The sequence below is a fragment of the Meriones unguiculatus genome (assembly GCF_030254825.1).
Source record: "Meriones unguiculatus strain TT.TT164.6M chromosome Y unlocalized genomic scaffold, Bangor_MerUng_6.1 ChrY_unordered_Scaffold_25, whole genome shotgun sequence".
Lineage (NCBI taxonomy): Eukaryota > Metazoa > Chordata > Mammalia > Rodentia > Muridae > Meriones > Meriones unguiculatus.
This window is the reverse complement of record NW_026843710.1, coordinates 13,135,782-13,279,960: the sequence shown is the minus strand read 5'-3', so window position 1 is coordinate 13,279,960 and position 144,179 is coordinate 13,135,782.

Below are 144,179 nucleotides of genomic sequence, written 5' to 3'. Positions count from 1 at the left end.
CAGCCACCCAGACACGCTAGTGTGGGCTTTGCAACAGGCTAATTCAGCTAAGCCCAGAAAAGAACAACATGTGGTGCGGGAGACCAAACGCCAATCCTTAGCAAAAGCGGATCTCATTTTCAACCACCCAACCGTCTTCCCAAACTGGTCTTATTATTCTGGAAGTCATCTGTACAAAGTCCCAATTTATTTCTAATATCAGAGATCAGACCTCTACTCTTGCCTGATGCATCTAAAACAAAAAGGGGGAACTGTAGAGAGCTGCGGAATGCTATGCCTCAAAGATGGAGCTTGTTTCCACCTTCAACCTTCCCGATGATGAATGCTCTCTGTCACGAACAACTCCACATTTGGCTAAGGCCGAGGATCTGGCTTGCTTCCATGTAGGTGGACCTATCTGCATTGCCCCCGTGGCACGCTTGGGTTGGCTACCCAGAGGCTATTTAAGCTGTGGGCTGGCTTTCCCAGGGGTCCGAGGATTGTTCAATGTTCCTGAATAAACTGCATTGAAAAAAAAAAAAATCAAATTACTGTAAATATTTGTTGGCCGTTGTACAACTCTAAAAAATGTTCATTAAAATGGGATTCAGAGTTTGCTTGATCTCTGACTTGGGGAGAGAGAGGTCATTTATAGAAGCATGTAGAACGTTAAAAAAATAGCCTTGAACAAATGTTTAGAATTTGTTTCAATAAACTTATATGCCTGTACACTCTAAAAAACAAAATGTGCTTTATGATTTCACTCCTAAAGAGGATGCTTTGTTTTAATATTATGAAAACAGGTTTAAAAAAATATTTAAATGTGTAAATAAGCAGGTAATGCAGTTGTTTCTTGTCTTTGTATTTGTTGTTTGTTTGTTTGTTTGTTTGTTTTTGTCTGCTGGCTTCTGTTTTGGTTTCTGGTTTTGGTTTGCTTTCGAGGTCTGGGAAAGTTGGAGAGTTTCCAATCTGGTCGAGGGAATGTGGAGGATGCTCCAATTCCTGGAGAGAGGCACCTAATCTTCTACTCCTTTGGGGAACAGAGGGGCACTGGGACTGTGTGATAAGAGGGCTGCTGGAGACCACTCCATCTGGAAGCTGTGGAAAGGGACATGGGAGCTCTGCTCATTCTGAATCTATGTGTGTAGAGCAGACCCACGAGGGATCCACTCCTTCTCAAAACTGTGGAACTTGTGTCTTATAGGAGCTGGCCAAGTCCAGGCATTTGTGTATTCTGCTTACTCCAAGGTGACAATGTCAGATTTCTATGTTCCTTATGTATCTCTCTGTTTGTGTATGTTTTTCTCTAGATTTGAGTATTTTTAGACTTGAGACAATTTGAATCAATACCTCTGAGTTTGGTCCTGGAACATCACAGATAAATACTATAAAATATTTTAAAAGTAATCAGGTATTTTAAAACACTCTAACAAAGAACTTAAAATTTTCTCAACTCTTTCAGAAAAAAAAAATCCTTGGTAATTGTTTTATTATGTTTACAAAGCAAAAGCAAGCCATGCTGTTTAAACCAATTAAACAAAAACTGCAGTTATAGCAATATATTCACATGAAAATACTATAAAATATGTTGTTCTTTTTTTTTAAAAAAAAAGATTCTTCAATGCAAAATGTTTGCTTATGCTCTTGTACAGAAAAAAAAAAGACTACAGTTCCATGTTAGTCCAGGGTTATGCAGGTTTAGATTCAGATCATTCTTAACCATTATATAAAGTATATGCCTGGCTGCCAGTACCTAAATGATTTAATGCTGTTTCTTTCTGACCTATACATTTGGTATGTCCAGAATATTCCATTTTTGCTGAGGGCTACAGGCTAAGTGTACTTTTCTGTTTAATGTTAAATAAAACTTTGATCCTTTAATTTTTTGCTGTTAAGTTTTTTTTTTTTCCAGTGGACACATAATGTTAAATTTATTTTTCTTTCAGAATTATGGGAACATTCTTAAAAAACAAATTATTTACTCGTATATTAAATCTCACATGCAGTCATTCCTCCCTTCCTCAGGACCTCACCTCTTCCCTCTCCCATCCACCTTCTCCCTCCCCATCCACTCCTCCTCCACTTCTCTTTAGAAAATGGTAAAGATATCAACCAAACAATTGATATAAGATTAGGTGCCTTCCCTCATATTGTGGCTGGACTAAAGGAGGGGGCTGATTCTGGCACATTTGCTGTTAAGTTTTAATACAATATGATAAGATTAATAAGCTTTGCTAGCCCCTTTATAAGTTAGGACTAAGTGAAATTTTTATTTGAATTTATTTAAAAAAAGCAGACTTAAAGTTATGCTAAAGATTATGGATGAGTACAAGATTGAGTTTTACCTAGTCTCTTAGCTTAGTTTTTTTTTTTTTTAAGGTTAAATATAAAATTGGTAATCATAAAGTTTGCCTATGTAGATCTACCTAAAATTTGTTTCTAAAACATGTATTTAAAAAATATTCAAAATTGAGACTATCACATCCTGCTTTATACAATGAAGTTTTGAGCAGATAATGAAGGCAAACAAAGAGTACCTCAAATATGCTGGCCCTCAGACTTGTCAGAGATCTGATAAATATGGGCATTTTAATATATGTAAGCTTATTATGACATACTCTAAACTGTTGAGGCACAAAAAAATTAATTCAGTTTTTATAGGTGCAACCTATAGTTTTTCCATTTAAAACAAAATTGGCTTAATTATTGATACTTTAACTTCATTTACTGATGCTTTAGTATCTGATGTTGCTGCCTATGCTTATTAAAGAAAAACAATACCTTTTCAATTGTCTAACACATCTGCACAAAGAGCAGAGTTACCTGCAGTAATAAGCAGTCTTTGACATTTTTACAGATAGTGTATATGTAGCTTAGTCTTTGCCTGGGTTAGAAACTACAGGTCAATTTCAGACATCTCCTGCTGGAATTTTATTTTTACAAATTCAAACTTTGATACCAAAAAAAAAAAAAAAAACTTCCCCTTTGTTATAGGATATTTGAGGGCTCATTCTAATTTGCCAGGACCCTGTCTAAAGGAAATGCATTGGCAGATAAAGTCACGAAAGTTTATTGTTCAGATTTAAAAAAAGCTCAGGATGCCCATAATATGCATCATCTTAATAGTCAAACCTTGAGACTTAAATATGGATTGACTAAAGAACAGGCCGGTAGTATAGAGCTTGCAGTACTTGTCCTCAATTTCAATCTGTTCCTCATTTGGGTGTCAATCCTAAAGGATTGGTTCCAATGCAGATTTGGCAGATGTATATTACTCAGATTGCTGAATTTAAACAATTAAAATATGTAGAAGTCTGACTAGATACCTATTCTGGTTGTATTTTTGCCACTCTTCAACCAGCAAAAGCTGAAAAAAAAAAAAAAACACGTTATTGCTCAATGTCTAAAGGCTTTTAATGTTCTATGAGTTCCTAAAGCAATTTAAAACCGACAATGGAACAGTATATACTAGCAAATCTTTTAAAAGATTTTGTCAACAGTTTCAAGCTTCTCGTATAACTAAAATACCTTAAAATCCTCAAGGAAAAGGCATGATAGAGCATGCCCACTAAACAATTAAGATTTATTTACAAAAAAATCAAAGAAAGGGGAGCTGCTCCCCTAGACTCCTAAGAATCATCTTAATCTTGTTGTTTTTATTCTGAATTTTTAAAATTCAGAACGAAATACCAGGATAAACGTGGTAAATTTGCATCAGATAGATTTTTGCATACAGAAACCAGGAAAACTTTTGCTAAAGTAAAATAGAAGGGTATTTTAATAAATTATTTATGGTTATAACCTAGAACCTTTGCTCAGACAAAGCTTGTGGTAGCTCAATAACCAATTGGTTTCTCATGGTAATGGGAACAGGGACTATCTCTGACAGGAACTCAATGGCAGGCTCTTTGACCTCCCCACCCCCCAAGGGAGGAGCAGCCCTGCTAGGCTACAGAGGAGGACTTTGCAGCCAGCCCTGAAGATACTTGACAAAACAGGGCCAGAGGAAAGGGGAGAAGGTCCTCCCCAATCTGTGGACTTGGAATGGGGCAGGGAGAAGCTGAGGGTGGGATGATGGATTGGGAGGGAATAAGGAAGGGGGATACAGCTGGGATACAGAGTTAATAAAATGTAACTAGTAATAATAAACAATAAAAAAATAAATGGCATGGAACCGACCCTGTACTCATATGGGGATGAGGATCTGTCTGTGTTTTTGCACAGGAAAATGATAAAGCTCGATAGATACTGGAACTTCTGGTGCGAGAAATGGATGAGAAGTTTTCTCCTGACAATGATAATAATGTTAATGAAAACCCCTCCAGTAAAGATGACTGTTTATTGGGTGTATATTCCTAATCCACCTGTACTACATAGAGGTTTCTGGGATGATCAAGAAGTCCTTGTTTATGTCAACAAGAGTGGTTGCTGGGTTTTCCTGCTTTTAAAGGAACAGAAGTAAAACAGAATCTTAACTTAGCTTACCATTCTCAACTCTCCAGGTCAAAGGTCAGAATGCCTACTACTCTAAAGTTGGAGTGGCAGCTCAAGTCTCCCTTTGCAACCAGGCAAAGCAGAACATTGGTGGGATATTATTGTCCCTTCCTACCAGAGTTAAGAATGGCAGTCTTACATCTTCAGTTAGTTACCCAACTTTTGGGAAAGAGGTTCAATGCACTTGTCCTCAAATGATGGTTCCATGGACAATATGTATGGGAGAAAAGCCCACCATCTACTCCTGGGCAATGTGACCCTTCATTTACAGTTAGGGACTGGACTGGTCTATTGTTGAGGGTATTAAGAATTTGGCTTCTGGTAAAGGCATTTAAAATTCCTTTCTTTTAGAAAACAGCTGGACTTTTGAGGACTTCAAAAAAAATTGGCAAACCTATGTATGGAAATTGGGGGCTGCATTGTGAAATATAGGGAATGCAAGTAGCTTTACTAAATAAATTAAGTATACTTCTGTTTTGGCATGTGTTAATCCTTTTTATTTACTGCTAATTGGAAACATTGTAGTAAGACATTTTAAGAACAATGATATCTATTCAATTGAATATATATATTACAATCTTACTAATTGAGTTAGTGCTGAAAATAAGGCTCTTTCAGTATTAGTTGTTCAGCAATCTGCTTTTGTTATGATTCCTGTTAGGGTTTCTTATTCTTGGTATGATGAGTCAGTATTTAATTGGACTCAGGTTCAGAGTTACCTTGCTGGTATTTGGTCTATCAAAACTTCTCATTGCACATGTTAATGATGAGAAAATAAGATCCATGACATAGAATCTCTAAGAAACCTAGGTTAGAATTGACCAATACAACCTGGGATATATTTACTAGACTGAGGAGAAGCATTTGATTCTTTGACTCTGTGCTTAATTGGGGACTGACACTTGCAGGCATGAAGAGGGATTGGTTTGTTGGCATATGCCTGCCTTCCTTGTGTGGTACAGTTCCTTCTTCAAGAACTTTAATGCATGCAAGTACAGTTGCATGAACTTAACTCAAATATCTCTAACAATCTCATTTGATATGGAAGTAAGTGAATGACATGTAAGAGTAAAATTGTGGTTTTTCCAACCTAAGAAGGAGGCTCACAAAAATTGCATCTGAGACCTTGATGATGAAGGAGGAAAAATGCACATTTTGCCAACCTAAGTGAGGCTCTTCATAAAACAAAGAAGGGAAAACTGAAGGAAACTTGTAATGGGAATTCTGCCTCCTGGCCATGGCTGATGCAGGTCTTACCTAAGTTCCATATCACAGAGACTGTCCTTGGTGGTCTCTGCAAGCGGGTGTTCTAGGCCTGAGAAGTAGATAGAAAACTCCCTGCAACCTTGGTAACCAAAGAGTGAACTTGGTGTAACCTTGTGTTAATTGCTGGGTTGAGTGAATTGCCTTGCGAGGTGGCACAGATATGTTGCTAATATGAAAAAGAAATTTGCTTGTAACCTTTGCTTTATAAACTTTGATTGCATGTTCAGTGAATTGAGACTTGGAAAGGTAGCTGTTTTTTCTCTATTCTTTGCAACTCTGTTCCCCCTATTTACACTCCCTCTTTCAGGTGGACCCTGTTAGACAAGCCCACAGGACTCTCAGGATACCTTTTCTTTTCCCTGCTCTTGAAGAACTAATACTCCAGGGAACCCTAGACCCTGCCAACCTTTTGTATCATTAAGAATGTGAATGTCCATTTAGTCAATACAACAATAACTGCTCAGTTCAAAGTCAAACCTAGTAAATTTCAGATCCAAGACCACAGAAGGAGACCCCTTGTCATTCAGTACACTGCCTTTAATCTCATATTTCCAGACATTTCCTCACTGGGGAGAAAGAACTAGAGAGACAGATTCAGAAATAGATAGACCTAGACCAACAGAAAAAAAAAGATATAATGTAACAGAGACCGAGAGATAGAGGCTCCATTCTGTTTGGTCACTTTCTTTGGCATATCACTCTCATAGCACAACCTTCTATAATATAACTCCAATAAGAATTATATTTTTGGTGAAAAGATAGCGGTGTCAGGAGGACACTGTTTCTTAGGAGTAGGACAGCAGTGTTGGCACTGCGACCAGGAGACTGAACTCTGTGACCTAAAACACCAGTGTTTGTGATTGCCAGGTGAGAGGAAAGCCAACAGTGTGGAAATCAACTGGGGCCCGACCTCAGGTTACCCAATCAATACCTGGAAAAGGTTCTGGGGACCAGCAGGCGCACCTGCTGCCCAGATTGGAGGACACAGCCTTCTGCAGCACCGCCCAGCTGCCATCCAGGACTGGGACACACAGCCTCTGGCCAAAAATCAGGCACTCATCCTCCAGACCAGAGCAGAGACCTCAATTGCGGGCCCAGAGCGGAGTGCACAGCCTCTGACCCAAAGCTGGCCCAGATTGGTGACACCAACCACCATCTCCGACTGGGGGCACAGCCTCTAGTCCAGAGTGAGTCACCAACCCTCCATGCCAGAGCAGAGCTCTTAGTTGCCAGCTCAGAGAGACGTGCACAGCCTCTAGCCCAGAAGGGGACACACACTGCCAGCCCAGATCTGAGCACAGAGCCTCTGGACTAGAGCGGAGCCCCCAGCCACCTTCCCAGACAAACACAGCTTCCAGCCAAGACTGAGACGACCAGCCAACAGATCAGAGTACATCCCTCAGATGCCAGCATAGAGAGGAGTGCACAGCCTTGAACCAGAGGGGCACCCCCAGGCACCACACACAAGTTTGTGTGTACACAAACTTGGGCACACATTCTCCCATCCTAGAGCATAACTCTCAGCCTCTGTCCCAGAGACTTTCTGGGGGGTATCTCTCAACTTCCCAGACAGAACTGTGTGCCCCAGGGTACCAGACTGAGGTTCCCTCTTGGGAGAAAATCCGACAGCCAGGGAATCAGCAGGTTCTTCAAGAGGGCTATAACTGGAAAAGAGTGCAGCAGCTCACTAAATTCAGAATGAGAAACCAGCAGTGGGGCAGCTGTCTTGAGGACTTCTACGGGTGAGAGGAGAGACCCCCCGACTAAAACCACAACTATTCCTTAGGTCTAAATGCCTGAGGTGAACAGTGGCAATTCCTGGGAAACACTGGCCATACAGTGACCATGCCCAAAAAGCAGAGGAGGCATCTGTCAGTAAAAATCATCTTCCTGCCAAGGGGATTCTCCCTACCCCAGTATTCCAGGAAGTAGCAGAATCTAACAGCCAACACCTAAAACGGCCCAACTAGTAGAGGTCATCATAAAAGCTTAGCCAACAAAAGACAGAGCAATATGGCATCTCCAGAACCCAGTTATCCAGGGGCAAAGAGTCCTGGACACCCCAGCATAATTGAAATTCAAGAAGATGCCCTTATATCTATGCTGATGAAGAGGATAATAGAGGAAACAAATAAAGTAAGTAAAAAATTAGAGGAAGACAAAATCAAACAGATTATGGCCATCCGTGAAGAATATTGGAAGATACAGCCAAACAGTTTGTAGCCATCAGAGGAGAAATAATTAAATCACTGAAAGAAATAAAAGTAACAGAGGAATGTTCAAACACTTGAAGGAACTAAAAGTAAAACAGGAAAATACAATCAGATAGGTGAAGGAAATAAACAAAACTACTCAAGATCTGAAGATAGAATTGGAGAACTTAAAAGAAACACAAATGGACGAAGTCATGGAGAGGAAGAATTTAGGAAAGAAAACAGAAACTATAGAGGTAAGCATAATCAACAGACTACAAGAGATGGAAGAAAGAATCTCAGGTATAGAGACATACAATGGAAGAAATCGATGTATCCATCAAAGAAAATGTTAAATTCAAAAAAATCTTGACACAGACCATCCAAGAATTCAAAGACAATATGAAAGGACAAAACCTAACTATAATAGGAATTGAGGAAAAAGAAGATTCCCTGCTCCAAGGCCCAGAAAAATATCTTCAACAAAATCATAGAAGAAAATTTCCCTAACTTAAAGGACAGGCCTAAAAGATTACAAGAGGACTACAGAACACAAATAAATTAGAGCAAAAAAAGAAAATCCTCCCACCACATACTAATCAAAACAGTAAATACACAGAACAAAGAAAAAATCCTGAAAGCTGCAAGGGAAAAAGGCTAAGTAACATATAATGGCAAGCCCATCAGAATCACACCTGACTTCAAAACAGAGAAAATGAAAGCATGAAGGGCCTGGATTGACATAATGCAGGTCCTAAGAGAACACAGATATCAGCTCAGGCTAATATATCCAGCAAAAATCTCAGTCATTATAGATGGAGAAAACAAGATATCCAATGACAAAAAATTTCAATCAATACCTAGTCTTCAGCATTACAGAAGATACTAGAAGGAAAAATAGAACCCAGGAAAACTAATTACATTCAGAAAAACACAGGAAACAAATTACCTCACTACAGCAAAAAAAAGAAAGTAGCCAAGCACACAAATAAACTACCATAGACAGCAGCAAAATCAAAGAATTTAAAGGCCACTGGTCATTATTTTCCCTTAACATCAATGGACTCAACTCTACAATAAAAAGACACATAGTAACAGAATGGATGCATAAACAAGACCCAACAATCTATTACATACAAGAAACACACCTAAATCACAAAGATAAACAATACCTGAGAGTAAAGGGATGGAAGGTGGTTTTCCAAGAAAATGGAACCAAGAAGCAAGCAGGAATAGCCATTCTAATATCTGATAAAATAGACTTACAACCAAAATTAATAAAAAGATATGGGGAAGGACACTTCATATTCATCAAGGGAAAAATCTATGAAGAAGACATCACAATCCTGAATATCTATGCCCAAAATACAAGGGCACCCACATTTGTAAAAGAAACATTGATAAAATTTAAAACACACATAGAGCCCCACACATTAATAGTGAGAGACTTCAACACCCCACTATCAAGAAAGGACAGGTCAACAAACCAGAAATTACGCAAAGAAACAATGACAGTAAGAGAGGTCAAAAATCAAATGGACCTAACAAATATCTACAGAACCTTTCAGCCAAACACAAAAGAATTTATCTTTTTCTCAACACCTCATGGAACTTTCTCCAAAATAGACCTCATAGTGGGTCACAAAACAAGTCTTAACACATACAAGTAGATTGAAATAATTCCATGTGTCCTATCTGACCAACATGGACTAAGGCTCGATCTCTACTACTAATAACAAAAAGCTTACACATGCATGGGAAATGAACAAGTTTCTACTCTATGACAGTTGGATCAGGGAAGAAATAAAGAAATCAAAGTTTTCCTAGAATTCAATGAAAATGAAGGCACAACATACCCAGATTTATGGGGAAAAAATGGAAGCAGTGTCAAGAGGAATATTCATAGCACTAAGTGCCTATAAGAAGAAATTAGAAATATCTCATGCCAGTACCCTGATGGCTCACTTAAAAGCTCTGGGAAAAAAAAAAAAAGAAGCAGACATAAAAGAGGAGTAAACGGCTGGAAATAATCAAACTCAGGGCTGAAATCAATCAATTAGAAACAAATAAAACTATTGAACGAATCAATGAAACCAAGAGCTGGTTCTTTGAGAAAATCAACAAGATAGACAAACCGTTAACTAAACTAACTAAATGGCAAAGAGACACTATCCAAATCAAAAAAATCAGAAATCAAAAGGGGGATATAACAACAGACACTGAGGAAATCTAAATAATCATTAGGACTTACTTCAAAAGTCTGTATGCCACAAAATTTAAAACTATAAATGAAATGTACAATTTTCTGGATCAATTCCACTTACCAAAGTTCAATCAAGACCAGGTAAATCAACTAAACAGTCCTATATTCCCCAAGAAAATAAAAGAGGTCATAGAAAGTCTCCCATCCAAAAAGGCCCAGGAATAAATTGTTTCAGCACAGAATGCTACCAGACCTTCAAAGAAGAGCTAACACCAATTCTCTTCAAACTATTCCACAAAATAGAAACAGAAGGAATACTACAAAACTCATTCTAAGAAGCCACAGTCACCTTGGTACTTAAACCTCACAAATACCCAACAAAGAAAGAGAAGTTCAGGCCAATCTCCCTTATGAACATTGATGAAAAAATACTGAGCAAAGTAGTTGTAAACCAAATACAAGAACATATCAAAGATAGCATCAATTATGACCAAGTAGGCTTCATCCCAGGAAGGCAAGGATTGTTCAATATATGGAAATCTATCAGTGAAAGCCCTGCGTCTGCTTTCGTTGATATCAAAGCAGGTGTTGAGACTTACAGCCAAACTTTGGACAGAATGCAGGGAATCTTATGAAAGGAGTGGGAAGTAGTAAGATCTGGAGGACAGGTGGTCCAAAAGGAGAACAATAGAACCAAAAAAAAAAAAAATGAGCACAGGGTTCTTTCCTGAGACTCATACTCCAACCAAAGACCATTCATGGAGATAACCTAGAACCCTTGAACAGATGTAGCCCATGGCAGTTCAGTGTCCAAGTGGGTTCCATACTAATGGGAACAGGGACATCTTCTGACATGAAATGATTGGCCTGCTCTTTGATCACCTCCCCTTGAGTGGGGAGCAGCCTTACCAGACCACAGAGGAAGACAATGTATCCACTCCTGATGAGACCTAACAGACTAGGGTCAGAAGAAAGAAGAAGAAACCCCTACTGGTGGACTTGGGGTGGGGCATGTTTGGAGAAGTGGGAGAAAGGGAGGAATTGGGAGGGAAGGTAGGGAAATTGATCGAGGGATACCAAGTAAATAAAGTGTAATTAAAAATAAAATTTAATTAAAATTAAAAAAGAATTAAATTTTCTAACAAGATCATACCTCCATCCCAGATATTTCCTCTCTGGGGACTCCACATGAAAATAAATGAGCTCCAAGAAGACATTGCAGTCCAAATCACCAGGATGTGGAAGGAGGTGAAGGAAATTCTAGGCTAAGGACATAGTTATCCTGATAGTTTGTCTTTCAATACAAAGCTTAAAGTCTCAGCAACTTCAACTTCCGAGGACAAAAAACAGGACTGACAAACTTCTTTGGGTTAAATGTGGAATAATTCCATAATGGAGTATTATTCATCTAAGAAAATGACATCATGATATTTTCAGGCAAAAGGACAGAACCAGAGAAAATAATCCTGGGTGAAGTTACTAAAATGAAGAAAGACAAATATAGTATGTAGTCACTTATTAGGAGGTCTACTATTAGTGAAGGATAAAGTTCCAATAGGCCATCTATTGTTACTAATCCAGTGTTCCACTAGGGAGATGGGGGGGTCAATTAATTGAGTTGTGCCAGTGGATCCTACAGAAATTTTCAAGTAATCCTGGCTATTGTTATTGAAATATGTTGCTCTCTGCCCTCTAATAATAGATCAGTGCAATGTTCTTCAATCCACAGTGATGCTTCCTCTGCATCAAATGGAATCACATACAGAGACACACAGTCCAATATTAAGCAAAGAGATACCTTAAAACACGCACCTCTAAGTGGGATTTCCCTATGAAATTCTTCCTCAGCTCAGAACTCTGGGAAGCCTGCAGGAGAGTATGCAGGAAGAGTGTCATAAGTAGAGGAAATTGAAGTCACAAGAAGAAAAATCTCCTGAGATACAGGCCTCAGAGTAAAATGATGCAGCCAGTCTGGTTGACACCTGAAAAGCTAGGGTCAGATAGAAGGGAGAGGATGATCTCCCTTATCAGGGAACTAAGGACAGGGCATAGGGTTAGAAGAAGTGTGGGTGGTACTTGGAGGAGAAAAAGGGAGGGGACAACAGAGGGGAAACAAAGTGAACAAATTGTAGTAAAGAAATACATAAGAAAAAGTATGATCAAGGTGATGAAGTACAGAGCTCTTCTGGTCTGATGGCTTGTTCTTGGGGTTGGTGCCAGTGTGTGGCAAGGATGAACTCAGTTTTCCTTAAGAGACTTAGTACTGAGATTCTGATCATGTTCCAATGTGTAGATCGATAACACGTACTAGAATTGATGTATTTTAAAGATAAAAAATTAGTATGACACATGGGTACGAATTTGAAACTGTGACAATGGTGAAGGAGTGTAATGTATGTTATATCAAATTCCCACATAAGCAATAAAAAAAAAAAAATGTGTGGACAACTTTTGCAATGACTTTCAACATGGAAAAAGATTACGCTAAAGAAGGGCAGAGTTTGACTTTGTAAGGCATGCTTTCCGGGAACTCATTAGGTAGCAGACAATCCTAGCCATGAATTAGGGGTTACCCAGCTACCTCTGACCCCAAGAACTCATGTAGCACCTCCGAAGAAGCTGTCCTGGAACAAATACTACATTTAGAAGTATTTGTCTGGAGGATCACAGCAGGGAACACAGCTGCTCTTGTGTCCAAGGAATATAACAGAGATGTATTTCTCTGTCCTGAAGGCCCAGGTAAACATAAACACCTGGATCAAGACAATTTCTCACTGACTACTGAGAATGACAGAGCAGGTCAGTCAAAGTAACAGTGCTCATAGAGGGTTGGCAACAATAGTGTGGAACATCACCAGCTATCAAGAAGTTTATTACGCCTTAGTTTTCTTTTTATATACACCTACCTTTCTCTTTTAGCAAACAAGTCCCAGGAATTTTCTGGTTTCCTTCTCTTTTCCCTGCTCTTTAAAAACCTCAAAACCCCAGGAAACGCTAGACCATGCCAGCCTATTTATATCTATAAGAAAGTGAAGGTCCATTTAGTAAGTATGTGAGTTACTGCCCAGTTCAAAGTCACAACCAAGGATATTTCAGATCTAAGAGCACAGTAATAACTACCTTGTCATTCAGTACATTCCCTTTAATCCCTCATCACTTTGAAGCTTTCCTACTTAGGAAGCTGTCCAATTAAAAACATTGCAGTTTTATTTCCAACCTGATTTTGTCACAGAGGTAAACAGGAATAAAGGAGTGTGATCTGGATAAAGGGATGAGATAAAGGCTTGTTGGGTTTCACAAGAAAAAGTCACATGTGCACAGGATCAGAGGTACTGGACACTGAGGAATGTTTGTTTACTCATCTCCAAGGAAACCTCAAGAATCTCTCAAGTGCTGATTGACTGAGAGGGAGAATGATATCAAGAAACAAGTGAAAGCAAGTAAGAATTTCAGGAGCCAGTTATTTACAGGGCCAAGTGGACAGCCTGCTTGACAGAAAGGGTGGTTAGCCCTAAATGCCTCAATCTGGGTAGCTGAAAGCAAATAACCCAGAGATGACAGTTCCTGTGTACAAGACTCTTAGTTCAGGAAAAGTGTCACATATTTCTTTCAAGTGGTCATTAATAAACTTACTTGTATTTGACATGTGAGTTTCACATTATCACAGAGTCCATTATTATTTGTTAAATACAGATATGTCCTCAGTCAGTGAATTATTTACTGAGAAAACACTCCCAGAATAAGGCAACTCTTTGAACACAAAGCATTTAGTTGGGACCTTGTTTATATTTTTACAGAGACCATTCATGATATCAAAGTCAGCAAGCACTCATCTTGTTGCAGTATTTCAGCAGAACTGAGAGCTTTTCACACTGAACCACAAGTGGCAGGTAGAGAGAGGGAGACAGATAAAGAGCTAGAGAGAGCAATTCAGAAATAGGAAGATCTGGACAGGACAGGAACTCCACAAGGAGAGCAAGAAAACTAGAAGATTTGAACACAGGGGTCTTCTCAGGGACGCATACTCCAACCAAGTACCATGCATGGAGATAACCTCGAACCTCTGCAAAGATTTAACCCATGGAAGTTTAACATCGAAGTAGGTTACAGAGTAATGGGAAGAGGGACTGCTTCTGACATAATCTGATTGGACTACTGTTTGATCACTTCCCCCTGAGGAGGGAGCATCCTTACTAGGCCACAGAAGATGACAATGCAGCCACTCCTGATGAGATCTGATAGACTAAGAACAGAAGGAAGGAGAGGAAGACCTCCCCTATCAGTGGACTTGGGGAGGGGCATAGGTGAAGAAGGGGGAGGGAGGATGGGATCAAGAGAGGAGGAGGGAGGGACTTATGGGGGATACAAAGTGAATAAAGTATAATTAAAAAAATAGTTTCAAAAGCAAAATAAATAGAGTGAGATCAAAAGAAACAAATATATAAAGTGACAGACTGAGAGACAAAGACTCCATTATCTGTGGTCACTTTCATTGACATATCTACCTCACAGCAAACCCTTCTATAATATAACTACAATAGGAATTATATTATCTAACGATGCCATAACTCCTAATCCCTCCCAGATAGTTCTTTACTGGGGACTCCCCATGTAAATAAGGAGCTTCAAGAGGACATTGCAATTAAAATCACCAAGAAGTGGAATAATATGGAAGGACTTGTAGGATAAAAGAATATAGTAATATTATTTGATAGTTGCTTATACAATATAATGAGTAAAGTTCCAGCAACTTCCAAGGACAAAAATACAGGACTGAAATTTTTCTATGTTGAAAATGTGGAGTATCAACATAATGGAGTATTATTCTGCTAAGAAAATAACAGCATGATATATTCAGCTAAATGGACAGAACCAGGAAAATTCATCCAGGGTAAAGTAACTAAAATGCAGAAAGACAAACATGGTATGTATTCACTTATTAGGAGGTCTCCTAATAGTTGCGGATAATGATCCAATAGGCCATCTATTGTAACCAAACCAGTCTTGAAATAGGGAAATTGGGTGTCAGTGAATTGAGTTGTTGGGCTAGGTCATCCTACAAAAATTTTATAGCAGGGAACCAACGACCATGAGAACCTATTATATCTGTAAAAATGTAAAGTTATATTAATGAGTTCACAAGTAACTGTACAGTTTAAAGTCACAAACTAGGAAATTTCATATCCAAGACTGCAGTAGGAGACTAACTTTTCATTGGGTACATTCGCCTTAATTCCACATCATTTTGAAGCTTACCTACTTAGGAAGCAGTCCAATTAAATAAACATTAAAGTTACATTTCCTACCTCATATTGTCACAGAGATAAACAGGAGTAAAAGTGTGGGATCTGGATAAAGGGACCTGATAAATATTGTTGTGTTTCACAAGAAAACGTCACATGTGTACTGGATCAGAGATACTGTAAAATGAGGAGTTTGTTTATTCATCTCCATGGAAATATCAAGATTCTCTCAGATGCTGATTGGCTGAGAGGGAAAATGATGTCCTGCAATAGGGGAAATCCAGTAAGTGTTTCAGAAGGCAGTTATTAGAAGGGCCAAGTTGACAGCATGCATGGGGGAAAGGGTGGTCAGCCTTACATGCCTCAATCTGGGCAGCTGAAAGCATACAACAAAGATATCAGGTCCTGTGTCTAAGACTCTTAGTTCAAGAATAGTGACACATATTTCTTTCAAGTGGTCATTAATAAAGTCACGGGTCCTTGATGTGTGACTTTCACATTATCACAGATGCCGTTATTATTTGTTAAATGCACAGATATGTCTTCAATAAGTGAATTACTTAGTGTAAAAATGCTCCCTTACCAAGACAATTCTTTCAACAAAAAGTGTTTAATTGGGACCTTGCTTATATTTTTAAGGAGACCATCCATGATATCACATCATCAAGCAAGTTATCTTGTTATACTCCTTCAGCAGAACTGAGAAGTTTTCATACTGAACCACAAGTGGCAGGCAGACAGCAAGTGTCAGAGACAGAGAAGAAAGAAGTAGAAAGACACATTCAGAAATAGAGAGACTGAGAAGAAAAGAAACAATGATAGTAACTCACAGAGACCAAGAGAAAAAGACTCCATTATGTCTGGTCCCTTCCATTGGTATATCAACCTCACAGCACACTCTCCTGTAATATAATTCCTATTAACAAGACCATATCTTCTAGGACTTACCAGATAATTCCTCGATGGGGACTAAAAATGTAAATAGATGAGTATCAATGGGACATTGCTATTCAAATCACCTGGAAGTGGAAGAAGATGGAGGAACTTCTAGGCTAAAACAATATAGTTATCCTGATACTTTGTCATTCAATACAATGATTAAAGTCCCAGTAACTACTAAGGTCTACAGAAGAGGATTGACAATTTCTTTGGGGAAAAATTTGGATTAATCCATGATGAAGTATTATTCTGCTTAAAAAATGACATTTTATTTTCAGCCAAAAGGATAGAAGCAAAAAAAAAAATGATAAGGTGTGAGGTAATTAAAATGTATAAAGACAAATATGGTATGTATTCATTATTATTAGGAGGTCTCCTAATACTGGGGGATAAAATTAGAATAAACCTTCTCCTGTGAGTGAACCAGTCTACCACGAGGGAATGGGTGGCCTTTAATTGAGTTGTTGGGCTAAGGCATCCTATGGAAATTTTCAAGTAACCCAGGCCAACGTTATTTGAATATATTTCTTGCTGCCCTAAACTGATAGATGAGTACCATGTTCTTTGATCCACAAAGATGCTTCCTTCTGCATCAAAGGGGGTTGTTACAGAGAAACACAGTCCGATATTATGCAGAGAGATACCTTAAAACACCCAGCTATAAATGGGCATTCCCTATGAAATTCTCCCTCCCCTCAGAGCTCTGGAAAGCTACAGTAGAGAAGACTGGTAGATTGACATAAGTACAGGCAATTGAGGACACAAAGAGTACAATGCCCAGAGAATAAGACAACAAAGGAAGATGGTATAGCCAGCCTTGATGAATACTGGTAAGCTAGGGTCAGTTAGAAGGGGGAGGAGGACCTCACCTTCAGGAAATAGAGAAAGGTCATAGGGTTTGAAAAAAGAGGTTAAGTTGGACTGGATGGAGAAGACGGAGGGGGTAGAAGAGGGTATCAAATGTAAACAAATCATAATAAATAAATACATAAGAAAGTCTTGGATCAAGGTGATGAAGTACAGAGCTCTTCAGGGCTGATGGCTTCTTCTCAGGGTTGGTGCCTAGGTATGGCAAGGATGAACTCACTTTTCTTTAAGGCACTTGGCACTGAGATTCTGATCATGTTCCAATGAGAAGATGAACAACACATACTTCAATTGATGTAATTTAAAGAAAAAGAATTTGACTCATGGGTAGGAATTTGAACCTAGGAACAATGGAAAAGGAGTGTAATGTATAATATATGAAATTCCACATAAGCAATAAAAATAATATATTGACAAAATTTAAAATGACTTTTTACATGGAGAAAAAATTCCAATAGAGGAGGGCAGTGTTTGACTTTGTAAGGCAAGCTTTACAAGAACTCATTATATAATAGAGAATACTAGCCATGAAATAGGGACTATCCAGCTACCTCAGACCCATGAGCTCAGATAGCACCTCTGAACAAACAGAGGTGCACCAACACTACCTTCATAGGATTTGGTCAGAAGGACCACAGCTGGAAACACAGCTGCTCTTGTGTCTAGGCATATATCACAGACCCATATCTCCATCCTGTAAACCCATTTTTAACTGTAAACCCCAGGACCAGGAGAGTTCCTCACTGACCACTGAGTAGGACACAGCTCCCAATACAGCCATGTCTCTCAAGGCACACTGTTCATAGAGAGTTGCCAAGACTAGTGAGGAACAATACCTGTCAAATAGTTTATTGCCCTTCAGTTTTCCTTTCACATACAGCAACCTTTCTCTGTTTCAGCCAAACGAGTCCTAGTAATTATCTATTTTCCTTCTCTTTTCCCTGTTCTGAAAGACACAGTAATGGAGGAAACCCTAGAAATTGCCAGCCTATTATATTGATAATAATGTCAATGTATGCTTCGTGAGTATGTAAGTTCTCAATTCAAAGACAGAACCCAGGAAAATTCAGATGCAAGTCCATAGTGGGAAAACACCTTGTTATTTGTTAGTTTCCCTTTACTCACACATCACTTTGAAGCTTCCCTACTTAGAAAGCTGTCTAATTAAATAAACATTAAAATTTAATTTCCTACCTGGTATTGTCACAGAGGTAAACAGGAGTAAAGGTGTGGGATCTGGATGAAGGGATGAGATAAAGTCTTGTTGAGTTTCACAAGAAAATGTCACTTGTGTGCAGGATCAGAGATACTGGACACTGAGACAGTTCGTTCACTCATCTTCATGGAAACCTTAAGATTCTCTCAGGTGCTGATTGGCTGAGAGGGAGACTAATGTCATGAAACTGGTGAAAGTCAGTGAGAGTTTCAGGAGCCAGTTATTAAAACGGCAAATTGGACAGAATGTTTGAGAAAAAGGCTGAGTAGCCCTACATGCTTCAATCTGGGAAGCTGAAAGCACACAACCCAGAGAAGACAGTTCCTGTGTCCAAGACTCTTAGTTCAGGAATAGTTTCCCATAATTCTTTAAAGTGGTCATTAATAAAGGCAGGAGTCCTTGACATGTGATTTTCACATCATCACAGATTCCATTATTATTTGTTAAATGCACATGTGTCCTCAGTCAGTGAATTACTTCCTGAGAAAATGCTCCCTTACCAAGACAATTCTTTGAACAAAAACATTTAATTGGGACCTTGCTTATATTTTTACAGAAACCATCCATGATGTCATTTCAGCAAGCTCCAATCTTGTTATAGTCCTTTAGCAGATGTGAGACGTTTTCATATTGATCCACAAGTGGCAGGCAGAGAGAGGGACACAGAGATAGAGAGAGAGAGAGAGCTAGAGAGATCAGGAATTTCTCTCTGAATTGACACCAAGACCAACACAAACAAAGATAGAAAGTGACAGAGACTAGTGACAGACATTCCTTTCTCACTAGTCACTTTCATTGGCATATCAACCTCAAAAAATACCCTCCTATAAAATAACTCCAACAGGAATTGTATTATCTAACAATTGTATTATCTAACAATTGTATTATCTAATACCTCCTAACACTTCCCAGACACTTCCTTACTGGGATTCTACTGGTAAATACAGGAGTTTCAAGGATACATTGCAATTCAAATCACCAGGAAGTGGAAGAAGATGGAGGAACTTCTAGGCTAAAAGAGCATAGTTATCCTGATATTTTGTCATTCAACAAAATGAATAAATTCCCAGTAACTTCCAAGGCTAAAGAACAAGACTGACAATCTACTTTGAGGAAAACATGGAATATTTCCATAACAGATTATTTTTCAGCTCAGAAAATGACATCATAATATTTTCAGGCAAATGGAAGGAACCAGGAAAAATCATCCTGGGTGAAGTAACTATAATAAATAAGACACATATGGTATCTATTCACTTATTCGAATGTCTGCTAATAGTGGGTGATAAAGTTCCAATAGACCCAGTTTTAACTTTAAACGCCAGGACCAGGAGGCTTGCTCACTCACCACTGAGTAAGACATAGCTACCAATCCAGCCAGGTCATCCAAGGCAAACCATCTCATAGACAATTGGCAACACTAGTGTAGAACAGCACCAGATGTCAGAAAGTTTGCTACCTCTCAGTTCCCCATTCAAATTCACTGATCATTTTCTCTTTCAGCCAATCCAATCCCAAGCATTATCTTGTTTTCTTCTGTTTTTTTTTTTTTTTTTTTTTTTGTTTGTTTTTTGTTTTTTTCCTGCTCTTAAAGACTCAGTACTCCAAGGAACCATTGACCCTGCCAGGGTATTATATCAAAAAGAATGTGAAAGTTTAATTTAATGAGTACCTGAGTAACTGCTCATTTCACAGTCACAACCTAGGGATTTTAAATCCAAGACCACAGTAGGAGATCACTTTGACATTCCTTACATTTTCCTTAATCCCACATCACCTTGAAACAATCCTACTTAAGAAGCTGTCCAATTAAGTAAACATTACAATTTCATTTCCTACCTGACATTGTCACAGAGGTAAAAAGGAGTAAAAGTGTGGGATCTGGTTAAAGGGATGTGATAAAGGCTTGTTGGGTTTCACAAGAAGATTCACATGTGCACAGGATCAGAGCACTGGATTCTGAGGACAGTTTGTTCAGTCATCTCCATGGAAACCTCAAGATTCTGTCAGGTGCTCATTGGCTGAGAGGGAGAATGATGTCATGAAACAGGTGAAAGCCAGTAGGAGTTTCAGAAGCCAGTTATTAAAAGGGCTAAATGGAGAGCCTGCTTAAGAGAAAGGCTGAGCAACCATGCATGCTTCAATCTGGGCAGCTGAAAGCACAAAACCCAGAGAAGACAATTCCTGTGTCCAAGACTCTTAATTCAGCAAAAGAGTTACATATTTCTTTCATTTCTTTCAAAAGTGGTCATTAATAAATTCACATGACTTTCTCATTATCACAGATTCCATTATTATTTGTTAAATGCCCAGATAAGTCTTCAGTCAGTGAAATACTTACTGTGAAAATGCTCCCTGACCAAGGGACTCTTTGGACTAAAAGCTGAGTAATTTTGTAGATGGACTACGATTTCTGTATCGTTTTATAATTGGTGTGGGGGAGGCATCTGGGTGGTTTCCTATTCCTGGATTTTACAAATTAAATTGCTACAAACATGGTTGTGGAAATGTCCTTATTGTGTACTTGATCCTCTTTGGATATATACCTAGAGTTGGATACTGTATCTTGAGGAATCACTGGTCCTAGGTATCTGAGAAAGCACCAGAATTGAATTTCTATATGTAGACATCCAGTAGACCACCATCATTTGTTGAAGATGCTATCTTGTTTCCATTGAATGGCTTTTTCATCTTTACCAAAATCCAGGTCATCATAAGTATGTGGGATTATTCCTGGATCTTCTATTGAGTTCCATTGATCCACAATTCTGTTTCTATGCCAGTACTATGCACTTTTTATTACTGTTGTTCTTTAATACAGCTTGAGATCAGGGATGGAGATACCTCCAGAAGATCTTTTATTGTAGAGGATTGTTTTAACAATTCTTGGATTCTTGTTTTTCCATATGAAGTTGAAAATTTTTCTTTCAAACTCTGTAAAGAATTGTGTTGGTAATTTGATAAGAATTGCATTGAATTGCTTTTGGTACAATGGCCATTTTTACCATGTTAATCATCCCAAGGCATGAGCATGGGAGATCTCTCCATCTTCTAATATTTTCTTTTAATTCTTTGTGCAGACTCTTGAAATTGTTTTCAAACAAGTATTTCACTTCCTTGGTTAGGGTAACACCTAGGTTTTTGATGGAATACAAGAACAAATCAAAGATATCATTCACTATGACCAAGTTGGCTTCATCTCAGCTATGCAGGGTGGTTAAATATATGCACACCCTACAACGTTATCCACCATATTAAAGAAACAAACAAACAAACAAAAAAAAAAACACATGAAAATCTCCTTAGATACTGAAAAAGCATTTGACAAAATCCAACATCAATTCATCTTTAAAGTAGTGGAGAGATCAGGAATACAAGGCACATATATAAATATAGAAAAGGCAATATTCAGCAAGCCTATATCCAACATCAAACTAAACTGAGAGACATTTAAAGCAACTGCACTGAAATCAGGGACAAGTCAAGACTGCACAATCTATCCATATCTCTTCAAAATAATTCTGGAAGTACTTAATAGAGCAATAAGACAATTGAAGAAGATCAAAGGGATAAAAATATGAAAGGAAGAATTCAAAGATTCAGTATTTGCAGATGATATGAAAGTATACCTGAGTGACTCCAAAAATTTTACCAGGGAATTCCTTCAGCTGATAAACACCTTCCGCAAAGTGGCTGGATACAAAATTAAGTTAAAAAAATATATTAATAGCCCTCCTGTATACAAAAGATCAAAGGGCTGAGAAAAAAATTATGTTAACAAAGGAATTATATCATGTAACGAGGCCATACCTCCATCCCTAACCATACATTTCCTCAATGGGGACTCCACATGTAAATAGTTAGACTTAGAGGGGACATTGCAATTCAAATTACTAGGAAGTAGAAGAAGGTGGAGAAAATTCTGGGCTCAAGGAACATTGTTATCCTGAAAGTTTGTCATTCAACACAATGATTGAATTCCCAGCAGCTTCCAATGACTATAGAAAAGGACTGACAATCTCCTTCAGGGAAAATATAGAATATTTCCATTACAGAGTATTATTCAGCTAAGAAAATGACAACAAGGTATTTTCAGTCTCCTGGATGCAACCAGGAAAAATCATCCTGCGTAAAGAAATTAGATTGCAAAGAGACAAATATTCTATGTATTCACTTATTAGGAGGTCTCCTAATAGTGGGGGATTAAGTTCCAATTGGCCATCTACTGGGACCAAACCAGTCTTCCACTAAGGGGACAGGATGGCAGTTAATTCAGTTGTTGATCCAGGGTATCCTATGGAAATTGAAAAGGAACCCAGGCTGTTGTTATTAAAATATGTTGCTCTTAGCCCTCACTGATAGATCATTCCCATGTTCTTAGATCCAAAGATACTTCTTTCAGCATCAAATGGGATTGCATACAGAGACCCACATTCTGATATTATGCAGAAAGAGACCTTAAAACACCCAGCTATAAATGGGATTTCCGTATGAAATTCTACCTTCCCTCAGTTCTCTGCTAAGCATGCAGGAGAGTAGGCAGGAAGAGTGTCATAAATAGTGGTCATTGATGGCATAAGGAAAACAATGCCCTGACAATCAGGCTGCAAAGGAACATGTTGCAGCCAGCCTTGATGTGATCTGATAAGCTAGGGTAAGATAGAAGTGTGAGGAGTACCTCCTATATTTGGGAAGTAGAAAAAGCACATAGGGATAGAAGAATTAGGGTGGGTGGGACTGGAAGTAGAAGAGGGAAGGGGCAGCAGAGGGGATGCAAAGTGATCAACTCACAATAAAACATGAAAGTCTTTGAAGAAGGTGTTGAAGTATAGAGCTCTTCAGGACTGATGGCTTCTTTTCGATGTTGGTGGCAGTGTGTGGCCAGGATGAACTCAGTGTTCTTTAAGGAATTGGCACTGAGACTCTGATCATGTTCCAATGAGTATATGAACAACACTTATTAAATTGATGTATTTTAATGAAAAAAAATTAGTGTGACACATAGGAATTTAAACCTGGTGGCATGAGAAAAGGAGTATAATATGTGTAATACGAAATTCTCACATAATCAATGAAAATAATATGTTGACAACTTTTACAATGAATTTTAACATGGAGAAATGATTCCACTAATGGAGGGCAGATTTTGACTTTATAAGGCATGCTTTCCAGGAACTCATTGTGTAGCAGAGATTCAATGCCATGAACTAGTGGTTACCAGCTATGTCAAACCCCATGAGCTCAGGTGGTACCTCAGAACAAGCAGTCCTGGCACTAACACTAGGTTTAGAGGGTTTGTCTGGAGGACCACCACAGATAAAACAGCTACTCTGGCATGCTAGGCACATAACTCCATCCATTTCTCTGTCCTGACGGCCCAGGTTTTTTGTTTGTTTCTTTGTTTTTAATATTAGTTACATTTTATTAACTCTGTAGTTCAGCTGTATCCTGCTCTCTCATTCCCTCCCAATCCCACCCTCCCTCCCTCATCTCCTCCCTGCCCCTTTCAAAGTACACTGATTAGGGAGAACTTCCTTCCCTTTCATCTAATCCTATTTTATCAGGTATCTCAGGACTGGCTGCAAAGTCCTCCTCTGTGGCCTAGCAGGACTGCTCCTCCCTTGGAAGGTGGGGAGGTCAAAGAGCCTGCCATTGAGTTCCTGTCAGAAATAGTCCCTGTTCTCCTTACTATGGAAAACCAATTGGTTACTGAGCTAACACTGGCTTTATCCAAGCAGAGGTTCTAGGTTATATCCATACATGGTCCCTGGTGGAGTGTCAGTCTCAGAAAAGACCCCTGTGCTGATGATGCAGTTTTAAGTGTAAATCCAGGATCAGGAAACTTGCTGACTGATCACTGAATAGGATACAGCTGCCCATTCAGCCATGTCAGCCAAGGCAACCCGGCTCATAGTGGGTTGCCAACACTAGGAGTAGCACCAACTGTCACATAATATCTTGTCCTTCAGTTTTCCTTTTACAAATACTGTTTCAGCCAAACCATTCCCAGAAATTATCTGGTTTCCATTTCTTTTCCCTGCTCTTAAAGAATCAATACCACAGGGAACCCTAGTCCCTGACAGCCTATTATATCAATAACAATGTGAAGGTCCATTTAGTCAGTACTTCAGTAACTGCTCAGTTCAAAGTCACTAGCTAAGAAATTTCAGATCCAAGACCACAATTGGAGACTACCTTGTCAATAGGTACATTCCCCTTAATTCCACATCACTTTGAAGCTTCCCTACTTAGGAAGCTGTCCAATTAAATGAAGTAAGATTAAAGTTTCATTTCCTACCTAAAATTATCACAAAGGTAAACAAAAGTAAAGTTGTAGAGTCAGGATAAAGGGATGAGATAAAGGCTTGTTGGGTTTCACAATAAAAAGTCACATGTACACAGGATCAGAGATACTGAACACTGAGGAAAGTTTGTTTATTCATCTCCATAGAAACCTCAAGATTCTCTCAGGTGCTGAATGGTTGAGAGGGAAATTGATGTCATGCAACAGGTGAAAGCCATTAAGAGATTCAGGAGCCAGTTATTAAAAGAGCCAAGTGGACAGTCTACTTGAAAGAAAGGCTTAGGAGCTCTACATTCCTCAATCTGCGCAGCTGAAAGTACACAAAGCAGAGATGACAGTTTGTGTGTCCATGATGCTTATTTTGGGAAAAGTGACAGGTATTTCTTTCAAGCAATCTTCCATAACGTCAAGTGACTTTCACATTATAACAGATTCTATTATTATTTTTTTAAATACACAGTTATGTCCTCAGTCAGTGAATTACTTTCTATGAAAACTCTCCTTGACCAAGGCAAATATTTGAACTAAAAACGTCTTTTTTAGGACCTTGCTTATATTTTTACAGAGAGCATACAGGATGCCATGTCAGCAAGCAGTCATCTTGCTGTAGTTCTTCAGCAGAATTGAGAGCTTTCCATACTGAATCACAAGCTATAGGCAGAGAGAGGGAGACAAAGAGAGATAGAGCTAGAAAGAGCTAGAGAAAAAGATTCAGAAACAGACCAAGACCAATAAAAAAAAGATTCAAAATGACAGAGACCTAGAGAGAGAGTCCCCTTTCTGTCTGGTCACTTTAATTGGCTTATCAACCTCAAAGCACACCTCCTATAGTAACTCCAAAAGAAATTTTTTTTAATTTTTTAAAATTTTTATATGTATTACTCTTTATTCACTTTGTATACCCCCATAAAATCTCCCCCCTCCCTCCCAATCCCACCTTCTCCATGCATGCCCTTCCCGAAGTCCACTGAAAGAGGAGTTCTTCTCTTTCCTTCTCTTACTAGCCTATCATATCTCATCAGAAGTGCCTGTATTGTATTCCTCTCTGGTCTGGTAAGGCTGCTTCCCAATCAGGGTGAGATGAACAAAGAGCAGGGAAATCAGTTAATGTCAGAGGCAGTCCCTGTTCCCACTACTATGAACCCCCTTTGACACTGAATTTCCGTGGTCTATATTTGTGCAGGGGTTCTAAGTTATCTCCATGCATGATACTCAGTTGGAGTATGCGTCTCCAGAAGACCCTGTGCTCAGATATTTTTGTTCAGTTGCTCTCCTTGTGGATTTCCTGTTCTTCCTAGATCTTACTATTTTCCACTTCTTTCATTAGATTCCATTCATTTTGCCCAACAGTTGTCCATAAGTCTCAGCATCTGCTTTGATAGTGGGAAGGGCAGAGCCTTTCAGAGGTCCTCTGAGATAGGCTTCTAACTTGTTCCCTGTTCTCTCCTCCTTTTTATGTCCATCCTCTTTGTCTTTTGGCATTGGAATTTAGTATTTTACCAGTATCCTCCCTCTTGTTTAGTTTCCTTAGGTGCAAAGATTTTAGTATGTTTTTTCTTATATTATATGTCTACAAAAGAGTATATACCATGTGTGTCTTTCTGCTTCTGGAATAGCTCACTCAGAATGATCTTTTCCTGTTCCCACTATTTACCTACATATTTCACGATTTCCTTGTTTTTTTTTTTTTTTGTTTTGTTTTGTTTTGTTTTTTAATGCTGAGTAATATTCCATTTTTGTAGATGTACCACAAAATCTCTATTCATTTTTTCATTTGGGGGTTTCCAGGTTCTGGCTGTTACAAATAAAGCTGCTGCAAACATGGTTGAGCAAATGTCCTTGTTGTATACTTGGGCTCTTTTGGATATATGCCTAGAGGTGCATAGCTTAATCTTAAGGACAGGCTATTCCTAGTTGTCTGAGAAAGCACCAGATTGATTTCCAGAGTCACTTAACAAGTTTACATTTCCACCAACAGTGGAGGAGAGTTCCCCTTTCTGCACAACCTTTCCAGCATGTGTTGTTAATTGAGTTTTTGATCTTGGGCATTCTGAGGGGTGTAAGGTGAAATCACAGGGTCATTTTGATTAGCATTTCCCTGATGGCTAATGACGTTGAGCATTTCTTTAAGTGTTTCTCTGCCATTCTATATTACTCTATCAATAATTCTCTATTTGGCTCTGTTCCCCATTTTTTGATGGGATTACTTGTTAGTTGCTTTTCTACTTCTTTAGTTCTTTGCAAAAACAGATGGGTATCTGTTACATAGAGGTAAGGTGAAGATTCTTTCCCAATCTGTAGGCACTCATTTAATTTTGATGACAGTTTTTTTTTGTTTTTTTTTTTTTTTTTTTTTTTTTTTTTTTTTTTTTTTTTTTGCTTTACAGCAGTTCAGTTTCTTGAAGTCCCATTTACTGATTGTTACTCTTAGAGCCTGTGCTGTTGGTGTTCTGTTCAGGAAGTTGTCTCCTATGTCAATGAGTTCAAGACTCTTCCCCACTTTTTCTTCTAAACAATTTACTGAGTGTGGTTTTATGTTAGGTTTTCAAATAACCAGGACTTTAGTTTTGTGAAGGGTGATGCGTATGGATCTATTTGCATTTTGCTACATATAGATCTCCAGTTAGACCAGCACCATTTGTTGAAGATGCTATCTTTTCTCCATTTCTTGGTTTTGGCATCTTTGTCAAAACTCAGGTATCCATAAGTGTGTAGGTTTATATCTGGGTCTTCTCTATGGTTCTTTTGATCCACCATTCTATTTCTATGCCAGTACCAGGCAGTTTTTATTACTGTTGCTCTATGCTACAGCTTGAGATCAGGGACAATGATACCTCCAGAAGATCATTTATTGTGGAGGATTACTTTAGCAATTCTGGGATTCTTGTTTTTCTATATGAAGGTGAGACTTTTTCTTTCAATATCTGTAAAGAATTGTGTTGGTAATTTGATGGGAATTGAATTGAATCTGTAGTTTACTTTGGTAAGATGGACATTATTACAGTGTTAGTCATGCCAAAACTTGAGCATGGGAAATATTTCCATTCACTGATATCTTCTTTTCATTCTTTTCTTCAGAGACGTGAAATCTTTTTCATACAATCTTAGAATTTCTTTCATAGGATCATCTCAAGGTGCTTTGTCTTTGACCAAATACAAAAAAAAAAAAAAAAAACATCAAAAGTATCATGCACTATGACCAAGTAGTCTTCATCGCAGGTACACAAGGGTGGTTCAATATACAGAAATCCATCAATGTGATCCACCACTTAAAAAAAATGAAAGAAAAAAAACACATGATAATCTCCTTAGATGCTGAAAAAGCATTTGACAAAAGTCAGCACCTCTGATTTTGGTCCTGGACCATCGAGTTAAATTCTGTAAAACATTTTAAAATTTATCAGGTATTTTAAAAGTGTAACCCTTGGGCAGTCTAACAAAGAACTTAAAACAGTTTCTCAACTCTTTGGGGGAAATAAAAAACCTTTTGTATTTATTTTATTATGTTAACAAAGTAAAATCAAGCATGTTGTTTAAGCCAATTAAACAGAAGCTGCAGTTAGTACAATATATTCAGGTTAAAAAAAAAACGAACAAATTATAAAATATATTGTTCTTCATTTAAAAAGACTGGAGATCTTCAATGGAAAATGTTTGCTTATGCTCTTTACAGGATAAAAAGGACTAGAGTTCTATGTTAGCCCAGGATTATGCAGAGCTATATTCAGATCATTGTTAACCATTATATAAATTATATGCCTGGCTGAAGTACCTAATTAAATGATTTAATGCTGTTTCTTTCTGGCCTATAATTTGGTACTGCCACAGTAGTCAATTTTTGCTGAGGGCTACAGGATAAGTTTAGTTCTCTGTTTAATGTTAAATGAAACTTTTGTCCTTTAATTTTTTGCTGTTAAGTTTTGTTTTAATACAGTACGATAGGATTAGTAAGATTTGCTAGCCACATTATAAATTGTTTAATTAAAAGTTTTGCATTGATTTTAGTTTAAAAAGAAGAGATTTAAAGTTATGCTAATAATTATAGTTGAGTATAAGATTGAGTTTTACCTAGTCTCTTTGTTTAGTAATTTTGTTGTTGTTTTTTGTTTGTTTGTTTGTTTGTTTGTTTGTTTTTTTGAGGTTAAGTCTAAAATTTGTCACTATAAAGTTTCCCTATATAGATTGAACTAAAATTTGGTTCTAAAACATACAATTGAAAAATATGCCAAAATTGAGATTACAACATCCTGTTTTATAGGATGAAGTTTAGAGTAGATGATAAATGTAGACAAAGAGTAACTCAAATATGCTGGCCCTCAGGCTTGTCAGAGATCTGAAGAATATGGCCATTTTAACATAGTAAGCTTACTATGACAGAGTCCAAACTGTTTAAGAAAAAAAAAACACTTACAAATTAATTTTTATAGGTGCATCCTATAGTTTTTTTGATTAAAACAAAAGTTATTCCACTTGTTGATACTTTAATGGTATTTACTGATGCTTCAGTATTTAGTGTTACTGCCTATGCTTATGAAAGAAAAACAATATCATTTCAAGTGTCTAACACATCTACACAAATAGCAGTTACCTGAAGTATTGGCTGTGTTTCAAAGTTTTAATGAGCAGTCTTTTAACATTTTTTACAGATAGTGTATATGTAGCTCAGTCTTTGCCTAGGTTAGAGACTGCAGGTCAAATTAAGAAACCTTCTCCTGCTGGAATTTAATTTTTACAAATTCAAACTTTGATACAAAAAAACTTTCCCTTTTTTATAGGACATTTCAGGGCTCATTCAAAGTTCCTAAGACCCCTATCTAAAGGAAATGCATTGGCAAAGAAAGTCACCAAAGTTTATGGTTTAGAGTTAAAAAAAAACAACCCAGGATGCCCATAATATGAATCATCTTAATAGTTAAAGACTGAGACTTAAATAGGTATTAACTAAGGAACAGGGTGGTACTATAGGGCTTGCAGTACTTGTCCTCATTTTCAGCCTATTCCTTATTTGGGATTTAATCCTAATGGATTGACTCCAAATTAGATTTGACAAAGAGATATTATTCGTATTCCTAAATTTAAACAATTAAAATATGTACATGTTTGACTAGATACTTATTCTGGATTTATTTTTGCCACTCCTCAACCTGCAAAAGCTGCAAATGATGTTATTGCTCAATTTCTACAGGCTTTTAATGTTGTAGGAAATTTTAAGCAATTTAAAATGGACAATTGAACAGGATATACTAGCAAATCTTTTAAAAAGTTTTTGTCAACAGAACAAGGCATGGTAGAGCATGCCCACTAAATAATTAAGATATATTTGCAAAAAAAAAAAAAAAAAAAAAAAACAAAGAAAGGGGAGCTACTGCCCCAAAGAATCATCTTAATCATGTTGTTTTCATTCTGAATATTTTTAAATTGGATAAGCATGGTAAATGTTCAGCACATAGATTTTGACCTACAGACACAAGAAAACTTTTGCTGCAGTAAAATGGAGAGATCCTTTAACAAATAAATGGCATTAATCCAAGGCTGAACTCATATGGGAAAGAGGATCACTTTGTGTTTTTTCACAGGAAAAGATGCAGGTCCATGTCTACCAGAATGTCTTGTGCTAGAAGTAAGGAGTTTTCTCCTGACAATGATGATGTCAATTGTTGTGCCCAAATCTCAATACCCCAAAAGATCACCACCAGGAGCTGAGTCCATTGCAAACCACATGAGAATCTTTTTATTATAAATTACAAGCTGCAGCTTGGGTTTACACCCCCCACCATGGAAGCAGGGAGAGCTGAGAGTCCTGTGCTCAGATTAGCTGGGGGATTTAAAGATTCTGGCCCCAGCTATCATGCCAAAGGCACGGGTGATTCCTGCCTGTAAAGCATCTATTGGTCAAAATGCTACATTTTGAAATGATTTGATATAGGAAGGTCCCCAAACTATTAATGATCTGGTATCTCTCCTTAGGGGGATGGGCCAGTTTAAATGCTACATTTTGAAATGATTGGTTATAGGAAGATCCCCAAAGCATTAATGATCTACTATCCCTCCTTAGGGGGATGGGCCAGTTTCCTAGCAATTGTATCTCTAGTGGGTGAGGAAAGAACGCAGTATGGCAAGCTCTTCCCCTCAGGTCATTATTGGACTTCACCCAGCTAGTTCAGGCCTTAAACTTTAATAAAGGCTGATTTTCAATATTTTGGTCTCTTATTTCCCCCTTCCCATGAACATTTGAAGACCCAATCGTGAGTCTTCCTGGTATGACCCCTTGTTTACCATTTTACAATGGGATCTGAGTACCATTAGTGTTTTGCTCCCATTTTTTTTCATGAGAGCCACAAGCAATTTAAAATACAAGGCTCAAAGACAAAAATCAAAATGAGTAGGGGTCCCTTCAGGGTGGATATAAGGGTAGTAAGCTAAAGAGAACTATTATGCTTTGTCTCTAGTGTCTCTCTAGGCTTTTAGTCCAGTTGCTGCAATAGTAGTTTCCATTTGAGCTAAGCAGATGCCCAAGATAATAGCTAATGCCAGGGAGCCCCATTTGACTTAGCATTTCAACCTGCTAGGTGGGATTTGGGGCTGAAGATCCATCTTCTGGAGCTTCTTCAGGGTTCACAATGGACCATTGACATTTAGGGCAAGGGAGGCTGAAATGCCAGTCAAAGGGTTGGCAGTGGGGCAGTCACAGGCATCTGGTTAGTTGATCCACCTGAAGAGGAAGGAAGCAATCATGTCAGTTTCCAGGAAGTCCAGATTTCAACTTGCAGTCCATAGCTGGTCCTATAACAGAGTCAAACAGGTGAAAATCTGTTGAGACAAATTCAGACTAGAGACAGAAGTTAACATTTGTCTACTAATTGGGAGAAGTGAGGAATCCCAAGACCAGGGAAAAACTCATCTGGGATCCGTTTAAGCTATGCCAGATCCAGGTCTCATGACCTTTTGATTTCCTGAAACTCATGAATTTTTTGGTACACAAAAGGAAATATATATTTAAAAAAAACTCAAAAGAGTAACAACATTAAATCTCATATAAAACATTCTGATAGTAAAAGGTAAAACTACATCCAATGAAATGAGCATAAGTTAGCTGTTTGTTTTGTAACCTTTTATAAGCAACTTAAGTGAATCCACAGTCTGGAACTCTTAACACTTTTTCTGTGGACACAGCTGTTAGTAGCAGCCATCAATGGACCCTGGCCATTTTTCATACACTCAGCATCTACTTTTAGCTCCCACTTCCATGTCACATTGGAAAGTTAGGCAGAAATACATAAATGGCTTTAGTGCTAAACCTGGATGCTTGGACTTTCCTTAACAATGCAACTAAAAGGAATATGTTTAAGATATTCCCGTGTCAAAGTCTACCCCCAAAATGGCAGATACTAAGATTACCATAGTGAAAGCTATGAATTTTGGGTCAGATATACACATTAAACAAATGTTTTCAACATGACGAGAAGCACCTTTAAGTCTATCTCCAGAAGACTACCAAAGGAAAATAAAATCTCAAGTTGGTGACTTAATAATGAACAGTCAGTGCTCCATCAACTTATCAGAACTCTATTGATCAATGCCAAAACTCTGAATTTCTGAAATCTCATAACATAAGCACAACAGCAGCAAAGAGGAGGAGAAATCTAATGTATCTCCCATTTTTAATATGCTTTAAAATATTTTTATCTCTTTATACTCATAATTATATAACTTAAAACACCTATTTAGACTTTCCAATCTTTCTTGCAATAATCAACCCTGAAACATTTTCCAAATCAAACAACACTCTCTAGATTTTTACTATCTAAACTTCTATATCCTCAGACACTATATAAGCTCCATATTTTTATCCAGCTATATATCTTAAGACACAGGCAACTGATATGAATCCTGTGAGCAAGGCAAACTTGTTTTCCTTTCTAAATAAGAGATCTATTACCTAGTAGTTCTACCTAATGAACTGACCAATGAGCTAACAGTGGATCTAATTGTCTTTTCTCTAGCTGCAAAGCTACCATTAGCTTAGCATAGCCATCAAAGTAATCAGAGACTTGAGAGTGATAAATTATAAGCTAAATAAATATACCAATCCATGTGCCAATCAAAATAACAGAGATGACTAGTTAGTCCATCACCTAGGCAGTGTTCCTGGCTTCTGTGGTCTTACTGCATCCTGAACCAAGGCAGTCCAGTCAGGTACAGAAGGTGAGAGACTGCTTCTGTGAAAAAAGGAACATGAGCAATTGACCTTACCTTGCCACCTCACAATGTGAGACAATAGCTCTCCAAGTGTCCATGGCTTTGTCCACAGTTTAGGCTGGGCTCTAGCAGTGGGCCAGTTGAGGCAGTATTGCCCAGTGTTTAGCATACCACATTCCAGAGTTGCAGTCATCTGTTATTGTGCCCAAATCTTCTTCAAGACCTTGGGGAGCTACTGTCAGGGTTTTGGGACTTTCTGTCACATTAAGCTTACACATGTTAAAATGCCATATTCATCAGATCTCTGACAAGCTTGAGGGCCAGCATATCTAAGTTATTCTTTGTCTTTATCATCTGCTCTAAACTGTGTCCTATAAAACAGAATGCTATACTCTCTAGTTATAGCATATTTCTGAGATGCATGTTCTAGAACTATTCTAGGCTTAACAAATAAAAAACCTAAACAAAGAGACCAGGGCTCAACTATAGTATTTAGCATGACTTTAAATCTGCTCTTTCTGAACTAAAATCAAAGCAAACCTTTTAATCTGATACAGTTTATAAAGAGGTTAGCAAATCTTGTTGATCCTACTACTTTGCATTAAAATTCAACAGTAAAATGCTTTGCACGTAGCACTAATCAGAGGACTGAACATAACTCAGAGACCTAAACAAAGATGATCACAAATTCATGGCACCATCCTCTTTATTTCTGGACCATCAAGGCAGCTCCCCACCTGTAACTGAACTCAGCTGAAAGCCCTAAACAAACATGGCAGCAAAACTACAGCTTCACGTGCTCTCTATCCCTGAATCATCATGGTGGCTAGCCATGTGTTAGCACAGGCTGTGACTGACAATACCAAACATAGCCATTAGGCTTTGTTAGCTCCTATAACCAAAATTTCTAACATCATAATCAAATAAGTTTTAGAACCAACTGCATAACAGAACAGTACAGAACAATTTTAAACTGTATGAACTATTGTAGCCATAACAAACCTCTCAGCCAGAATATTTTCCCCTTAAAAGAGCATAAAAACATTTTGCAATGAAGAATCACCAGCCTTTTAAATGAATTATACCATATTTAAATACAGTTCTTTCTCAAATCATATTAACTCTCTGGATTTTTATAATACATCCACTAACTGTCTGCAACATTCTATATAGCTTCAGGTTCCTAGCATTGTTCTTCTGGCTTAACCAGACATTCTTACTTTAGACAAGCTGTTTATAAAATATCTCTTTGCTCTCTATCTTACTTTTCAGACAACATAAAAACTCTCATCAAAATATTTTCCATAATGACATTATCCAGCTCGAGCATTTCGTCCTCAATTTGTTGTTTATAGGCAAAACAAAAAGAAGTTACCTTAATACAAAAAAAGAAGTTCTGAAACTGCTAAACTCTTTTTCTAAAAATTACTTCCCTGTAGAAGATATGATCCAAGGTCACCTAAACAAACTCTAAGGAACTTAGAACAAGTTTTGAGGAACTTCATGTAACTTCCTCTTTTCTCTGTGCAAGATGAAGACCAGGGTGGTAACATGTTTTCCATAAACAAAGCACTTAAAAAGCAAACAGATCTCCACAGGATACATTGTAAAAACTGCATTTTTTTAAATTTTATATATATATATATATATATATATATATATATATAATAAAATATATAGCTTGGTTTCATTTAGTCAAATTAATAAAATAAATACCAACGTTTTTTTTTGTTCTCCCCAAAAGGACCAAGAAACTTTTAAATTTTCTGTTGGACTACCCAAGATCATAGTCTAAAATGCCTGATAAACTAAACATTTTCTAAAACCTGTTTTTGCAATATCAAAATAAAGTACCCCTTTTGTAAGAGAGAAGTCAGAAAGTATAACCATAATTTTAAAAGTCAAAACCATATTTTAAAACCAGAATTTACCAGTGAAAACAATCCAATCTATAAAGCCAATAACAATTTAAAATAACCCATCCTTTTAATCCAGAAGAAAATATGTCGCTACCAAGATGGCAGTCACAGGTCACATTGTGTTTCATGAGACTTATTTCAAGATGGCAGAGTCACACTATATGGCAACCTATCTTGTTGCCTTCAAACATATGCATTTATAAACCTTATAAACACATAGGCACACATACACATACACAAGTTTCATGAGGCCTTTCAGAACAAAAAACAGAAGGTAGACACAAACAAATACTGTACAGAGACACTGAGGCAAAAAAAAAAAAAAAGTCACCAGCTAGCCAAATTTCCTGTGACCAAAACTGATTTCTGAGGCAGGCCAAACATACTGATTCCTCCTCTGCTACACCCCAGTGGTGCAGGAGGCATGGGCCCTGATGCTTCAGGAGACACAAAGTGTGGGCTGTTGCCCCAGGACACACCACGTGGTGCTCACTGGGACCGGGCAGTATGGACCTTTGAGAGCAGGCATTCCGGAGCTTACAGTGTGGAGGGGTGACTATGCCCTGCCCCAGAGCTGGGAGTAGAAGGAAACCATACTCTGCCATGTTGGACAAGGCCACCGTGCTCTGCCATGTTGGAAGTGTGTCTGGCAAAGGTCTAACAATTTTACTCCCCACAGACACACAAAAAAACAAAACAGACTAGACATATTACCCACCAAAATACTGATGCAGCTAGGGATGTCCCCATGAACTTTGGCATTTGAGACTACCAGTGCATCTACCTTGATCATATCTTGCTACCCAGATACTGACACCATGATCTCTGAGGAATTTTCAGATAGAGAACAGAAAGTACTGCACATACAAACATTGCAAAGAAACATTCAGACACCCTCTTCATAAAAAACAAAAAAAAACAAAAAAAAAAAAACAAAAACATAAACAAAAAAACAAAAAAACCTCTGGGTCAGGTTCCTGGAGTCTTGGGGTCCCAGAATGAGCCCCCAAAACAATGAAGACCCATCTGGTTAACATGACTGTTTATTGGATGTATGTTCCTAATCAATCTCTACTACATCTAGTTTCCTGGAATAGTCCAGAAGCCCTTGTTTTTGTCAACAACACATGTTTGTTGGGTTTTCCTGCTTTGAAGGTACACAAGTGAAACAGACTTTTAACTTTCAGGAATAGGAAGAGTTCATCATCTTTGCTTTACAAGAGAGAATATTCATCAGGACTACTTACTAGTCTCCCCTGTCCGTGTCATAGTTCGGAATGCTTACTACTCTAAAGTTGGGGTGGCACCTCAAGTCTCCCTTTGCAAACAGACAAAGTTGAATATTGGAGGGATATTATTTTCCCTTTCCTACGGCAGTTAAGAATGAGAGTATTACATCTCCAGTGAGTTACATACCATTGGGAAAGGGGATCATAGCACTTGTCCTCAACTGATGGTTCCTTAGACAAGATGCATCAGAGAAACACCCACCATCTACTCCTGGGACAATGAGCCTGTGTTTGCAGTTATAGACTGGACTGGTCTATTGTTAATGGTATTAAGAACTTGGCTTGTGGTAAAGGCAGTCAAAATTCCTTTGCTTTAGAAAAAGCTTTTAGTACTGGACTTTGGAGGACTTCAAATAATAATTGGCAAACCTATGTATGGAAATTGAGGGGTGCCTTGCAATATATAGGCATTCTCTCTGGGAATGCAAGTAGATTTGCTAAATTAATCAAGTATACTTCTGTTTTGGCCTATGTAAATCCTCCTTATTGACTGCTAATTGGAAACATTGTAGTAAGACATTTTAAGAACAATTATACCTATTCAAATGAATGTGTATATAACAATCTTACTAATTGTGTTAGTGCTGAAAATAATGCTATTTCAGTATCAGTTGATAAGCAACATGCTTTTGTTATGATTCCTGTTCAGGTTTCTTGTTCTTGATATGATGAAATAAATTTAATTGGACTCAGAATCAGAATCACCTTGCTGGTATTTGGTCTAGCAAATACTTCTCATTGGACATGATAACAATGACAAATAAATCCATGACATAGATTCTGCCAAGAAACCTAGGTGAGAATTAGAATTAGAATTACTACCTGAGATATATTTCCTAGCCTCAGGAGGCATTTTTGATCCTTTGACTGTGCTAAATTGGGGACTGAAACTTGAAGGCCTGGTTGTTATGGGTTTGTTGGTGTGTGCCTGCCTTCCTTTTATGTTCACTTGCATGCATTAAAGTTCGTTCTTCAAGAACTTTAATGCATGCAAGTACAGTGGCATGAATTTAAATTAAAGATCTCTAACAACCCCATTTTATATGGAGGTAAGTCAATGATGTGTAAGATTAAAATTGTTGTTTTTCCAACATATGACAGAGGCTTATAAAATTGTAACTGAGACCTGGATGATAAGTAAGGAAAAATACACATTATGCCAACCTAAAACAGGATCTCCATAAAACAATGAAGGAGGAACTTAAGTATTCTGGTAATTAGAATTCTGCCTCCTTGCCATGGCAGATGTGGGTCAATTCTAGGTCCCATGTCTCAGAGACTGTCCTTTGTGGTCTCTGCAAGACAGGTATTTTGAGCCTGAGAAGTATATAGCAACCACCCTGGAACCATGGGAACTGGAGGGCAAACTTGGTGTAACCTTGAACAAATTCCTGGGTGCCTTGCCATGTGACACGGATGTGTTGTTAATGTGAAAAAAAAAAAAATGCTTGCACCATTTCTTTTATAAGAGTTGTTTTCTCATTCAGTAAACTGAGGCTTGATCAGCAATCTGTCTTGTCTCCATTCTTCAAGTCTCTGTCCCTCCTTCCTCTTTTACACTTCCTCTTTCAGGTGGATCCAGTTAGACTAGCCCACAGGACTGTCAGGTTACCTTCTCTTTTCCATGCTCTTGAAGACTCAATACCCCAGGGAACCCTAGACCATGCCTGCCTATTATATCAATAAGAATGTGAATGTACATTTAGTCAGTACACCAGTAACTGCTCAGTCCAAAGTCACAACTTAGGAAATTTCAGATCCAAGACTACCTTAGGAGACCACTTTTTCATTCAGTATGTTATCCTTAATCCAAAATCACTTTGAAGCTTCCCTATTTAGGAAGAACAATAATTAAATAAACATTAAAGTTTGATTTCCTATATTAAACAGGTAAACAGGAGTAAAGGTGTGGGAGCTGGATGAAGGGATGAGATAAAAGCTTGTAGAGTTTCACAAGAAAGAATCAAGTATGCATAGGAGAAGAGATATTTGGACACTGAGGAAAGTTGTTTACTCATCTCCATGGATTCCTCAAGATTCTCTCAGGTGCTGATTGGCCAAAAAGAGGAATGATAGCATGCAAAAGGTGAAAGCCAGTAAGAGTTTCAGGAGACAGTTATTAAAAGTCTCAAGAGGATAGCTTGCTTGAGAGAAAGGCTGAGCAGTCCTACATGCCTCAGTCTGGGCATCTGAAAGCACACAACACAGAGATGACACTATCTTTGTCCAAGACTCTTAGTTCAGGAAAAGTGTCACATATTTCTTTCAAATGGTCATTAAAAATTCATGTGTCCTTGATACATGAGTTTCACATTATCACAGATTCCATTATTAGTTATTAAATTCACAAATCTATCTCAGTCACTGAATTACTTACTGTGAAAATGCTCACTTGACAAAGGCAACTCTTTGAATAAAAAGCATTTACTTTACACCTTGCTTATGTTTTTACACAGAGCATCCATGATGTCATGTCAGCAAGCAGTCACCTTGCTGTAGTCTTCCAGCAGAACTGAGATGTTTTCATACTAAACCAGAATCAGCATCCAGAAAGAGGGATACTGAGAGTGACAGAGAGAGACAAGAGCTAGAGTGACAGACTCAGAAATAGAGAGACAGAGACCAATAGAAACAAATATATAAAGTGACAAAGACCAACAAACATCGACTCAATTGTAATGGTTATTTTCATTGGTATATCAACCTCAAAGCTCACCCTCCTATACTATAACTCCACTAGGAAATATATTATCTACCAAAGCCATACCTCCTAACTAGGATCAAACATTTCCTCACTGTGGACTCTACATGTAAATAGATTGGCTTCAAGGGGACATTGAAATTCAAATCACCAGAAAGTAGAAGATGAAGGGACTTCTAGGCTAAAAGAATATAGTTATCTTGAAAGTTTCTCATTCAATACAGTAAACAAATTCCCAGCAACTTCCAACTTCTAAAGAACAGGACTGGCAATATCCTCTGGAGAAAATGTGGAATATATCCATAATAGAGTATCTATCAGCTAAGAAAATGACAGTATGATATTTTCAGGCAAATGGATGGAGCCAGGAAAAATAATCCAGGGTGGAGCAACTAAATTGCAGAAAGAAAATATGGCATGTATTCACTTACTAATAGGTCTCCTTATAGTGAGGGATAAAATTCCAATAGACCATCTACTGTGACCAAACCAATCTTCTAAACAGGCAATTGGGTGGCAGTTAATTGATTTGTTGTGCCAGGGCATCCTATGGAAATTTTCAAGCAACCCAGGACCTGGTTATTAAAATATGCTGTTCTCTGCCCTCAAATGATAAATCACTGCCATGTTCTTGAATCCAAAGAGAATCTTCATTTTTCATCAAATGGGATTGCATACAGAGACCCACATTCCAATATTATGCAGAAAGAGACCTTAAAACACCCAGGTCTAAATGGGATTTCCCTATGAAATTCTCCTTCTCCTAAGAGCTCTGGGAAGCCTGCAGGAGAGAAGCAGGAAGAGTGTCATTAGTAGAGGCAATTAAGAACACAATAAGACTGATGCCCTGAGAATCAGGCTTCAGAAGAAGATGATGCAACCAGCCTTCATGTGACCTGATAAGCTAGGGTCAGAATGAAAGGGAAGGAGGACCACACCTATAAGGGAAGCAGAAGAAGGGCATAGGTTTTGAAGAAGGAGGGTAGGTGGTCCTAGGAGGAAAAGAAGGAAAGGTAGGAGAGGGGATAAAAAGTGAACAAATAGTGAAAACTTAATATATAAGAAAAACTGTGATCAAGGGGATGAAGTATAGAGTTCTTCTGGACTAATGGCTTCTTCTTGGGGGTTGTGCCAGGGTCCGACAGGGATGAACTCAGTTTTATCTAAGGGACTTGGCATTGAGACCCTTATCATGTTCCAATGTGTATACAAACAACACATACTTCAATCAATGTATTTTATAGAAAAAAAAAAATAGTGTGACAAATGGGTAAGAATTTGAACCTGGGAGCAATGGAAAAGGAGTGTAATGTATAGTGTATGAAATTCCCACACATATTCAATGAAACTAATATGTTGACAACTGTTACAATGTCATTTAAAATGAAGGAAATATTCCACTAAAGGAGGGAAGAGTTTGACCTTGTAAGGCATGATTTTGAGGAACTTATTATGTAACAGAGAATCCTAGCCATGAAGTCGTTCTTACCCAGCTACCTAAGACCACATGAGCTCAGGTGGCACCTGTGAACAAGCAGTCCTGGCACTAACACTTATTTTAGACAGTTTTTCTTGAGGACAAATGAAGGAAACACAGCTACGACTGTGTCCTAGGCATATAACACAGACACATTTCTCTGTCCCAAAGGCTCTGTTTTAAATGTAAACCCCAGTACCAAGAGGGTTTTCAATGATCAATGAGTAGTACACAGTTGCCCATCCAGCCATGTCAGCCAAGGTAACTGTGTTCATAGAGGGTTGGCAACCTAAGTGTTGAACAGGACCAATTTTTAAATGCTTTTTTGCCATTCACTTCTCCTTTTACACTCACAGATCTTTCTCTGTTTCAGGCAACCAGTCCCAGGAATTGTCAAGATTCCTTCTTTTTCACTGCTTTTAAAGACTCAGTGCCTCAGGGAACCCTATACCCTGCCAGCCTACTAAATCAATAAAAATGTGAAAGTACAATTAGTAAGTGAACACTCCTCTGTTCAAGGTCACAATCAAGGATATTTTAGATCCAAGACCCCAGTAGGTAACCACATTGTCATTCAATACGGTACATTCCCCTTAATGACACATCACTTTAAAGCTTCCCTAACTAGCAAGATTTCTGATTAAATAAACATTAAGGTTTCATTTCCTACATGACATTGTCACAGAGGTAAACAGCAGTAAAGGGGCAGGAATAGGTGAGGTAAAGTTTTGTTGGGTTTCATAAGTAAAAGTCATGTGTGCACAGGATCAGAGATCCTGGACAATGAGGAAAGTTTGTTTACTCATCTCCATGGAATCCTCAAGATTTTCTCAGGTGCTGATTGGCTGTGAGGGAGAATGATGTCATGAAGCAGGTGAAAGCCAGTAATAGTTTCAGGAAACAGTCATTAAAAAGGCCAAGTGGATAGCCTGCTTAAGAGCAAAGCTGAGCATACCTACATGACGAAATCTTGGCAAGTGGAAGCACACAACCCCGACATGTCAGTTCCTGAGTCCAAGACTATTAATTTAGTAAAAGGGTCCTATACTTCTATCAAGTAATCATTAAAAAATTCATGTGTCCCTGACATTGACTTTCACATTATCACAGATTCCATTTTTAGTTGCTAAATGCACACATATATCCTCAGTCAGTGAATTACTTTCTGTGAATATGCTCCTTGATCAAAATAAATCTTTGAACAAAAAGTGATTAATTGGAACCTTGCTTATATTTTTACAGATACCTTCCATGATGTCATGTCAGCAAGCAGTCATCTTGTAGATTTTCAGCAGATCTGAGAGCTTTTCATAATGAAACACAAGCTGCAAGCAGAGAGGGAGAGTCAGAGAGTGACAGAGAGAGAAAGAGTGAGAGAGATGATTCAGAAATAAAGATATTGATAACAACAGAAACAAATATATAAGGTGACAGAGACCAAGAGACAGAGACTCCATTTTTTCTGGTCACTTTCATTGACATATCACCCTGAAAGCACACCCTCCCATAATATAACTCCAAAATGAATAATTTTATCTAACAAGGCCATACCTCCTAACGTTTCCAAGACTGTTCCTCACTGGGGACTCCATGTAAATAGATGAGCTTCAAGGGGATATTGCAATTCAAATCACCAGGAAGAAGAAGAAGATAGAGGGACTTCTAGACCAAAAGAACAAAATTATCCTGATAGTTTGTCATTCAATACAGTGATTAAAGTCCCAACAACTTCCAACTTCTAAAAAAACAGGACTTAAAATATCCTTTGGGGAAAATATAGTATATTCCCATAAATGAGTATTATTCAACTAAGAAATTACATTGATATGAAGGAATATTTAAGGAACTAGGAAAAATCAGCCTGGGTGAAGTTCCTAAAATGCAGAAAGAGAAATATGGTATGTATTTCTCCTAATTGTAGGGGATAAAATTCCAATAGGGCATCCATTGTGACCAAACCAGTGTTCCAATAGGGCGACTGAGTGTCAGTTAATTGAGTTGTTAGGGCAGGGCACCTATGGAAATATTTTAAGCAAACCAGGCTGTTGTTAGTAAATATATTGCACTCTTCCCTTAACTGATATATCAGCCATGTTCTTGTACAGACAGAGATGCTTCCTTTTACATTATTGGGAATGCATAGATACCCACAGTCTGATATTATGCAGAGAGAAACCTGGAAACACCCAGCTCTAAATGGGATTTCATTATGAAATTCTCCCTTCCCGCAGAACTCTTGGAAGCCTGCAGGAGAGGAGGCAGGAAGAGTGATAAGCAGAGTACAGAAGAACAATGCCCTGAGACTCAGACTGCTGAGGAAGAGGATGCAGCCAGCCTTGATGAGACCTGATAAGCTAGGGCCAGATTGAAGGGGGAGGAGGTCGTTCCAAATCAGGGATCTAGACAAAGGAGCTTAAAAGGGGGTGGGGGAGACTTGAAGGAGAAGAGGGAGGGGGCAGCATAGGGAATACAAAGTGAACACATGGTGATATTTAAATATATAAGAAAAACAGTGATCAAGGTGATGAAGTATAGAGCTATTCAGGACTGATGGCTTCTTCTTGGGGGTGGATCCAGGGTTCAGCATTGATGAACTCAGTTTTCTTTAAGGGATTGGCACTGAGACTCTGATCATGTTCCTAAGAGTAGATGAACAATACATACTTCAATTGTATTTTAAAGAAAAACAAATTCTTTTTGTGTGACACAGAGGTAGGAATTTGATCCTGAGAGCAATGGAAAATGAGTTTAATATATATTATATGAAATTCAAACAATCAATAATAATTTGTTGATAACGTTTATAATGACTTTTAACATGGAGAAAAGATTCTGCTTAAGGAGGGCAGAGTTTGACTTTGTAAGGCATAATTTCCAGGAAGTCATTAGGTAGTAAAGAATCATAGCCATGAAATAGTGGTTACCCAGTTACTTCAGACCTCATGAACTCTGGTGGCAACACTGAATAAGAAGTGGTGGCATTCACACTACATTTAGAGTTTTTGCTGTAGGACACAACTGCTCTTGTTTCCTAGGCATATAACACAGACCCATTTTTCTGTCCTAAAGGCCCACTTTTAACTGTAAACCCCAGGACCAATGGGGTTCCTCACTGACCACTGAGGAGGGCACAGCTGCAGATCCAGCCAGGTCAGCCAAGGCAACCTCATAGAGGGTTGGCAACACTAGTGTGAAACAGGACAAGCTGTCAAATAGTATATTGCCCCTCAATTCTCCTTTTACACTCACCATTCTTTTTCTGTTTCACCTGAACCATTCCCAGGAATTACCAGGTGTTCTTCTCTTTTCCCTGCTCTTAAAGACTCAATACCACAGGGAACCCTAGACTCTGTCAGCCTATATCAATAAGAATGTGAAGGTACACTTAGTGAGGACTAGAGTAACTGCTCAGTTAAAAGTCACTACCTAGGAAATTTCAGATCTAAGACCACAGTCATTCAGTACTTTCCCCTTACTCCCATACCATTTTAAAGCTTCCCTAGAGCTGGTGATAATCCACACTAGTTTTGGCAACATTCTATGAGCAGGGTTTCCTTGGCTGTCTCAATGTGCAGCTGTATACTAATCAGTGATCAGTGAGCAAGTTTCCTGGTCTAGGGTTTACAGTTAAAAATGGGCCTTCAGGAAAGAGAGATGGGTAGGTGTTATATGCCTAGGAAACAAGAGCAGCTGTGTTACCTGCTGTGGTCCTCAAGACAAACCCTCTAAATGTAGTGCTTTATCCAGGACTGCTTGTTCAGGGATGCCTCCTGAGCTCTTTGGGTCTGAAATAGCTGGGGAACCACTAGTTCATGACTAGGATGCTTACATAAGGATTTTCTGGAAAGAATCCCTTACAATGTCAAACTTTGCCCTCCTTTAGTGGAATTATTTCTCCATGTTAAAAGTCATTGTAAAAGTTATCAACAAATTATTTTTATTGATTATGATGTGGTAATTTCATTATATATATATATAAATGTGACACATAGATATGAATTTGAACCTGGGAACAATGGGAAAGGATATGTATATATATATATATATATTTATTATATATTATATTATATATTATATATTAAATATATTCAAAATCATACCTATGTGTCACATTAATTTTTTTCTTTAAAATATATGTATTCAAGTAATTGTTGTTCATATACTCATTGGAACATGATCAGAGTCTGAGTACCAAGTCCCTTAAATAATACTGAGTTCATCATTCCCACACACTGGCCCACCCCCAAGAAGAAGGCATCAGTCCTGAAGAGCTCTATAATCCATTACATTGTTCACATTATTTCTTATATATTTATTTATTATGAATTGTTCCCTTTGTAACTCCACTGCAGCCCCTTCCTCCTTTTGGTTACATTCCCACCAACACACCTTCTTCCATCCCTATATCCTTTTTCTAGTTCCCTGATAGAGGGGGTACTCCTCACCATAGCTAATCATGTCTCATGATGGCTGGCTGCATCATCTTCCTCTGAGTCCTGGTTCTCAGGGCATTGTTCTTCTTCTGTCCTCAATTGCCTCTACTTATGACACTCTTCCTACCTATTCTCCTGCAGGCTTAGCAGAGAACTGAGGATAGGTAACATTTCATAGGGAAATCCCATTTAGAGGTGGGTGTTTTAAGGCCTCTCTTGTCACATTATCAGACTGTGGGTTTCTGTGTGCAATCCCATTTGATGCAAAAGGAAGCATCTTTGTGGATCCACGAACATGGCACTGACCAATCATTTGAGGGCAGAGAGCAACTTATTCTAATGAAAACAACATGGTTTGCCTTCAAATTGCCATAGGTTTTCCTTGCCCCACAAGTCAATTAACCCTCCTGGAAGACTGGTTTGGTCACAATAGATGGCTTATTGGAACTTAATCTCCCAATATAAGGAGATCTCCTAATAAGTGAATACATACCATATTTGTCTTTCTGTATTTTAGTTACTTCCTCCAGGATGATTTTTCCTGGTTCCATCCATTTGCCTGAAAATATCATGTTGTGGTTTTGTTAACTGAATAATATTCTTGTTATGGAACTATTCCATGTTTTCCCAAATGGAGATTGTCAGTCCTATTCTTTAGTCTTTCCAAGATGCTGGGACTTTGTTCATTGTATTGAATGACAAACTTTCAGGATAACAATGTTCTTTTAGCCTAGAATTCCTTCTTCCATCTTCTTCTACTTTCTGATGAATTGAAGTGCAATGCACCCTCAAAGCCCAATTATTTACATTTGGAGTCTTCAGTGAGGAAATGTCTGTTTAAGGATAGGAAGTATGTCCTTGTCAGTTAATACAATTCCTTTTGCATCACTAATTTCTTTTTCAGCCCTTTTATCTTTTGTATACAGGAGGGCTATTGATTTTTTTTTCTTTTTAGTTAATATTTTATCCAGCCACTTTGCTAAAGATGATTATCAGCTGAAGGAATTCCCTAGTAGAATTTTGGGGTCAATTAGGTATCATATCGTCTGCTGAGTGATACTTTGACTTTTTCCTTTCTGATTTGTATCTTCTTGATCTACTTCAATTGTCTTATTCTCTATTAAGGATTTCCAGAGCTATGTGGAAGAGATATGAAGAGAGTGGGCAGCCTTGCCTTGTTCCTGATTTCAGTGTGATTGCTTTACGTTTCTCTTATTTTAGTTTAATGTTGGATATAAGGCATTATATGGCCTTTACTATATTGTATCCCTGATCTCTCCAATACTTTAAACATGAAGAGATGTTGGATTTGGTCAAATGATTTTTCAGCATCTAATGAGATTATCATTTGTTTTTTTCTTTCATTTTTTTATTGTGGTGGATCACTTTGATGGATTTCTGTATATTGAACCACCCTTGCATACCTGGGATGAAGCCAACTTGGGCACAGTGGCTGATATCTTTGATGCGTTCTTGTATTCGTTCAAAGATATAAAGTACCTTGGTATGACCCTAACCAAACAAGTCAAAGATTATATGAAAAAAAAAAAAAAAGTCCAGTCTCTGAAGAAAGAATTAGAAGACGATATCAGAAGATAGAAAGATCTCCCATGCTTATGGCTTGGCAGGCTTGACATAGTAAATATGGTGACCTTACCAAAAGCAATCTACATATTCAATGCAATTCCCTTCAAATTAGCAACACAATTCTTTACAGAATTTGAAAGAAAAATTCTCAACTTCATATGGAAAAACAAGAAAACCAGAATTGCTAAAAAAAAAAAAATCTCTACAATAAAAGATCTTCTGGAGGTATCTATATCCCTGATCTCAAGCTGTATTATAGAGCACTAGTAATAACAACTGGTACTGGCATAGAAAACAAATGGTAGATAGCTGGAAACAAAGAGAAGACCCAGAAATAAAACTACACACTTATGGTCATATGATTTTTGACAAAGATGCCAAAACTACACAATGGAAAAAAGATAGCATCTTCAACAAATGGTGCTGATCTACTGGATGTCTACATGTAGAAAAATGCATTTAGATCCATAATTGTTACCCTGCACAAAACTAAAGTCCAAATGGATCAAATATCTCAACAAAAAAGCTGACACATTAAATCGGTTAGAAGAAAAAGTGGGGAAGAGCCTTGATCTTATCAGCACAGGAGATAACTTCCTGAACAGATCACCAATAGCACAAGCTCTAAAAGCAACAATCAGTAAGAAATGAAAAGCTTCTGTAAAGTAAAGTATACTTTCATCAAAACAAGGAATGCCTACAGATTGGGAAAGAATCTTCACCAAGCCTCTATGTGACAAAGGGCTAATATCCAGTATCTGTAAAAAACTAAAGAATTTGAAAAGCAACAAATCAAGTAATCCCATTAAAAAATGGATAACAGAGCTAAACAGAGAATTATGGATAGAGGAATACTGAAGGGAAGACAAACACTTAAATACGCAATGTCCTTAGCCATCAGGGAAATGCAAATTTACCTTATACCCATCAGAATGGCCAAGATCAAAAACTCAAATGACAACACATGCTGACGAGATTGTGGACAAAGGAGAACCCTCCTCCACTGTTGTTGTGAATGTAAACTTGTACAACCACTCTGGAAATTAATCTGGTGCTTTTTCAGACAACTAGGAATTGTGCTTTCTCAAGATTAAGCTTTCCACCTCTAGGCATATATCCAAAAAAGGCTCACGTTCACAATAAGGGCATTTGCTCAATCATGTTTGCAGCAGCTTTATGTGTAATAGCTAGAACTTGGAAACAACCAAGACATAGCCTCTCCAACTGAAAAGTGGATACAGAAATTTTGGTACATGTACACAATGGAATATTACTCAGCCATAAAAAACAAGGAAATCATGAAATTTGCAGATAAATGGTGGGAACTGAAAAGATCATGCTAAGTGAGCTATTCTAGAAGCAGAAAGACCCACATTGTAAATACTCACTAAGATACATATAATATAGGATAAACCTACTAAAAACTGTACACCTAAAGAAACTAATCAAGGGGGAAGACTCTGGCTAAAATGCTCGATCCCCATCACAAAAGACAAAGAAGATGGACATCAGAAAGAGAAAAGAGGGAATAATTTAGGAGCCTGCAAGTGAGAGCCTCTGAAAGGCTCTGCCTGTAGACTATCAAAGCAGATGCTGAGACTTAGGACCAACTCTTGTGAAAAGTACATGGAATCTAAAAAAAGAAGTGGGAAATAACAAGATCTGGAGAGGACAGGAGCTCCACAAGGTGAGCAACTGAAACAAAAAAAAAATTGAATACAGGGCCCTTTCCTGAGAGTATTACTAAGATCCCCTGCTCAGAGGTAGCCCATGGCAGTTTAGTATCCATATTTTTTGTTGTTTTATTGATACTTATTATTATTATTATTAATTATACTTTATTCATTTTGTATCCCCCATAAGCCTCTCCCTCCTCCCCTCCCAATCCGATCCTACCCTACCTCCCCTTTCTGCCTGCATGCTCCTCCCCATGTCCACTGATAGGGGAGGTCCTCCTCTCCTTCCTTCTGATCTTAGTCTATCAGATCACATCAGGAATGGCTGCATTGTCTTCTTCTGTGGCCTGGTAAGGCTGCTCCCCCCTCAGGGGAAGGTGAACAAAGAGCAGGACAATCAGTTTATGTCAGAGGCAGTCCCTCTTCCCATCACTATGTAAGCCACTTGGACACTAAACTGCCATAGGCTACATCTGTGCAGGGGTTCTAGGTTATCTCCATGAATAGTCCTTGGTTGGAGTATGAGTCTTTGAGAATTTCCCTGTGTTCAAATTTTCTTGTTCTGTTGCTCTCCTTGTGGAGTTCCTGTCCTCTCCAAAAATGGGGAACAGAGCTAAACAGAGAACTCTCTGTAGAGGAATATCGAATGGCAGAGAAGGATTTAAAGAAATGCTCAACCTCATTAGCCATTAGGGAAATGCAAATCAAAACAACGCTGAGATTTCACATTACACCCATCAGAATGGCCAAGATCAAAAACTCAAGTGACAACACATGCTAGAGAGGTTGTGGAGAAAGGGGAACCCATCTCCACTGCTGGTGGGAATGTAAACTTGTACAACCACTCTGGAAATAAATCTGGATTTTCTCAGACAACTAGGAATAGTGCTTCCTCAAGATCCAGCCATACCACTCCTAGGCATATATCCAAAAGAGGCTCAAGTACACAAAAAGAACATTTGCTCAACCATGTTTGTAGCTGCTTTATTTGTAATAGCCAGAAGCTGGAAACAGCCCAGATGCCTCTCAACTGAAGAATGGATGCAGAAATTGTGATACATCTATACAATGGAGTATTACTCAGCAATGAAAAATAAGAAAATCATGAAATTTGCAGGTAAATGGTGGGACCTAGAAAAGATTATCCTGAGTGAGTTATCCCAGAAGCAAAAAGACACACAGTATATACTCACTCATATAAACATACAACATAGGATAAACCCACTAAAATAGGCACATCTAAACAAACTAAGAAAAAGAGAGGACCGTAACTAAAATGCTCAATCCCCATCCTGAAAGGCAAAGAGGATGGACATCAAAAGAAGAAGAAAACAGGAAACAACCTAGGAACCTGCTACAGAGGGCCTCTGAAAGCCAGAAGAAGAAAAAAGGAAACAACCTAGGAACCTGCCACAGAGAGCATCTGAAATCCTCTGCCCTGCAGACTATCAAAACAGATGCTGAGCCTGATGGCCAAATGGCGGGCAGAGTAAATGGAATTTTATTTAAGAAGTGGGAAATAGTGTCTATATTAATGGGAAGAGGGACTGCCTCTGAGAGGAACTGATTGTTCTTTGAAAACAAAACCCTAATTGGGGAGCAGGCTTACCAGGCCACAGAGGAAGACAAAGCAACTGCTCCTGATGAGATCTGATAGACTAGGATGAGAAGGAATGAGAGGAAGTCCTACCCCATCAGTGGACTTGTGGAGGAGCATGCCTGGACAAAGAGGTGGGATGATGGGATTGAGAGGAGAAGAGGGGGGTGTTTATGGGGGATTACAAAGTGAATAAAGTACAACTCATAAAAATTAAAATAAAAAACATTAAAAAATATAATTCCCTTTGGAGTTATATCATAGGAGGGCGTGCTTGGAGATTGATATGTCAATGAAGGTGACCAGACAGAATGGAATCTCTGTTTCTTGGTCTCTGTCAATTTATATCTTTCTTTCAGTCTTGGTCTAAATATTTCTGAATCTTTTTCTCTAACTCTTTCTCTTGCTCTCCCTGTCACCCTCTCTTTGCCTGCCACTTGTGGTTCAGTATGAAAAGCTCTCAATTCTGCTGAAGGACTACAACAAGATAACTGCTTGCTGATGTGACCTCAAGATGGTCTCTGTAAATGTATGAGCAAGGTCCCAATTAAACACTTTTTGTTCAAAGATTTTCCTTGGTTAGGAAGCATTTTCACAGTAAGTAATTCACTGACTGAGGACATATCTCTGCATTTAACAAATAATAATGGTGTGATAATGTGATAATGTGAAAGTCACATGTCTAGTACACATGACTTTATTAATGAACACTTGAAAGCAATATGTGACATTTTTCTTGAACTAAGTCTTGGACACAGGAACTGTCATCTCTGGGATGTGTGCTCTAACCTGCCAAAATTGAGGCAGCTCTACACTTTGCCCTTTTAATAACTGGCTCCTGAAACTCTTACTGGCTTTCACCTTTTTTTATGACATCATTCAGCATCTCATCCAATCAGCGCCTGAGAGAATATTGAGATTTCCATAGAGATGAGTAAACAATCTTTCCTCAGTGTCCAGAATCACTGATCCTGTGCATGTGTGACTTTTTCTTGTAAAACCCAACAAAGCTTTATATCATTCCTTTATCCAGATCTCACACATTTATACATGTTTACCTCTGTGACAATATCAAATAAGAAATATAAATTTACTGTTTATTTAATTGGACACTTTCTTAAGTAGGAAAATTTCAAAGTCATATGGGATAAAGGGATATATAGAATAGCAATTAAGTCTCATACTGTGGTCTTGCATCTGAAATTTCCTAGGTTGTGACTTTGAAATGAGCATTTAATGGCACATTCACTAAAGGTGCCCTCAGCTCCTTATTGATATAATAGGCTGGCAGGATCTTTGGTTTCCAGGATATTGAGTCTTTAAGAGCAGGTGAAAGAGAAGGAAACCAGCCAATTCCTGGACTGATTTGGCTGAAACAGAGAAAATCGGTGAGTGTAAAATGAAAACTTAGGGAAAATAAAGTATTTAAAAGGTGGTGCTGTTCCACACTTGGCTGACCTTCCTGTGTTGACAGCTCTGTCCTACACTTGGGTCAGTGAGGAACCCTCCTGGTCCTGAGGTTTGCAGCTCAAACTGGGCCTTCAGCACAGAGAAATATGCCTGTCTTATTTGTCTAGGACATAAGAGCAGCAGCGTTTCCAGCTGTTGTCCTTCAGAGAAACCCTAAACCCTAGTGTTAGTGTCAGGACTGCTTCTTTAAGATGCCACCTGAACTCATGGAGTCTGAGGTAGTTGGATAACCAAATGTTTGCGGCTAGGATTCTCTGCTACACAATGAGTTCCTGGAAAGCAGCCCTTATAGAGTCAAACTCTGCCCTCCTTTAACGGAATCATTTTTACATGTTAAATGTCATTGTAAAAGTTGTAAATATATTATTTTTATTGATTATGTGGGAATTTCATATCATATACATTACAATCCTTTCCCATTGCTCCCAGGTTCAAATTCCTAATCCTGTGTCACAGTAAAATATATTTTTTACATCAATTAAAATATGTATTGTTCATACACTGATTGTAACATAATCAGGGCCAAGTCCCTTAAAGAAAACTGAGTTCATCCTTACCCTACTCTGGCACCATCCCCAAGAAGAAGCCATAAGTCTTGAAGAGCTCTATTCTTCATCACCTTGATCACAGTTTTTCCTATGTATTCATTCATTACAATGTGTTCACTTTGTATCCACTCTGCTGCTGTTCCCTCTTGTCCTTCCATTCCCAAACGCCCTCCTTCTACCACTATGTAGTTTCTAAAATTCCCCTGATAATTGAGATCCTCCTCCCCCTTCTAACTGACCCTAGCTTATCAGGAGGTCTCATCAATGCAAGCTGCATCATCTTCCTTTGCAGCCTGATTCAAGGGGCATTGTTCTTCTTGTGTCCTCAATTCCCTCTACTTAGGACACTTTTTCTGCCTCCTCCCTGCAGTATTCCCAGAGATCTGAGGGGAGGGAGAATTTCATAGGGAAATCTCATGGAAAGCTGGGTGTTTTAAGGGCTTTCTCTTCATAATATTGGACTGTGGGTATCTGCAAAGAATCCCATATGAGGCAGAAGGATCCATCTATGTGGTTACAGGAACATGGCAATGATCAATCAGTTGAGGGCAGAGAGCAAAATATTTCATTAACGACAGCCTGATTTGCTTCAAAATTTCAGTAGGATGCCATGGCCCAACAATTCAATTCACTGCAAACTGATGCCACTAGTGGAAGATTGGTGTGGTCACAATAGATGGCCTATTGGACCTTATCCCCCACTATTAGGAGACCTTCCAATAAGTGAATACATGCCATGTTTTTCTTTCTGCAGTTTACTTACTTCAACCAGGATGATATTTCCTGGTTCTTTTCATTTGCCTGAAAGTATCATGATGTCATTTTCTTAGATGAATAATACTCCTTATAGAAATATTCCACATTTTTCCCAAAGGATATTTAAGTTCCGTTCTTTAAAAATTGGAAGTTGCTGGGACTTTAATCATTGTATTGAATGACAAACTATCAGAATAAATATGTTCTTTTAGCCTAGAAGTCCCTCCATCTTCTGCTTCTGGTGATTTGAATTCCAATGTCTACTTGAAGCTCATCTATTTACTTGTTTAGTCCCCAGTGAGGAAATGTCTCTGGGAAGGGATAGGAGTTATGGTCCTGTTAGATAATCTAATTCCCATTGGAGTTTTATTATAGGAGGTTGTGCTTTAAAGATTATATGCCAATGAAAGTGGCCAGAGAGAATGGAGTTTCTGTCTCTCAGTATTTGTTACTTTATATCTTATTTTCTGTTGGAGTTGGTGTCTCTATTTTTGAATAATTCTTTCTAGCACTTTCTCTTTCTCTCTCTGTCTCCCTTTCTCTGCCTGCCACTTAGGGATCAGTATGGTTTTATTATTTTATTATTTTTTTTATTTTTTTTATCAGTTACATTTTATTAACTCTGTATCCCAGCCGTGTCCCGATATCTCATTCCCTCCCAGTCCCTCCTTCCCTCTCTCATCTCCACCATGCCCCTTTCCAAGTCCACTGATAGGGGGGACCTCCTCCCCATTCATCTGATCCTGTTTTATCATGTATCTTCAGGACTGGCTACAAAGCCCTCCTCTGTGGCCTAACAGGACTGCTCCTCCCTTCGGGGGTGGGGAGACCAAAGAGCCAGTCATTAAGTTCCTGTTAGAAATAGTCCTTGCTCCCCTCACTTTGGGAAACCAATTGGTTACTGAGCTACCACAGGCTACATCTGAGTAGAGGTTCTAGGTTATATCCATACATGGTCCTTGGTTGAATGTCAGTCTCAGAAAAGACCCTGTGCCCAGATATATTTGGTCGTTGTGGAGCTCCTATCCTTTCCCCAACAGACTAACTCCCCTTCTTTCTTATGATTCCCTGTACTCTGTCAAAGGTTTGGTCATGAGTCTTTGCTTTGACAACACTGCTAGTTAGAGTCTTTCAGATGCGCTCAGTAGACTCCTGTCATATGTTCAATGTACATCCCATCTGTCTTTCTAAACGAGGATTGATCATCTTACCCCATGTCCGCTCAATTGATTATCTTTTTTAGGTGTATAGATTTCATTATGTTTATCATATCTTATAAGTCTATATAAGTGAGTATATCCCTTTTTTGTCTTTCTCCTTCTGGATATTTCACTCAGAATGATCTTTTCTAGATCCCACCATTTGCCTGCAAATTTCATGATTTCCTCCTTTTTGATTGCTGAGTAGTATTCCATTGTGTAAAAATACCACAATTTCTGTACCCATTCCTCTGTTGATGGACATGTGGGTTGTTTCCAGGTTCTAGCTATTACAAATAAAGCTGCTATAAACATGGTTGAGCAAGTATCCTTTTTGTGTACTTGAACGAACTTTGGGTATATACCTAGCAGTGGTATAGCTGGGTCTTGAGGAAGCACTATTCCTAATTGTCTTAGAAAGTGCCAGATAGCTTTCCAGAGTGTTTGTACCAGTTTACATTCCCACCAGCAGTGGAGGAGGGTTCCCCTTTCTCCACAACCTCTCCAGCATGTGTTATCGCTTGAGTTTTTCATCTTGGCCATTCTGATGGGTGTAAGGTGATATCTCAGGGTCGTTTTGATTTGCATTTCCCTGGGCTAATGAGGATGAGCATTTCTTTAAGTGTTTTTCTGCCATTTGATATTCCTCTGTCGAGAATTCTCTGTTTAGCTCTGTTCCCCATTTTTTAATTGGATTACTTGGTTTGCTGCTTTTCAGCTTCTTTAGTTCTCTGTATATACTGGATATTAGTCCTCTGTCAGATAAACGGTTAGTAAAGATTCTTTCCAAATCTGTAGGCAGTCGTTTTTTTTTTATGATGGTATCCTTTGCTTTACAGAAACTTTTCAGTTTCATGAGGTCTCATTTATTGATTGTGGCTCTTAGAGCCTGTGCTGTTGGTGTTCTGTTCAGGAAGTTGTCTCCTGTGCCAATGAGTTCTAGGCTGTTCCCCACTTTTTTTTCCAATTGATTTAGCGTATCTGGTTTTATGTTGAGGTCCTTGATCCACTTTGACTTTAGTTTTGTGCAGGATGATAAATATGGATATATTTTCATTTTTCTGCATGTAGACATCCAGTTGGTCCAGCACCATTTGTTGAAGATGCTGTCTTTTTTCCATTGAATGGATTTGGGTTCTTTGTCAAATATCGAGTATTCATAGGTGTGTGGATTCATTTCTGGGTCTTCTATGCAGTTCCATTGATCCTCCTTTCTGTTTCTATGCCAATACCATGCAGTTTTTATTACTGTTGCCCTGTAGTACAGCTTGACATCAGGGATGGAGATACCTCCAGATGATCTGTTGTTGTACAGGATCATTTTGGAGATTCTGGGTTTTTTTCTTTCTCGATATGAAGCTCAGAATCTTTTTTTCAAGGTCTGTAAAGAATTGAGTTGGTATTTTGATGGGAATTGCATTGAATCTGTAGATTGCTTTTGGCAGGATGGCCATTTTCACAATGTTAATCCTACCAATACATGAGCATGGGAGATCTTTCCATCTTTTGATATCTTCTTCAATTTCTTTCTTCAGAGACTTGAAGTTTTTCTCAAACAGGTCTTTCAATTGCTTTGTTAGAGTCACACCAAGGTACTTTATGTTATTAGTGGCTATTGTGAAGGGTGTTGTTTCCCTAATTTCTTTCTCAGCCTTTTTGTCTTTGGTATATAGGAGGGCTTCTGATTTTTTTGAGTTGATTTTTTATCCTGCCACTTTGCTGAAGGTGTTTATCAGCTGAAGGAGTTCTCTGGTTGAACTCCTTTTGGGGTTGCTCATGTATACTATCATATCATCTGCAAATAGTAATGACCTCTTCCTTTCCGATTTGTATCCCCTTGATCTCCTTTAGTTGTCTTATTGCTCTGGCTAGGACTTCAAGTACTAAGTTAAAGAGATATGGGGACAATGGACAGCCTTGTCTTGTCCCTGATTTCAGTGGGATTGATTTAAGTTTCTCTCCATTGAGTTTGATGTTGGCTGTAGGCCTGCTGTATATTGCCTTTACTATCTTTAGGTATTTGCCTTTTATCCCTGATTTCTCCAAGACTTTAAACATGAATGGGTGTTGGACTTTGTCAAATGCTTTTTTGGCATCTAAGGAGATGATCATATGGTTTTTCCCCTTCAGTTTGTTTATGTAGTGGATTACATTGATGGATTTCCGTATGTTGAACCACCCTTGCATGCCTGGGATGAAGCCTACTTGGTCATGGTGCATGATATCTTTGATATGTTCTTGGATTCGGTTTGCAAGTATTTTATTGAGTATTTTTGCGTCAATGTTCATAAGAGAGATAGGCCTGATGTTCTCTTTTTTTGTTGGCTCTTTGTGTGGTTTAGGTATTAAGGTGACTGTGGCTTCCTAGAATGAGTTTGGTAGTGTTCCTTCTGTTTCTATTTTGTGGAATAGCTTGAGGAGAATTGGAGTTAGCACTTCTTTGAAGGTCTTGTAGAATTCTGCGCTGAAGCCATCTGGTCCACGGCTTTTTTTGGAGGGGAGACTGTTAATGACTCGATATCCTTGGGAGATATAGGGCTATTCAGTCTTTCTACCTGATCTTGACTTAGTTTTGGTAGATGGAATCTTTCAAGAAAATTATCCATTTCATTTAGATTTTCAAATTTTGTGGCATATAGGCTTTTGTAGTATGACCTAATAATTGTTTGGATTTCCTCAGTGTCTGTGGTTATGTCCCCATTTTCATTTCTGATTTTGCTCATCTGGATAGTTTCTCTCTGCTTTTTAGTTAGTTTGGCTAAGGGTTTGTCTATCTTGTTGATTTTCTCAAAGAACCAGCTTTTTGTTTCATTGATTATTTGGATAGTTTTTTTGTTTCTAGTTGATTGATTTCAGCCCTTAGTTTGATTATTTCCAGCCGTCTGCTCCTCTTGGGTGTATCTGCTTCTTTTTTTTCTAGGGTTTTCAGTTGGGCCATTAAGTTGTTTGTATGTGATGTTATGAATTTCTTCTTGCAGGCACTTAGTGCTATAAATTTTCCTCTGAGCACTGCTTTCAATGTGTCCCATAAATTTGTGTATGTTGTGCCTTCATTTTCATTGAATTCTAGGAAGTCTTTAATTTCTTTCTTTATTTCTTCCTTAATCCAGCTGTCATTGAGTAGTAAGTTTTTCATTTTCCATGTGTGTGTCGGCTTTTTGTTGTTTCTGTTGTTGTTGATGTCTAGCTTTAGTCCATGGTGGTCAGATAGTATACAAGGGATTATTTCAATCCTTTTGTATCTGTTGAGGCTTGCTTTGTGACCCATTATATGGTCTATTTTGGAAAAGGTTCCATGTGGTACTGAAAAGAAGGTGTACTCTTTTGAGTTTGGGTGAAACGATCTGTAGATGTCTATTAGGTCCATTTGATTTAGGGATTCTGTGAGTGCTTTTATTTCCCTATTTGGTCTCTGTCTAGTTGATCTGTCCCTTGGTGAGAGTGGGGTGTTGAAGTCTCCCACTATTATGGTATTAGGATCAATGTATGATTTAAGCTTTAATAATGTTTCATTTACGAATGTCGGTGCTCTTGTTTTGGGGCATAGATATTCAAGATTGTGATGTTCTCTTGGTGGATTTTTCCTTTGATGAGAATATAGTGGCCGTCCTTATCTTTTTTGATTAACTTGGGTTGACAGTCTATTTTATTAGATATTAGGATGGCTACTCCAGCTTATTTTTTGGAACCATTTGCTTGAAAAACAGTTTTCCAGCCCTTTACTCTGAGGTAGTGTTTATTTTTGTTGCATAGGTGTGTTTCTTGGATGCAACAGAATGTTGGATGCTGTTTCCTTAACCATTCTGTTAGCCTGTGTCTTTTTACTGGTGAGTTGAGTCCATTGATATTGATAGATAATAGTGACCAATGCATTTTAGTTCCTTTTGTAATGGAGTCGGTGATCTAACCCTGTTTCATTGCTTGTTTTCTTTTCATTTTCGTTGGGACATTATCTGTTTGCCCTGTTTTCTTGGGTGAATTTGTTTTCATTGGATTGGAGTTTTCCTTCTAGTATCTTCTGTAGGGATGGTTTGCTGTGTAGATATTGTGTAAATTTAGTTTTGTCATGGAATATTTTGTTTTCTCCATCTATGTTGATTGAAAGCTTTGCAGGGTATAGTAGTCTGGGTTGACATTTGTGATCTCTTAGAGTCTCCACGATACTTGTCCATGCCCTTCTGGCTTTCATAGTTTCTGATGAGAAGTCTGGTGTGATTCTGATAGGTCTACCTTCATATGTTACTTGGCCTTTTTCCCTTGCTGCTTTTAATATCTTTTCTTTGTTCTGTAGATTTAGTGTTTTGAATATGATGTGACATGATGTGTTTCTTTTCTGGTCTTGTCTATTTGGAGTTCTGTAGCCCTCTTGTATATTTATGGACATCTCTTTCTTTAAGTTGGGAAAATTTTCTTCTATGATTTTCTTGAAAATATTTTCTGGACCTTGGAGTCTGGAGTCTTCTTTTTCATGAATTCCTATTATTCTTAGATTTTGTCTTTTCATAGCATCCTTGGTTTCTTGGATATTTTGTGATTGGAACTTTTCTGATTTTACTTTTTCTTTGAGAGAAGTATCCATTTCTCAAGTGTGTCTTCAGCTCCAGAGATTCTCTCTTCCATCTCTTGTATTCTGTTGGTGATGCTTACTTTTGTGGTTCCTGATCTTTTCTCCAAGTTCTCCAGCTCAAGGGTTTTCTCATTTTGTGTTTTCTTTATTGATTCTAATTCTGTTTTCATGCCTTGCACCATTTTTTTCATGTGTTTGAATTTGGATTCCTGTTTCTCTACGATGGCCTCTATTTCTTTTTTCATTTCCTTTTTATATGCCACTAATTTTTCCTCTACTTGTGTATCTATTTGTTTGGCTATGTTTGCCTGTGTTTCTTTAAGGATATTGTCTATTTCTTCTTTCTTTGCCTCCAATTGACTGGCCATCTCTTTGAAAGACTTGTTCATTTCCTCCTTATGAGCCTCAAATAATTGGGCAAGCATGGCTTGAAAATCATTTTCCTGTGCTTCTGCTGAATTGGAGTATCCATCGATTTTGGGGTTTGCTGGTGAAGTCATGATGTCCTGATTTATGTTGGAAGTGTTATTTCGCCTACCCCTGGCCATTGGCTTATTTGAAACCTTCCCTGTTTGTTTTTGGATTCTGCAGATCAGACTGGTGCTGTCTCTCTCTGGTTTCTGGAGAGTTCTTCAGGAAGCTGAGCACTCTCAGCGTGTGCTGAGGACTAGCTGTACTTGTGGGAGGAAAGTACTCAGGCGCAAACGGGGCAAATGCAAGCGTGTGTGTGTGTGTGTGTGCGTGCGTGCGCACGCGTGTGTGTGTCTGTGTGTGTAAGCGTGTGTGGATTCGTGTCTCGAGGGATAGAGTGATGGTTAATGTTGAACCCTTGAGTGTGTGGGAGGGGCTCTGCACTGTATATGTCGCAGGCGCTAATGATGATCGCAGCGCAATTTCTGGCATTAACTGCCTAACTCCTCAATTAGGCCCACAGGGCAGGAACTTCAATGTCCCTAGTGCCCCTCTGTTTCCCAAAGTGGGTATGTGGGTGGGAGGGGGGTTCGATGCCTGGCTTCTGATTTAGAAGGACCCAGGGTCAGGGATCTGCAGAATCTCAAGGGTGCACTCACTTACAGGCAGGTCTCTTGGCAGAGATAGTGGTATCCGGGGCTCTCTGCTCTCTGGTTTGGCCCTGCTTCTTTGATGTGCTCTGCCAATTCTGTGCTGCTGTCACTGCCAGGTTCTGAGGTCTTGCTGCAGCTGGAGATTTCAGGGTGGTCACTTCAGCAGGGATGTGGTAACCAGGCTCTCTATTCTCTGGTTTGGCCCTGGTTAGTCTTAAACTGTAGGGTTGTGGTGCCCCACCAGTTCAGTTCTGCTCCGCTGTCACGTCCCGCTGTAACTGGAGACTGGGTTGCTACTCTGGATGCTTTCTGGGAAGTTTGGGGTCTCTTCGTTGTGCTCTTCAAGCTTGGGAGGCCCAGCACCTGGTGTGTCCAGGTTGTATGATGTTTCTGCCTGGTTTTGGTGAGTATATAGAATATTCTCTGTCACTGTGGGATTGGGCGAGCCGTACCGTCAGTGATGGCAATCCTGGGGAACTAGTATGGTGTCTAGCAGATTCGCACCCTGGGACGATGGTGCAGCCGTTGCACGAATCTGGGACTCCGGGACACGTACTGCTGGCTTTTGTCTGCCGCTAAAATGCTTGGGGCTCTGTCTCAGCGGCTGTATACCCCAGGCAGTTAGGTCTGCGCTGAGAAAGATGAGTCCACTGTGCCACTGTGCCGAGGAGGAAGGAGGTCTGGGGGAAGGGAGTGCCGCAAGATCAAAGGATCATTTCTCTCTTTCCCCAAACAAGTCCCCGGGTGACAGGAGACCAAAGTTTTCACCTCCTGCGATGTTCCCTTTTATTCAGAAAGCCTCACCATGATTTTCCTGGGTTAGGGGTCCTTCCATTCACCAACTGAGAAGATCAGGTATCCCACCGCTCAGAAACTGTGTGTGCTAGTCGCCATCTTGGCTCCGCCCTCTCCCAGGAATCAGTATGTAAAGCTCAGAGATCTGCTGAAGTACTACAACAAGATGACTTGCTTGTATGACAGCCTGGATATAAATAATATAAGCAAGTTCCCAATTAAAAGCTTTTTGTTCAAAGAGTTGCTTGCTCAGTGAGCATTTTCACATTAAGTAATTCATTGACTGAGGAGTTATATATGCATTTAACAAATAGTAATGTAATCTATGCTAATATAAATCTTCCACGGAAAAGACAGGTGATTTTACTAATGACCACATGAAAGAAATATGTGACATTTTTCCTAAACTAAGAGTCTTTTCCACAGAAACTGTCATTACTGGGTTGTGTGCTTTCTGATGCCCAGACTGAGGCATGTAGGTCTACTGAGGCTTTCTCTCAAGCAGGCTGTTTACTTGGGCCTTTTAATAACTGTCTCCTGAAACTCTCACTGGCTTTCACCTTTTTCATGACATCATTCTTCCTCTCAGCCAATCAACACCAGAGAGCATTTTGATTTTTCCATAGAGATGAGAAAACATACTTTCATACAGTGTCCTGTATCTCTGATCCTGGGCACATGTGACTTTATCTTGTGTATCCCAACAAGCCTTTATCTCATCCCTTTTTCTAGATCCCACACATTTATTACAGTTTACCTCTGTGACAATGTAAGGTAGGAAATGAAACTTTAATCAGTATTATCATACACATTTCTTTGTATGGAAACTTCAAAGTGATGTGGGATTTAGGGGAATTTAGGAATGACAAGGTGGTCTCCTACTGTAGTCTAAATCTGAAATTTCTTAGGTTGTGACTTTGAACTGAGCAGTTACTGGCATACTCACCAAATGTACCTTCATCTTCTTATTGATAAAATAAGCTGGCAGGGTCTAGAATTCTCTGGAGAATTGACTCTTGAGGAGCAGGGAATGAGAAGGAAACCCAAAATTTCCTGGGAATAGTTAGGCTACAACAGGAAAGATTTGTGAATGTAAAAGGAGAACTGAGGGGCAATAAACTATTTGACAACTAATGATGTTCCACACTAGTGTTGCCAAACCTCTATGAGCAAGGTTGCCTTTGCTGATCTGGCTGGATTGGTAGCTGTGTCATACTAAGTAGTCAGTGAGCAATTCTTCTGTTCCTGGGGTTTATAGCTCAAACTGGGCCTTTAGGACATAGATATGGGGTTGAATTATATGCCTAAGACACAAGAGCATCTAGTTTCCTTCAGTGGTCCTCCAGACAAACCATCTAAACCTTGTGTTAATACTAATACTACTTCTTCAGAGATGTCTGTCACCTGAGCTCATGGGGTCTGAGATAGGTGTGTAACCACTAGTTCATGGCAGAGATTATCTACTACATAATTAGTTCCTGGAAATCATGTCTTACAAAGTCAAACTCTGCCCTCCTTTAGCAAAATCTTTTCTCCATGTTAAAAGTCTTTGTAAAAGTTTTCAACATAATATTTTATTGCTTATATGCAAATTTAATAGAATACACATTACACTCCTTTTTCATTGCTCTCAGGTTCATGTGTGACAGTTATTTTTTTCCTTTAAAATACAACAATTGAAGTATGTGTTATTGATCTATTCATTTGGAACATGATCAGAGTTTCAGTGTCAAGTCCCTTAAAGAAAACTGAGTTCATCCTTTCTGCACCCTGACACCACCCCCAAGAAGAAGCCATAAGTCCTGAAAAGCTCTATACTTCTTTACCTTGAACACAGTTTTTAATGTATTTATTCATTTGTTCACTTTGTATCCCCTCTGCTGCTCCCTTCCTCTTCTCCTTCCATTCAAGCTACCCTTCTTCTTCTACCCCTTTCTAAAATTCCCCTGATAGGTGAGGTCCTCTTCCCCCTTCTATCTGCCCTAGCGCATCAGGTCCCATGTAGGCTGGCTACATCATCTTCCTCTCCGGGCTGATTCTCAGGACATTGTTCACCTTGTGTTCTCAATTCCCTATACTTATGACACTCTTCCTGCCTCCTCTCCCGTATGCTTAGCAGAGAATTGAGGTAAAGTAGTATTACATAGGGAAATTCCATTCACAGCTGGGTGTTTTAAGGTCTCTCACTGCATAATATCATAATGTGGGTCTCTCTATGCAATCCCATTTGATTCAGAAGGAAACATCTTTGTGGATCCAAGAACATGGCACTGATCTTTCAGTTGAGGACAGAGAGCAACATATTTAATTAACAGCCTTTGCTGCTTTAAAATTTCTTTATTATGCCCTGGCCCAACAACTCATACAACTGCCATCCAATCCCCTAATGGAAGACTGGTTTTGTCACAGTAGATAGCCTATTGGAACTTAATCCCCCACTATTAGGAGACCTCTTAATAAGTGAATACATACCACATTTGTCTTTATGCATTTTAGTTACTTCACCCAGGATGATTATTCTTGGTTTTATCCATTTGCCTGAAAATATCCTCCTGTCATTTTCTTAGCTGAATAATCCTTCTCTAAGGAAATATTCTATATTTTCCCCAAATGAGATTGTCAGTCCTGCTCTTTAGTCATTGAAATTTGCTGGGATTTTAATCATTGTATTGAATGACAAACTTTCAGGAAAAAAAATGTTCTAGCCTAGAAATCCCTCCATTTTCTTCTACTTCCTCATGATTTGAATTGCAATGTCCCCTAAAAGCCCATCTATTTATATGTGGAGTCCCCAGTGAGCAAATGTCTGGTTAGGATTAGAAGGTATGGCCTTGTTAGAAAATGTTATTTCTTTTGTTTCGATAATTTCTTTCTTGGCACTTTGGTCTTATAGGGCAGGGCTTACTGATTATTCTTAAGATAATTTTGTATCCAGCCACTTTGATAAAGGTGTTTATGAACTGAAGAAATTCCCTAGCAGAATTTTCGGGTCACACAGGTATACTAACCTATCATTTGCAAATAGTGATACTTTGACTTATTGCTTTCCTATTTATTTCCCCTCAAACTCCTTCTATTGTCTTATTGCTCTACCAAGGACTTCCAGAACTATGTTGAAGAGATATGGAGTAAGCAGGCAACCTGGCCTTGTCCCTGATTTCAGTGGGATTGCTGAATGTTTCTCTCAGTTTAGTTTCATATTGTTTCTAGGCTTGCTTTATTTTGCCTTTACTATATTTAGATATATGCCTGGTATCCCTGATATCTCCAATACTTTAAACATGAAGGAATATTTGATTTCATCAATGCTTTTTCAGCATCTAAGGAGATTATCATGTGTTTTTTATTTTTCGTTCATTTTTTGATATGTTGGATCACTTTGATGGATTTCCATGTATTGAACCACCACTGCATATCTATGATGAAGTCTACTTGGTCTAAATGGCTGATATCTTTGATGTGTTCTTTTATTTGGTCAAAAACATAAAGTACTTTGGTATGAACGTAACAAATCAAGTCGGTTTGTATGAAAAAAATTTCTAGTCTCTCAAGAAAGAATTCGAAGCAGACATCAGAAGATGGAAAGATCTCCCGTGCTCATGGCTTGGCAGGATTAACATGATAAAAATGGTCATCTTAAAAAAGCAATCTACAGATTCAGTCAAATTACCAACACAATTGTTTACAGAACTTAAAAGAAAAGTTCTGAACTTCATATGGAAAAACAGGAAACCAAGAATTGCTATAACAATCATTTACAATAAAAGATCTTCTGGAGTTATCTCAATCCCTGATCTCAAGTTCTACTATAGAACAACAGTAATAAAAATCACATGGTACTGACATAGAAACAGAATGGTGGAACAATGGAACTGAATAGGAGAAACAGAAATAAATCCCCACACTTCTGGAAAAATGATTTTTGACAAAGATGCCAAAATCATATAATGGAAATAATACAGCATCTTCAACAAACTGTGCTGGTATAACTGGATGTCTACATGTAGAAAAATGCAAATAGAGCCATACTTATCACCCTGCACAAAACTAAAGTCTAAGTGGATCAAAGACCTCAACATAAAACCAGACATACTAAGTTGGTTAGAAGAAAAAGTGGTAAAGAGTCTTGAACTCTTTGGCACAGGATACAGCATCCTGAAAAGAACACCAAGAGCACGGGCTCTAAGAGCAACAATCAGTAAATGGGACCTCATGAAACTGAAAAGCTTCTGTAAAGCAAAGACAGTGTCATCAAAACAAAACAAATGCCTAAAAATTTGGAAAGAATCATTCACCAACCTTCCATCTAACAGAGGGCTAATATCTAGTATATATAAAGAACTAAAGAAGCTGAAAAGCAACAAACCAAGTAATGAAATTATAAAATGGCTAACAGAGCTAAACAGAAAATTCTCGATAGAGGAATATCAAATGGTAGTGAAAATCTTTCTGTAATGCTCAACATCATTAGCCATAAGGGAAATGCAAATCAAAATGTCCCTCAGATTTCACCTTATACCCATCAAAATGGCCAAGATAAAAAACTCAAGTGACTACATATGCTGAAGAGGTTGTAGAGAAGGGGAACCCTACTCCACTGCTGGTGGCAATGTAAACTTGTACAACCACTCTGGACATCAATGTGGCATATTCTCAGACAACAAGGAACACTGCTTCCTCAAGATCCAGTTAAGCCACTCCTAGGTTTATATCCAAAAGAGACTCAAGTACACAGTAAGGGCATTTGCTCAACCATATTTGTAGTAGCTTTATTAGTAATAGCCAGAACCTTGAAACAATCCAGATGCCTCCCAATAGAAAAGTAGATACAGAAATTATGGAACATCTACACAACTGGATATTACTCAGCAATAAAAAACAAAAAAGCATGAAATTTACAGGTAAATGTTATTATGACATCACAATGCTATTATGACTTCAAAATGATATTATGACCTCAAAATTTACAGTGATATTATGATATCACAATGGTATTATGGCATCACAATGATATGAGTTCATAATACTATGATGACATCATAACAGTACTATTACATCAAAATGGCATTATGACATCAAAATTCATCATGACATCCCAATGCTATTATGACATGATTATGGTATAAAATCACAATGGAATTATAGCATCTCCAATGGAATTTTGTTTTCATAATGCTATTATGACATTACAATGTTTTTGTTATCACAATCGCACTATGACTACTCACTGCTTTTATAACTTTACATAGCTATCATAATGTCACAATATTATCATTACATCACAGTGGTTATCAGGACATCACCATGCTATTATGACCTGACAATTGTATGACATCTCAATACTACTATGACATCACAATGCTATTATGATGTAATATCACAATGCTTTGATGCCATCACAATGCTCTGAAGACACCACAATGGGTTTATGACCTCAAGTGGTATTATGATATCACAATGCTATATTGATATAACAATGGTATTAAGACATCATAGTGATATGACATGACACTACTATTATGAAATCATAATAGTGTTATGAGTTCAAAATGTTATGATGCCATCACAATGATATTATGAATTCATAATGGTATGATGTTATCTCAATGATAGTAGTACATCACAATGATATGAAATCACAGTAGTATTATGAAATCACAAAGGTATTATGACATCACAATGTTATGATAGCCCAATAGTATTATGATTTCAAAATGTTGTTTTGATATCATAATGACATTATGACATCACAATGCTATGATGACCTCACAATGCTATTATGCTATCATAATGGTGTTATGACATCACAATTCTTTTATGACATTACAATGATATTATGACATCACAATGACATTTTTGACATGAAAATTCATGACATCCCAATGTTATTATGACATAACCATGCTTTCATGACATTAAAATGCTATTATGTCATCACAATTTAACTATGACTTTCAACCAGATGAATTCACAATGGTAATAGTACATAACAATGCTATTATAACATCACAATACTATAATGACATCACATTGGGTTTATGACTTTAATATGCTATTAAAATATCACAATGCTATGTTTACATCATAATGCTTTTATGTCATCACAATGCTACAATGATATTATGCTACCATAATGGTGTCATGACTTCACAATGCTATAATGATATTATAATGCTATGAAGGATAACTATGTTATTATGACATCACATTGTTATGATGACATCCAATGGTGTTATGACATCACAATCATGCAAAGAACTAAATAGACTAGTATGACTTCACAATGGCAATATGATATCACAATGGTATTATAGCATCACAATGCTATGATAAACTCAGAAAGGTATTAGCACATTATAATGGTATTATGAAATCACAAATCTATCATTACTTCAAAAAGGTATTATGACATCACAATGGTATTATAATCTCAAAATGTTATTATGACATTATGACAGAATTTTAAATCAATCACAATGGTATTACAACATCACAATTGTGTTATGACTTTACAAAGCTATTATGACTTCACAATGATCTGATGATATCATTAAGTTATTATGATATCACAATGTTATCATGACTACAAAATTCATCATTATATTCCAATGTTATTATGACAGCACAATGTTTTCACAGCACAATGAATTTACAATGCTATTATGTCATTACAATGTTCTCACAATATGATTGTGTTATGAAAGCATAAGGGAATTAGGCATCCCATTGCTATCATGACATAAGAATGCTATTTTTTACTATGGTGTTATGACTTCACAATGCTATTATGACATCACAATGCGATTATGAGATCACAATGGCATCATGACATCCCATTGCTAAAATGAAATCACAATGTAGTTATAACATGATTGTCGTATAGCATCACAGTATAATTTTGACATCAAAAATCTATTATGACTTCACAACGGTGTGACTTCAGAAGGATATTAGGACATCACAATAATATGATGATATCCCAAAGGTATTATGACATCATAATGTTCTCATAACATCAAAATTTATCATAACATCACATTGCTATTCTCACATCACAATGCTATTATGGTATTACAATGCTGTTATGACATCTTAATGGTGTTATGACATCACAATGCTATGTTGACATCACAATGGCATTATGACTTCAAAATGGTATTATGACATCAACATGCTTTTAATACACTGGTATTACAACAAGATAGTGCTATGACATCACAATGGAAATTTGACATTAAAATGCTAGTATGACTTCACAACAGTATGACTTCACAATGCTATGATGATATCACACTGGTATTATTATACTACAATACTCTGATGAAATCACCATGCGATTATCCTATCACAATGTCATTATGACATCAAAATTCCTCATGACACCCCAGTGATATTCTGACGTCCAAATGCTATTATGACATGATTGCTTTATGACATCACAAGGAAAATTGACACTCACAATGCTATTGTGAATCACAATTCTATTTAGACATCACAATGCTCTCAAAACACCACTATATTATTATAACATCACGATGCTATTATGATCTCAAAGTGTTAATATAATATTACAATCATATGAAATCACAAAGTTATGACATCACAATGCTATTATGGCTTAACAATGCTATTATGATATCTCAATGCTATTACGACATTACAATGATATGAAATAAAAATGCTATTACAACATCACAAAAGTATTGACATCATAATACTCTTATGATATCATAAATTTATGACATCCCAGTTGTTTTAGGATTTAACAATTTTATTATGACATCATGATGCTCTTATGACATCACAATTCTATTATGATCTCACAATGCTTGATGATATCACAATGCTCTTGTGATATGATTGTGTTATGATATCACAATGGAATTATCACATTACATTGCTATTATGACTTCACAACAGTATGACTTTTAAATGATATTAAAACATCTCAATGCTATTATGACATTACAATGCTCTTATGACAACAAAATGCTATTATGATATTTCAGTGCTATAATGACATCACAATGATAGGAAATCACAATACTATAATGACATCAAAAAGGCATTTTGACATCACAATTCTATTATAACATTACAATATTATGACATCACAATGTTATTATGACTTCCCAATGATACTTCAACATGATTGTGTTATGACATCACAATGTAATTTTGAAATAAAAAAATATTATAACTTCAAAACAATAAGACTACACAATGATATTAGGCCACCAAATGATTTGATGACATCACAATGCAATTATGATATCATAATGGCATCTTGACATGAAAATTCACCATGACATCCTAAAGCTTTTAGGTATGACAACGGTTAGGTGCTGATTGGCAGAGAGGGAGAATGATGTTTTGAAAGAGGTTGAAGCCAGTAAGAGTCTCGGGAGTCAGTTATTAAAAGGGACAAGTGGACAGCCTACTTGAGAGATAGGTTGAGCAGCTCTACATGCCTCAATCTGGGCAGCTGAAAACACACAACACAGAGATGACAATTCCTGTGTCCAAACTCTTATTTCTTTAATCTGTCACATATTTCTTTCAAGTGGTCATTTTTAAAGTCCTGTGACTTTGACATGTGAATTTCATAGTGTCACAGAATCCAATATTGTTTATTAAATGCAAAGATATGTCTTCAGTCACTGAATTACTTACTGGGAAAAATGCTCTCTGACTAAGGCAAATTTTTGAACAAAAAGAATTTCATTGGAACCTTGCTTATATTTTTACAGAGACTAACCTGGATATCACATCAGCAAGCAATTTGTTGTAGTCCTTCAGCAGAACTGAGAGCTTTTCATACTGGACCACAAACAGCAGGAAGAGAGAGGGAGACTGAGGGAGACAGAGAGAGAAAGTACTAGAGAGACAGATTAAGAAATAGAGAGACTGAGACCTACAGAAATATAGGTATAAAGTGACAAAAACAAAGAAACAGAGACCCATTCTGTCTGGTCACATTCGTTGGCACATCAACCTCAAAACACAGCCTCATACAATATAAATCCAAAAGAAATTATATTATCTAACAAGTCCATATCTCCTAATTCCTTCACAGATATTTCCTCACTAGAGACTCAACATGTAAATAGATAGCTTCAATGGATATTGCAAATCAAATCACCAGGAAGACGAAGATGGAGGGAATTCTAGGCTAAAAGAACACAGTGATCCTGATAGTTTGTCATTCAATACAATGAGTAGAGTCCCAGCAAATTCCAAGTTCTAAAGAACAGGACTGACAATCCCCTTTCAGGATAATGTGGAATATTTCCATAATGGAAGAAAATGACATCATGATATTTTCAGGCAAATAGATGGAACCAGGAAAAATCATCCTTGCTAAAGTAACTAAAATGCAGACAGTCAAATATAGTATGTATTCACTTATTAGGATGTCTCCTAATTAGTGGAGCATAAAGGTCCAATAGGCCATCTGATTGAGACCAAACCAGTCGTCTGTTCGGCGGATTCAGTAGCAGGGAATTGAGCTCTTAGGCCATGGCATCTTTCAGAAATTTTCAAGCAACCCAGGATTTTATTAAAATATGCTGCTCTGTGCCATCAATTGATAGATCAGTGCCATGTTATTGGATACACAAAGATGATTCCTTCTGTATCAAATGGGATTGCATACAGAGACCCACAGTCTGATATTATGCAGAGAGAGACCTTAAAACACCCAGCTCTAAATGGGATTTCCCTATGAAATTCTCCCTCTATTAAGAGCTCTGGAAATTCTGAAGGAGAGGAGGTAGGAAGATTGTTATAAGTAGAAGGAATTGAGAACACAAGGAGAACAATTCCCTGAGAATCAGAATGAAAAGGAAGATGATGCATTCAGCCTTGGTGAGACCTGGTAAGCTAGGTTCAGATAGATGTATGAGGAGGGCCTCCCCTAACAGGGATCTAGAGAAAGGTCATAGGGGTAGAAGAAGGAGGAAGGGTGGGACTGCAAGGAGAAGGGGAGGAGGTATTAGAGGGGATAAAAATTGAACAATATGTAATAATTATATAAGAAATACTGTCATCAAGGTGATGAATGTAAACTTCTTCAAGACTGATGGATTTTTCTTGGGTGTGGTACCAGCATGTAGCAAGGAAGAACTCAGTTTTCTTTAAGGGACTTGGCACTGAGACTCTGATCATATTTCAATGAGTATGTGAACAACACACACTTCAATGATGTATTTTAAAGACAAAAAAAAATATATATATTTTTTTTGTGTGACACATGGGTAGGAATTTGAACCTGGAATCATTAGAAAAGGAGTATAATGTATAATATATGAAACTCCGCATAATCAATAAAAATAATAAGTTAAAAACTTTTGCAATGACTCTTAACATGGAGAAAAGATTCAGCTAAAGGAGGGCAGAGTTTGACTTTGTAAGGCATGCTTTCTAGGAACTCATTATGTAGGAGAGAATCCTAGCCATGAACTAGTGGTTACCCAACTACCTCAGACCTCATGAGCTCAGGTGGCACCTCTGAACAAGCAGTCCTGCCACTAACATTATGTTGGAGGATTTGGCTGGTGGACCACTACAGGAAACACTTCTGCTCTTGTGTCTTAGGCATATAACACAGACATATTTCTCTATCCTGAAGGACTAGTTTGAACTGTAAACCAAGACAAGCAGAATTACTCAGTGACCACAAAGTAGGACACAGCTGTCAATCCAGCCAGGTCAGCCAAGTCAACCATGCTCATAGAGGTTTGGCAACCCTATTGAGGAACAAAGCTAGTTATCAAAACCTTTATTGTCCCTAAGTTCTCCATTTACATGCAGATCTTTCTCTGTTGGAGCCAAACCAGTACCAGGAATTATCTGGATTCCTTCTCTTTTCCCTGCTATAAGACTCAATATCCCAGGGAACTCCAGGCCCAACCTGCCTATTATATCAATAAGAATGTGAAGATACATTTAGTGAGTAGGCCAGTAAATGCTCAGTTCAAAGTCACAACCTGTTAGAAATAGTCCCTGTTCCCCTCACTTTGGGAAACCAATTGGTTACTGAGCTACCACAGGCTACATCTGAGTGGAGGTTCTAGGTTATATCCATACATGGTCCTTGGTTGAATGTCAGTCTCAGAAAAGACCCTGTGCCCAGATATATTTGGTCCTTGTGGAGCTCCTATCCTTTCCCCATCAGACTAACTCCGCTTCTTTCTTATGATTCCCTGTACTCTGCCAAAGGTTTGGTCATGAGTCTTTGCTTTGAAAACACTGCTAGTTAGAGTCTTTCAGATGCGCTCAGTAGACTCCTGTCATACGTTCAATGCACATCCCATCTGTCTTTCTAAACAAGGATTGATCATCTTACCCCATGTCCGCTCAATTGATTATCTTTTTTAGGTGTATAGATTTCATTATGTTTATCATATCTTATAGGTCTATATAAGTGAGTATATCCCATGTTTGTCTTTCTCCTTCTGGGATATTTCACTCAGAATGATCTTTTCTAGATCCCACCATTTGCCTGCAAATTTCATGATTTCCTCCTTTTTGATTGCTGAGTAGTATTCCATTGTATAAAAACAGGAACTCGATGACTGGCTCTTTGGTCTCCCCATCCCCGAAGGGAGGAGCAGTCCTGTTAGGCCACAGAGGAGGGCTTTGCAGCCAGTCCTGAAGATACCTGATAAAACAGGATCAGATGAATGGGGAGGAGGTCCCCCCCATCAGTGGACTTGGAAAGGGGCACGGTGGAGATGAGGGAGGGAGGGAGGGAGGGACTGGGAGGGAATGAGGGATCGGGACACGGCTGGGATACAGAGTTAATAAAATGTAACTGATAAAAAATAAATAAATAAATTAAAAAAAAAGAAAAAAAGAAAAAAACAAAGTCACAACCTAGGAAATTTCAGATCCAAGGTCAAGTAAGAGAGCACCTTGTCATTTGGTACATTTCCCTTAATCCCACATCACTGTGAAGCTTCCTACTTGGAAGCTGTCCAATTAAATAAACAGTAAAGTTTCATATCCTACTGGACATTGTCACAGAGGTAAAAAGGAGTAAAGGCGTGGGATCTGGATAAAGGAATAGAGATAAAGGCTTGCTAGGTTTCACAAGAAAAATTCACCTGTGCACATGATCAGAGATACTGAACACTAAGGAAATGTTGTTTACTTATCTTCACAGAAACCTCAAGATTCTCTCCGGTGCTGATAGGCTGAGACAGAAATTGATATCATGAAATAAGTTAAAGGCAGTAAGAGATTCAGGAGCCAGGTATTAAAAGTGTCAAGTGGACATTTGCCTGAGAGAAAGTCTGAGCAGCCCTACATGCTTCAATCTGGGCAGCTGAAAGCACAGAACCCAGAGATGTCAGTTCCTGTGTTAAAGACTATTAGGTCAGGAAAAGTGTCACATATTTCTTTCAATTGTTCATTAATAAAGTCATGTGTCCTTGACATGTGAGTTTCACATTATGACAGAATCCATTATTATTTCTTAAATGCACAGATATGTCCTTAGTCAGTGAATTACTTACTTTGAAAATGTTCCCTGCCTGAGGTAACTCTTTGAACAAAAAGCATTTAATTGGGACCTTGCTCATATTTTTACAGACACCATCCAGGATGTCAAGTCGGCAAGCAGTCATCTTACAGTTCTTCAGCATAACTGAGAGCTTTTCACACTGAACCACAAGTGTTAGGCAGAGAGAAGAAGATTGAGAGAGACAGAGAGAGAACAAGAGCTAGAGAAACAAATTCAGTAATAATAAGACCGAGACCAACAGAAACAATGATATAAGTTGACCTCGAGCAAGAGACAAAGACTCAATTCTGTTTGGTCACTTTTATTGGTATATCAATCTCCAAACACAGCCTCTTACAATATAATTCCAAAAGGAATTATATATTTTTAATATTTTTTCATTTTCATTTTTATTAATTACTCTTTATTGACTTTGTATCCTCCCATAATCTCCTCCCTCTTTCCCTCCCAATTCCATTATCCCTCCTCCTTGTCCACCCATGCCCTTCCCTATATCCACTTATAGGGGAGGTCTTCTACTTCTTCCTCTGATCCTAGGCTATCAGATCTCATCTTGAGTGGCTGCATTGTCTACCTCTATGAACTGTTAAGGCTGCCCCCCATCAGGGTGTGCCCCTGATCAGACTAGGCCAATCAGTTCATGTCAGAGGCAGTCCCTGTTCACACTACTAAGAATTTCACTTGGACACTTAACTGCCATAGGCTACATCCTTGAAGGGGTTCTAGGTTATCTCCATGCATGGTTTTTGGTTGGAATATGAGTCTCAGGAAAGATTCCTGTGCTCAGACATTTTGGTTCTGTTGCTTTCCTTGTGGAGCTCCTGTCCTCTCCAGATCTTACTATTTCCCACTTCTTTCATTTGACTTTATGCACACCACACAACAGTTGGCCATAAGTCTCAGCATTTGATTTGATAGTCTGCAGGGCAGAGCATTTCAGAGGCCCTCTGTGGCAGCTCCTAACATGTTCCCTGTTTTCTCCTTCTGATGACTATGCTTTTTGCCTTTCTGGATAGGAATTTAACATTTTACCCAGAGTCCTCAATCATTATTAGTTTCTTTAGGTGTACAGATTTTAGTAGGTTTATCCTGTATTATATGTCTATATGAGTGGGTATATAAAGTATGTGTCATTCTGCTTATAGGATAGCTCACTTCCAGTTCCCACCATTTAACTACAAATTTCATTTTTCCTTGTTTTTTATTGCTGAGTAATATTCCATTGTGTAGATGTTCTGCAATTTCTGTATCCATTCTTCAGTTGGGGAGCATCTGGGTTTGTTTGTTTTTTTCCAGATTCTGGCTATTAGAAATAAAGCTGCTACAAACATGGTTAGGCAAATGTCCTTACTGTGTACTTGAGCCTCTTTTGGATATATGCCTAGGAGTGGTATAACTGGATCTTGAGGAAGCATGTTTTCTTGTTGTCTTATAAAGCACCAGATTGATTTCTAGAGTGATTGTATAAGTTTACATGCCCACCAGCAGTGGTACAAGATTACTTTCATACCAGCGGTGCAGAAGGGTTCTCCTTCTCCACAACCACTCTAGCAGTTGTTGAAACTTGAGTTTTTGATCTTGGCCATTCTGATGGGTGTAAGATAAAATCTCAGGGTTGTTTTTATATGTATTTCCCTGTTGTCTAATGATGTTGAGCATTTCTTTCAGTTTTTCTCTCCCATTTGATATTCCTCTATGGAGAATTCTCTCTTTAGCTCTTTTTACCATTTTTTTTAAAGTGGATTACTTGTTTTGTTGCTTTTCAATATCTCTAGTTCTTTCTATATACTGGATTATAGCCCTCTGTTACCCAGAGGTTAGGTAAAAATTCTTTCCCTATCTGTAGGCATTTGTTTTGTTTTTATGACTGTGTCCCTTGCTTTACAGAAACTTTTCAATTTCATGAGGTCTTATTTACTGATTGTTGGTCTTAGAGCCTGTGCTGTTGGTGTTCGGTTCAGGAAGTTGTTTCCTGTGCCAATCAGATCAAGGTTCTTCCTTACTTTTTCTTGTAACTGATTTAATATGTCTGGTTTTATGTTGAGGTCTTTGATCCACTTGGACTTTAGTTTTGTGCAGGGTGATACTTATGGATCTATTTACATTTTTCTACATGTATACATCCATTTAGTTAAGCACCATTTGTTGAAGATGCTATCTTTTTTTTTTTTTTCCATTTTATGGTTTTGGCATCTTTGTAAAAGATCAGGTATCCATAAGTGTGAGGGTTTATTTCTGGGTAATTAATTAGTTTCCATTGATCCACCATTCTATTTATATGCCTATAGTGTGCTGTTTTTATTATGTTTGCTCTATAGTACAGCTTGAGATCAGGAATGGAGATTATAGAAATACCTTCAGAAGATTATTTTGAGGTATTTTTTTTTAGCAATTTTGGGTTTCTTCTTTTTCCATATGAAGTTGAGAATTTTTCTCACAAGGTCTATAAAGAATTGTGTTGGTAACTTGATGGGAATTGCATTGAATATGTAGATTGCTTTTGGCAAAATGGCCATTGTTACAATGTTAATCCTGCCAAGCCATGAGCATGGGAGATCTTTCCATTTTCTGATATCTTCTTATAATTCTTTCTTCAGAGACTTGAATTTTTTTTTTCATAGAAATCCTTGATTTGGTTAGTTAGGGTCATACCAAGGTACTGTATGTTTTTGACCAAATACAAGAACACATTAAAGATATCATCCACTCTGACCAAGTAGGCTTCATCCCAGGTATGCATGGGTGGAGCAATATACGGAAATCACATCAAAGTGATCCACCATAATAAAAAAATGAAAGAAAAAAAAAACACATGATAATCTCCTTAGATCCTGAAAAAACATCTGATGAAATCCAACCTTTAGTCATGTTTAAAATATTGGAGAGATCAGGAATACAGGTACATATGTAAACATTGTAAAGGCAATATAAAGCAAGCCTACAGCCAACATCAAACTAAACTGAGGGAAACTTAAAGAAATCCCACTGAAATCAGGGACAAGAAAAGGCTGTCCACTCTCTCCATAATTATCAACATACTACTGGAAATCCTTGCTAGAGCAATAAGACATTTGTAAGAGTTCGATGGTAAACAAATCAAAAAAAAAAAAGGAATTAAATTATCAGTATTTGTAGATGATATAATAATATACCTGAGTGACCCCAAAAATTGTACCAGGGACTTGTACACCTGATAAACAACTTTGGAAATGCAGCTGGATTCAAAATTAACTTAAAAACTCAGTAGCACTCCTGTATACAAAAGACGAAGGTGCTCAGAAATAAATTATAGAAACAGAAGAAATTATATTATCTAACAAGGCCATACCTTCTAACCCTAACAAGACATTACCTCACTGGGGACTACACGTGTAAATAGATGTGCTTTGATGGGACATTGCAATTCAAATCAACAGGAAATGGAAGAAGATGGAGGAACTTCTAGGCTAAAAGTACAATTTTATCCTGAAAGTTTGTCATTAAATACAATGATGAAAGTCCTAGCAACTTCCAAGGACTAAAGAACGGGACTGACAATCTCCTTTGGGGAAAATGTGGAATATTTCCATAGAGGAGTATTATTCACCTAAGAAAATGATAAGAAGATATTTTCAGACAAATGGATAAAACCAAGAATAATCATCCTGGGTGAAGTCACTAAAATTCAAAAAGACAAATATGGTATGTATTTACTTATTAGGAGTTCTCTTAACAGTGAGGGATTAAATTCTAATAGGCCATCTATTGTGACAAAATCAGTCTTCCATTAGGGGGATTGGGTGGCAATTATATGAGTTGTTGTGCCAGGCCATAATACAGAAATTTTAAAGCAGAAAAGTCTGTTGTTAATTAAATGTGTTGCTCACTGCCCCCAACTGATAGATCAGTGCCATGTTCTTGGATCCACAAAGATGTTTCCTTCTGAATCAAATGGGATTGCATAGAGAGACTCACATTTCCATATTATGCAGAGAAAGACCTTAAAACACCCAGGTGTAAATGGGATTTCCCTACGAAATGCAACCTTATCTCAATTCTCTAAGCCTGCAGGAGAGGAGGCAGGAAGAGTGTCATAAGTAGAGGGAATTGAGGACACAAGAGAACAATGCCCTGAGAATCAGAACTCAGAGGAAGATGATGCAGAGATCCTTAAATGAGACCTGAAATGCTAGGGTCAAATAGAAGGGTGAGGAGAACCTTGCCCAGTAGGGACTTAAAAAATGGCATAGCGATAGAGGAAGAAGGGTGGGTGGGACTGGAAGGAGAAGAGGGAGTCGGTAGAAGAGTTGATACAAAGTGAACCAATCATAATAAATAAATACATAAGAAAAGTGTGATCAATGACTGATGGCTTCTCCTTGGGATGGTGCCAGTATGTGGCAATGATGAATTCAGTTTTCAAGGGATTTTGCACTGACATTCAGATCATGTTCCAATGAGTGTACTTCAATTGATTTATGTTAAAATGAATTAGTGTGATACATAGGTAGTAATTTTAACCTGGGAGTAATGGAAAAAGAAATATATTATATGTAGTATGAAATGCCCACATAATCAATAAAAATAATATGTTGAAAACCTTTACAATGACTTTTGATATGGAGAAAGGATTCCACTAAAGGAGGGGAGGATTTGACTTTGTAAGGCATTCTTTCCAGGAACTCATTATGTAGTAGAGAATTCTTGCCATGAACATACCCTGCTATGTCAGACCCCATGATCTCAAGTGTCACCTGTGAAGAAGCAGTCCTGGCACTAAATTTACCTTGAGAGGGTTTGTCTGGAGGACCACAGCAAGTAACACTGCTACTTTTGTATCCGAGGCATATAACACTGACACATTACTCTGTTCTGAAGGCCAAGTTTTAACTGTAAACAACACAACTAGGAAACTTGCTCAAGAATCACTGAGTAGGATACAGCTGACCATCCAGCCAGGTCAGCCAAGGCAACCCTTCTCATATAGGGTTGACAACACTAGTATGGAATAGCACCAGCTGTCATATAATATCTTGACCTTCAGTTCTCCTTTAAGAGACACTGATCTTTCTCTGTTTCAGCCAAACCAGACTAGGTATTATCTGGTTTCCTACTCTTTTCCCTGTTCTTAAAGAATCAATACCTCAGGGAACCCTAGACCCTGCCAGTCTATTATATCAAGAAGAATATGAAGGTACATTTAGTGAGTCAGCCAGTAACTGCTCAGTTCAAAGTCCTAAAATAGGAAATGTCAGATCCAATAGCACAATAGGAGACCACCTTGTCATTCAGCACATTCCCCCTAATCCCACATCACTTTGAAGCTTCCCTACTTAGGAAGCTCTCCAATTAAATAAAGTAAGATTAAAGTTTTATTTCCTACCTGAGATTTTCACTGAGGTAAACTGTATTAAAACTGTGGGGTCTGGATAAAGGGATGAGATAAACTTGTTGGGTTTCACAGAAAAAATCACATGTACACAGGATCAGAGATACTGGACACTGAGGAAAGTTTATTTCCTCATCTCCATGGAAACCTCAAGATTCTCTCAGGTGCTGATTGGCTGAGACGGAGAATGATGTCATGAAACAGATGAAAGCCAGTAAGAGTTTCAGGAGCCAGTTTTATTAGGTCCATGTCCTTGACATGTGACAATCACATTATCACAGACTCCATTATTATTTGTTAAATGAACAGATATGTCCTCAATCAGTGAATTACTTACTATGAATATACTGCATGACAAAGGCAACTCTTTGAACAAAAAGTGTTTAATGGGGACCTTCTATTTTTACAGAGACCATCCATGATGTCACATCAGCAAGTATACATCTTGTTGTATTCCTTCAGCAGAACTGAGAGCTTTTCATACTAAACCACAAGCAGCAATTTAAAAGAAGGAGATTGAGAGAGACAGAGAAAAAGAAGAGCTAGAGAGACCGATTCAGAAGTAGAGAGATTGAGACAGACAGAAAAAAATATATAGAGGGACAGAGAATGAGAGACAAAGAATCCATTGTATCTGACAATTTCATTGGCATATCAACCTCACAGCACATGCTCCTATAATATAATGCTAATAGGAATTATATCATCTAAAAAGGCCAAACCTCCTAAACTATACCAGACATTTCCTCACTTGAGACTCATCATCTAAATAGATGTTCAAGTGGACATTTCAATTCAAATCAATGGGAAGTGGAAGAAGATGTAGGGATTCTAGGCTAAAAGAACATAATTATTTTGATAGTTAGTCATTCAATACAATGATTAAAGTCCCAGCAACTTCCAAATTCTAAAGAACAGGATTGACAATCTCCTTTGGAGAAAATGTAGAATATTTCTATAACAGAGTATTCTTCAGCTAAGAAAATGACATCATGATATTATCAGGTAAATGGATGAACCCAGGATGAATAATTCTGGGTGAAGCAACTAAAATGCAGAAAGATAATATGGTATGTATTCACTTATTAGGAGGTTTCTTTATAGAGGAGGATAAAGTCCCAATAGGCCATTTTGTGACCAAACATGTCTTCCAATAGGGAGATTGGGTGGCAGTTAATTGAGTTTTGGGCCAGGGAATCCTACAGAAATTTTCAAGCATCCAGACTGTTTTTATTAAAATACTTTGCTCTCTGCCTCAACTGATAGATGTAGAAGGAAGAGATGCTTCCTTCTACAACAAATGGGATTGCATATAGAGACCCACAGTCCTATATTATGAAGAGAGACCATAAAACACTCAGCTCTAAATGGGATATCTATGAAATTTTCACTTCCTTCCAAGCTCTGGGAAGCCTGCTTGAGAGGAGGCAGGAAGAGTGTCCTAAGTAGAGGAAATTGAGAACACAAAGAGAACAATCAATCCCCCAAGAATCAGGCATCTGAGGAAGATGATGCAGCTTTCCTTGAAGAGACCTGATTAGCTAGGGTCAGATTGAAAAGGGAGTTTGACCACCCCCATCAGGGAAGCAGAGAGAGGGTGTAGGGATAGAGGAAGTAGGGTGGGTGGGAATTTAAAATAAGAAGGATAGGCCAGCAGAAGGGATACAAAGTGAACATATCTTAATAAATAAATTTGTAAGAAAAACTGTGATCAATATGATAAAGTATAGAGCTCTTCATGACTGATGTGTTCTTTTTGAGGGAGGTGCTAGGTTGAGGCAAGGATGAACTCAGTTTTTTTGTTTTTGTTTTTGTTTTTAATGGACTTGGCACTAAAATTCTGAGCATGGTCCAGTGAGTATATGAACAAAATATACTTCAATTGATGTATTTTAAAGACAATCCAATATTTTAGTGTAACACATGAGTACCAATTTGAACCTGTCAGCAATGGGAAAGGATTGTAATGTATGTTATATGACATTCCCACATAATCAGTAAAAATAATATATTGACAATATTAGAATGACTTTTAAAATGGAGAAAAGATTCCTCTAATGGAGGGCAGAGTTTGACTTTGTAAGGCATGCTTTCACAAACTAATTATGTAGCAGAGACTCCTAGCCATGAAGTAGTGGTTACCCAGCTACTTCAGACTCCATGAGCTCAGGTGACACCTCTGAACAAGGACTGAAACTGTGTTTACTGGGTTTATCTTTTGGAACATAGCATAAAACACCACTGCTCTTGTGTCCTAGGCATATAACATGGATCCATTTCTCTGTTTTGAAGGCAAGGTTGTTTTTGTTTTTGTTTTTGTTTTTATCCTTTCACCTGATTTTTTTTATTTTATTAAGTATACTTTATTCATTTTGTATCCCCCCATAAGCCCCTTCCTCCTCCCCTCCCAATCCTCCCCTCCCTCCCATTTCTGCATGCATGCCCCTACCCAAGTCCACTGATAGGGGAGGTTCTCCTCTCCTGTCTGATCTTAGTCTATCAGTTCACATCAAAAGTGGCTGCATTGTCCTCTACTGTGGAAGGCAAGCTTTTAACTCTAAACCTCAGAACTAGGAGGATTGCTCACTGACCACTCAGGAGGACCTAGCTGCTAATTCAGCCAGGTCAGCCAAGGCAATCCTGCTTATAGAGGAATTGGAAACCCTAGTGCAGAAAAGCACCTGCTGTCAAATGATATCTTGACCCTTAGTTCTCCTTTTACATAAACAGATCAATGGCATGGACCCAACCTTGTACTCATATAGGGATGAGGATCTCCTGTGTTTTTTCTCTGGAAAATGATGCAGCCTGATGGCTACTGGAACATCTGGTGTGACAAGCAGATGAATAGTTTTCTCCTGACAATGATAATGATGTCAGTGAATACCCCTCCAGTCAAGATGACTGTTTATTGGACATATATTCCTAATACATATCTATTACATACAGTTTCCTGGGATGATCCCAAAGTCCTTATTTATGTCAACAACACTTGGTTGCTGGGTTTTCCTGCTTTTAAAGGAACGCAAGTAAAACGGACTCTTAACTTTTCAGGAATAGGAAGAGGTCATCCTCTTTGCTTTACCAGAGAGAGTATTCATCAGGACAGCTTACCATTCTCTCCTATCCAAGTCATAGTTTGGAATGCCTACTACTCTAAAGTTGGGGTGGCAGCTCAAACCTCCCATTGCAAAAACACAAAGTGGAACATTGGAGGGATATTATTGTCCCTTCCTACAGGAGTTCAGAATGACAGTCTTACATCTCCAATTTCCTCACACTGTGAGAAAGCAGATTAATGCACTTATCCTCGAATGATTGTTCATTGGACAAGATGCAACTGGGAAATGCCCACCATCTAGCCCTGGGACAATGACCCTGGATTTACAGTCCTGGACTAGACTGGTCTATCGTTAAGGGTATTAAGAACTTGGTTTCAAAGCGACTGCCTACAGATTGGGAAAGAATCTTCACCAACCCTTTATCTGACAGAGGACTCATATCCAGTATATATAAAGAACAAAAGAAGCTGAAAAGCAGTAAACCAAGTAATCCAATTAAAAAATGGGGAACAGAGCTAAACAGAGAATTCTCAATAGAGAAATATCAAATGGCAGAGAAGCACTTAAAGAAATGTTCAACCTCATTAGCCATTAGAGAAATCAAAACAACCCTGAGATTTCACCTTACACCCATGAGAATGGCCAAGATCAAAAACTCAAGTGACAACACATGCTGGAGAGGTTGTGGAGAAAGGGGAACCCTTTCCCACTGCTGGTGGGAATGTAAAATTGTACAACCACTCTGGAAATCAATCTGGATATTTCTCAGACAACTAGGAATATCCCTTCCTCAAGATCCAGCCATACCACTCCTAGGCATATATCCAAAAGAGGCTCAAATATACAGAAAGGACATTTGTTCAACCATATTTGTTATAGCTTTATTTGTAATAGCCAGAAGCTGGAAACAGCCCAGATGCCCCTCAACTGAAGAATGGATGCAGAAACTGTGGTACATCTATACAATGGAGTATTACTCAGCAATGAAAAATGAGAAAATCATGAAATTTGCAGGTAAATGGTGGGAGCTGGAAAGGACCATCCTGATTGAGTTGTCCCAGAAGTAAAAAGACACACAGGGTATATACTCACTTATATAGACATACATCATAGGAAAAACCCACTAAAATCTGTGCATCCAAAGAAACCAAGCGAGAGGACCCTAACTAAAATGCTCAATCCCCATCCTGAAAGGCATAGAGGATGGACATCAGAAGAAGTAGAAAACTGGAAACAACCTAGGAACTTGCTACAGAGGGCCTCTGAAAGCCAGAAGAAGAAAACAGGAAACAAACTAGGAACCTGCCACAGAGGGCCTCTGAAAGCCTCTGCCCTGCAGACTATCAAAGGAGATACTGAGCCTGATGTCCAACTGTCAGGCAGAGTGAATGGAATTTTATGTAAGAAGTGGGAAATAGCAAGAGCTGGAGAGGACAGGACAAGGAGAGCAACAGAAAAAGAAAATTTGAACACAGGGAACTTCCCAGAGACTCATACTCCAAGCAAGGACTCTTCATGGAGATAACCTAGAACCCCTGCATAGATGTAGCCCATGGCAGTTCAGTGTCCAAGTGGGTTACATAGTAATGGGAAGAGGGACTGCCTCTGACATAATCTTATTGGCCTGCTCATTGATCACCCCCCGCCCCGAGGGAAGAGTAGCCTTACCAGGCCACAGAAGATAACAATGCAGCCACTTCTGATGAGAACTGATAGTCTAAGATCAGAAAGAAGGAGAGGAAGACCTCCCCTAATAGTGGACTTGGGGAGGGGCATGCATGCAGAAAGGGGAGGAAGGGTGGGATTGGGAGTGGAGGAGGGGGGGCTTGTGGGGGGATACAAAATGAATAAAGTGTAATTAATAATAATAATAATAATAAAGAAAAAATGTGAGCAAGGTCCCAATTAAGTGATTTAATATGTCTGGTTTTATGTTGAGGTCTTTAATCCACCTGGACTTTAGTTTTGTTCAGGGTAATAAGTATGTATCTATTTGCATTTTTCTACATGTAGACATTCAGTTAGAACACCACCATTTGTTGATGAGACTATCTTTTTATTTTATGGTTTTGGCATCTTTGTTAAAATCAGGTGTGCATAACTGTGGGTTTATTGTTGGGTCTTCTATTGGGTCCCTTTGATCCACCATTCTGATTCTATGCTAGTACCATGCAGTTTTTATTTCTGTTTCTCTACAGTACAGCTTGACATCAGCGATGGAGATACCCAAAAGATCTTTTCTTATAGAGGATTGTTTAGGAAAAATAGATTATTGGATTTTCTATATGAAGTTGAGAATTTTTCTTTCAAGGTCTGTAAATAATTATGTTGGTAATTTGATGGGAATTTCATTCTATCTGTAGATTGCTGTTTGTTCTAGGGCCATTTTTACTATGTTAATCCTGCCAAGCCATGAGCATTGGTGATCTTTCCATAGTCTTATAACTTCTTCTAATTTTTTTCTTCAGAGACTTGAAATTATTTATACCAATTTTTCACTTGCTCGCTTAGTTTCACACCAAGTTACTTTATACCTTTGATTGATTACCACAACACATCAATGATAACATCCACTATGATCAACTAGACTTCATTCCATGTATGCTGGTATGGTTAAATACACAGAAATCCATCAATCTGATCCATCATATTAAAAAAACAAAAGAAAAAACATATAATAATCTTCTTAGATGCTGAAAAAGTATTTCAAGAAATCCAATATCCATATCCCTTCATGTTTAAAGTATTGGAGTGATCAGGGATACAAGGCACATATCAAAACATAGTAAAGGCAATATACAACAAGCCTATAGCCAACATCAAACTAAAAGGAGAGAAACTTAAAGCAGTAACACTGAAATCAGGGACAAGGCAGGGCTGTTCCCTCTCTCCGTATTTCTTCAACATAGTGTCAAATGGGATTGCATACAGAGAACCACATTCCCATATGCAGAGAGAGACCTTAAAATACCCATCTCTGAATGGGATTTCCCTATGAAATTCTACCTCCCTTCAGTAATCTGCTAAGCCTGCAGGAGAGGAGGGAGGAAGAGAGTCATAAGTAGAGGAAATTGAGCACACAAAGAGATCAATGCCCTGGAATCAGGCCTCAGAGTAAGATGATGCAGACAACCTTGATGAGACCTGATAAGCTAGGGCCAGATAGAAGGGGGAGGAGGACCTTCCCTATCAGGGAACTAGAAAAAGGGGCATAGGGATAGAAGAAGGAGCATGGGTGGGACTGGAAAGAGAAAGGGGGGGGCAGCAAAGAGATACAAATTGACCAAATCGTAATAAATAAATGCATGAGAAAATCTGTGAAGAAGGTGATGAATTTTAGAACTCTCCAGGACTGATGTCTTTTTCTTGGGGGTGGTGCCAGTGTGCAGCAAAGATAAAAATCAGTTTTTTTTTTTAAGGGACATGGCACTGAGACTCTGATCATGTTCCAGTGAGTATATGAAGTACACTTACTTCAATTGATGTATTTTAAGGAAAAAAAAATTAATGTGACACATAGGTAGGAATTTGAACCTGGGAACAATGGAAAAGGAGTATAATATATATATATATAATACATATATATAATATTATATATATATATAATTATATATATATAATTTCATTATATATATATAATGAAATTCCAACATAATCAATAAAAATAATATTTTAACTTTTACAATGCATTTTAACATGGAGAAAAGATCCTGATAAAGTAGGGTAGAGTTAGACTTTGTAAGGTATGCCCTCCAGGAACTCATTATGTAGCAGAGTATTCTAGCCAAGAACTTGTGTTTAACCAACTACTTCAGACCCATGATCACAGGTGACACCTCTTAACAAGCAGTCCTGACACTAAACAGTATGTTTAGAGTGTTTTTCTGGAGGTCCCCAGCAGGAAACACAGCTGCTCTGTGTAATAGTCATAAAACATGGACCCATTTCTCTGTCCTGAAGTCCCAGTATTAACTGTAAAACCCCAGGACCAGAAGGACTGCTCACTGACTACAGAGTAGCACACAGCTGCAGATCCCCCCAAGTCAGCCAAGGCAACCGTGCTCATAGAAGTTTGGTTACACTAGTGTAGAACAGGATCAGCTGTCAAATAGTTTAATTGTCCCTCAGTTCTCAATTTACATACACAAATGTTTTGCTTTTTCAGCCAAACATGGTCCAGGAATTGTCTGGTTTCCTTTTCTTTTCCTTGCTTCTAAGGACTCAATACCCCAGAGAACCATAGACCCTAACAGCTTATTATATTAATAAGAATGTGAAGGCACATTTACTGATTACATGAGTAAATGCTCAGTTGAAAGAAACAACCTTGGAAATTTCAGATCCAATAACACACTAGGAGACAACCTTGTCATTCCATACATTCCCCTTAATCCCACATCACTTTGAAGCTTCCCCACTAAGGAAGCTGTAAAATAAATAAACATTAAAGTTTCATTTCCTACCTGACATTGTCACAGATGTAAACAAGAATAAAGGTGTGGGATATGGATAAAAGGATAATGTAAAGGCTTGTTGGTTTTCACAAGAAAAAGTCACGTGTTCACAGGTTCAGAGATACAGGACACTGAGGAAAGTTTGTTTACTTTCTTGAGTTTGGAAATCTCAAGATTCTCTCTGGTGCTGATTGGCTGAGAGGGAGAATGATGTCATGCAACAGGTCAAAGCCAGTAAGAATTTTAGGAGCCAGTTAATAAAATGGTCAAGTGGGCAGCCTTCTTGAGAGAAAGGCTGAGAAGACCTACATGCCTCTACTGGTCAGGAGAAAGCACACAACCCAGAGATGTCAGTTCCTGTGTCCACGACTCTTTGTTCAGGAAAAGTGTCACATATTTCTTTTAAGTGGTCATTAATAAAGTCACTTGTCCTTGACATGTGACTTTCACATTATCACAGCTTTCATTATTATATGTTAAATGCACAGATATGTCTTTAGTCAGTGAATTAATTACTGGGAAATTGCTGCCTTAAAAAGGCAACTATTTGAACAAAAAGAGTTTAATTGGGACCTTTCTTACATTTTTATGAAGACCATCCCTGATGTCACATCAGCAAGCAACAACATGTTGTAGCTTTCAGCATAACTGTGAGATTTTCATACTGAAAAACAAGTGGCAGACAGATTGAGGAAGACTGAGAGAGACATGGAGAGAAAAATCTAGAGGGAAAGATTCATAAATACAGAGGCCAACACCAACAGGAAAAATGATATAAAGTGACAGAGACTAAGAGATAGAGACTCCATGCAGTGTGGTCACTATCATTTGCATATTAACCTCAGCACAGCCTCCTACAATATAACTCCAATAGGAAATATATCATCTAACAAGGTCACATTTCCTCACACTTCCCAGGAATTTCCTTACTGAGGACTCCATGTGGAAATAGATGAGCTTCAAGGGCACATTGTAATTCAAATCACCAGGAAGTAGAAGAAGATTGTGGGACTTCTGGGCTAAAAGAATATCATTTTCATGATATAGTGTCATTCAATACAATGATTAGAGTACCAACAACTTAAAGGGCTAAAGAACAGAACTGATAATCTCCATCGGGAAAAATGTGGAATATTTTCATAAAGAAGTTTTATTCAGCTAAGGAAATGACATCATGATAAATTCAGGAAAATGTATGGAACCAGGAAAAATCATCCTTGGTGAAGAAACTAAATTGCAGACAGGTAAATATGGTATGTATTCACTTATAAGTGGTATTATAATAGTGGGTTTAAAGTTCCAATAGGCCATCTATTGCGACCAAACCAGGCTTCCAGTAGGGAAATTGGGTGGCAGTTAATTGAGTTTTGGGCTAGGGCATTCTATGGAGATTGTCAAGCAACCCAGTCTGTGTTTATTAAAATATATTGCTCTCTGTCCTCATATGATAGATCAGTGCCATGTTTTTGTATTTACTGAGATACTTCTTTCTCCATCAAATGGGATTGCATACAGAGACTGACAGCCCAATAATATGCAGTGAGAGACTTTAAAACACTCAGCTCTAAATGGGATTTCCCTAAGAAATTATCCCTCTACTCATGGTTATGGGAAACATGGAGAAGAGGAGGCAGGTAGAGTGTCATAAGTAGTGGGAATTGAGAACCCAAGGGGAACAAAGCGCCAAGAATCAGGCCACAGAGGAAGATGGTGCAGCCAGTCATATTGAGACTTGATGAGGAAGGGTCAGATAGAAGTGTGAGGAGGATCTCTGGAATCAGGGAATTAGAGAAAGAGCATAGGGGTATACAAAGGAGGGTGGGTGGTACTGGAAGGAAAAGGAGGGGTCAGCAGTGGAGATATGAAGCAAACAAATTATAATAAATATATACATAAAAACTGAGATCAATGTAAAGTAGAAAGCTCTTCAGGACTGATGGCTTCTTGTGGCTTGCATCAGGGTGAAGCAAGGATTCACTCAGTTTTCTTTAAGGGACAGGGCACTGAGACTGTGATCATGTTCCAATGAGTCTATGAACAACACATGCTTCAGGTGATATGTTTTAAAGAAAAAAGAATTCAGTGTGACACATGCGTAGGAATTTGGACCTGGGAGCAATGGAACAGTAGTATAATATATATTGTATGATATTCCCACATAATCAATAAAAATAATGTGTTGACAGATTTTAACATGGAGAAAAGATTCCACTAAAGGATTCTGCACTGTTTGATTATGTAAGGCATGCTTTACAGGAACTCATTATGTGGCAGATAATCCTAGCCATGAACTAGTGGTTAACCAGCTACCTCAGACCCCATGAGTTCAGGTAGCAACTGTGAACAAACACCCTGGCACTACCACTATGATTAGAGTGTTTATCTGAAGGACCACAGCAGGAAACACAGCTGCTCTTGTGTCCTAGGCATATAACAAGGACCCATTTCACTGTCCTGAAGGCCCAGTTTTAACTGCAACCCCAGGACTGAGAGGGTTCCTCTCTGACCACTGATTATAACACAGCTGCCAATCCAGCCATATCAGACAAGGCAACCCTGCTTTTACCGGGTTGGCAACACTACTGTGGAACATTACCAGCTATCAAATAAATATCTAGCCCTTCAGTTCTCCTCTAATTCTCACTGATCTTTTACTGTTTCAACAAACAAGTCCCAGAAACTGTCTGGTTTCCTTCTATTATCCCTATTCTTAAAGACTCAATACTCCAGGAAACCCTATCCCTGCCAGCCTATTATAACAATAAGAATGTGAAGGTACACTTAGTGAATACACAAGTAACTGTTCAGTTCAAAGTCACAACCTGGGAAATTTCAGATCCAAGACCACAGGACACTACATTGTCATTTGGTATATTCACCTTATCCCACATAACTTTGAAGCTTCCCTACTTAGGAAGCTATTCAATTAAATAAACATTAAAGTTTGATTTCTTACCTGACATTGTCACAGATGTAAACATGAGTAAAGGTGTGGGATCTGGATAAATTTATGAGATACAGGCTTGTTTGGATTCACAAGAAAAAGTCACATGTGCACAGGATCATAAATACTAGTCACTGATGAAAGTTTGCTTACTCATCACTGTGGAAATCTCAAGATTCTCTCAGGTGCTGATTGGCTGAGAGGAAGAATGATGTCATGCTACATGTGAACGTCAGTAAGTGTTTCAGGAGCCACTTATTAAATGGGCCAAGTGGACAGCCTGCATGAGAGAAAGGCTGAGAATACCTACATGCCTCTATTTGGGCAGCTGAAAGCATGCATCCCAGAGATGTCAGTTCCTGTGTCCAAAACTCTTAGTTCAGGAAAAGTGTCACATATTTCTTTCAAGTGGTCATTAATAAAATCACTCGTCCTTAACATGTAACTTTCACATTATCACATATTCCATTATTATTGGTTAAATTACAGATATGTCTCAGGCAGTGAATTACTTACTGTGAAAACACTCCCTGACTAAGGCAAATATTTGCACAAAAAGCATTTAATTGGGACCACACTTATATTGTCACAGTCTATCCCTGATGTCACATCAGCAAGCATTCATCTTGTTGGAGTACATCAGCAGAATTGAGAGTTTTTCATACCTAATGACAAGTGGCAGCTGAGAGAGGGAGACAGAGAGAGCAAGGGAAAGAACGAGCTAGAGAAACACATTTAGAAATATTGACCCAAGACCAACAGAAACAAAGATATAAATTAACAGAGATAGAGACTCAGAAACTCCATTATGTCTGGTCACTTTCATTGACATATCAACCAAGCATACCCTCCTATAATATAACTCCAAAATAATTATTTTTAAAAATATTTTTATGTTTTAATATTTATTAATTATACTTTATTCCCTTTGTATCTCTTCATAAAACCCACCTTCCTTCCCTTCCTTTACCACCTTCCACTTCTCTTATCCACCCATGCTCCCCGCCAAGTCTACTGAAAGGGGAGGTCTTCCTTTACTTCCTTCTGATCCTAGTATATCAGATATCATCAGGATTGGCTGCATTGTCTTCCTCTTTTGCCTGCCAAGGCTGCTCCCCCATAAGGGCTTAGGTGATCGTAGAGGAGGCCAATAAGTTCATGTCACAGGCAGTCCCTATTACCTCTATTATGGAAGCCCCTTGGAGACTGAACTGCAATGGGCTTCATCTGTGCAGGGTTCTAGGTTATCTCTGTGCATGGTTCTTGGATGGAGTATGAATCTCAAGAACAACCCCTTTGCTCAGCTATTTTTGTTCTGTTTCTCTCTTTGTAGAGCTCTTGTCTTCTCCAGATCTTACTATTTCCCCTTTTTTTAATGAGATTCCATGCAGTCTGACCAACAGTTGGCCATAAGTCTCAGCATTTGCTTTGATAGTCTGCAGGACAGAGCCTTTCAGAGGCCTTCTGTGGCAGGCTCCTAACTTGTTCCCTGTTTTCTCCTACTTCTGATGTTCATCCTTTTTGCCTTTTGGGTGGACACTGAACATTTGAGCCAGAGTTCTTCCTCCTGATTAAAAACTTTAGGTGTATAGATTTTAGTAGGTATATCTGATATCATACAGCTATATGAGTGAGTATACACCATGTGTGTCTTTCTGCTTCTGGGAGAGATCACTCAGGATGGTCCTTTCCAGGTCCTACCATTTACCTGCAAATTTCATGATTTCGTTGTTCTTTAGTGCTGGGTAATATTCCATTGTGCAGATACACAATGGATACAATTTTTGTATCCATTCTTCAGTTGGGGTCATCTGGGTTGTTTCCAGTTTCTGGCTATTAAAAATAAATGTGCTACAAACATGGTTTAGCAACTGTCTTTGTAGTGTACTTGTGCCTCTTTTGGATATATGCCCAGGAGTGGTATAGCTGGATCTTGAGGAAGCACTATTCCTAGTTGTCTGAGAAAGCACCAGATTGATTTCCAGAGTGGTTTGACAAGTTTACATTTCCAAAAGCATTGGAAGAGGGTTCAACAATCTCTCCATCATGTGTTGTCACTCCAGTTTTTTATCTTGAACATTGTGATGGGTATAAGGTGAAATCTCAGTGTTGTTTTGATTTACATTTCCCAGATGGCTAATGATGTTGAACATTTCTTTAAGTGCTTCTCTGCCTTTGGATATTCTTCTATTGAGACTTCTCTGTTTAGCTCTCTTCCCCATTTTTTAATTGGATTACTTGATTTTTTGCTTTTCACCTTCTTTTTTCTTTTTTTATTAAATTATTATTTTTTTATTTTTTAGCTTTTATTAATTACATTTTATTCACTTTGTATCCCCCATAAGCCCCTCCCCCCTCCCTTTCTGATTCCCACCCTCTCTCCCCCATCATCATTCATGCCCCTCCCCAAGTACACTGATAGGTGATGTCCTCCTCTCCTTCCTTCTGATCCTAGTTAATTAGGTCTCATCAGGAGTGGCTGCATTGCCATCTTCTGTGGCCTGGTAAGGCAGATGCCCCCTCAGGGGGAGGTGATCAAAGGGCAGGCCCATCAGATTATGTCAAAGGCAGCCACTCTTCCCATTACTATGGGACCCACTTGGACACTAAATTGCCATGGGCTACAGCTGTGCAGGGGTTCTAGGTTAACTCCATTGCATGGCACTTGGTTGGAAAATCAGTCTCAGGGAAGACCACTGTGTTTAAATTTTCTGGTTCTGTTGCTCTCCTTGTGGAGTTTCTGTCCTCTCCAGATCTTACTATTTCCAACTTCTTACATAAAATTTCATGCACTCTGTCCAACAGCTGGCCATAAGTCTCAGAGTTTGTTTTGATAGTCTGCATGGCAGAACCTTGCAGAGGCCCTCTGTGGCAGATTCCTAGCTTGTTTTCCATTTTCTTCTTCTGAATTCCATCCTCTTTGCCTTTCAGGATGGGGATTGATAACTTTATTCAGGGTCCTCTCTCTTGATTAGTTTCTTAAGATGTACAAATTTCATTAGGTTTATCCAATATTATATGTCTATATGAGTGAGTATACACTGTATGTGTCTTTTTGCATCTGGAACAGCTCACTCAGGATGATCCTTTCCAACTCCCACCATTTCCCTGCAAATTTCATGATTTCCATAGTTTTTATTGCAGAATAATATTTCATTATGTAGATGTACCACAATTTCTGCATTCATCCTTCAGTTGAGGGTCTTCTGGGCTGTTTCAAGATTCTGGCTATTACAAATAAAGCTGTTACAAAAATGGTTGAGCAAAATGTCCTCATTGTGTACTTGAAACACTTTTGGATATATATCTAGCAGTGGTTTGGGTGGATCTTGAGGAAGCGCTATTACTAGTTGTCTGAGAAAGCATGAGATTGATTTCCAGACTAGTTGTACAATATTCCATTTCCAGCAGCAGTGGAGGAGTGTTCCCCTTTCTCCATAACCTTTCCATCATGTGTTGTCACTTGAGTTTTTAATCTTGACTATTCTGATGGGTGTAAGGTGAAATCTCAGGGTTGTTTTGATTTGCATATCCCTAATGGCTAATGAAGTTGAGCAATTCTTTAAGTGTTTCTCTGCCATTCGATATTCCTCTATAGAGAATTCTCTGTTTATATTTGTTCCCCAGTTTTAAATTGAATTACTTGGTTTGCTGCTTTTCAGGTTTTTTAGTTCTTTATATATACTGGACTTTAGCCCTCACTCAGATAGAGCGTTGGTGGTGATTTTTCCCAATTTGTAGGCAGTCATTTTGTTTTGATGGATGACACTGTTCTTTGCTTTACAGAAGCTTTTCAGTTTCATGAGGTCCTATTTAAGATAAAACTAGACATATTAAATGGGTTAGAAGAAAAAGTGGGAAAAAGCCTTGAACTCATTGGCACAGGACACAACTTCCTGAACACAGCACCAAGACCACAGGCTATAAGAGCAATAATCAATACATGGGACCTCATGAAACTGAAAAGCTTCTGTAAAGCAAAAGACACTCTTGTCAGAATGAATTGACAGTCTATAAACAGGGAAAAGATCTTCACCAACCATATATCTGATAGAAGGCTGATATCCAGAATATATAAAGAACTAATGCAGTTTAAAAATAATAAATCAAGTAATCCATTTGAAAAAATGGAGCTAAACAGTTCTCTTATGAGGAATATAAAATGGCAGAGAAACACTTAAAGAGATGCTCAACATCCTTAGCCATCTGGGAGATGTAAATCAAAACGGCCCTGAGATTTCACCTTACACCCATCAAAATAGATAAAATCAAATCCTCAAATGACAACATATGGTGGAGAGGTTGTGGAGAAAGGGGAAACCTACTCCATTGCTGGTGGAAATGTAAAGTGGTAAAACCACTTTGGAAGTCAATCTGGGCTTTCTCAGACAATTAGGAAGAGTGCTTCCTCAAAACCCATATATACCACTCCTAGGTATATACCCAAAATTTGCTCAAGTACACAAGGACCTTTGTTCAACAATGTTTGTAGCAACTTTATTTGTTATAGCCAGAACCTCAAAACAGCCCAGATGTCTATCAACAGAGGAATGGATACAAAAATTGTGGTATTTTTACACCATGGAATAGTACTCAGCAATCAAAAATGAGGAAATCATGAAATTTGCAGTCAAATGGTGGGATCTAGAAAAGATCATTCAGAGTGATGTATCCCAGAAGGAGAAAGACTCACATGGTATATACTCACTTACATAGACCTATAAGATATGATAAACATAATGAAACCAATAAACCTAAAGAAGATAAACAAGAAAGAGGACCTGGGGTAAGATGATCAATCCTCACTTAGAATGACAAATGGAATGTGCATTGAACTTAGGAGAAAACAAGTAACAGGACAGGAGCCTAACACAGAGGGCCTGTGAAAGACTCTACCTAGCAGTGTATTAAAGCAGATATTAAGACTCATAAACAAACATTCAGCAGAGTGCAGGTAATCATTTGAAAGAAGGGGGAGTTCAGGATAGGAGCTCAACAAAGACCAAATACATCTTGGCACAAGGGTCTTTTTGGGACTCATACTCCACCAAGGACCATGTATAGATATCACCTAGAACCTCTGCTTGGAGGTAGCTTGTGGAAGCTCAGTAAAAAATTGGTTTCCCATAGTAAGGGGAACAAGGACTATTTCTGACAGGAATTCAATGGCAGGTTCTTTGACCTCCCCACTCCACAATAAAGGAGCAGTCCTGCTAGGCCACAAAGGAGGACTTTGCATCTAGTGCTGAAGATACCTGATAAAACAGGGTCAGCTGAAAGGGGAGGAGGTCCTCCCTAATCAGTGGACTTGGAAAGGGTCAGGGAGAAGATGATGGAGGGAGGGTAGGATTGTGAGGAAATGAGGGAGCAGGATACAGCGGGGATAAACAGTTAATAAAATGTAACTAATAATAAAAAATAAATAAATTTAACAAAAGGCAAAAAAAAAAAGATCTTCTGGAGGTATCTCCATTCCTGATATCAAGCTGTGCTATACAGAAACAGAAATAAAAACTGCATGGTACTAACATATAAAGCAAATGGTAGCTCAATGGAACCATAGAGAAGACCCAGAAATAAACCCACACACTAATGGACACCTGAGTTTGGCAAAGATGCCAAAAACCATACAATGGAAAATAGATAGCATCTTCAACAAATGTTGATGCTCTAACTGGATGTCTACATGTAGAAAAATGCAAATAGATAATACTTATCCCTGCACAAAACTCAAGTCTTAGTGGATCAAAGACCTCAACATAAAACCAGACCCATTAAATCAGTTCGAAGAAAAAGAGCATTGACTTCATTGGCACAGGAGACAACTTCCTGAACAGAACACAACATCACAGGCTTTAAGAGCAAAAATCAGTAAATGGGATCTCATGAAACTGAAAAAAGTTTCTGTAAAGCAAAGGGCACTGTCATCAAAACAAAATTAATGCCTACAAATTGGGAAGGAATCTTCACCAAGCCTCTATGTGACAGAGGGCTAATATCCAGTATATATACAGGACTAAAGAAGGTGAAAAGTGAAGAGACAAGATGGTGGCACCAGGAGAACACTGTATCTGAATAGCAGGACATTTTCTGTACAGCAACCAAGAGAAAGAACTCTGGGTCCTAAAACAACAGTGATCTTTTTTCCCAGGTGAGAGGAAACCCTCATAATATCGGAATAAGTCGGGACCACTATCAGGTCACGCTTCCAGAACCCGGAAGAGATCCCAGGTCGCACAGGCACTAGGTTGCCAGAACAGAGTCACACTCCTGCGTGTCCTGATCACCATTCTGGGCTTAAATATAGGCACAAAACACTAGAGACTGGGAGTCTCAGTTGCAAGAAACACCCACAGGGAAGGAAAGCAATGGGACTGGCCACAGGTCACCCAGTCTTTACCTCGAAAACGTCTCACAGACCGGATGATACAAGCCACCATTACCGAACTGGGCTCAAGCCATGAGCACATAGAGTTATTTTGTGCCTCTGCTCTCCAGTAGAGAAAGAGCTGGGCTCCCCAGGGTGACAGAGACTGGGAGTCACTGTCAGGAGAAAATCCCACAGGGAAGGAAGGAGATGGTACTGACTTGGGTAACCCAGTCTTTACCTGGAAAAGTTTTCACAGACCAGCAGGTACAAGCCACCACCACTGCACTGGGCTCCAGCCGCTAGCACAGAGAGTTGCTGTGTGCCCAGCTCTCTAGCACAGATAGAGCTCTGCATCCCAGGGCAACAGTGACTGGGAATCCCTATCGAGAGTAAACTCCACAGGGAAGGAAGAAAACGTGGACCTGAATTAGGTCACCTAGTATATCCCTGGAAAAGGTCCTGCAGACTGGCAGTGTGCATGCCTCCAGCCCAGAGACCTGCTCTGTACCAACTACTCCTCACAGACAGAACTGAGAGCCCCAGGGCAACAGAGACTTGGAGTCCCTGTCGGGAGAAATAGTCACAGGGAACTAAACAAAGGGGAAAACTTAGGCCACCCAGTATATCCCTGGAAAAGGTTCAACAGACTGGCCCAACTCAGGGACCTGCTGTGCACCAGATAGCCTGCTGTTACCAGGAGAGCAGTACTCACCTGCCACAGATTACCACTTCGATACTAGGACACAGAGCCCCAACCTCAGACCTACAAAAGCCCAGGATCACCGAGAACAATCCCCAGATACTGCTCCAAGTGGCAAATAGTTATCCCTAACAAAACTGACCAAGCCACGGTGCACACAAGTTACAGCAGCAGTTGACTAAATTTACAGTAAGAAAACCAGAAGCAGGGCAGATGTCTCTAGGACTTCTCTGGGTGACAGGAGAGCCCTCTTGACTATCAAGTACCACAGTTACCACTCAGGTCTTTACGCCTAAGGAGAGCTGTTGCAACTCCTCTAAAACACCAGCCATATAGTGACCATACCCAAAAAGCTAAGGAGGCTTCTTTCAGGAAAAACCATCTTCCTGCCAAGGGGATTCTCTCCACCGCAGAATTCCAGGAGCCACCAGAAATTAACTCCAAACATCTAAGATAGCCCAATGGGTAGAGGCTAGGATAAAAGCTCAACCAATAAAAGACAGAGCAATATGGCATCTCCAGAGCCCAGTTATCCAGGGGCAAGTAGCCCTGGACACCCCAGAATGATTGAAATTCAAGAAGATGACCTAACATCTATTCTCATGAAGAGGATAAAAGATGAATCAAAGAAAAGGCATAAAGACCTAGAGGAAAATAAACTCAGATTATGGACACACATAAAGAAATATAGGAAGATAAAAACAAACACATTATAGCCATCCATAAAGAAATACAGGAAGTTGCAGCCAAAAAGTTTGTGGCATTTAGAGAGGAAATGCTTAAATCACTGAGAAAAATAAAAGAAACAGAAGATTGTTCAAACAAACAGCTAAAGGAATTGAAGGAAAAACAGGAAAATAGTCAGACAGGTGAGGGAAAATGAGTCAACAAAATGACTCAAGATCTGAAGATAGAATTGGAAAAATGAAAGAGAACCCAAATGGAGGAAATTTTGGAGAGAAAGAACTTAGGGAAGAAAACAGAAACAACAGAGTTTAGCATAACCAATAGACTACAAGAGATGTAAGAAAGAATCTCAGGTATGGAAGATATAATGGAAGTAATAGATGTATCTGTCAAAGAAAATGTTAAATCTGAAAAATTCCTCACACAGATCATCCAAAAAATTCAAGACAATATAAAAAGACAAAACCTAAGAATAATAGGAATAGAGGAATAAGAAGATTCCCTGCACCAAGGCCCAGAAAATATTTTCAACAAAATCTTAGAAGAAAATTTCCCCAACTTAAAGGAGAGGCCAATAAGAATACAAGAGGCCTACAGAACACCCAATAAATTAGACCAGAAAAGAAAATCCTCCCACCACATAATAATCAAAACTGTAAGTATACAGAACAAAGAATCTCTCTCAACATCAATTGACTCAATTCTCCAATACAAGACACAGACTAACAGAGTGGATGCCTAAACAAGACCCAGAAATCTGTTGTGACCTAAGTCAAAAAGATAAGATATTACCTGATGGTAAAGGGCTGGAAGATGACTTTCCGAGGAAATGGATTCAGGAAACAAACAGGAGTAGCCATTCTAACATCTGATAAAATAGACATTCGACCAAAATTAATCAACAGAGATGGAGAAGGACACTTCATACTCATTAAGGGAAAATTCCACCAGGAAGACATCACAATCCTATACATCTATGGCCCAAATACAAGGACACACACATTTGTAAAAGATACATTGATAAAACCTAAACCACACATAGATACTCACACATTAACAGTACAAGACTTCAGCACCCCACACTCAACAAAGGACAGGCCAACAAAACAGAAATTAAACAAAGAAACAATGTCTCTAACAGAGGTCATGAATTAAATGGACCTAACAGACATTTACAGAACCTTACACCAAAACACAAAAGAATTTACCTTCTCAGCACCTCATGGAACCTTCTCCAAAATAGACCATATAGGTGGTCACAAAGTGAGTGTCACCAGATACAAGACGATTGAAATAATCCCTTGTACCTATATGATCACCATGTAATAAATCTGGACCTCAACAACAGAAGAAATAACAAAAAGTATACACACATGAAAACTGAACAACTTGCGACTAAATGACAACTGGGTCAAGGAAGAAATAAAGAAAGAAATTCAATGAAAATGAAGGTACAACATACCCAAAATTGTGGGAAATGAGAGCAGTGCTTAGTTTATAACAGTAAATGCCTTCAAGAAGAAATTTGAGAGAGCTCATTCAAGCAACTTAATGGCTAACCTAAAAACCCATGAATAAAAAGGAAAGAGACACACCAAAAAGGAGTAGACATCTGGAAATAATCAAACTCAGGGCTGAAATCAATCAATTAGAAACAAATAAAATAATCTAAAGAATCAATGAAACCAAGAGCTGGTTCTTTGAGAAAATCAACAAGATAGACAAACCCTTAGCCAAGCTAACTAAAAGGCAGCGAGACACCATCCAAATCAACAAAATCAGAAATGAAAAGAGGGACATAACTACAGACACTGAAGAAATCCAAACATTCATTAGGACTTACTTCAAAAGTCTATATGCCACAAAATTTGAAAATCTAAATGAAATGGACAATTTTCTGGATTGATTCCACTTACCAAAGCTGAATCAAGACCAGGTAAATCAATTAAATATTCCTATATCCCCTAAGGAAATAGAAGCAGTCATTGAGAGTCTACCAACCAAAAAAAGGCCAGGACCAGATGGTTTCAGTGCAAAATTCTACCAGACCTTCAAAGAAGACCTAACTCCAATTTTCTTCAAACTATTCCACAAAATAGAAACAGAAAGAACACTACAAAACTCATTCTATGAAGCCACAGTCACCTTGGTACCTAAACATCACAAAGACCCAACAATGAAAGAGAATTTCAGTCCAATCTACCTTATGAACATTGATGCAAAAATACTCAACAAAATACTTGCAAACCACATAGAAGAATACATCAAAGATATCATCCACTATCACCAAATAAGCTTCATCCCAGGTACAAAGGGGTGGTTCAATATATGGAAATCCATCAATGTGATACACAATGTTAACAAACTGAAAGAAAAAATAACACATGATAATTTCCTTAGATGCTGAAAAAGTATTTGACAAAATCCAACATCCATTCATCTTTAAAGTATTGGAGAGATCAGAGATATGAGGCACATATCTAAACATAGGAAAGGAAATATACAGCAAGCCTATAGCCAACATCAAACTAAATGGCGAGAAACTTAATGCAATCCCATTGAAATCAGGGGCAAGGCAAGGCTGCCCACTCTCTCCATATCTCTTCAACATAGTTCTGAAAGTCCTTGCTAGAGCAACAAGACAGTTGAAGGAGATCAAGGGGATACAAATTGGAAAGGAAGAAGTCAAAGTATCATATTCGCAGATGATATTATAATATACATAAGTGACCCCCAAAATTCTGCCAGGGAACTCCTACAGCTGAAGAACACCTTCAGCAAAGTGGCAGGATACAAAATTAACTCCAACAAATCAGTAGCCCTCCTATATACAAATGACAAATGGCTGAGAAATAAATTAGGGAAAGAACACCGTTCACAATAGCCACAAATGACATAAAAGTACCTAGGTGTAACACTAACCAAGCAAGTGAAAGACCTGAAAAAACATTTTCAAGTCTCTGAAGAAAGAATTAGAAGAAGATATCAGAAGATGGAAAGATCTGCCATGCTCATGGCTTGGCAGGATTAACATAGTAAAAATGGCCATTTTACCAAAAGCAATCTACAGATTCAATGTAATTCCCATCAAGTTACCAACACCATTCATTACAGATTTGAAAAAAAAAAATTCTCAATCTCATATGGAAAAAGAAGAAACCAAGAATTGCTAAAACAATCCTCTACAAAAAAACATCTTCTGAAGGTATCTCATTCCTGATCTCAAACTGTATTATAAAGCAACGGCAGTAAAAACTGCATGGAATTGGTATAAAAACAGAATGATGGATCAATGGAACCAAACAGAAGAACCAGAAATAAACCCACTCACTTATGGACACCTGATCTTTGACAAAGATGCCAAAACCACTCAATGGAGAAAAGATAGTACCTTCAACAAATGGTGCTTTTCTAACTGGATGACTACATGTAGAAAAATGGAAATATATACATAATTATCACCCTGCACAAAACTAAAGTCCAAATGGATCAAAGACCTGAACATAAAACCAGACACATTAAATCGTTTAGAAAAAAAGTTGGGGGGCTGGAGAGATGGCTCAGAGGTTAAGAGCACTGCTTGCTCTTCCAGAGGACCTGAGTTCAATTCCCAGCAACCATATGGTGGCTCACAACCATCTGTAGTGAAATCTGGTGCTCTCTTCTGTCGTTCAGATGTACACGCAGGCAAAACATTGTATACATAATAAAATAAATAAATTTAAAAAAAAAAAAGAAAAAAAAGTTGGGTATACCCTTGAACTCATTGCTACAGGAAAGAACTTCCTGAACAGAACACCAACAGCACAGTAAATGGGACTTCCTGAAACTGAAAAGCTTCTGTAAAGTAAAGGATACTGTTATCAAAACAAAATTAATGCCTTACATTTGGGAAAGACTTTACTTCTTCTAATATCTTCTTCAATTTCTTTCTTCAGATACTTATTTTTTTTTCAAACAGGTCTTTCACTTGGTTTGGTAAAGTCACCCCAAGATACTTTGTTATTATTGGCTACTGTGAAGGGTGTTGTTTCCCTGATTTCTTTCTCAGCCCTTTTTTCTTTAGTATTCAGGAAGGCTTCTGATTATTTTGAGTTGATTTTATATCCTACAATTTGCTGAAGGTGTTTATCAGCTGAAGGATTTCCATAGTAGAATTTTTCGGGTCGCTCATGTATATTATCATATCATCTGTGAATATTGACACTTTGACCTCTTCTATTCTTACTTGTATCCCCTTGATCTCCTTTCGTTGGCTTATTGCTTTAGCTAGGACTTCAAGTACTAGGTTGAAGAGATACGAAGAGAGCAGGCAGCATTTTCTTGCCCCTAATTTCAGTGGGATTGATTTAAGTTTCTCTCCATTGAGTTTGATGTTGGCTATAGGCATGCTGTATATTGCATTTACTATATTTAGGTTGCTTCGAATCACTGATCTCTCCAGGACTTTAAACAGGAATGGGTGCTGGACTTTGTCAAATGTTTTTTTCGGCATCTAAGGAGATTGTCATGTGGCTTTTCTCCTTCAGTTTGTTTATGTGGTGGATTACATTGATGGATTTAAGTATGTTGTACAACCCTTGCATTCCTTGGATTAAGCCTACTTGGTCATTGTGGATGATATCTTTGATGTGATCTTGGATTGGGTTTGCAAGTATTTTATTGAGTATTTTTGCATCAATGTTCATAAGAGAGATAGCTCTGAAGTTCTCTTTTTTGTTGGATCTTTGTTGTGGTTGAGGTACCAAGGTGTCTGTGGCTTCATGGAATGAGTTTGGTAATGTTCCTTCTCTTTCTATTTCGTGGAATAGTTTGAAGAGAATCGGTGTTAGCACTTCTTTGAAGGTCTGGTAGAATTCTGCACTGAATCCATCTGGCCCAGGTCTTTTTTTTTTTTTTTTTTTTTTTTTTTTGGAAGGGAGACTCTTGATGACTGCTTCTATTTCCTTGGGGGATATAGGAGAATTCAATTTTTTTTACCTGATCTTGACTTAATTTTGTTATATGGGAACTATCAAGAAAATTTTCTTTTTCTTTTAGATTTTCAAATTTTGTGGCATATGTGCTTTTGTAGTAAAACCTAATGATTATTTGGATTTTCTTAATGTCTGCAGTTATGTTCCTGTTTTCATTTCTGATTTTTCTGACTTGGATAGTTTTTCTCTGCCTTTCAGTTAGTTTAGCTAAGGTTTTGTCTATCTTCCTTATTTTCTCAAAGAACCAGCTCTTGATTTCATTGATTCTATGAATTGATTTATTTCTTTTTAATTGATTGATTTCCACCCTGAGTTTGATTATTTCCAGCTGTCTGCTCCTCTTGGGTTTATTTGCTTTTTATTTTTCTAGGGCTTTCAAGTGGCCATTATGTTGCTTGTATGAAATGTCACAAATTTCTTCTTGAAGGCACTTAGTGCTATGAATTTTCCTCTGAGCACTGCTTTCATTGTTTTCCATAAATTAGGGTATGCTGCATGTTCATTTTCAATAAATTCTAGGAAGACTTTAATTTCTTTATTTATTTCTTCCTTATTCCAACAGTTATTGAGGAGCAAGTGGTTCAGTTTCCATGTGCTTCTAGGCTTTTTTCTAATTCCACTGTTGTTGTGGTCCAGCTTCTGTCCATGGTGGTCAGAAATAACAAATGAGATTATTTCAAGAGTGAGTTTATTTAAAGTTTGACTATAAAGGCTTAACTAGGTACCTATATATATGTACATATATATATATGTATATGTATATATATATGGGTAGGACAAATAGCTACAACATATATAAAAATGTAGGGCTAAACCTCAAAACAGGTACAAGATACCTATGGTATGTTTATATTCTAAATTAAATAGGATTTTATATAAAGTTTACTTAAGACATGTGTTTTATATTGCTCAAGGCAACCAGCTTTTCTCTCTAATGGGAGGCTTCTCTAGGGAAATAGATAGCAACTTGGCCTGAGACAACAGGCACACAGTAGCCTGAAAAGATATTTTAATTTATCCAACCTTGTTTTGATGACAATGATTCTATGTTCAATAATAACGGTAACTTATATTGCTAATCCCTTTACATGGGAAGAACTCTAAACCTGACTGAGACATAAAAATATGACTCCAGCCAAAACTTTAACAATACTTCGCCAATAAATCCTTAACTATAGTATCCTCAAAATGTGTTATCCTAACCTTTTAATTGATATAGATTAAATTGGCTTACAGTTTAGTTTCATCCTGCGTATCTCATACATTTATAATTTTAGAACTGTATAATGCTTTGAGAAGTTATATATTTGTAGAAAAAAGTTCTAAACACCAGAGATGCTGGATCACACCTAACAGAATCATTCTTCAGCATGCTGAGATATTGACACATCTGCTCCAGTATCTTTCATGTTCCAGCATTCTGCCTCAAATGCATCAATTGCTGTTTCTCATCAAAGTCTGCTCCCAAAATAACTTTGAAGAAAGCTACTAATCTTAATTGGTCCCAAAGAGGACTTTTATTAAGTCTAAAATTTCTCAACATTCAAAGACTAGATCACAAATGTTATTGCTTGCTTTATTAGCCATTTTTCCCAATTTTATTTGCCCCCTCCCCCCTTACAGGATTTCTACATGTCCAAAATGTCAGCTAGAAGAAATCTGTAAGGACAAAGTCAAATATTCCACAAAGGGGGTTGGGTATGTTTTTGGTTGTTTGCTATGACTATGAAATTTTATTGTTATAGGGAGATGTTTATTATTAATGGTCTTATTCAAAGTGAAACAAGGAATATTCAGAGATATCTTAAAGGAATAGAAAAAAAAGGTAGATTATTGAATCTATTCAATTGTGGGTTTTATTTGTTATTGCCAAATCTATTTTAAAGCTGGTATTGGATTGTGCATATTGATGCAAAATAAGTATTTTTGATACATTGGTATAAGCTTTAGGATATTGATAGAAAGTCAAGGTTACTTCCAATACTTTTAAACTGCTATTAAAAAGTGGTTAGGATATTATATATGCAAGTTATTTGCTAGTTATTGAACTCATAGTCATGTCAGACACTAGTCTAATATATCATAGGAGTAAACATCCTAGATTTAACAGATAGATATGATTTTGTACACAGGTCAATTATATAAAGATATGGTAGTCTTCAAAAACTTCAGAGACCTACAGAATATGGTATTTAAAATATTTTTTATTATTTTAGAGATTCTTTAACAATGAGACAAGTCATTTCCTGACAGCACGCCACCTATCTCAAAGAAGATAATGAGCCTCAAAGAAATTCCCTCTGGAGATGGTTTCATATGTGGCAAACAAGCCACTTTGGTAAAATAATACCCTTGCTTCACAACAGACAGACAAATTCTGCCAAAATTGGGCAATCTTTAATGCAGGACAATTTGACTGCTTACCTCTGCTAAGACAGGGTAAGCAAGTCCTAAATAGTTCCTATTTCACATCTATGTCTGTCAAATATTCTAAGTCAGAAGGCTGAAAATGATTCTCCAATGTTACAGAGAGTATGGGTGACTGTTCAGGCAACAAACTGTATCTGTCAATTTTTTATTTGTTGTAAGCTGCTAACATGCACTTCCTATTTACTTAAGTAACTGATTTTATTCCTTCTCAAGTCTCTGATGAGGTTGAAGACCAAAGAGTTATAGTGCCACAATTAAGCTTGAGTTGTTTAGAAGGTAAGAAATCCTTTCATATAGGTAATATCAATAAGATATCATAATAACATTGGGATATCATCATAGTACTGTGATGTTATAATAATTCCATTATGATATTATACCATATGATGCAATTACTGCATTGTAATGTCAAAATAGCATAGTGATATTATAGTACTTTTATGATGTCATAATTCCATTGTGATGGCATTATAATATTGTCATGTCATAATACCATTGTGAATTCCTAATACCATTGTGTTGTCAAAAAGCATTTTGATGATAACATTGTGATGTCATTATACCATTGTGATGTCATAATTCATTGTGATATTATATGATATGATGTTATCATTGCATTGTATTTTCATAATAGCATGGTGATATCAAAAGAGCATTGTGATGTCCTCATAACATTGAGAGGTCCTAATATCATTGTAAAGTCATACTGTTGTGAAGTCATAATAGTATTGTAATGTCATAATTCCATTGTGATGTCATAATATCACTGTGAGTTCTTGACACAATTTTGAAGTCATTATCTCATTGTGATGTCCTAATACCATTGCTATGTCATAACACTATTGTGATGTCATCATAGTATTGTGAACTAATAATAACATTGTGATGTCATAACATCGTTGTGATTTCATATCATTGTGATGTCATAACAGCACTTACATGTCATACCATTGTGATAACATAATCACATTGTGATGCCATAATAACATTTTGAGGTCAAAATAGCATTATGATGTCATAATAGCATTTTGATGTCATATCATTGGGATATTATCAAAGCATTTAAGTGTCATACCACTGTGATGTCATATTACCTTTTGAAGTCATAAGAACATTGTGATGTCATAATACATTTTTTATGTCATAATAGCATCGTGATATTGTAATAGCATTTCGGTGTCATATTATCATTGGGATGTCCAAATTCCATTGCAATGTCATACCATAATCATATCATAATAGCATTGTGATGTCTCAATAGCATTGGGATATCATGATACCATTGTGCTATCATAATATCATTGTGAAGTCATAATAGCATTTTGATGTCATAAATCCATCATGATGCCACACCACGATCATGTTTTAATACCTATGTGATGTCATAAAAGTATGGTAATGTCATAATATTGTGATGTCATCATAGCATTTTGAGTTCATAACCCCATTGTCATGTCATAATAGTATTGTGATGTCATCATAGCATTGTGATTTCATACTTCGATTGTGATGTTATAGCACAATCATAGCATAATAGCATTGTCATCATAACATGGTGTGGTTATCATAGAATTGTGATTTCATAAAAGCATTTTGATGTCACAATAGCATTGTAATGTCATAATAACGTTATGAAGTCATAATAGCATTGAGATATCATACCTTTGTGATGTCACAAAAGCATTTTGATGTTATTTCCATTTGATGTAATTATAGCATTGTGATATATTACCATTGTGATGTTATAATATGATTGTGATGTCACAATAGCATTGTGATGTCATAAAACCATTGTGATATTATAACATTGTGATGTCATAATAGCATTTTTGGTGACATGCCATCATGGTGTAATTATAGTATTTTTGATGTTATAATAATAATGTAATGTTATAATACCCTTGTGTGATTTTGCCAAAACAGCATTGTGATCTTTTAGCCTTGTGATATGATAATACTCATGTGATGTATTAATTACATTATGATATCATACCATATGAAGCCATAATAGCACTGTGATGTCCTAACAGCATTGTTAAGACAAATTAGCACTGAGATGTCATGACACCATTGAATCAAATAACACCGATATGATGTCATAAAATATTGTAATGTCATAATACAATTGTGATAGTGTAATATAATTGAGATGTCATAAAAGCATTGTAATGTCATATCTTTGTGTTGTCATTGTACCATTGATATGTCAGACCATTGTGATGTCATAATAGCATTGTGATGTCATAATATCATTGTGATGTCACATCATTAGCATTGTGATGTTATAATTGGTTTGTGATGTCATACCATTGTGTTGTTAAAATAGCTTTGAAATGTCATACAAATGTGAAGTCATAACACCATTATGATGTCAAACCAAAATCACGTTATAATAGCATTGGAATGTCACAATACAATTATTAAGTCATAATAGCATTTTGAGTCTTAATGCCGTTATGATGTCAAAATTCCATTGTGATGTTATACAACAGTCACGTCAAAAAAGTGTTTTGATGTCATACTATTGAGATGACATAGTGGAACTGTATTGTCATAATAAAATTGTATTATCATAATAGCATTGTGAAGTCCAAATACCATTGTGATGTCATAATAGTACAATGAGATACCTTTGTGATGTCATATCATTGTCATGTCATTGGATCATTATGATGTCATAATAGCATTGAGATATCATATGAGCATTGTAATGTCATGATACCATTGTGAAATAAAATACCTTCGTGATGTCATAACATTGTGATGTCATTATAGCATTGTTATGCCTAATAGTATTGTTATATCATAATAGCATAAATGCATTGTGATGTCATATGAGCAATGTGATGTCATAATACTATTTTTCAGATCAAAATATCATTGTGATGTCAAAGTTTCATTGTGATGTTACTCCACAATCCTATCGGAATAGCATTGTGATATCATAATACAATTTTGATGTCATACTATCATTGTGATATCAAATTTCCACTGTGATGTCATAATACAATGTGACATCATGATAGAAGTGTGATGTTATAATACCATTGGGATATCATGACACTATTGTGATGTCATAATACCATTGTGATTTCCTCATAGCACTGAGATATCATGACACCATTTTGAGGACATGATACCATTCAGATGTCATAATAAAGTTGTGATGTCATAATAGCATTGTGATGTTATAATATAAATGTGATGTCATAATATTGTGATCTCATAATACCATTGTGAAGTCATAATAGCATTGTGAATTAATAATGCCATTCTGATGTCACAATAGCATCTTGGAGTTATAATATCCATGTCATAATACCTTATTGAAGTTACAAACCCCATTGTGATGTCATAATAAGCATTGTGATGTGATCATAGCAGTGTTATTTGTCATAACATTGTTGGTATCATGTTTTTTTGAAATATATACACCTTACCCTTGTTAATTTAAATACTGATTTCTACCTCCCACGCTATGGTTTCAATCTAAATATTACATTGTGATACTTATTCTAAGCATCCTATCTCAACTTGTATAAACCAGCCAGTATAAAGCAACTAGCTACAATGTTGAGCAATAGGAAGAGCCAAAGGGTAGGAAATGAGTGGGAGGAGAGAGGACAAGGGAGCAAACTTGAACAGCAGAGAGGGAGGAGAGATCTTGGAACAGTGTGGAGATAATAATGAACCAGATCTAAGACTTCACAAAAATCAAGTGTAATGGGCAAAATCTAAATATTTGGAAACTATGAGGGCTTGAAGGTTTAGGAGGGAGTAACTATTGACCAGCATTGTGTTCTAAGTTAACTGAATAAACCCAGTCTGTGTGGTGAATTGGTTATACAGCTATTTAGAATTAACAGCAAGCATTAATAAAAGATAAAACAATAGTAAATATTAATCAACACTTACAACATACTATTGTGAAGTCATGATACCATTGTGATGTCATAACTCCATTGTGATGTCATATCATTGTGAAGATATAATAGCATTGAGATGTCATATTAGCATTTTGATGTCATAATAGCATTGGGATTTTATAATACATTGGGATGTCATATGCCATCGGGATGTCATGACAACATTGTTATGTCATCATACCATGGTGGTGACATAATACCTTTGTGATGATACCATAGCATGGTGATGTCATAACATTGTGATGTCATAACACCATTGTGATATCATGATTGATTGTCATGCCATAAAAACATTGTGATGATAAAATACAATTTTGAGATTACAATGCCACTGTGAAATGAAAATTCCATTTTGATGTCATACCACAATGATATCATAACAGCATTGTGATTTCATAATAAGATTGTGGTATGATAAAAATAATGTGATATCATGATAGCATTGTGATGTCATAATTGCTTTATGTTATATTATTATTGTAATGTTAAAATTATATTGTGATATCATATGATATGAGGTCATAATAACATTGTGATAGCATAATAACATTCTGATGTCATTATTCCATTGTGATGTCATCATAGTATTACGATGTATAATAGTGTACAATGTATAATAGTACTTTAGTGATGGCAAATTCCATTTTTCTGTCATACGATGCAATTATATTAATGACCTCTTGAAAGAAATATATGACACTATTCCTGAACTAAGAATCTTGGACAGGAATGGTCATCTCTGGGTTGTGTGCTATCAGCTGCCCAGACTGAGGTATGTAGGGTTGCTCACTCTTTCTCTAAAGCAAGCTCTGTCCTACTCAGTGGTCAGTGAGGAACCCTCCTGGTCCTGGGGTTTTCAGTTATACCTAGACCTTCAGGACAGAGAAATGTGTTCATGCTATATGCCTTGGACAAAACAGCAGCTGTGTTTCCTTCAGTTCTGCTCCACACAAACCCTCTAAGCATAGTTTTAGTGCCAGGACTGCTTGTTCAGCAGGATCTTTTCTCCATTTTCACAGTCATTGTATAAGTTGTCAACGTATTATTTTTACTGATTATGTGGGAATTTCATATAAAATACAATACACTCCTTTTCCATTGCTCCCGGGTTCAAATTCATAACCATGTTTCACACACACACACACACACACACACTCACACAAAATGTTTAAAATACACGAATTCAAGTATGTGTTGTTCATATACTCATGGAACATAAGAACATAATCAGAGTCTCAGTTTAAGTCCCTTAAAAAACTGAGTTCATCCTTCCTGCTCCCTGCAACCACCACCAAGAAGAAGCCAAAAGTCCTGAAGAGCTCTATGCTTCATCACATTAATCACAGTTTATCTTATGCATTTATTTATTATGATTCATTCACCTCTGCTGCCTGTTCCCTCTTCTCTTTCCAGTCCCACCCACCCTCCTTATTCTAATCCTATGCCCTTTCTCTACCTCCCTAATGGAAGGGCCTAGTCCCCTTTCTATCTGACCCTAGCTTATCAGGTTTCAATAAGGCTGGCTACATCATCTTCCTCTGTGGCCTGATTGTCCTTGTGTCCTCAATTACCTCTACTTAGGATATTTTCCTGCCTACTCTCCTGCAGACTTCCCAGTGCTCTGAGGGGAGGGAGAATTTCATGGAGAAATTTCATTTAAACCTGGATGTTTTAATGTCACTCTCTACATAATATCTGACTGTGGGTTTCTGTATGCAATTGCATTTGATGCAGAAGGAAGCATCTCTGTGGATGAAAGAACATGGGACTGATCTTTCAGTTGAGGGCAGAGAGCAACATATTTTAATTACAACAGCTTGGGTTTTTTGAAATTTTCCATGTGATTCCCTGGCCCCACAACTCAATCAACTGTGACCCAATTCCCCTAGTGGAAGACTGAATTTGTTACAATAGATATCCTATTGGAATTTAATCCCACACTATTAGGACCCCTCCTAATAAGAGAACACATACCATATTTTTCTTTTAGTATTTTAGTTATTTCACCCAGGAAGATTTTTCCTGGTTCCATCAATTTTCCTGAAAATATCATGATGTCATATTCTTATCTGAATAATATTTCATTATGGAAATAATAAATTTTTTCACAAAGAAGATTGTTAGTCTGGTTCTTTAGAACTTTGATTTTTCTGGAACTTTAATCATTGTATTGAATGACAAATTATCAGGATAAATATGTCCTTTTAGACTACAAGTCCCTTCATCTTCTTCCACTTCCTGGTGACTTAAATTGCAATGACTCCTTGAAGCTCTTCTATTTACAAGATTAGTCCACAATGAGGAAATGTCTGGGAAAGGTTAGAGGGTATTGCCTTGTTAGATAATGTAATTCCTTTTGGAGTTATAATATGGGATGTTGTGTTTTGAGGTTGATATGGCAATGAAAGTGACCAAACACAATGGAGTCTCTATCAGTCTCTGTCACTTTATATCATTTTTTTTTCTGTCTTTCTCAGTCTATTTCTAGCTATTTGTCAGTCTCTCTATTTCTAGATATTTCTCAGTTTCCCTCTCTCTGCCAGCCACTTATGGTTCAGTATAAAAAGCTCTCAGTTCTGCTGAAGGACTACAACCAGAAGACTACTTGCTGATATGACATCCTTGGTGGTCTCTTTAAAAATGTAAGCATGGTCACAATTTACTGCATTTTGTTCAAAGAGTTGCCTTGCTCAGGCAGCATTTTCCCAGTAACTAATTCACTGACTTAGGACACAAAATGCATTTAACAAATAGTAATGGAATCTGTGATAATGAGAAAGTCACATGTGAAAGGTGATATTATTAATGACCACTTGAAAGAAATATGTGAGGTTTTTCCTGAACTAAGAGTCTTGGACACAGGAACTATCATCTCTGGGTTGTATGCTTTAACTGTCCAGATTCAGAGGACTGACCACCCTTTCACTCTAGCACACTGTCCACTTAGCCCCTTTAATAACTGGCTCATGATACTCTTACTGGCTTTCACCTGTTTCATGATTCCCTTCAGCCAACCAGCACCTGAGTTTTCCATGTTGATAAGAAAATAAATTTTCCAAAGTGTCCTATATCTCTTAGCACATATGACTTTTTCTTGTGAAAACCAACAAGCCTTTACCTCATCCATTTATCCATATCTTGCACCTTTATTCCTGTTTACCTCTGTGACAATGTCAGGTAGGAAATGAAACTTTAATGTTTAATTGGACAGCTTCCTAAGTAAGGAACTTCAAAGTGATATGGGATTAAGGTGAATGTACCTAATGACAATATGGTCTCCTACTGTGGTCTTGGATCTGAAACTTTCTATGTTGTGACTTTGACTTGAGCAGTTACTCACATCCTCACTAAATGTAACTTCACATTCTTATTAATATATTAGGCTGGCAGGGTCTAGGGTTCCCTGGGTTATTGAGTCTTTATGAGCAGTGAAAAGACAAGGAAACCGGACAATTACTGGGCCTGGTCTGGATGAAATAGAGAAAGATTGTTGAGTATAGAGAGAATTGAAGTGGAATAAAATATTTGATAGATGGTGCTCCTAATATGTGAATACATACCATATTTGTCTTTCTACACCCAGAATGATTTTTTCGTGGTTATATCAATTGCCATGAAAATATCATGATGTCAATTTCTTAGGTGAATGATACTCTATTATGGAAATAGTCCACATTTTTTCCCAAAGGAGATGGACAGGCATGTTCTTTAGAGTTTGGAAGTTGTTGAGTCTTTAATCAATGTATTGAATGACAAACTTTCAGGATAACTATGTTCTTTTAGCCTAGAAGCCCCTCCATCTTGTTCCACTTACTGTTTGTTTGAATTGTAATGCCCCCTTGAAGCCCATATATTTCCGTATGGAGTCCCCAGTGAGGAAATGCCTATGAAGGGTTAGGAGTTAAGGGAATGTTAGACAATATAATTCCTTTTGTTTCCCTAATGTCTTTTTCAGCCCTATTGATTTTCTATACAAGAGGGCTACTGATTTTTTTTAGTTATTTTTGTATCTGGGCACTGTGCTGAAGGTGTTTATAAGCTATAGGAGTTCCCTGGTAGTAATTTTGAGGTCACTTGGTATATTATCATTTTATCTGCAAAGAGTGATACTTTGACTTCTTTCTGATTTCTATCCCCTTGATCTTCTTCTGCTGTTTTATTGCTCTAGCAAGAATTTCCAGAACTATGTTGAAGAGATACAAAGAAAGTGGGCAACCTGGCCTTGGCCTTGTCTCTCATTACAGGGAGATTGATTTAATTTTCTCTCTGTTGATTCTAATGTTGGCTAAAGAGTTTCTGTATATTGCCTTTACTATATTTAGATATATATATATATATATTTAGATATATTTATATTTAGATATATATACGTATATATTTACTATAGTTAGATATATATTGTATCACTGATCTCTCCAATACTATAAACATGAGTGGATGTTGGATTGTGTCAAATACTTTTTCAGCATCTAAGTAGATTATCATGCAGATGTTTTTCTTTCAGTTTGTTAATATGGTGGATCACATTGATTGATTTCCGTATATTGAAACACCCCTGCATACCTGGGATGAAGCCTACTTGGTCATAGTGGATGATATCTTTAATATGTTCTGGTATTCAGTCAGAGACATAAAGTATCTTGGTGAGACCCTAACCAAGCAAGTCAAAGACTTGCATGAAAAAAACATTTGAAGTATCTTAAGAAAAAATTAGAAGAAGATATGAGAAGATGGAAAGATCTTTCATGCTCATGGCCTGGCAGTATTAACATTGTAAAAATGGCCCTCTTACCAAAAGCAAACTACAGAGTCAATGCAATCCACATCAAATTACCAACACAATTCTTTTCTGAACTTGAAAGAAAAATTCTCAAATTCATGTTGAAAAACAAGAAACGCAGAATTGTTAACACAATCCTCTTATAATAAAAGATCTTCCAGAGCTATCCCTATCCCTGATCACAAACTTTACTGTAGTGTAACAGTAATAAAATCTGCATAGTCCTGGCATAGAAACATAATGGTGGATCAATGGAACCAAACTGAAGACCCAGAAATAAACCCACACATTTAGGTACACCTGAGTTTTGACAAAGATGCTAAAATCATACAATGAAAAATAAGTAGCATCTTCAACAAATGGTGCTGGTCTAACTGGGTATCTACATGTAGAAAAAGGCAAATAGATCCATACTTATCATCTTACACAAAACTAAAGTCCAAGTGGATCAAAGACCTCAAAAAAAAAAAAGACACATTAAATCAGATACAAGAAAATGAACGCATTGGCACAGGAGACAACTTCCTGAACTGAACACCAACAGCACAGTAAATGGGAAACAGTAAACCTCATGAAACTGAAAAGCTTCTGTAAAGCAAAGGACACTCTCATCAAAACAAAGAATGCATACAGATAGGGAAAGAATCTTCACCAAACCTCTATGTGGCAGAGGGATAATATACAGTATATATATATATAAAAAAACTAAAGAAAAGCACAAATCAAGTAATCCAATTAAACAATGGGGAACAGAGCTAAACAGAGAATAGACAAATATCGAATGGCAGAGAAACACTTAAGGAAATGCTCAACATTGTTAGCCATCAGGGAAATGCAAATCAAAACTATCCTGAGATTTTACCTTATACCCATCAGAATGGCCAAGATGAAAAACTCAAGTGACAACACATGCTGAAGAGGTTGTGGAGAAAGGGGAACCCTCCTTCACTGCTGGTGGGAATGTAAACTTATACAACCACTCCGGAAATCAATCTGATGCTTTCTCAGACACCTAGGAATAAGGCTTCCAAGAGATCTAGCTTTACCACTCCTAGGCATATATCCAAAATAGGCTCAAGTACACAATAAGAACATTTACCCAACCATGTTTTTAGCAGCTTTATTTGTAATAGCCAGAACCTGGAAACAACCCAGATGGGACCAACTTAAAAATGGATTTAGAAATTGTGGTACATCTACACATTGGAATATTACTCAGCAATATTCCAATTAAAACAAGGAAAGCATGAAATTTTTAGATAAATGTTGGGAAATGGAAGTGAGCTATCCCAGAAGCAGAAAGATATAGATAGCATGTACTCACTCATATAGACATATAACGTAGGATAACCCTACTAAAAGCAGTACAAAAAAAGAAACTAAGCAAGAAAGAGGACTCTGGCTAAAATGCTCAATACCCATCCTGAAAGACAAAGAGTATGAACATCAGAGGAAGGAGAAAACAGGGAACAAATTAGGAGCCTGCCACAAAGGGCCTCTGAAATGCTCTGCCCTGCAGACTAACAAAACAGATGCTGAAGCTTATGGCCAACTATAGGGCATAGTGAATGGAATCTAATGAATAAAGAAGAAAATAATAAGATCTGGAGAGGACACTTGCTCCACAAGAAGAACAACAGAAACAAAAATTCTGAGCACAAGGGAATTTCCTGAGATTCATACTCCATACAAGTACCATGGATGGAGATACCCTAGAACTCCTGTACAGATGTACCCCATGGAAGTTCAGTGTCTAATAGGTTTCCATACTAATGGGAACAGGGACTGCCTCAGACATGAACTAATTGGCCTGTTCTTTGATCACCTCACCTGATGGGGGAGCAGCAATAACCAGGCCACAGAGGTAGATAAGGCATCCGTCCCTGATGTGATCTGAATAACTAGGATCAGAAGGAATGAGAGGAAGAGCAAAACTATCAGTGGACTTGTGGAGGGGCATGTTTGGACAAGGGGGAAAGAGGTGAGACTGCAAGAAGGGGTTAAAGAAGGACACAAAGCAAATAAAGTTTAATTAATAAAAATTAAAATAAAATATTAAAACATTATAATTTCTTTTGTAGTTATATTATATGAGGGTAAGCTTTGAGATTGGTATGCCAATGAATGTGATCAGACATAACAGAGTCTCTTTCTCTCAGTCTTTGTCACATTATATCTTTGTTTCTGTTTGTCTTGGTCTCTCTATTTCTGAATCCATCTCTCAGGCTCTTTCTCTCTCTGTCTATCTCTCTTTGCCTGCCACTTTGGTTCAGTATGAAAAGTTATCAGTTCTGCTCAAGAACTACAACTGGTTGTCTGCTTGCTGATGTGACATCATGGATGGTCTCTGTAAAAATATAAGCAAGTCCCCCAATTAAGTGCTTTATGTTCAAAGGTTTTCTTGGTCAGGGAGCATTTTAACAGTAAGTAATTGACTGACTGAGGACATATCTTTGCATTTACCAAATAATAATGGAATCTGTGATAATGGAAAACTCACATATCAAGGACACATGATTTTATTAATGACCACTTGAAAGAAATATGTAATACTTTTCCTGAACTAATAGTCTTGGAAACAGGAACTGGTACCTGTGGGTTGTGTGCTTTCAGGTGGCTAGATTGATGCATGTAGGGCTGCTCAGCCTTTCACTTAAGCAGGCTGTCCACTTGGCACTTTTACTAACTGGCTCCTGAAACTCTTACTGGCTTTCACCTGTTTAATGACATCATTCTGCCTCTCAGCCAATCAGCACCTGAGAGATTATTGAGATTTTCATGGAGATGAGTAAACAAACTTTCCTCAGTGTCAAGTACCATTGATCCTGTGCACAAGTGACTTTTTTTGTGAAACCCAACAAGCCTTTATCTCATTCCTTTATCCAGATCCCACATCTTCAATCCTGTTTAACTCTCTGAAAATGTCAGGTAAGAAATGAAACTTTAATGTTTATTTAATTGGACAGCATCTTAAGTACGGAAGCTTCAAAATGATGTGAGATTAAGGTGAATGTACCCAATGACAAGGAGATCTACTGTCATCTTGGATCTGAAATTTCCTAGGTTGTGACTTTGAACTGTGCAGTTACTCCTGTACGCAATAAATGTACCATGACATCCTTATTGATAAAATACGCTGGGAGGGTCTAGAGTTTCCTGGATTATTGAGTCTTTAAGAGATGGAAAAGTGAAGGAAACTATACAATTCCTGGGACTTTTTGGGGTGAAACAGAGAAAGATGGGTGTATTTGAAACAACTGAAAGGCAATAAACTCTTTGACAGCAGGTGCTCTTCTACACTAGTGTTGGAAACCCACTATTAGCAGGTTTGCCTTGGCTGAGCAGGCTGGTTCAGCAGCTGTGTCGTACTCTTGGGTCAGGGAGGAACCATCCTCATCTTAGGGTTTACATCAAAACTTGGAATTCAGGACAGAGAAATGGGTTTCTGTTATATGCCTATGACAAAAGAGCAGCTGTGTGTTCCTGCATATGTCCTCCAGACAAATGTTCTAAACTTCTTTTTAGTGCCAGGACTACTTGTTTGAGGTGCAACCTGAGCTAATGGGGTCAGAAGTAGTTGGGTAAATAGTTCATGGCTAGGATTCTCTGCTACATAATGAGTTCCTAGAAAGCATGCCATACGAAATCAAACTCTGCCCTCCATTAGCGGAATTTTTTCTCCATGTTAAAAGTCATTGCAGTAGTTGTCAATATATTATTTTTATTGATTATGTGGGAATTTCATAAAATATATATTACACTCCTTTTCCATTGCTCCCAGGTTCAAATTTCTACCCATGTGTCACAGTGAAATTTTATTTTGTTGAAATACATCAGTTGAAGAATGTGTTGTTCATACACTCATTGAAACATGATCAGAGTCTCAGTGCCATGTCTCTTAAAGAAAACTGAGTTCATCCTTGCCACACCCTGACACCACCTCCAAGAAGAAGCCATCAGTCCTGAAGAGCTCTATACTTCATCACCTTGATCACAATTTTTCTTATGTATTTATTTATTATGATTTGTTCACTTTATTTCCCCTGTGCTGCCCCCTCCCTCTTCTACCAGTCCCACTCACAGTCCTTATTCTACATTAGGCCCTTTCTTTAGTTCCATGATAGGGGCGTCTTCCTCCCCCTTCTATCTGCCCTAGCTTATTATGTGTTCTCTTGGCTGGCTACATGATCTTCCTCTAGGGTCTGATTCTGAGAGCAATGTTCTCCTTCTGTCCTCAATTCCCTCTACTCATGACAATCTTACTGCCTCCTCTCCTGCAGGCTCCCAGAAATATGACTGGAGGGATTATTTCATAGGGTAATCCCATTTAGATCTGGGTGGTTTAAAGTCTCTGTCTGCATAATATCAGATTGTGAGCCTCTGTATGCAATTCAATTTGATGCAGAAGGGAGCATCTCTGTGGAAGCAAGAACATGGCACTGACTATCAGTTGAGGGAAGAGAGCAACATATTTTAAAAACAACAGCTTCTCTTTCTTGAAAATTTCTGTCACATGTCTTGGCCCTTGATCATTTAACTACCACCCAATTCCCCTATTGGAAATTTATCCCTCACTATTAGGAGATTTCCTAATAAGTGAATATATTTATCTTACTGCATTGTATTTACTTCAAGAATGATTTTTCCTGATTCCTTCCATTTGCCTGAAAATATCATGATGTTTTCTTAACTGAATAATACCCCATTAGAGAAATATTCCACATTTTCATCAAAGGAGATGGCCAGTCCTGTTCTTTTGTCCTTGGAAGTTGCTGGGTCTTTAATCATTGTATTGAATGACAAACTATGATCATAACTATGTTCCTTTAGCCTAGAAGTACCCTCCATTTTCTTTCACCTCCTCATGTTTTGAAGTATAATGTCTCTTTGATGCTTAATAATTTACATGTTGATTCCCCAGTGAGTAAATGTCTTTCAAATGTTAGGAGGTATGGCCTTGTTAGATAATGTAATTCCTTTTGGAGTTAAATTTTTGGTAGGGTGTGCTTTGAGGTTGATATGCCAGTAAAAGTGACCAGACAGTATGGATTCTCTGTCTCTAGATCTCTGTCATTATATATCTTTCTTTCTGTTGGTCTTGGTCTCTCTATTTCTGAACCTGTCTCTCTATCTCTTTCCCCTTCTGCCTGCCACTTGTGATTCAGTATGAATAGATCTCAGATCTCCTGGAACATTAGAACAAGATGACTGCTTGCAGACATGACATCATGGATTGTCTCTGTAAAAATATAAGAAAACTCATAATTAAAGGGTTTTTGTTCAAATAGTTGCCTTTTTCAATGAGCATTTTCCCAGTAAGTAATTCACTGACTGAGGATATAACTGTGCACTTAACAAATAATAATTCAATCTGTGATAATGTGAAAGTCACATGTCAAAAACAGAGGACTTTATTAATGACCACTTGAAAGCAGTAGGTGACATTTTTCCTGAACTAAGAGTCTTGGACACAGGAACTATCATCTCTGGGTTGTGTGCTCTAATCTGCCCAGACTGAGGCTTTAGGACTGCTCAGACTTTCTCTCAAGGAGGCTGTTGACTTGGCCCTTATAACAACTGGCTCCTGAAATTCTTACTGGCATTCACCAGTTTCATGAATGTTTCATCATTCTCTCTGTCAACCAATCAACAACTGAGAGGATCTTGAGGTTTCTATGAAGATAAGTAAACAAACTTTCCTCAGAGTCCAGTACCTCTAATCCTGTGCACATGTGTCATTTTATTGTGAAACCCAACAAGCCTTTATCTCATCCCTTTATCCAGATCTCACACCTTACTCCTGTTTAACTGTCTGACAAAGTCAGGGAAGAAATGAAACTTTAATGTTTATTTAATTGGACAGCTTCCTAAGTAGGGAAGCTTCTAAATGATGTGGGATTTAGGGGAATTACTGAATAAGAACGTGGTCTCCTACTGTGGTATTGGATTTGAAATTTCTTAGGTTGTGAATTCCAACTGGGCAGTTACTCTAGAACTCACTAAATGTACCTTCACATTCTTATTGATAGGTTGGCAGGTTCTAGGGTCCCCTTGTATACTGAGTCTTTAAGAGCATGGAAAAGAGAAGGAAAACAGACAGTGCTTGTGACTGGTTTGGTTAAAACAAAGAAAGATCTATGTATGTTAAATTAAAAATAAGGGTCACTATACTCTTTGACTGATTGTGCTGCTCAAAACAATTGTTGCCAATCCTCTGAGCAGGGAAGCCTTGGGCTGACCTGGCTGGAATGGCAACTGTGTCCTCCTCCATAGTTATTGAGAAATCCTCCTGTTCTTGGGTTTTACAGTTAAAAAATGAGCCATCAAGACATCAAAATATGTCAGTGTTACATTCCGAGGACACAAGAGAAGCTGTGTATCCTCCTATAGTCCTCCAGACAAACCCACTAAACATACTGTTAGTTCCAGGACTGCTTGTTCAGAGATGCCACCTGAGCTCATAGGATCTGAGGTATGTGGGTAACCATTAGTTAATAGCTAGGATTCTTTGCAACATACATGAGTTCCTGGAAAGCATGCTTTATAAAGTCAAATTCTCTCCTACTTTAGCAGAATCTTTTCTTCATGTTAAAAGTCAATTAAAACTTATCAACATATTAGTTTTATTGATTATGTGGGGATATCATATAACATATATTATACTCTTTTTCCATTGTTCACAGGTTCAAATTCCTGCGCAAATGTCACCCTAAAAATTTGTTTTTCTGTAAAATACTTCAATTGAAGTATGTGCGGTTCATATACTCATTGGAATTTGATCAGATTCTCAGTACCAAAGCCCTTAAAGAAAACTGAGTTCATCCTTACAACACCCTGGGACCACCTCTAAGAAGAAAGCATTGATCCTGAAGAGCTCTATACTTCATCCCCTTAATCACAGTTTTCCTTATTTATTTATTTATTTATTTATTTATTTATTTATTATATGTTCACTTTGTATCCCTTTTGCTGCAGTAACCCATTTCTCCTTCCAGTCCCACCCTACCTCCTCCTTCTACTGATGTGCCCTTTCTCTAGTTCTCCCTTCTATTTGATTCTATCTTGTAAGGTATCACCAAGCCTGGATGCATTAATTTACCTCTGTGGCCTGATTTTCAGGGCATTGTTCTCCTTGTGTACTCAATTGCATCTACTTATGACACTCTTCTTGCCTTTTCTCCTGCAGGCTTCCCAGAGGTCTGAGGGGAGGGAAAATCTCATAGGGAAATCCCATTTAGAGTTGGATTAAAACATTAATCCAACATTTATTTTACAGGTCTCTCTCTGCATAGTATCAGACAGTGTGCCTGTGTATACAATCCCATTTGATGCAGAAGTAAGCATCTCTGGATCCAAGAATATGGCACTGATGTATCAGTTGAGGGCAGAGAGCAACATATTATACTAACAACAGCCTGGATACATGTAAATTTCTGTAGGATGCCCTGGCTCAGCAAATTAATTAATTGCCACTCAATCCCCCTAGGGGAAGAATGGTTTGTTTACAGTAGATGGCCTATTGGAACTTTATACCCCACCATAAGGAAGCCTTTAGTAAGTGAACACATATAATATTTGTCTTTCTGCATTTTAGTTGCTTCACACAGGATTATTTTTCTTTGGATCATCCATTTACCTGAAAATATGAAGTCATTTTCTTAGCTGAAGAATATTCCGTTATGGAAATATTCCACATTTTCCCCAAAAGAGATTGTCAGTCCTGTTCTTTAGAACTTAGAAGTTGCTGGGGCTTTAATCATTGTATTGAATGACAAACTATCAGGATAAGTATGTTCTTTTAGCCTAGAAGTCCTTCAGTCTTCTTCCACTTCCTGTTGATTTCAATTGAAATGTCCACTTGAAGCTCATCTATTTAGATGTTCAGTTTCCAGTGAGGAAATGTCTGGTTTGTGTTAAAAGGTATGTCCTTGTTAGATAATATAATTCCTAGTGGAGTTATATTTTAGGAGGGTGTGCTTTGAGGTTGATATGCCAATGAAAGTGACCAGGCACAATGGAGTCTCTGTCTCTTGGTCTATGTACCTTTATATATTTGTTTCTATTGGTCTCTGTCTTTCATTTCTGAATCTCTTACTCTAGATCTTATCTATCTCTGTCTCTTGCAGTCTTCATCTTTCATCCTGCCACATATGGTTTAGTTTGAAGTGCTCTCAGTTCAGTTGAAGGACAAAAACAAGTTGTCTGCTTGTTGATGTGACATCATGGATGGTCTCTGTAAAAATATACGGAAGTTCTCAATTAAATGCTTTTTTTTTATTTTTCAAAGAGTTGCCTAGACCAGGGAAAAGTTTCCCAGTAAGTTATTCACTGACTGAGAACATACCTGTGCACTTAACAAATAATAATGGAATCTGTGATAATGGGAAAGTAACATGTCCTAATGACCACTTGAAAGAAATATATGACACTTTTCCTTTACTAAGAGTTTGGACACAGAAACTGTCATTTCTGGGCTGTGTGCTTTCAACAGCACAGTTTGAGGCATGTAGGGTTGCTCAGCCTTTCTCTCAAGCAGTCTGTGAACTTGGGTGTTTTAGTAACTGGCTCCTGAAGCTCTTACTGGCTTTCACCTTTACATAGCATCATTCTCCCTCTCAGCCAGTCAGCACCTTAAAGAATCTTGAGTTTTCCATGGAGATGAGCAAACAAACTTTCAGTTTGTGTCCAGTATCTCTGATCCAGGGCACAATTGACATTTTCTAGTGAAACCCAACCAAGACGTGTTTATCTCAACCCTTTATCCAGATCTCACACCTTTACTCCTGTTTACCTCTGTGAAAATGTCCAGCAGGAAATTAAATGTTAATGTTTATTTAATTGGAGAGCTTCCTAAATTGTGAAGCTTCAAAGTGAAATAGGATTAAGGATAATGTTCCAAATTACAAAGTGGTCTTCTACTGTGGACTTGGTTCTAAAATTTTTTTAGGTTGTGACTGTGAACTGAGCAGTTACTGGAATACTGACTAAATGTACACCCAATAAACAGTCATCTTGAGCAGAGAGGTCTTCATTGACATCATTATCATTGTCAGAATAAAACTACTCATCCACTTGTCACACAAGATGTTCCAGTAGTCATAGAACTGCATCATTTTCCTGTGAAAAAACACAGACAGATTCTAGTCTGCATATGAGTATAGGGTTGTGTCCATGCCATTGATTTCTTAAAGTATCCCTCCATTGTACTTTAGCAAATTTTTTTTCTTGGTTTCTGTATGCCAAAATCTATCTGCTGCAGATTTTCCATGCTTATCCAAATTAAAAAAAAAAATCAGAATGAAAAGAACATGATTAAGATGATTCTTAGGTGTCCAGGGGAGTAGCTCCCATTTATTTATTTATTGCAAATAAATCTTAATTGTTTAGTGGGAATGCTCTACCACGCTTTGTCCTTGAGGATTGTAAGGTATTTTAGTTATAGGAGAAGCTTGAAGCTTTTGACAAAGTCTTTAAAAATATGTTCTAGTACATAATGTTTCATTGTCAGTTTTAAATTGCTTAGTATATCCTAGAACATTAAATCCTGTAGACAATGAGCAATAACATTCTTTGCAGCTTTTTCTGGTTGAGGAATGGCAAAAATAAAACCAGAATAGGTATCTATGCAATCATGTACATATTTTAATTGTTTAAATCACAAATATGAGTAATATCTATTTGCCAAATCTGATTTGGAACCAATCTTTAGGATTGACTCTCAAATGAGGATCAGGCTAAAACTGAGGACAAGTACTGCAAGCCTTGACTATACTATGGGCCTCTTCCTGAGACAATTCATATTTAAGTCTCAAGGTTTCACTATTAAGATGATGCATATAATGGGCATCCTGGGCTCTTTTTAACTGTGAACAATAAACTTTGGTGACGGGCTTGGGAGATGGCTCAGAGGTTAGGAACACTCCCTGTTCTTCCGAAGGTCCTGAGTTCAATTCCCAGTCAACCACATGGTGGCTCAGAACCATCTATAGTAAGATCTGGTGTGCAAGCAGAATGTTGTATAAACAAATAAACTTTGGTGACTTTATCTGCCAATGGATTTCCTTTAGACAGTAGTCCTGGCAAATTAGTATTAGCCCAGAAATGTCCTATGAAAAAGGGAAAGGTTTTTTGTTTGTTTGTTTTTTATCAAATTTTGAATTTGTCAAAATAAAATTCCACAGGAGAGATGTCTGAATTTGACCTGCAGTCTCTAACCTAGTCAAGGACTGAGCTACATATGCACTATCTATAAAAATATTCAAAGATTGCTTATTAAAACTTTGAACACAGACAATACTACATATAACTCTGCTACTTGCTTAAATGTGTTACACACTTGAAAATATATTGTTTTTCTTTTATAAGCATAGAGAGAAACACCAGATAATGAATCATCAGTAAATACTGTTAAAGTATCAATAATTGGGGTAACTTTTGTTTTAAACGGAATAACTATAGGATGTACCTATAAAAACTGAATTAATTTGTTTTTGTGCCTCAACAGGTTGGACTCTGTTATAATAAGCTCACATATCTTTAAATGCCATCTATCAGATCTCTGACAAGTCTGAGGGCTAGCATATTTGAGTTATTCTTTGTTTACCTTTATCATCTGCTCTAAACTTTAATTTATGAAAGAGGATGTTATAATCTCAATTTTGGCATATTTTAAAATCCATGTTTTAGAACCAAATTTTAGGTTTATGATTACAAATTATATATTTAACCAAAAAACAAACAAAACAAAACAAAAACATGTAAACAAAGAGACTAGGTAAAACTCAATCTTGTAGTTAACTATAATCTTTAGCATAACTTTAAACTAAAACTCTGCCCTTTTTTAAGCTAAAATAAAAACAAAATTTTTAATTATGCATAATTTATAAAGGGGCTAGCAGATATTATTAATGCTATCATATTGTATTAAAACTTAACAGCCAAAAATTAGAGAACAAAAGTTTTATTTAACATTAAACAGAAGCTCAGTAACCAAATAGTTTTCCAAAGTAAGGGGAACAAGGACTATTTCTAACAGGATCTCAAGGGCAGGCTCTTTGATACCCCTCCCCCAGCGGAGGAGCAGTCCTGTTAGGCCACAGAGGAGGATTTTGCAGCCAGCCCTGAAGATACCTGATAAAACAGGGTAAAATGAAAGGGGATGAGGTTCTCCCCTATCAGTGGACTTGGAAAGTGGCAGGGAGGAGACCAGGGAGGGAATGTGGGGTTGGGAAGGGAATGAGGAAGCGGGATACAGCTGGGACACAGAGTTAACAAAATGTAAATAAAAAGAAAAATAAAATTAAAAAAAATTAAACAGAGAACTATACTTAGCCTATAGCCCTCAGCAAAAGGAACTATTCTGGCTGTACCAAATCTATAGGACAGAAAAAAAAAAGCATTAAATCATTTCTGTAGGTACTGGCAAAAAGCTATATAATTTATATAATGGTTAACAAGGATCTAAATATAACCCTGCATAACCCTGGGCTAATATGGAACTGAAGTCCTCTTTTTCCTTAAAAGAGCATAAGCAAACATTTTGCATTGAAGAATCTCCAGACTTTTTAAATGAAGAACAACATATTTTATACTTTTTTATATTATATATTATAATTACTGCAGTTTTGTTTAATTGGCTTAAATAGCATGACTTGATTTTACTTTGTAAACTTAATAAAATGAATACAAAGGTTTTTCATTTCTCGCAAATGGTTGAGAAAATGTTTTAAGTTCTTAGACTGCCCAAGGGTTGCTATTTTAAAATACCTGATAAATTTTAAAAATGTTTTATAGAATTTAGCTCTGATTGTCCAATACCAAACTCAGATGTGTTGATTCAAATTGTCTCATGTATAAAAATATCCAAGACTACAGATAAACCTACACACATAAGGAACATAGAAATCTGACATTGTCACCTTGGAGTAACCAAAATACCCAAATGCCAGGGCTTGACCAGCCCCTACTGGACACAAGTCCCAGATTCCAGAAGTGTACCCCCTCATGGGTCCCCTCCACACACATATCCAAAAGGAGCAGAGCATCCACGGCTTTTTCTACAGCTTTGAGATGGAGAGCAGGCTCCAGTAGCCCTCTTCTCACACAGAATAGCGTCCCAGCGACCGTCTCTCCTGGTCCTAAAAGAAGGAGAACCTTTAGGGGCCTCTTCCCTAGCAATTGGAATGTCCTCTCCAATTGGAATGTTCCCTTGAGCAGAGAGGAAACTCTCCAAGTTTCCCAGACCTCGAAAGCAAACCAAAACCAGAAACCAAAACAAAAGCCACCAGACAAATACAAAAAACAGAGATAAAGACAAAAAAACATGGTACCAACTTTTTAAACATTTAAATAATTTTATAACCAGTTTTTGTAATATTAAAACAAAGCATCCTCTTTACAAATGAAATCATAAATAACATTTTCAATTTTAAAAGTCTAACCTAGACTTTAAAATTTACCAGTGCAAACAATCCAATTTTATTATTATTATTATTATTATTTATTACTATTATTATTATTATTGCTTTGTAATTTTATTTTCTCATATTCACTTAATAACTGAACTTGTTCCCTTTCTAATTGGACTTTCTCTCGGAGAACAGTAATATCCTCCTGCAGTGGTCCCATATCTCCTGCACATTTGGCAGGGAAAGCCACTGGGCAAAGGGTTCAGGAGGGCCGTCTGAATTATGAGACTTGGCAGTTTCTTCCTCTGAATCCATTTCATCCTCACTATATAGCTCCTAGATTATTTTCTGCTCTCAAATTACATAAATCTGTTTGAGGTCCTTTATGAACATTTGAAATAATCTTAGAAGTATGTTTTTTATGCCTGTTTGACTGCTCTAATTATTCCAAGTAACACTTTAGCTTGTGAGTTTCCTTTACCCACGTTTCCAGATTGATGGTACCTTAAACTGGGAACCAGGAACAAACTTCAATTACAAACTAAAGGGGATAAGGGCATTTCTCCCAATTAAGTCCTCATTAACAACTCCCTGCTATTTCTCTGCCTCATGATTTCACTGCCTGCCTATCTTGTTTTCCTCCCTGTGATGGGCTGTCATAATCAAGCACATTTTTTTCTCAGGCATCCAGAGCTCCAAAAACCAGCCTTTCTCAAGTTGCCCCTTGTTTTCAAGGTCCCGTATTCAGGTGCCACCTGCCTCAACCTTTGGGCTAGCTAAACAGGTTCCACCTATAAGAGGGAGTGTAAATGAGGGGACAGGGACAAGAAGAATGGAGACAAGACAGATTCCTGATAAAGCCTCAGTTTACTGGATGAGCAAACACTTATAAAGCAAAGGGTACAAGCAAAAAAAAAATTTTTTTCCCAATAGCAACACATTTGTGCCACCTGGCAAATCAACTAGGAATTCACTCAATTCAACCAGTGTTGCTCTCTGGTCCCCAAGGTTGCAGGGAGATTGCTATCTACTTCCAAGACTCAGAACACCCCACATGCAGAGACTACCAAGTAAAATCTTTAAGACGTAGTATTTAGTTAAGACCCACATCTGCCAAGGCCAGGAGGCAGAATTCCAATTACTAGAATCCTTCAGAAACTAGAGAATTTCTGGGACTGGTTTGGCTAAAAAAGAGAAAATCAGTGAGTGTAAAAGGAGAAATGAGGGGCAATAAACTATTTGACACCTGGTTCTGTTCCACATTAGTGTTGCCAAACCTCTATGAGCAGGGTTGCCTTGTCTGACCAGGCTGGATGGGCAGCTGTGTCCTACTCAGTGGTCAGTGAGGAAATCTCCTGGTTCTGGTGTTTACATTTAAAATTGGGCCTTCAGGACAGTGAAAAGGGTACATGTTATGTGCCTAGGAAACAAGAGCATCTGTGTGTCCTACTGTGATCCTGCAGACAAACCCACTAAATGTAGTGTTAGTACTCGGACTGCTTGCTCAGACACACCACTTGAGCTCATAGGGTTTAAAGTAGCTGGGTAACCACTAGTTCATGGCTAGGATTCTCCTCTACATAATGAGTTCCTGGAAAGCATGCCTTACAAAGTCAAACACTGCTCTCCTTTAGTGTAATCTTTTTCCATGTTAAAAGTAATTGTAAAAGTTGTCAACATATCATTTTTATTTCTTATGTTGAAATTTTGTATAATATACATTACACTAATTTTCCATTGCTCCCAGGTAGAAATTTCTACACATATGCCACTCTAATTTTTTTTCTTCAGAATTCATCAATCTAGTATGTGTTGTTCAGAAACACATTGGAACATGATCAGAGTCTCAGTGCCAAGTCTCTTAAAGAAAACTGTGTTCATCAGTGCCACACCCTGGCACTATCCCCAAGAAGAGACCATCAGTCCTGATGAGCTCTATATTACATCACCTTGATCGAAGTTTTTCTTATTTTTTATTACAATTTTTCACATTGTATCTCCTCTGCTGCCCTCTCCCTCTTCTCCTTCCAGTCCCACCCACCCTCCTTCTTCTACCCCTATAGTCTTTCTTTATTTCACTGATAGTGGAGGTCCTCCTCCCCCCTCTATCCGACCCTGGCTTGCCAGGTCTCATCAAGCCTGGCTGAATCATGTTCCTCTGCGTCCTGATTCTCAGGGCATTGTATTCCTTGTGTCTTCAATATCTTCTCCTTAGGACATGTCTCCTGCCTCCTCTCCTGCAGGCTTTCCAGAGCTCTGAGGGAGGGAGAATTCAATAAGGTAATACCATTTAGATCTGTGTGGTTTAAGGTATCTCTCTGTATAATATCAGTCTGTGGGTCTTTGCATGCAATCTGATTTGATGCAGAAGGAAGCATCTCTGTGTATACAAGGACATGGCACTGGTCTATCAGTTGAGGGTAGAGAGCAACATATTTTAAAAACAACATGCTGGGTTGCTTGAAAATGTCCATAGGATGCCTTGGCCCAACAACTCTTATCTGCCACCCAATCCCCCTAGTGGAACATTGATTTGTTCACAATAGATGGCCATTTTGAAGTTTTTCCACACTTTTAGGAGACATCCTAATAAGTGAATAGATACCTAATTTGTCTTTCTGCATTTTAGGAACTTCACTCAGGATGATCTTCCTAGTTCTATCCATTAGCCTGAAAATACCATGATTCCATTTTCTTAGATGAATAATACTTTTATGGAAATTTCTATTTTTCCCCAAAGAAGATTGTCAGTCCTGTTCTTTAGTCCTTGGAAGTTGCTGGCACTTTAATCATTGTATTTAATGACAAACCATCGGGATTACTATATTCTTTTAGCCTAGAAGTCCCTCCATCTTTTTCTACTTCCTGGTGATTTGAATTACAATGTTCCCTTGAAGATCATGTATTAATATGTGGAGAACCCTGTGAGGAAATATCTGGGAAGTGTTAGAAGGTATGGCCTTATTAGATAATATATTTCCTATTAGAAGGGTGTGCTTTGAGTTTGATATGCCATTGATTGTGCTGAGACAGAATGGAGTCTCTTTTTCTTGGTCTCTGCCACTTTATATCTTTCTTTCTGTTGATCTCAATCTCCCGCTTTCTGAATCTGTCTCTCCAGCACTTTCTCTCTTTGTCTCTCTCAGTCTATCTCTCTCTCTCCTCTCCTTGGTTTGAAAAGCTCGCATTTGGATACTGAACTTCCATGGGCTACATCTGTGCAGGGGTCTTAGGTTATCTGCATGCATAGTCTTTGGTTGGAATAGCAGTCTCAGGAAAGACCCCTATGCTCAGATTTTTTGGTTCTGTTGCTCTCCTTATGGAGTTCCTTTCTTCTCCAGATCTTACAGTTTCCTACTTCTTTCCTAAGATTCCCTGCACTCTGCCCACAGGTTGCCCATAAGTCTCAGTATCTACACTGATAGTCTGCAGGGGAGAGCTTTTCAGAGGTCCTCTGTGACTCCTGACTTGTTCCCTCTTTTCTCCTTCTTCTGTTGTCCAGCATCTTTGCCTTTCTGGATAGGAATTGAGCATTTTAGCAAGAGTCCCCCCTCTTGACTAGTTTCTTTAGGTGTACAGATTTTAGTAGGTTTATCCTATATTCTATGTCTATATGAGTGAATATATACTGTGTGCATCCCTCTGCTTCTGGGATAGCTCACTCAGGATGATCTTTTCCAGATCCCACCATTTACCTGGAAATTTCATGATTTTCTTGTTTTTTATTGCTGAGTAATATTCTATTGTGTAGGTATACCACAATTTGTGCATTCATTCCTCCACTGAGGGGCATCTGGGTTGTTTTCCACTTCTGACTATTACAAATAAGGCTGCTACAAACATTGTTGAGCAAATGTCCTTATTGTGCACTTGAGAATCTTTTGGATATATGCTTAGGAGTGGTATAGCTGGACAATTATTCCTAGTTGTCTGAGAAAGTGCCGAATTGTTTCCAGAGTGGCTGTACAAGTTTATATTCCCACCAGCAGTGGAGGAGGGTTCCCCTTTCTCCACAGCCTCTCTAGCATGTATTGTCTCTTGAGTTTTTGATCTTAGCCATTCTGATGGGTGTAAGGTGATATCTCAGGGTCATTTTGATTTGCATTTCCCTGATGGCTAATGAGGATGAGCATTTCTTTAAGTGTTTTTCTGCCATTTGATATTCCTCTGCAGAGAATTCTTTGTTTAGCTCTGTACCCAATTTTTTTTAATTGGATTACTTGATTTTTTGCTGTTTAACTTCTTTAGTTCTTTATATACAGTGGATATGAGTCCTCAGTCAGATAAAGGGTAGGTGAAGATCTTTTCCCAATCTGTAGACTGTTGTTTTGTTCTAAGGACAGTATCCTTTGCTTTACAGAAGCTTTTCAGTTTCATGAGGTCCCATTTATTGATTGTTTCTCTTAGAGCTTGTGCTGTTCGTTGTGATAGGAACAGGGACTGTCTCTGACATGAACTGATTGGCCTGCTCTTTAATTACCTCCCCCTGAGAGGTAAGCAGCATTACCAGGCCACAGAATAGGACAAGGCATCCACTCCTGATGAGACCTAATTGACTAGGATCAGAAGGAAGGGAAAAAAGACTTCCTCTATCAGTGGACTTGGGGAAGGGCATGCATGCAGAGGGTGGAGGAAGGGAGGGATTGGGATGGGAGGAGGAAGGGAACCATGTGGGGGATACAAAGTGAGTAAAGTGTAATTAATAAAGAAAAATTAAAAAAAAGAAAAGCTCTCATTTTTGCTGAAGGACTACAACAAGATGACCTCTTGTTAATGTGACATCCTGGATAGTCTCTAGAAAAATATAACCAAGGTCCTAATTAAAAGCTTTTTTTTTTTTTCAAAGATTTGCATTGGTCAAGGAGCTTTTTCACAGTAATTAATTCACTGACTGGGGCATATCTGTGCACTTAACAAATTATAATGGTAGCTGTGATAATGTGAAAGTCACATGACTTTATTAATGACCACTTGAAAGAAATATGTGACACTTTTCCTGAACTAAGAGTCTTGGACACAGGAAATGTCATTTCTGGGCTGTATGCTTTCAGCTGCCCAGATTGAAGCATTTAGGGCTGCACAGCCTTTCTCTCAAGCATGCTGTCTACTTGACTTTTTACTAAATAGCTCCTGAAACTCTTACTGGTTTTTACCTGTTTCATAACATCAATCTTTCCCTCAACCAATCAGCACCTGAGAGAATCTTGAGGTTTTTTTGGAGATGAATAAACAAAGTTTCCTTAGTGTCCAGTGTTAGGAATAATGTTCTTTTAAAATGTATACACCTTACCCTTGTACGTTCAAATGCTGAATTCTCCACCCTTTATTCAGATCCGACATATTTACTCACGTTTACTTCAGTGACAATGTTTGGTAGGAAATGAAACTTTATTATTATTTTACTTAATTGGACTCTTTAATAAGTAGGGAAGCTTCAAAGTGATATGGGATTAGGGCGAAGGTACTGAATGACAAGGTGGTCTCATGCTGTGGTCTTGGATCTGAAATTTCCAAGTTGTGACTTTCAACCGAGTAGTTATTTGTGTACTCACTAAATGGACCTTCACATTCTTATTAATATGATAGGCTAGCAAGGTTTAGGGTTCCCTGGGTTATTGAGTCTTTAAGAGCAGGGAAAATAAAAGGAAAACAGACAATTGCTGGCACTGGTTTGGCCAAAACAGTGAAAGATCAGTGTATATAAAAGGAGAACAATGGGGAAATAAACTTTTAACCGATGGTACTCTTCCAACCTCTATGTGTTGCCAACCCTCTCTGAGCAGGGTTGCCTTGGCTGACCTGGATGGATTGGGATGTATGTTCTACTCAGAACTCAGTGAGCACTCCTCCTGGTCCTAGGCTTTACAGATAAAAGTGGTCTTTCAGGATGGAAAAATGGGTCCATGTTATATACCCAGGACAAAATAGCATCTGTGTTTCCTGCTGTGGTCCTCCAGACATACCCTCTAAATATATTATTAGTTCCATGACTGATTGTTCAGAGGTGCCACCTGAGCTTATGGGGGCTGATGAAGCTGAGTAATCACTATTTCATAGGTTGGATTCTCGGCTATATAATGGGTTCCTGGAAAGCACACCTTACAAAGTCAAACTCTTCATTAGCAGAATATCTACTCCATATTAAAAGCCATTGTAAAAGTTGTCAACATATTAGTTTTATTGTTTATATGGGCATTTTATATAACATACATCCTCTTCCATTGCTCCCAGGTTTGAATTCCTATCCATGTGTCACACTAAAAATTTGTTTTACTTTAAAATACATCAATTGAAGTATGTGTTGTTCATCTACTCATTGGAACATGATGAGAGTCTCAGTGCCACCTCCCTTAAAGAAAACTGAATTCATCATTACTACATCTGGTCACTACCCCAAAAAGAAGCCATCAGACCTGAAGACATCTAGCCTCCATCACAGTTTTTCTTACCTATTTATTTATTATTATTTGTTCACTTTGTATCCCCTCTGCTGCCCTCTCCCTCTTCTCCTTCCAGTCCCACCCAGCCTCCTTCATCTTCCCTATGCCCTTTCTCTAGTTCCCTGATAGGAGAGGTTCTCTTCCCCCTCATATATGACCCCAGGTTATCAGACCTCATTAAGGCCGGCTGCATCATTTTCCTCTGTGGCCTGGTTTTCAAGACATTGTTGTTGTGTCCTCAATTCCCTCTACTCATGACACTCTTTCAGTCTCATCTCCTGCATGCTTCCAAGATCTCTGAAGAGAGGGAGAATTTCATAGGCAAATCCCATTTATGGCTGGGTGTTTTAAGGTCTCTCTTCGCATAATATCAGATTCTGGTTCTCTGTATGCAAACCCATTTGATGCAGAAGAAAGCATCTCTGTCGATCCAAGAACATGGCAATGATCAATCAGTTGAGGGCAGAGAGCAACATATTTTAATAACAACAGGCTTGGTTGCTTAAAAATTTCTGCAGGATGACCTTTCCCAACAACTCCAGTCACTGTCACCCAATTTTCCTAGTAGAAGACTGGTTTGGTCACAATTAGATGGTCTATTCAACTTTATTCCCTACTATTTGGAGATCTCCTAATAAGTGAAAACATACCATACTTGTCTTTTCTACTTTTTAGTTAGTTTACCCAGTATGATATTTCCTGCTTCCATCTATTTGCCTGAAAATATCATCATGTCATTTTCTTAACTGAGTAATACACCATTTTGGAAATAGTCCACATTTTCTCCAAAGGAGATTGTCAGTCCTTTTCTTTGGTCCTTGCCAGTTGCTGGAAGTTAAACATTGTATTGAATGTCAAACTATCAGGATAACTATGTTCTTTTAGCTTAGAAGTCCCTAGGAAGTTGTGCTTTGCGCTTGATATGCCAATGTAAGTGAGCAGACCGAATGGCTTTCTGTCTGTCTGTCACTTTATATATTTGTTTCTGTAGATCTTCTTTTCTCCATTTCTGAATCTGTGGCTCTAGCTCTTTCTCTCTCTGTCACTCTTAGTCTCTGTCTTTCTGCCTGCTGCTAGTGGTTCAGTAGGAAAAGCTCTCAGTTCTGCTGAAGGACCACAAGTTGTCTGCTTGCTGATGGATCTTGCTGACTATCATGGATAGTCTTTGTAAAAATATAAGCTAGGTCCTAATTAAATGCTTTTTGTTCAAAGATTTGCCTTGGTCAGGGATCATTTTCCTAGTAAGTAATTCACTCATTGAGAACATATCTGTGCATTTAAAAAATAATAATGGAATCTGTGATAATGTAAAACTCAAATGTCAAGGGAACAGGACTTTATTAGTGACCACATGAAAAGAAAATATGACACTTTTCCTGAACTACGCATCTTGGATAAAGGAACTGTTATCGCTGGGTTGTGTGCTTTCAGCTGCCCAGATTGAGGTATATAGGGCTGTTCAGCCTTTCTCTCAAGCACTGTGTCCACTTGGCCTTTTTAATAACTGGCTCTTGAAACACTTACTGGCTTTTACCTGTTTCATGACATAATTCTCCCTTTCAGCCAATAAACACCTTACCATTTTGATATCATAATAGCATTGGGATTCATAATGAATTTTGATGTCATGATGCAATTGTGATGTCATAAAATCATTGCAATGTCATCATAGCTTTGGATTCCTAATATCATACAGTTGTGAAGTTATAATAGTTTTTGATTTCAAAATTCTATTGCGATGTCATACAACAATCATGTCATAATATTATTGCAAAGTCATAATAGCATGGTGATATCATAATACTTTTGTGAAGTCATAATACCATTGTGATGTCATAATAGCATTGTAATGTCCTCATAGCATGGTGATGTCACAATAACATTGTGAAGTCATAATAGCACTTTGATATCAAAATACCTTTCTGATGTTATAATAGTATTGTGATTCCCTACCATTGTGATGTTATAATAACATTGAGATATCATAATAGCGTTATGAAGTCATAATAGCATTGTGATGTCATAACAGCATTGTGATATCATAATAGTATTGTGAAGTCATACAGCATTGCAATGTCATAATTGCATTGAAATGTCCTAATAACATTGAAAGTCATAGCGTTTTGAATTCATAATAGCATTGTAATGTCACAATTCCATTGTGAAGTAATACCACAATCATGTCTTAATAGCATTGTACTCTCATAGGAACAATGGGATGTCACAATGAATTTTGATGTCATTATACCACTGAGATATCATAATAGCATTGTGATGTCAAAATTCCATTGTGATATCATATCACAGTCATATCATAATAGCATTGTGATGTCATAATAGCATTGGGATGTCATGAGGAGTTTTGATCTCATGATACCATTGTGATGTCATAATAGCATTGTGATGTATAATATCATTGTGAAATAATGATACCATCATATCATAATAAGATTTTGATATCATAATACCATTTGATGTCATAATGCCATTGTGATTTCAAAATTCCTTTGTGATTTCAAACCACAATCACATCGAAATAGATTTGTGATGTCATAATTCCATTGGGATATCATGACATCATTGTTATTTCATAATAATATTGTGATGTAATAAAACCAATGAGATTCATGACACCATTGTTATGACATAAGACTGAGATGACATAATAAAGTTTTGATACCATAATACCATTGTGATTTCATAATTGCAATTTGATGTCATAATAGCATTTTGATCTTATGAAGCCTTTGTGATGTCATAATATCATTGCGATGTCCTAAAAGAATTCTGATGTCCTATCAGTATGATGTCATAATATCAGTGTAATGTCATAATAGAAGTGTGATATCATAACACTGTAATGTCATCATAGCATTGTGAGGTCATAATAGCATTGTGAAGTCATAATATCATTGTAATGTCATAATAGTAATTTGAAGTCATAATGCCATTGTGATTTCAAAATTCTATTGTGATTACATATCATAATCATGTTGATATATAATTGTGATGTCATAATCTCATTGTGATGTCATAATGTCACTATGATGTCATAATAGGATTGTGATGTCATATGATTGTGGGGTCATCATAGCATTGTGAGTTCGTAATAGCAATGTGATGTCATAATACAATTGTGCAGTCATTTCACCACTGTGATGTCATTATAACATTAAGATGGCAGACTATTGTGATGTCATAACATCATTGTGATCTCATAATACTATTGTGATTCCATAATTGTATTGGAATATCATATTATTTTGATGTCATAAGAGCATTTTGATGTCATAATACCATTGTGATGTCATAATATCATTGTGAAGTCATAATACCATTCTGATATCATAATACCACTGTGATGTCATAATAGTATTTTTGAGGTCATAATGCAATTGTGATATCAAAATTCTATTGCTTTTACATACCATAGTCATGTATAAATGCCATTTTATTGTCATAACAGCATTTTGAAGTCATAAGAGCACTGAGATATGACACGGTTGTGATGACATAAAGCCACTGATGTGTCATAATAAAGTTGTGATGTCATATTACATCTGTGAAGTCATAATAGAATGTGATGTCATAATAACATTGTAAAGTCAAGACACCATTGTGATGTCATAACACCACTTTAATGTCATAATGCCATTGCGATGTCATAATAGCATTGTTTTCTACATAGCACCATGCTGTTTTAATAGCATTGTGAAGTGATTATGCCACTGTGATGTCACAATTGTGATGTCATATCATTGTGAAGACTTACTAGCATTATGATGTCAATAGTTTTGTGATGTTATAATAACATTGTGATATCATAATGCCATTTTGATATCATGACACAAATGTTATGATATAATACCATTGTGATATCATGATGCCATTGTGATGTCATAATACCATTTTGATATCATGATAACACTGTGATGTTAAAAGAGCATTGTGATGGTTTAATAGTATTTTTAGGTCATAATCTCATTTTGATGTCAAAATTCTATTGTGATGTCATACCACAATTATGTCGGAATAGCATTATGTCATAATAGTATTGTGATATTATAATACCATTGTGATGTCATAAAACTGTTGTGAAAATCATAGTACCTTTGTATGACATACCATTGTACGGTCATAATAACATTATGATGTCATAATTGCATTGCTATGTTATATTATTATTTTGATGTTCTAATTTCATAATGATATTATACCATATGATGTCATGATAGCATTGTGATGTCAAAATTCCATTATGATGTCATATGACAATCATGTTGAAATAGCATTATGGTGTCATAATAGCAATGTGATATCACAATAGAATTGGGATGTCATAACTCTATTGTGGTGCCATCATTGCATTGTGATATCATGATTCTATTGTGATGTCAAAATGACATAGTGATATCATAATAGCATTTTGAGGGTATAATTCCATTGTGAGTTCAAAATTACACTGGGATGTCATAATAACATTTTGAATCCATTATACCATTGTGATATCAGCTTAGCATAGGGTTAGAATTAAGGTTAGGGCTAGGGTTAGTCATCATGTACCTGGGTTTTGGCATTTGTTTTGGCTATCTTTTGTGTGTGCCCTTTTTGATATGGGATGGACTTTGCCTTTTAAACATATGAAGTATAGCTTTTGAGTTTTAGGCTGGTATATCCTTTGCCAGTTTTAAGCCTCCTGTGTCTATCTTGCATTAGGCATGACCAATATTTATTCCCTGTGAAAATACCTAATGCTGAAAGGATAAGCCAGCTTCCAGAGCAGTGTGGCATGTTAATCTAGTCAGCATTTAAGTTTTTTTTTTTTTTTTAATGGCAGGTGTGCACCTTGCATGTTTGTCTCCCAGCCTAATTTTAGGTCCTTACATTAACCAACAAAACAAATCTCTTAAGCCAACATGCCCTTAGGCACCAGTTCTTTTGTGAAAGCCCCACTTTCTGAGATTGGCTGGCCTTTTTAGATCACTGTGACATGATGACATGATCTCTCCTCATATAAACCTAAAATTGATGTGAATTCAATCTTTACAACAGTAAAGACATAACATCTGTCATTAAGAAAAAAGAACTTACAGGGTAACCTTAAGGAAAATTTTGTCATTTTAAATCTTAGGATATCTCTGCAAGTGGCTAAACAGCAAGAGTTGCCATCCTGGTTTTTATTATGTAAATTAGGCTGATCAGAGACTCACAAATGTTTCTTTTTACTTTTGTGTTGGGATTAAAGGCATGTGCCTTCATCAACTTGTTCAAATATTTTTTCTGAAATCAATAGTATTGTAACTCAAAGCCTTTAAATGAAAATTAAGCAAAGAGACAAGAAATTTTTAAGTTTTGGGTCAGTTGTTACACTGAAACAAGCAAAGCCCAGTTGGTTGTTTTATGGAATTTAGTTGAATTTATTTTAGTGAATTAGTGGATCCTTACCAGATAGAGCTGACAAATATCTTGCAGCCAGAGAGCTTTGAATTTTAGCCATTATTAATCTAATTTTTAGTAGGAAGAGTCTATTGTCTGTAACTTAGTATTCCATTCCTAGGTTGTTTTCCCCATTTTCTCCTTACACTTTCTTGGAGAAGCTCTCGAGAAGAACAACTACCATTAAATAAATTGCAATCAGATCCATAACTATGACAACCAAAACAAAGCCAAAGTGGATTAAAACACCTCTGCCATGGCATTTTTTTTTTTTCTATTTTAGATGAAGTTTTAGGCCAAGCTCTGTCTAGAGTCTGTGTGTCTCCAATTCATTTCTTTCCAGACATGGCTGCTGAGTTTAGCTGAGCTGAGCCAGCCACAGTATAAGGAAGCCATGCTTGTGTATCCTACTGTTAGACTGTAGCAGCAGCCAGTTTTGTTATGTTAAGTCTCAGGTCTGTCCTGAGGCTGTGTTTTGCTCCTGGGCCTGTTTAAGAGTCTCTTTTAGAGAGACAGAAATTGACATGGAGTTTTTAGGTTTTAAGTTTGGGTTATTGGGACTATATTACTGGAAGCTTATACCCCCAACAAATTATGTTAAAGTATGATTTGAAGAGTGTGGATACTTAGATTAGTTGGTGGACATTTGTTGTACAGTTAGATTAGCTGGGTGCCATTTTTTGATAGTTATTATTATTTACTATTGAAATGTCTTTTAGTTAAGCAATGGTTATTCCTAAACCAGCTATTTACCCAAATAATGACAGAGAATGGGATTTATTTAATTAACCTAGAACACAATGCTGGGCAATAGTTATTCCATCCTAAAGCTCCAATTCTGCACAGATTTTTACCATTCATTTTTCACTCATCATATGTGCTTTTAGTCATATCTTAGGTTCAGTCTCTCCACATGGTTCCAAGACCTCTACTCCTGATTCTCCACCTGTACTCCCTGATTCCTTCCTCTTCCTCCTGCTAGGGACCAGGACATCCCACCCTATCATCACCAGTGCTCAGCATTATATCTGGTTGTTTTATTGTAATACAGAGAACAAATGGTTGAAAGAATCAAACTATATTTGTAACCTATATTTCTGTTAATTGCCTTATAACATATTTTCAATTTTAAGCCCATGTTAATTAAAGCCTCTTAGTGCTTCCCCACAGAGCCAAGGAATTTAAAAGTTCCTGACATTAGTCATCTCTGAGGGCAGAGATAAGTAAGAGAACAAGTAGAGATCTCTACTAAATGGAGAGAAAATCCCTGGCTGGTGCTTGTGAAATGAGCTTTGTTTGTAAACTCGGACAAATGTCCCCAATCCTTCTCCTGAATAGCTCCTGACCTTTGATCCAAAGCCTGTGACCCCCACTCCTCAGAACAGACATGGGATGAGTTATTCAATCTCCCACCTTTAACTGTGGCTATATCTCATATTGTAGGAAATTCCAAACTGAATTGAAGATCAGATATTTATGACAGGGCTAACTGGACCAAAGTGTGCCCAGAACCAACCAATTATTTTCAAAGTTAAATACCTTTTCTAAACCTGAATTACCAAGATTGCAACCCCTGGAATTTCCCACGCTTTGTATTTTAAAAACCTAAGGAAGGCCTTTGTCTCCAGGTGCCACTTCTTGCTGACCAGCAGGGGTGACCCCATTGTGCATAGGTCAAAATAAACCTCTTGTGATTTTGCATCAAAGATTAGTCTCCCGGGTTCTCTTCATAACTTCTTAATTATTAGGCTCTTGCTGGGCCTAACATGGTGGCATGTTTACACAAACTCGAGACAGGTGATGCATAGAAAAAGCATCACAGTGCCATTTCTGAATTGAAACCAGAGATTGGGGAACAGAAATCAGCATTTGGATGAACAAGGGTAAATAGCATACATTCCAAAAGAACTTTGTACCAACAATTTATTTACTTATTTTTTTATGTATATTGTATATTCAGTGTTCTGCCTGCATACTGAAAGAGGGCACCAGATCTCATTATAGATGGTTGTGAGCCACTGTGTAGTTGCTGGGAATTGAAGAAAGATTTCTGTAAGAATAACCAATGTTTTTACCCTCTGAGCCACCCCTCATGCCCTGGTCCAAATTTTCTTTAGTATGTATTCCTTAAATTTTCACTAAAATTATATCATTGTACTATCAAAATAACATTGTTATATCATAATACCATGGTGACATCCCAATACCATTATGATGTCATGATAACATTGTGATGTTATAATAGCATTGTGATGTCATATCATTGTAAAGTCATAATACCATTGTGTAGTCATAAAACCATTGTGATGTCATACTACCATTGTGTTGTCATAATAGCATTGTGCAGTCATAATAGCATTGTGATTTCAAAATACCATTGTTTTGTCATAATAACATTTAGAAGTCATATCATTGTGACATCTTAAAATCTTTTGAAGTGATAATAGACTGTGATGCCATAATAGCCTTGTAATATCATAATACCATTGTGATTTCATAATACTATTTTTCAGTCATAATAACATTATGATGTCATGATAGAATTGAGAAGTCATTCCAGTGTCATGTCATAAAATCTTTGTAATGTCATAATAGCATTGTGATATCAAGACACCATTGTGATATCATGAAAGCATTGTGATGTCATAAAACCATTGTGTGGTCATAATACCATTGTGATTTCAAAATTTCATTGTGATATTTTTCCATACGATGTCATAGTTCCATTGTGATATCATAATAGCAAATTGATATCATAACTCCATTGTGATGTCATAATACCACTGTTATGTCTTCATAGCATTGTGATGTTATATTACCAATGGGATGTAATAACAACATTTTGCTATCATATTTTCATTGTAATTAACTGATAGTATTGTGATGACATTATATTATTGTGATGTCATAATAGCATTGTAAATTCATAATACCATTTTTTTAAATTTTTTATTAATTACACTTTATTCATTTTGTATCCCCCCATTGGCCTCTCCCTCCTCCCCTCCCGATCCCACCCTCCCTCCATTTCTGCATTCATGCCACTCCCCAAGTTCCACTGATAGGGGAGGTTCTCCTCTACTTTCTGATCTTAGTCTATCAGTTCTCGTCAAAAGTAGCTGCATTGTCCTCTTCTGTGGCCTGATAGGGCTGCTCCTCCCTCTGAGGGAGGTGATCAAAGAGCAGGCCAATCAGATTATGTCAGAGGCAGTCCCTCTTCCCATTGCTATGGAACCCACTTGGACACTGAACTGCAATGGGCTACATCTGTGCAGGGGTTCTAGGTTATCTCCATGAAGAGTCCTTGCTTAGAGTATGAGTCTCTGGGAAGTTCCCTGTGTTCAAATTTTCTTGTTTTGTTGCTCTCATAGTGGAGACCCTGGCCTCTCCAGCTCTTACTATTTCCCACTTCTTACCTAAAATTCCATTCACTCTGCCCAACAGTTTGCCATAGTACCATTTTTAAGTCAGAATACCATTGTGATCTCATAATAGCATTTGGATATGATACAATTGTGATGTCATAATTCCATTGGCATATTATAATAACATTGGGAGGTCATCATATTATTGTGACATCATAATTCCATTATTATAGTATACCATATGATGTCATTATTGCATTGTGATATCATAATAGCATAGTGATATTATAATATTTTTATGATGTCATAATTCCTTTGTGAGGTCATCATAATATTGTGGTGTCAGAATACCATTGTGATGTCATAAAAGCATTTTGATGATAAAATAACATTATGATGTATTATACCATTATGATGTCATAATGCCATTGTGATATTACAATATATAATGTCATCATAGCATGGTGATATCATAAAAGCATTGTAATGTCATAATTTCATTGTGATGTGTTACCAGAATCATGTCGTAATAGCATTGTGATATCCTAATAGGATTTGGAAGTCATGATGAATTTTGATTTTATGTTGCCACTCTGATGTCATCATACCACTGTGATGTCATAATTGCATTGTGACGTCCTAATATCATTGTGAAGTCATACCTTTTTGAAGTCATAATCACATATTAATATCAAAATTCCATTGTGATGTCATACCACAATCATGTTGTAATTCTATTGTGATGTCATAATAGCACTGTAATGTCAAAAGAGCAAAACATTGTGATATCATAATAGCACTGTGATGTCAAAATATCAAGTAATAGCATTGTGAATTCATATCATTGTGATGTCTTAATAGCTTTGAGATATCATAATAGCATTGTGAAGTCAAAATAGTATTGTGATGTAAAAATAGCATTGCTATGACAGAATAGTATATTGCTCTTATGAAGCCATTGTGATGTCATAACAGCATTGTGATATCATAATAGCTTTGCAATGTCATAATATCATTTTTGATGTCATAATAGCACTGTGATGTCATTATAGCATTTGATGTCATAAAAGCATTGTTATGTCAAAATACTATGCTGTGTTCATAATACAATTTTGCGGTCATAATATTATTGTGATGTGATAATATCATTGTGATGTCATTAATAGCCTATTTAAGTAATAATGTGGTTGTGATGTCAAAAATACCATAAAAGCATTTTTAAGTCATCCCACCATTCTTTTGTCATAAAAGCACTGCACAGTCATAAAAACAATGAGATGTCATACCATTGACATGTCATAATAACATTGTAATATCATAATAGAATTGTGTCATCATAATTGCATTGTGATGTCACCAGAGAATTGTAATATAATAATATCATTGTGAAGTTATAACTTTGAGAAGTGAAAATTTCAGTGTGATATAAAACAATCATGTCAGAAAACTATGTGATGTCATGATAGTATTGTGATGTCATATTAGAATTGTGATGTTCTAATAAAATTATGATATCCTAATAGCTTTGTAATATCATAATAGAATTGTGATGTCATAATAGCATTATAATATGATATCTTTGTGATATCATAGTAGAATTGTGTTGTCATAATAGCATTGTATGTTGTGATGTCATAATAGCATTGTGATGTCATCATAGCATTGTGATTTCATACTATTGTTATGTCATAGTAGCATATTGATCTAATAAACCCATTGTGATGTCAGAATAGCCTATTGATGTAATAATATGATTGTGTGTCATAATACCCTTGTGATGTTATCATAGTAATGGGATGTCATTATGAAATTTGATGTCATGATGCCATTCTGATGTCATAAAAGCATTTGAAAGTGATTATAGCACTGTGATGTTATCATAACATTGTCATAATACCATTGCTATTTCATAATAGGATTCTGAAGTTATAATAGCATTGTGTGAAGCAATGGAATGAAATAACACCTTTGTAATGTCATTTTTAGCCGAATCATACTCCTTTATGGAAATTTTCCACATTTTCCCTAAAGTAGATTGTCAGTCCTGTTCTTTAGTCCTTGGAATTTTCAGGGACTTTATCATTGTATTGAATGGCAAACTATGTTCTTTTAGCTTAGAAGTAGCTCCATCTTCTTCCACTTCCTTGTCTCTCTATTTCTGAATCTGTCTCTCTACCTCTTTCTGTCTCTGTCTCTCTCCATCTCCCTCTCTCTACCTGCTGCTTGTGGTTCAGTATGAAAAGCTCTCAGTTCTGCTGAAGTCTATAACAAGATGACTGCTTGCTGAAGTGACATCAGGGATGGTCTTTGTAAAAGTATGAGCAACGTCCAGGGTAAATGCTTTTTGTTTGAAGGTTTGCCTTGGTAAGGCATCATTTTCACAGTAAGTAATTCACTGACTGATGGCATATCTGTGCATTAAACAAATATTAATGGGACCTGTGGTAATGTGAAAGTCACATGTCAAGGACACATGAGTTTAGTAAAGAACACTTGAAATAAATATGTGATACTTTTCCTGAACTAAGAGACTTGGACAGAGGAACTGTTTTCTCTGGCTTGCATGCTTTCAGCTTCCCAGATTGAGGAATGTAGGGCTGCACAACCTTTCTCTGAAGCACTTTTTCCACTTGTCCCTTTCAATAACTGGATCCTGAAACTCTTACTGGCTTTTACCTGTTTCATGACATCATTCTGCCCTCAGCCAATCAGCACCTAAGAGAATCTTTAGGTTTCCATGGAGATGGAATCTTTCTCAGTGTCCAGTATCTCTGCTCCTGTGCATACTTGAGATTTTCTTTTGAAACCTAACAAGTGGTTATCTCATTCTTTTCTCCAGATTCCACACCTTTGCTCCTGTTTACCTCTGTAATAATATCAGGTAGGAAATTAATCTTTAATATTTGTTTAATTGGACAGCTTCCTAAGTAAGGAAGCTTCAAAGTGATGTGGAATTAAGAAGAATGTACCCAATGACAAGGGGCTCTCCTACTGTGGTCTTGGATCTGAAATTGCCTTGATTGTGACTTAGACTTGAGCTGTTACTCCTGTACTCACTAAATGTACCTTTACATTCTTACTAATATTATAGGTTGGCAGGGTCTAGGGTTGCCTGAGATATTGAGTTATTAAGAACAGGGAAACGAGAAGGAATCCACGTCATTCCTGAAAAAGTTTTGGATGAAACAGAGAAAGTTCTGCAAATTTAAAATGAAAACTGAGGGGCAACATATTATTTGCCAGCTGTTGATATTCCACACTAGTGATGGTTGCCTTGGCTGTCCTATTATCAGCTGTGTCCTACTCAGTGCTTAGTGAGCATTCCTCCTGGTCCTGGTGTTTACAGTTCAAACTGGTCCTTCAGAACAGGGAAATGAGTCCATGTTTTATGCCTAGGACACAAAAGCAGCTGTACTAACTTCTATGGTCCTCCAGTCAAACCCTCGAAAGTTAGTGTTAGTATGAGGAGGACTTCTTATTCAGAGGTACCACCTGAACTCATATGGTCTGAGGAACCTGGGTAACCACTAGTTCATGGGAACAATTCTCTTCTACATAATGAGTTCCCTGAAAGCATGCTTTACAAAGTCAAACTCTGCCCTCCTTTAGCTGAATCTTTTCTCCATTTTAAAAGTCATTGTGAAAGTTGTCAACATATTATTTTTATTGATTATGTGGTAATTTCATATAACATGCATTAAACTCTTTTCCATTACCCCCAGGTTCAAATTCCTACCCATGTGTCACACTAATATTTTTTTCTTTAAAATAAATCAATTTTAGTATGGGTTGTTTATACACTCATTGGAACATGATCAGAGTCTCAGTGCCAAGTCCCTTAAAGAAAACTGAGTTCATCTGTGCCTTACCCTGTCACCAGCCCCCCCTTCTGCTTTTAGTTCCACCCACCCTCCTTCTTCCACCCCATGCCTTTTCTCTAGTTCCATGATTGGGGAGTTCTTCCCCTCCTTAAATCCGATCCTAGCTTATCATGTCTCATTAAGGCTGGCTGTATCATCTTCATCTGTGCACTGATTCACAGGGCAGTGTTCCCTTGTGTCCTCAATTGCCTCTACATATGACACTCTTCCTGCCTACTGTCTTGAAGGCTTCCGAGAGCTCTGAGAGAAGGAAGAATTTCATAGGAAAATCCCATTTAGAGCGAGGTGTTTTAAGGTCTCTTTCTATAAAATATCAGACTCTGAGTCTCTATGCAATTCTGTTTATTGCAGAAGGAAGCATCTTTTTTAAAGTATAATTTTATTTAATTTTCTCCTTTCTTTACCTCTTTTAGTATTGTTATTTTTTATTAATTACAATTTATTAAT